This window comes from Panicum hallii, chromosome 1, assembly GCF_002211085.1.
Source record: "Panicum hallii strain FIL2 chromosome 1, PHallii_v3.1, whole genome shotgun sequence".
NCBI lineage: Eukaryota > Viridiplantae > Streptophyta > Magnoliopsida > Poales > Poaceae > Panicum > Panicum hallii.
In genome coordinates this window covers 24,075,709-24,219,887 of record NC_038042.1, presented here as the reverse complement: position 1 = coordinate 24,219,887, position 144,179 = coordinate 24,075,709, and the positions used below count along the sequence as shown (strand labels likewise).

The 144,179-nt window shown below is 44.3% G+C and overlaps 1 protein-coding gene and 1 long non-coding RNA gene across 4 annotated transcripts; one reads left to right on the top strand and one right to left on the bottom strand.

The window, feature by feature from the left end:
* Positions 1-41,200: 41,200 nt before the first annotated feature.
* LOC112878977 lies at positions 41,201-99,378 on the bottom strand. Of its 3 annotated transcripts, none has more exons than XM_025943269.1 (65): positions 99,064-99,378; positions 97,826-97,907; positions 96,267-96,370; positions 95,790-95,885; positions 95,628-95,675; positions 91,515-91,568; positions 90,480-90,583; positions 90,288-90,405; positions 89,218-89,319; positions 88,953-89,141; positions 88,714-88,871; positions 87,540-87,698; positions 87,352-87,444; positions 86,195-86,534; positions 85,331-85,444; positions 82,749-82,844; positions 82,553-82,620; positions 82,083-82,203; positions 81,803-82,015; positions 80,815-81,042; positions 80,578-80,687; positions 80,024-80,120; positions 79,039-79,137; positions 78,811-78,948; positions 78,610-78,675; positions 77,081-77,545; positions 76,391-76,711; positions 74,612-74,743; positions 69,382-69,495; positions 69,122-69,306; positions 68,632-68,740; positions 68,408-68,551; positions 66,600-66,875; positions 65,040-65,657; positions 64,703-64,915; positions 61,923-62,026; positions 61,535-61,830; positions 55,723-55,807; positions 54,605-54,913; positions 54,077-54,469; positions 53,684-53,999; positions 53,444-53,602; positions 53,170-53,333; positions 52,888-53,068; positions 52,534-52,803; positions 52,254-52,454; positions 51,894-51,948; positions 49,490-49,620; positions 48,860-49,369; positions 47,878-48,702; positions 47,407-47,483; positions 46,117-46,579; positions 45,949-46,035; positions 45,131-45,286; positions 44,865-45,049; positions 44,256-44,789; positions 43,981-44,158; positions 43,670-43,812; positions 43,470-43,596; positions 43,074-43,295; positions 42,610-42,966; positions 42,362-42,520; positions 41,998-42,279; positions 41,575-41,718; positions 41,201-41,450 (listed from the first exon to the last, which is right to left on the bottom strand). In XM_025943269.1, the coding sequence occupies exons 1-64, from the start codon at positions 99,076-99,078 to the stop codon at positions 41,635-41,637; spliced, it is 12,642 nt and encodes a 4,213-aa protein (XP_025799054.1). In that variant the 5' UTR covers positions 99,079-99,378; the 3' UTR covers positions 41,201-41,450; positions 41,575-41,634. The 3 variants fall into 3 exon arrangements, with proteins under 3 accessions (XP_025799054.1, XP_025799056.1, XP_025799057.1); XM_025943271.1 differs by having other exon boundaries at positions 54,077-54,466; positions 99,064-99,078; XM_025943272.1 differs by lacking the exons at positions 95,628-95,675; positions 95,790-95,885; positions 96,267-96,370; positions 97,826-97,907; positions 99,064-99,378 and having other exon boundaries at positions 90,288-90,355; positions 91,515-91,550.
* A 33,748-nt stretch (positions 99,379-133,126) lies between these two features.
* On the top strand, positions 133,127-134,981 carry LOC112903660. The gene is made up of 2 exons (XR_003230831.1): positions 133,127-133,740; positions 134,440-134,981. It is a non-coding gene; the product is annotated as an uncharacterized LOC112903660 (long non-coding RNA).
* Positions 134,982-144,179: the final 9,198 nt, after the last annotated feature.

Sequence of the window (144,179 nt, the reverse complement as noted above, 5' to 3'; positions counted from 1 at the left end):
TCCTTCCAAGAACGCCATTAGGTGCGCCCGGATGCCCTCTCTCTCCCCACCCTATTCCCCTTGCTAATTAACCACTCCATCGCCGGAATTTGGGATGGAACCGAGCTCCACCGGCCATCCATGGTAGAGGGACCTGTTCGCGAAGATTGAATTCTTTCCAAGGGTCCAAATGGAAGTTTTCAGCCCTTTCTTCCTTTCCAATGTGCTGAACTTTGAAAACCCCTAGAAAATCGTAGAAAATTCAAAAAAATATGAAACCAGTTGTACTTGAATCTTCATTTCAAATTCTATCACTTTTGTTTTATGACCATGCTGTGAAAATAGATAGTTTGTACTGTATTTAGAATAAAAGTAAATGGATGTTTGTTATTTCATGTGAGTGATATTTTTGACTTGTAAATTCAATAGAGAATTGTAGGAAATTCCAAAAATTACAAAACCAGTTTTGTTTGAAACTAGGTTTTGAACTCTATAACTTCTATTAAGTGAGTTTGATTTGAAACCAAATAGTTTTGAATCAATGCTGAATCTAAGACATGGAAATGTAATATCCAATCCGTAATTCCAAATTTTAACCCTATAGGTTAACTTTGTGATCATGATTTTTGATATACAAATTTCTATAGATGACATATAAAGTGATATAAAATCTTCAAATCTAAATTCATGATATAATTTAATTTCTTTTAAGATAACCATTTTAAATTATTTTGAGCAAAAATTTGCTAAGCATACCTTTTAAACTTTAATCAATTAGATCTCTTAATCATGAATTATGAAGTAATCTATTTTTGAATATTCAAAATCTTATAACATTCTTTACTCAAAAAGTTTAAATTCAAATCTAAATCTGAATTTAACTCTAATTTATGTTTTAATATTTATCTTGGATTAATTTAATTTGTTTATAATACAATTAACTAAATCTTTTCAGTGAAGCTTATCTAATTAGATCTTTTAATCAGAATCTTTTAAATACGCAATAAGCTGTGTTTAAGTTTTCAAAACTTTATAACTCTAATTACTTAGGGTTCACATTCAAATTTGAATTTAATTTAAACTTGAATACTTAATTTCTATTTTCAATTAAAATTAATGCTTTAGTCATGGGATAATGCTTATGATTCAAGGCTTAGATTCCTTTTTATGCCATGAGTGCTTGAGTGTTAGCTTTTGGAATGCAACTTTACCGTGATTTGAGATGAAAGTATGTGCATCCATTGAACTCCATCTTGCATATCATGTAGACTCGATCTCTCCCGCCGACGGAAATTAACAGCTAATCCCGGAACCAGAAGGAGGTTATTCTGAAGATCCCGAGAACTTCGTCAGGGAATTCTCTGAAGGCCCGAACCAAAGTTCGGACGTTATTAACTTGACTAACCCAGCCTCACCAGTTAAGACAAGCCCCGGACATAACCCACTATTTTAATTATACTGCAATCTATATCTATTTACGTATTCTATGCATTAAGTTCTTAGGAATTGCTTGAAACCCTAGTTGCATTTCCCTAGGAACCAATGTGATGAATACTAGCACTTGAGTCCGACTAGCTGCTATGCTAATAGGGCCGGTAGAAGTCGGGTGATTTCCTGTCACTCGCGCGATATAGGAATTGTAATGTTTTCATTCCTGTTATCACTATAAGGATGCCGGACGGGAGTTTTGTGCGGTATCATGGTTGAGGTGATACCCCGTCTGTGTTGTTGAATTTTGATAAGGTCGCGGTGTGTGCCGATCGGGGTTAAGCATTTGAAAGTACTAGCCACATGCCGCGAAATATGGTAAGCGGCAAGCCTAGTAGCCAATCGGCCCGAGGAGTGGACATACCTCCCACCACTCGTCTTGCTTCTTCTGGTTACTTATGTTCGATTGGGGAAATACGTGTTGCAAGGGCAACCAGGAATATGGGTTTTGTAGTCGCGCTACAGACATATGTCCTGCACTTTGGGAGTGCGTATGTTCCTGCAGTCGCTTGTGGTGGACCTGTCCACGAGTCGGAATGAAAGGCAAACGGTTGCTTCGGAATGACCCTGTGGCGTTCGAAGCGTGTGAGTTAGGTTTACCTTGCAAGGTTAAATTCGATTCAGAATCGTCCGCCTCTCACGATGATTGAGACTACTTAATCCCTTTATCACACAGAGTAACAAGAGCAACTATATGATGAGTAATACTGATGATTGAGATAAAGATCCTACCATGCTTGAGTAGTTATAGGTGCTTACCTAGAATGGATAATTAACTAGAATCTGAAAGCTAAAACTTGAAGTTAAGGATCTACTCTTTGTTGCTTTTCAGCTGAAACTAAACCCAGAACCATTATAAGCTTTCATAAGTCTAGTTATGGGCTAAGTATACCCAACCCTGGGTAAGCCTTGCTGAGTATTAGTATACTCAGTCTTGCTAGTTATATATTTTGCAGGTAATGTCTTGAAGACCCTACTCTTCCCTTGCCTTGGCACTATGCTCTCCCAGAAGATTGGTCCGTGGAATGGGATCCGTCCTCGGCCCAACACTGGTGATATCGAGCGATGTCGTGCTCGGGCTTAGCATGACATCCGTCTTAACGACGTGTTGTAGTCATCGCGTATGTTTTCCGCTGCTTTTAACCCTAGTTTTACAGTTTGTAATCTTTTCTCTAAATTTGAAACTTCATACTTCTTTTTGGAAACTCTTGTAATGTAAGTCTCTATGATGTAAAACGTGATGGTGATTGTATCTCTGGACTCACCTTCGTGTGAGGTAACCTTATTTGATCCTGTGTATCGGTGGTTTATCGGGACGTTACCCGACAGGCCAAGGGATTATACCGTTTGAAGCACGTTGGAGCCCTCTGGAGTGGACTCGCGTACTTGAGCCGGTATAATTCAGGTTGGTTCTGCCACAATTACCCATATGGAATCGTGTCCCTTCTGTGTTCTGGGTAGGCCTACTACGAAGTCCATTCCTATTTCATCCCATTTCCAGACCAAGATAGGCAAGGGTTGCAATAATCCTGCCAGCTTTTGATGTTCGGCCTTGATCCTTTGGCAGGTATCACAATGAGCCACGAATCGTGCAATATCCGCCTTCATTCCATTCCACCAATATTTTTGCTTTATGTCCATATACATTTCGGTGGATCCTGGGTGGATGGAGTAGGCTGAGTTATGGGCTTCGTCCATGATTAGCTGCCGGAAGTCTCCATTCCGGGGCACGCAAATCCTATCCTCGTACCATAATGTCCCTTATCGTCTACTCTGAAACCCGGCGCTTTGTTTTCTCCAGTTTATTTGCAGATCTTCATTAACTCTTGATCCGATCGTTGGGCCTCTCTAATTCCATCTTCTAGTGTCGATTGGATGTTTAGCACTTGGCTGGAACCTCGAGGAACAATGTGCACATTTAATCGTGCCATTTCCTCGCATAGATGGTCATCCTTGGGTCCATAGGTTTTTCGGCTTAAGGCGTCGGCCACCACGTTCGCCTTTCCGGGGTGATACTGAATTTCCAAATTATAGTCCTTGACCAACTCCAACCATCTCCTTTGCCTTAGGTTTAAATCCGGCTAAGTGAAGATATACTTCAGGCTCTTGTGGTCGGTGTAAACCTCACACTTATTTCCAATCAGGTAATGTCTCCAAATCTTAAGGGCATGCACTACGGCTGCTAATTCCAAATCATGGGTCGGATAATTCTGCTCATGAGTCCTGAGTTGGCGGGCGGCATATGCAACGACTTTCCCGTCTTGCATCAGTACGCACCCTAATCCTTGTCGGGATGCGTCACAATAAATGATAAAGTCCCGATGGATGTCCGGTAGGGTCAGCACTGGGGCGGTTGTCAACCTTTGCTTCAATTCTTGAAAACTTCTTTCACAATTTTCCGTCCAGGCGAACTTTTTCTCCTTCTTAAGAAGTTCCGTCATGGGTTGGGCTGTAACACCCTAAGGTAAAATTTCGAGATTTATAATGAATTTAATTGGGCTCCAGTAATTGTTCCAAGGGTTTATTTTGCCTAGCTTGCATTTATTTATAATTTAATTCACAAAGAATTAAAATTTATTTTAGGTTCAACATGTTTGTGCATTCATACTGGTGCATAAGTTTTATTTGGTTGAGTGCATAGGAGTTGAATTCAAATTTGAGTTGAATTCAAATAGAATCGAGTTGTTTGAAAAAGAAACAAAAGGGAGGAAACAGGAAAGTAGGTCAGTCATTCCTTCTTTTCTCAGTCATTTCCGTTCTTTTCTCAGTCATTCCCGTTCTTTTCTCAGTCATTCCCGTTCTTTTCTCCGTCATTCCCGTTCTTTTCTCAGTCATTTCCGTTCTTTTCTCAGTCATTCCTTCTGTTCTCGGTCATTCCCTCAGCCTGACCCCACCTGTCGGCCCCTTCTCCCTCCCCTTTCTTCTCCGGCGCAACTCCTTCCCGAGATCCCCGGCGAGCCACTCTCTCTGGGCCCGCACGCCAAGGCAGCGCCGCCGCCCTACAAAAGGAACTTCCTGAGCCCCCAGAACCCTAACCCCAGCCCTGCAACCCCGAAGATCTCCAGCACCGCTGCCCCCTTCTTTCCCCGCCCCGGTCGCCTCGGTCTCCCCGTGGTCCGGCCGCTCCGCCGCACCCCAGGCCACCACATCACCCGCGGTAGCTCCGCCTCACCGCCAGGAAGCTTCCCGAAGTTTCTGCCCTCGACCCTGAGCTCTGGCCGTGCCGGAATTGAACCCGAAGCCGCCGCCGGTGAGGCGCTCCGCCCTCGCAATTCCTCGCCGTCGGTGATTCCCGGACCTCCCTAATCCCTCTGGCACCCTCGCAGGACCTGCGCGTGTCGAACCGAGGAAACCCGACGCTCGGAGAGCGCCCACAGCCGCCTTCCCCACGAGCGCCGCCTGTCTCCGTCCGTGCTCCAACGCCGCCGTCGTCGCCAGCACCCCTGCACCGCCCCCCAGTCGATCTAAACCCCTCGGTGAGCTCCCCCTTCGCGCCCTGGTTCTTTTGCACTAGGAGTCGTGATCCTTAGCTAGCCGCAGAGCCTAGACCGCGCGCACGCCGGCGTGGTTTGTCGTGCCGAGCCGCTCTCGCCGTCGTTCCACCCTAACCGAGCTCGAATCCACCTCCTCAAGTGCCCAGCTAGGTTCCCCGCGTTGTGCTCTACCTCCTGGGTTTGATCTCGTCGTGAAATGTCCCCGGGAACGCGTGATCGCGTGTCTCCGGCGAGCTCCCGAGCCGCGCCGCCGCGGGCTTGATCGCCGGCGTCTCCTGCCGCCGCCTGTGCTCCCCGACCCGACCCGAGCCGTCCGACCCGAAGTCAGCGGTCGGGATTAGATCCCGCGTACCTCATCCATCCCAGCCCTCCGATCAAGATCCAGTGGACCGGACCCCCTCGGACAGATCGGACCGTCCGTAAACGGCAGTCAGATCGGACTGTCCGAACCGGATCGCGTGTAAACCGTTAGATCTAGATCCAGCGGCCACGATGCGCGTATACCCCCTTCGCGAAATAGATCTGATCTGGGCCGTAGAAGTTAGATCCAGTGGTCCGGATTAGCGCGTACCGCTTCAGCCTGGCCATTTTGTTAAAGAGCCCCTGCACTTTTCAAGAATCAACCCGCAGTCCACTATAGTTCAATAACAATTGCAGTTTAGCCCTATTTCTTGCACCGAAGCCCTTGATCTTTATAGAATTTGAACCCGCAGTTCAAGCCCTGTATTTTCACGTGTTAGCCCCTGCGTTTAGCCTTTAATTATGTTTAGGTTCCTGGTTTTTGTCCAGAACCCCTTGGAAGTTCTGTTTTTCTTACAGTTTAGTCCCTGGACCTTGTTTTAGCCCTAGATTTTGCGTTTTAGCTCTGTTTTAAGCGCTCTTTATGTCCACGCGATCGTTGTAACGCGTAGAATCGTTCTAGGCCAGTTTTATGTGCTGTTCCATTGTATTTATGTACTGTTTCTTATGTTTTGCGATTGTTTGCATGTGTGTGCATGTGTGGCCCATGTATTGCTGTTACGATCGTGAGTAGACGTCGAGCCACCGGAGCAGTACCAGGAGCAGCCATCTTCCGAGCAGTTCGAGCAGCAGCCGGGAGAGTACGAGGAAGGCAAGTATAACATGAACCTCCTATCACTTTTAAATACAATTTCATACTGCATTTTAATACTGTATGCCTATAAGGATTTCCTAGCCACTTATTATCCTTTATATATATCCTTTGGGTTGCATTTTGGTGAGTTGTGCTAGGTTGCTGTGCTATAACACACTTGGTCCTTTTTAATTAAATTTGATTAATGGTCTTATGCAACTTAATCCTGAGAGTGGCCCTCTGTGCTGTGTGCTTGAGTGGCTCACGTCTCCTTAAAAGATGTTTTTGATAGAAACATGGTTTAGGGGGCCAGCACGGTGCTTAGTGCTTGGTTGGCCACTCTCCCTAAGGACCGGTTCATAGAGCGACAACCTGGGACAACCGCGCAACCACAAGACTGGAATGGGACGGTCTTGACTTACTAATTAGGTCGTGTTGGTTCGGGAGTAACTTACCTGCGTGGGCAAGAGGGGTGGTAAGCTTCAATGGTCCCTGCTCCTCCGGCTTGGTCTGTGCTGTGTGTCTTGTACCCCCGGAGGTGGGCCCCATCGTCGCTGATCCAGAATCCTTAGCGGTTACACCTTACCAATGTGGTCCTTTGTAACGGTCTCGTAGTGTGCTTGCTAGCCATCTCACCTAAGGAAGTGTGATGAACAACTAGCGTAGCTCACGACTTGTGGGTAAAGTTGTGCAACCTCTCAAGAGTGTAAAACTGATATATCAGCTGTGCTCACAGTCATGAGCGGCCCAGACCCTCCGTCTGATTAGTGGGGTTATCAACCTTTGATTAGGGAGATTCCCCGGGTGGTTTTGGTTTGGATGGTTCTCATTAGTTCTTAATTAATATTGATTAAATCTTATGCAATTTGGGTTATGGTAATTCATCCACTTGTAGTAATTAGCTTTAATAAAATTTGCCAAAATTAAAAGCTAATGCAGTTGAGTCAGCTAACCTTAGAGCCTCATACTCGTGTTATACTTGTTGAGTACTAGTTTGTACTCACACTTGCCTCTCTACTCTTCTATTCTATTTCGGATATCTTCGACGGCTGCTCTGTGCCCGGCAACGTGGAGGACTACATCAGCGGCTTCGACGATTTCTAGGCGTTTGTCTCCCAGTTGATGTCCCTGTGGCGCCCAGCTCTTCATGTATCCATTTTACGCTTCCGCATTCCTCAAACTGATTCTTGATTCAGTTGTAATGAAGATATTCATTTTATAATTTATACGATTTTATTTGTGACATGTGTTGTTATATCTTGATAATCTGTTATATATATGCGTGACTTGATCCTGGCGCATATATGATTGCTCAATTTATGTTCTTATAAATCGGGTGTGACACGGGCTATCTTAGAGAATCCCTCAATAAATCTCCGATAGTATCCGGCTAATCCAAGAAAACTTCTGATTTCACTAACGTTGGTCGGCCGCTGCCAGTTGGAGACCGCTTCGACCTTCTCTGGGTCCACTGCTACGCCTTCAGCGGTCAGAATGTGACCAAGGAAAGCTACTCTCTCTAGCCAGAATTCACACTTGCTAAATTTGGCATATAGTTTATGTATCCTTAGCTTTTCCAACACTACCCGCAGATGTTGCTCATGTTCCTGAACACTCTTGGAGTAAATAAGTATGTCATCGATAAAGACTATGACAAACTTATCCAGTTCGTCCATGAATACCTTGTTCATGAGGTTCATAAAATAGGCAGGGGCATTGGTTAGTCCGAAGGACATTACGGTGAACTCAAACTGCCCGTAGCGGGTGACAAAAGCTGTCTTAGGGATGTCACTTTCTCTAATCTTGAGCTGGAAGTACCCTGACCTTAAATCGATCTTGGAAAAGTACTTGGCTCCCTTATGCTGATCGAACAGGTCATCAATCCTGGGGAGGGGGTACTTATTCTTAATGGTAACTTCATTCAGTGCCCGGTAATCTACACACAACCTCATACTCCCATCTTTCTTCTTGACAAACAGCACTGGGGCTCCCCATGGCGACGAGCTTGGTCTGATGAAGCCAATTCGCTGCAGTTCTTCTAGTTGTTTCTTTAATTCTGTTAGCTCAAAAGCTGCCATCCTATAGGGTCTCTTGGCTATCGGAGAGGTTCCGGGGATAAGGTCTATGACGAATTCTATATCCCTGTCCGGCGGCATACCGGGAAGCTCTTCGGGGAACACATCTGGGTATTCGTTTACTATCGGGACTCCTTCTAAGGGCTTGGCTTCCAGGCTAAACACCATTGGGTCAAACTTACTATCCCGGGTATGGCAGATCACTTGTACTCCTTCGGGGTTTGTTAGGTGTACCACTTTGTCGGTACAGCCTATGAGACCATTGTGTCGGCTTAACCAGTCCATTCCAAGGATCACGTCTAATCCCCCAGACTTAAGTACTACCAAATCTGCTAGAAAGTCTACCCCACTTAAATTGATCCTTACTCGTGGACAACCTAATTGACAATTGATGTCGCCTCCAGGCGTCCGGGTTAATAGGGGTGTTTTTAGTAGCACTGTAGGTATTTTGTGTTTCTCCACATAGCTCGAGGATATAAACGAGTGCGATGCTCCAGAATCGAATAGTACTGTTGCTAGAGCTGAGTTGACTAGGTACTCACCGAGCACTACGCCTTGAGCTTCTTGAGCCTCCTGCGCATCGATGTGATTGACGCGGGCTCGTCCAAATGATTGCTGGGGCTTCTTCGTCTGCTGGCTGTTGTCGTTGTTGCGGATAGGCACTCGGTTGGCACCGGTCAGGGCTGGTCTGGGTCCATTCACTGAGTTGGAGAAGGCTGATGTGGCCGGCTTATTCTTGGCGTAAGGGCAATTGGCAATATAATGCCCTATCTCGCGGCAGTTGAAGCAGGCCCTAACATTATTGTTGTCGGAGGCGGCCAGACTTGCATTGCTCTGTGGGGCCCTCATGGTATTCTGGCTTCTAGGCTGTGTGTCAGGGGCCCGTGGTCCTGTCACTTGGGACTGAGTCCTATACTGCATTGGGGCCTGAGATCTTGGTGCAGTGTAGCTGGAGTTTCTCGGCCTTTGGAAGCGGTCCTGTTGGCGGGCCTTACTCTCCAGGAATTTGCGTTTATTATCTTTCCTCTCTTCGGCTTTGGCCCTCTCCGTGAGGATGGCTTTGTTCATCAGGGTGTTGAAGTCCGGATAGATCTGTGGGGTAAGCAAGGTCCGGAGTTCTGGGCTTAATCCCTTCTTGAACATGTCTTGCTTCTTATCGTCGTCGCTCACTTCTTCCGGCGCATATCGGGCCAATTCCATGAACCGGTGGGTGTACTCTTCCACCGTCATGCTTCCTTGTTGTAGTACGCGGAATTCATCCGCCTTGCGTTTCATGGTGGCCGAAGGGATGTGGTAGCGGGGGAACTCCCTAACGAATTCTCCCCAGGTGATGGTAGAGGCATCTTCGGCTGCGGCACAATAGTTTTCCCACCAGGATAATGCTGTTCCGGTGAGCTGGTGGGCTGCCAGAAGGACTTTGTCTCGGTCCTGGCACTCGAATGGTTCGAGTTTCCTCTGAATCACTCGCAACCAGTCGTCTGCATCCAACGGGTTGCAGGATCCGGCAAAGGTGGGCGGCTTGGTCCTTAGAAAGGCTGTCAGCTTGTCGTTCATATTCTGCCCTCGTGGCTGCCGGTTAATGAGGGCATTGGCCAGAGTCTCCAGTATGAGGGTCTGGTTGTGAATTATCTGCGCCAGGTCTCCGAGGGGCGGGGGTGGTGGTAGTTGCTCTCCTCCTTGATTTTCTCCTCGGTTCTGGCTTACTTCTTGTTCTGCCTGAGGAGGATTTTGTCCAGCAGGCTGTGCTCCGGCACCAGCGGCTGCGGGGTTCCGGCTACGGGAGGCCCTCGTGACGCTCCGGGGAACCATCTGTTGATTGGGTAGAGTGGGGTTACGATTAGGTGATGTTTAAGTTGTTTAATTCGTATATATATAAGGCAGAATCTACCTTCTGCCGGTACTCATATAAATAATCAGCACACAACAAACCAGCACACACATAACAAGCACAAACCATTTTATTACTGCAAGGGGGGTACAACTTGGGGGTACGACTAGGTCTCGTGCTACTCGGCCAGGGTCTTGTCTAAGGGCACGTCTTAAGCTGGGGGGTGCATCACTGGGACGGCGTCGGTTATTCTATTCGCGAGGCGTGCCTTCTTCCGGGGCGGGAAGGGTGAGAGGTTCTCGCTCGCCGTCTTCTGTGTCCCCATCAGTCAGGGGTTGCATTGCAGCATCCCCTTCGTCGGCGGCAGCAGAACTTCCAGGGTTCTCGGGTGGGGCTCGTGTGCTCCCAAAGAGTGATCCCCACCCTATGACGGGCGTTCCGAGTAAAACATGGTCTTCTCCAATTGCCGGGACCGGTGTTCCACTTTGGGTCCAATCTTGCATACGCCGGTCTCGGGCCTGTCTGAGGCTCTCTTGGGCGACTGCTTCGCTACTGACCGCGGCTGCGGCTCTCGCCTTGGCGTGGGCGGCTCGGATCTGCTGTATCCTCACTGCGAGCTCTGCTTGCTCGGCTCGATGGGTCTGCTCCCTTAGAAGGTTGGCTTGCTCATCAAAGAGTTGGTCCAGGGCGGCTAGGTAAGTAACCACTTGGTACAGGGGGCCTTCTTCGTGGCGACATCGTTCCAGGTTTCTCATGCGCGCTTCCCAGACTGGGGTTCTGATGGCCGGCGGGAAGAATTTGGCTGGCGTGGGGGCGAGGTGTTCTTCAAAAATCCGGCACAGATAACGGAGTGCTTTTCTGATGGCCAAGGGGTAGGTGTCTTGGTGTCTAAACCCCGTGGCGGTCGCTTGCCAAGGTTGGATGTCGGGGTAGCGGTTGCTCCTGGCGATGACCAGGATCACCCTGCAGCGGAGGGTACCATGGTGCTCGTACTCTCGGCTGTAGTACCTTGGGCGTTCTGTAACGCCAAGGTCCTCCAGGGTGTTGATTAAGAGGCCGGGAAAGCCAGGTGCTGCTTGGCAATCTCCCTGGGTCCATCCTTCCTCAGCCATCTGAAACATGAACAGGGTAAACAATTTTGCACAGGTACAATGAGGGAGTAGATAACTTTTATTATTGCAACATGGGGGGTACAGTTTTCGGGGCTACGTGGCTTATTAGGGTAGAGTTCTAGTTCAGAGTGCTAATCCTATCACGGGGATTCCTCCTCGGTCCTGATTGGGCGCTTCTTTATTGGAAGGAACCGATCCATCTCATTTTCGGTCTGAGTACCCTTATCCCAATGGGTTTCCATGGGTTCTTCTTCTTCTTCCTCTATCCATCCACCTATCCCGTTGCGGTTCTCGTATTCTTGCATCTGGGCTTGGAGGGCGGCTAAGGAATACTCGGCATATGCGGCTCTTGTACGTTGTTCCTCTAGCTCCTGGGTTATCTTTTCAATCCCCTGGATTAGCTTCCTCAGTTGTGCTGCCTGTTCACGGTAGAGTGCATCCAAGCTAGTAAGATAGATGGATAGGTGGGAAACCGTGTCTTCCAGGTCTTCTTCTTCTCGTCCAAGTCCCCTCATCCGGGCAATCCAAGTGCGTCCTCTTCCCTCAGCGGATGGGAAAAATCCCATAGGAGTCTGCTGAAGGGGTCGCCTGTAGAGCACACACAGCCGGCGCAGGGCTTTACGGGCGGCCTTTCGATAGGTGTCGGGGAAACGGAAACCAACGGTGGAGATGAACCAAGGGTCCACATCAGGGTAGCGGGTGCTTCTCTCCACAAAAACCATCATGTCGCATCGAAGGGTGCCTCCGGCCGGTGGTTCCATAATCCCGACGCGTTCCAGGCTGAGCAATAGTAACTTGGGAAGGCCGGGCTCTGCGTGGCAGATTCCGTTAACCCATCCATTGCCAGCCATCTGGAACAAGGCAAAGACCAGTGGTGAGTGTTTGTGTAAAAAAATTTCTAAATCGGGACAAGTTCTAGGGCCTAAAAAGGGGTCTCGCTCCTAGGGTCACGTCCTACGGCCAGCCTACGGCTCTGATACCACCTGAAGCGTCCCCCCATCAGGGAAGACTTAAAAGTGTTAATTTATCAGTTCCAGGAGGCTGATAACACTTTTATTACAACAGATGGTACATCACCGTACAACTCTTCGCGGTAGTGGGCAGTGAAGCGCCACTATCGCGAGGATTACAACTAAAACCCACACCACTACACTAGTTACAAAAAGGGAATCATCAGAGTCTTGCGCCATGCGGAATCCTACGGTGGCCTCAACCACAGGCAAGACTGGGTGCAGGACAAAACCCTACTCGTTGTCTTCGGGGACGTAGTCTGGGTCTTCCACTGTAAAAGTAAGAATGGGGTGAGTACAAACGTACTCAGCAAGTCCAATCACACCCACGGAGGGGATATAACAGAAATTAATGCAAAGGACAATCCAAGGGTACGGTTAGGGTTTGTTTGCGGAAAACTCGGTTATATGCAAAGGTTCGTTTATAAATATTTTCAAAACTAGTTTTCAAACACCAAAAAGCACGTAATGTTGATCCACACAGGATCCAAGTTTTAAACTACTACCGGACTCCCCGTCCGCCGTAGCACACGGCACAACTGCCGGACACCTTCCAAATAACTCACACCAGCCCAACCATTCCCAGAGAGAAACACTAGTTATGTGACCACACCATAACTTGCCCAATACCGTGGGCACGGCTATTCGAATAGATTTACAACTCTGCAGAGGTGTGCAACTTTACCCACAGGTGGGGTACCACAGCACGAACACCTTAGTGCCGGTGCAGATCCCATCAAAGCCCTTACCCACCTTAGCTAGACCTGACTAGCCACCACGGGATCTATCAAGGGGTCATTCGACCTATCACCGAGGTTTAACCGGGGCATAAGTCACACAGAGCTTATCCCGTCTCCTTGATCACCCGTTGCTCCCAGCTCTCCTGATGGCTATCAGACTAACTAGTGGGGTTAGGCCAAGCCGTTGCCCATACAACGGTCAAGTGGTTTGCACGACAGGAAGCTAGGTGAGACGACACATCAACTCGGTCCTTAGGGGTGACAAGATGGATATCTCCCTTCCACGCTCAACCACACAGGTACGAGCACACCAACGGCAATTCACACAGAAATGCCATCCATCCCGTCTAACTCACTTTTCAAAACCACACTTTATCCCTTCCCACACGTACACACACTTTCTTTGCAAAACCAGGTGGTCAAGGTATGGTTATCACAAGTAGGGGTGGCTATCCTACCATGTTTTCGGCACACAAAACCATGCAATTTTATAAAACAGGCCTCTGGGTTGTGTTTATAAAAACTAGGACAGAAACATGCATCAAAGGGTGGAGTTGAACTTGCCATCGTCAAGTCCTTGCGGAAGGTCCTGATCGAAGTACTGTCCCTCGGGTTCGGGGTCGCAGAACTGGTCCTCGGTTGCTTGGTCGCAGTCGGGAACTTCTTCGTTCACTCCGTGTCCTACGACTCAAACAAACAGACATACAATCAAGCGAAAGAACTAAAAGCTTTTATCGTTGGGCTTAAATCGGAAATAATTTAGTTACGGAGTTAGGGGTGATATCTTTGGGTGGTTTCTTAATGGCATGGCTAAAACTATACTAGAAAGGGCGTGGTAAAGTTTTGGGTCGATCGGAGGTCGTTTCGCACATAAAATGACGAGTTAAAGGTGGTTCCAGGGGTTAAACGGGGGTCCAGGGGCTTGTTCGTAAATATTCGGAAAGAGTAAGGACCTATTTACGAATCCTAGAAATACCCTGAGCATGTTAAAATGTGTCGAGTATAACTAGGTTTATGTACCGAGGGGTTTGGTTCGAAATAACGGAAAGGGTAGGGCTTCTTTTGCAAAAGGGAGTAGTTAGGGGAAATTCCTTTGGAGAAAACAGGAGAAGGGAGGGGGTTTTGGGCAAAAAGCCCCTTTCTTCCTCCTTCCTCCCGCACAGAACAGAGGAGGGGTAGGGGGCGCCGGCGGTGGCCGTGCCGGCCGGTCGGGGCTCGGTGGCGGCTCGGGAGTGGGGGAAAAGGGAGAGGGAGGCGCGAGGGTCCCATCCCCGGTCTCACCTTGGGCCGGGCTGGAGCGAGGGAGCGCGCCCACGGGAGCGGAGGCGGCGGCGCAAGGCGGCTCGGCGTGGCGGCGGTGGAGGCTAGGAGAGGAGGGGCCAGGCGTGCGGCGGCGATTGTGGGGAGCTGGGGGTGCCCCTCGGCCCTACTTATAGGCGGCCGAGGTGGTGGAGGCCGGGGCGCGGCAGAGGCTGGGGCGGAGTGCCATTAATGGCGCTTCGGCCCTTCGTGCGCGTCGCGTTGTGGCGTGCGGCGAGGACGGTGTCAATCACGTGGAGGAGGAAAGGACCGGCGCTGTGCGTACAGGGGCGGCGCGGGCGGCGAGGCCGGGGCGGCAGGGGAGCAGCGGCGAGCGGCGCGGCTTGTCGACGGGCGGCGCGGCTTGCCGTGTAGCCTCGGGGCCGTGTGCGCGAGCGCGTGGGCGCGAGCGTACGCGAGCCAGAGCACGCGTGCGCGGGGAAGGCGGGGAGCAGGGACGCGTGGGCGCGCGCGCGGCGGCTCGGGCGGAGCGCGGCAGCGGCGGGCGGCACGGCTTGACGACGGGCGGCGCGGCCTCGTTCCGGGGGCGGGCACGCGCGTGCGCGAACGGCGCGTCACGCGGTCACGCGTTGCGCATGCCTGGGAACGTGTGCGCGCGGGAGGGGCGGCGTGGCTCGGGGAGCCGGGGGCCGGCGGCGTTCGGGAGCAGGGACAGGGGAAAGAGAAGGGAGGAGAAGAGAAAAGGAGGGAAAAAGGGAAAAAGGAAAAGGGAAGAAAGGAAAGGAAGGGAAGAAGGAGAGAGATTGGAAAAGAAAAAAGAAAAGAAAGAAATGGGAGGGAGGAAAAAGAAAAGGAGAGAGAGGGGGGGCGTGTCGGCGCCGATCGCGGCGGCCGTGGCCACGCGCGCGAGATTTATGCCGGCGCTAATCACGGCGGATGCTCGCGCGCGGCCGGCAGGTCTCCGAGCGGCGCGGGATGGAACGGTGGTCAGGCTCGTGTCGGCTGTCCGTGTGGCGGGGAAACGGAGAGGGTCAGGGTTTTACGACGAGAAACTTTTAAACGAAGCACTCCTAGCGCGTGGTTTAATTCGGTGAATTTTCCAGGGCGTCACACATAGCCTCACAACCACAGGATGAACATAAGTAAATAGGAGTAGCACAAATCAACATAGTTCATCACAAATTACAAGCCAAATCCACGCAAGATATAAAGCATAAGTCCATGCAATAGAGTTCAACACAAATAAAATATGAGTGGCAAGCGGAAGGAAAAAGCGAATGAGTTCCATGAGAAATCCATGAGCTCCCCCTAGATCAAAGCACTCCGAAGCTCCTTCTCCCCCTTTAGCATCAATTGCTAGAAAGATCAATCCATCGGCGGTGGAGGAGGTGGTGGTGGGTAGAACGGCTGGTGCGGGTAGAACTCTGGAGGCGGCACTGGAGCCGGGAACACTGAGTAGAAGTGGTCAGAAAACCCGGTGAAGGCTGTGCTAAAGGTGTCAAAGCGCTGCTCTAAATGCTGCTGCTTATGCTCGAGCTGCTTAAACTGCTCAGACGAAGGCAAATCCTCGAAGCGGGAGTCAAGAGCTGCAATATCTGAGTGTAAACTCTCCTGAACCCCCTGCATCTGAGCCATCATGGGCTGGAACATCTACTGCTGCATGTTCTGGAAGTTAAGGTCCATCTGACTCTACATCTGACTAGTTAACCCGGCAATATGAGAGGATAGACTCTCCTGCATGGATGCAAAGTAAGGATCAAAGTAGCTAGCTAGAGGAGCCCACTGCTGCTGTACTGGAGGGTGTGGTGGTGGCATGGCATGCTGAGCTGCAGCTGCTCCTATGTGAGCATCATCATCACTATCGTCAGCACCATCATGCCCCTGTGCTTCAGCATCTCCAGGGAAGGGAGACAACGGCCTCATAAGAAAAGCATGGTCATTCTTGAATGGCCGAAAGGGAGAATGCTTGCACTCACAAATGCCTCTAAAAGATGTCTTTGCCTTGATGATGGACATGATGTATGGAGCAAAGTATAAGTTCATCTCCATATTAAGCCTTAAATCTGCAAGCTGATCCATAATGAGAGCAATGACATCAATTCTATTCCCATTCATGATATGAGATATCACATTCCAATAGACCCTCTAACTTTGTCCTTGTTTCCACACTTAGGCATGAATGTGACTCTTGCAATTTTATTGATCACAGCTGGATGATGCCTCAGACCCTGAGTTCCCCCAAAGCTTCTGGCAATACCAAGATGTGCAGGCTCATAGTACATGGGGTAGTCATTCTCATCCAAAGGATTTTCTAAGACAACATTCATGCTTTGCTCACTGGTAATGAAATCATAGTCCAACTGGTTAGCTGCAGCAAACTGAGCAAATGTAGCAAAATATGTTCTCTTCCCAGTTGACCACTTAAATGTGGCCTCTACCATATCAATCTCAAGGGTGGCATAGAACTGTCATATGACTGTTTCCTTCCAATCACATCTATGTTGTAGAAAATTTGCTAACCTCATTTCCTCAAATCTATCCACTAGATCAGTCATGACTGGATGTGATCTCATATTGCCTAGTTCAATGGTTTGATGTTTGAACACAGTCTTCTTAACTAGATGACCGAAGTAAGCATCTTGTTGTACGAGGGTCCTATGGCTGAACGAGGCGGCGAGCATCCTGGACACCGTGTCGGAGCGGTAGGTGTAGGACGCCGTCGAACGGATGTTGTGACGGCGCACAGGCGCGCGTGCGCGGGAGGAGCCACGATGCAGCGACTCGACGGGGCCCTACACGTGAAGGACCTGGAGGTGGCCCGGCACCGAGCTTGCGAAGTGGCTAAGCGAGCGTAACACCGGCGACGAAGCGGAGGCAGCAACCGGATGCGACGAGCTCGGAGGAGCCACGGTGCAGCCAGGCTCGGCTTGCTCCCTCCACCCATGCAGAGGTCAACGCAGGAGCAGCGCGACGCAGATCCGATGCGCGACGCAGGACTGACGGCCGGCTCGGTTCGTTTCCATAGACGCGTGCGTATGCAAGGCAGCCGACCATGCGCATGCAGGCTGGAGGCCGTTGGTGCGGGAGCAGAGCAGAAGCGGCGCACCAGAGATGTAACCAAGCACGGCAGTCCTGCAGGAAGCTACGCGGGTGTGCCGTCCGTGTTTCGGTGGCACACATGCGTAAGCAGAGGAAGTTCAATGTAACACCCTAAGGTAATCTCCTTAAATTTTAATGAATTCAATTGGGCTTAAATAAAATTTCTAGAGTTTTTCTTGGTTTATCTTGCATTTAAAGTAATTTTATAACGCAAGTAATTAAAATTTATGATAGGATCAACTTGTTTGTGCATTCATGCTGGAGCATTGGTTTTATTGGTGTGGAGTGTATAGAGTTTGAATTCAAATTTACTTGAATTCAACTAGATTTGTTTGAATGGTTAGAGTATAGAAAAAGAAAAGGAAAGGAGAAGGAATAAAAGAAGGCAGCCCAAACCTCCTCCTTGGCCCGGCCCAGCTCTCCCTCCCCCTCTTCCCTCTTCCTCCCCGCTTGGGCCGCCTCGGCCCACTTCTCCCCAGCCCGGCCACCCCACGCACTCCCTCTTCTCTCTCTCACTGCCACCCCGAGCCCGCCTGTCGGCGCTAGCTTCCCGCTCGCGCACCCGCTCTCTCCTCTCTCCCTTTCTCTCTCTGCCAGGCGGCCCCACGCGTCAGCGCTCTTTTCACCTTTCTCTCTTCCTCCTCGGCGCGCAACGGCCCCCCCAAAACCTCCGGCGAGCTCCTCTCTCCTGGGCCCGCGTGACGAGACCCCCGGCCGGGCTTTATCTGACGACCCCGAGCCCCCTTGCGTTCCCATCCCTACCTTGGTGGCGCTCCCGAACCCTAGGACCTCCCTCCGCGTCGCTCCGCCGCCGCACCTCCTCTGTGCCACCGTGGGCACGCCGCTCCACCGCACCCCGGCCCGCTCGAGCCCCCGCATCAGCTTCGCCTCACCACCCAGGAACTCCAGCGCCCTTCACCCTCGACTCCGGTCTGCTATTGTGCCCGAATTTCTCCCGAAGGTCGTCGCAGGTGAGCACGGCCGCCGCCGCAATTGCTTGCCGCCGGAGGACCGCGGGCCCCCTTAACACTTTGGTCGCCTCCGCAGGAGCTTCCCGGATCGATCCCCGCAATCCAGAGGGCCCGGCCACCTCGGCATCACCCTCCTCCGCGAGAGCCCGATCTCCTCCACCGCAGGACCTCATCGTCGGCCATCCTCCGCTGTAGCACCGGCCACCACAAGCCCCTGGTGAGCACCACACTCCCTCCCGGCAGCTTATGCACTAGATGTCGAAGCCCGGGACCCTTCCTAGCCCCTGGAACGCCGCTCGCCGGCGATGTCCGCCACCCCGAGCCGCCCTCGCTGTCGATACGCCCTAACCGAGCCCAAGTCCACCCCCGCGTGTGCCCAGCTGGGTCCCCCGTGTCGTGCTGAGTCTCCTGGGCTTGATCTCGTCGTGAATTGTTCCCGGGAACGCGTAACCGCGTGTCTCCGGCGAGCCGCCGCCGCGGGAAGGGAGCTCCGGTGACCTCCTCCGCCGCCCGTGCGCCCAGTAGTCCCGAGCCGTAGGATCCAAGGCGAACGGACAGGATTAGACCGAGACTGAGGTAGATCTGAGCCGTGCGATCGAGATTCGGTGGTTCGGGTCAAGCGATACCGGTTCGGTGTGAGATGGAGTCAGAGCCGTCCGATTCAAGATCTGCGATCTGGATTAGATTCGTTTAAGTATAGGTCCGGACCGTTCGATTTAGATCGGATGGCCGTGGTGAGCGCGTACCCCTTCGCGTAATAGATCTAATCCACGCCGTTAGATCCGGATCCAAGGGCCCAGAACAGAAGATACCGGTTCAGCCAGTTGGTTTTGCTAAAAGGTCCCTGCCCTTTCGGGAGTCAACCCGCGGTCCACTCTTAGTTCAAAAGAAATTGCAGTCAAGTCCTGTTTTACCCGTTTAGACCCCTGAGCTTTCCAGTTTTTGAACCCGCCGTCCAAGCCCCGGGTTTTCACGTGCTAGCCCCTGTGTCTACCCTTTATTTACATTTAGGTCCCTGGTTTTTGTCCAGAACCCCCCTGTAGTCCAATTTTTCTCGCAAATAGGTCCCTGGATCTTGTTTCAAGCGTAGTTTTCGCGAATTAGCTCCATTTTAGGTGTTCTTTATGTCCACGCGATCATTGTAACGCGTAGAATAGCTTTAGAACAGTTTTGTGTGCTGTTTCTATGTAATGTTGTACTGTTTCTTATAGTTTGCTATTGTTTGTGCATGTGTGTATGTCTGGACCATGCTTGATGATCGTGAGTAGACGCGGAGCCTTTGGACCAGTACCAGGAGCCACCATCTTCTGAGAAGTTTGAGCAGCAGCCAGGAGAGTTTGAGGAAGGCAAGTATAACATGAACATCCTATCACTTTTAAATACAATTTCATACTGCATTTTAATACTGTATGCCTATAAGGACTTTCCTAGCCACTTTATATCCTATATATATCCTTTGGGTTGCATTATGGTTAGTTGTGCTAGGTTGCTGCGCTATAACACACTTGGTCCTTTTAAATTAACTCGTTGATGATCTTATGCAACTTAATCCTGAGCGTGGCCCTCTGTGCTGTGTGCATGAGTGGCTCACGTCTCCGTAAAAGATGTTTTGTTAGAAACTTGGTTTAGGGGGCCAGCACGGTGCTTAGTGCTTGGTTGGCCACTCTCCATAAGGACCGGTTCATAGAGCGACAACCTGGGACAACCGCGCAACCACAAGGCTGGAATGGGACGGTCTTGACTTACTAATTAGGTCGTGTTGGTTCGGGAGTAACTTACCTGCGTGGGCAAGAGGGGTGGTAAGCTTCAATGGTCCCTGCTCCTCCGACTTGGTCTGTGCTGTGTGTCTTGTACCCCCGGAGGTGGGCCCCATCGTCGCTGATCCAGAATCCTTAGCGGTTACACCTTACCAACGTGATCCTTTGTAACGGTCTCGTAGTGTGCTTGCTAGCCATCACACCTAAGGAAGTGTGATGAACAACTAGCGTAGCTCACGACTTGTGGGTAAAGTTGTGCAACCTCTCGAGAGTGTAAAACTGATATATCAGCTGTGCTCACAGTCATGAGCGGCCCAGATCCTCCGTTTGATTAGTGGGGTTATCAACCTTTGATTAGGGAGATTCCCCGGGTGGTTTTGGTTTGGTTGGTTTCTCAGTAGTTCTTAACTAATATTGATTAATTTCTTATGCAATATGGGTTTATGGTAATTCATCCACTTATAGTAAATAGTTTTAATAAAATTTGCCAAGATTAAAAGCTACTGCAGTTGAGTCAGCTAACCCTAGAGCCTCATACTCGTGTTATACTTATTGAGTACAAGTTGTGTACTCACACTTGCCTCTTCCTCTCTTCTGTTCTCTTTGGGATATCTTCGACTGCTGCTCAGTACCAGGCGACGTGGAGGACTACTTCGGCGGACTCGACGATTTCTAGGCGTTGTCTCCCAGTTGACGTCCCTGTGGCGCCCTACTCTTCATGTATTATTTTACGCTTCCGCATTCCTTGAACTGATTCTTGATTCAGTTGTAATAAAGACTTTCCTTTTATAATTTATACGCTTTTATTCGTGACATGTGTTGTGATATCTTGATAATCTGTGGTATATATGCGTGACTTGATCCTGCGCATATATGATTGCTCGATTTATGTTCTTATAAATCGGGTGTGACATTCAACCCGTGAGCAGGAGGGCCTTGAGGTTCGCGGAGGAATTGGCGTAGCGAACCAATCCGGCTCCAACGTCTCGTCCCAAAGATCCACGACATCCAGCAGTTTCTATTCCTCATCGATCGCTCGAGCGAGACCGCAACACCTCGAGGGGATTCCTGAACCCCCATTGAGTTTCTTCGATCCCTGTATGCCAGAACATCATCGCCGTGGCAAAGTCAACTGTTGTCGCCACGGGCCACCGTGAGAAGTACCCCCGACCATCTTCCAACCACTGCAACCCTTCCCGGCAAACTTCTTCGTCATCCACAGAACCTCACCACCGTCGAGTACTTCTCATCTCCAATCCTGTTCACCGCGGGAATTCACTTTCCGCCTGTTCTTCTTCACAACCAAAGCTACCCCAAGGTTTGCTCTGACCCACTGAATCTTCCTAATGCCGGCGACTTCTTTGCCGGAATATCATCGTTGTCTTCCTCTTCTCTGTTTTCCCCGACCAGGGACTTAATTGCTTTGATTTAGAAAATTCTAGGGTGTTCTTTGTAAAATTTCCAAAGTCTTCTTTATTTCAAATCAGTGAACATCTACAAGTTTTAGTGTGGTGATCTTGAGTGAAAGTCTTTGATTTGTGGACTAGGTTAAGTGTTAGGAAATGAATGCTTTGTTTGTACCTTATGTGTTAAGCATGTGTTGTAGCTGAGAGGTAAAACATAAGATTGTATGTCTTAAGTAGAGATGTGTGATATCTAGTTAATCCTTTCTCACGAGTGCTCATATCTCTGCCATCAAGACATTGTCCTTGTCTTGATTGCAGTCTCTTTCAGGTTCTTTTTATATAAGAATCCTTGTTAGTTCATGTGCTTTTGCTGCTTAGCTAATACATCTTTGCAGCTATGCTTCAGCATCGGCTATTAGCTCAGCCGATAAGCATCCGTTTCCTTGAGTCTATGATGTTCATGTGTAACAGCTGTCAGTCGATGCTTCTACCATCGGCTGGTTAGCTGATACGATTGTTATCTTTCTAGTATCAGCTATTGCCGATACAATTCTTTTGTTCTGTCCTACATCGACTGCACATAGTCGATGTATCGAAGAGGCACACACAATCTTCGAATTCTTGCTATCGGCCAAACCAAGCCAATCCTAGTTGTTCTCCCATATCGGTCAAATATGGCTGATCAATCCTTAGTTTTCCCATCCTTATCCACACACTTCTATCAGCCGATTTATCAGCTAGGAAGTCGGCTATATATCTATCGATCATATACCTCAACCACACTCCAATCGGTTGTACATGTGTAGAACATAACCCCATCGGCTGTACGTCACTCAATTGTTGTGCTGACGCAATCAAGCCGATACAACCACACCTAGTTACCTAGGATAACACTTAAGCACATCTTAGTTGACACAACTGCTTTAGGAATCATCCCTCTGCTAAAGTAATCGATGCTTTCATCAATCAATTAGAAAACCGATGCTCCTCTCAATCGGCTACATAGGCCAAAATACACAACCCTAGATCAATAAGCTCACACAATAGACATGCCTCTGTTAGGCACGACCTAAGCACATCAGTCAGCTAAACCCTGTTGTTTCCAATCAGCTCTGTTGTAATCTTCAACGAGTAGCCGATCCTAATTAGGTGTCCACTTAAAGCTCTATCTAAGTTTAGTTTCAGATCTTTTTGGTTGTTATGTGAATAGTGTGTTATATGAGTGCTGGATTGCAACTGTATTGTGAAGTAAGGTAGTTTTATGTGCACACTTTGAATGTAATGTTGCATTGCATGTAGATACGACTACTTCTACAAACGGTACCTACAAGATCTCCCAGGAGTCTGCAGAGGATATTTTTGAAGATCCAGGAAACGTTACCAAGGATTTATCGGAAGCCCCGAACCAAAGTTCGGAAGATAACAATACTAACATCCCTGACTTCAGTCCCACCAGTAAAGGCAAGCCCCGGACATATCCCACTACTTTATTTACACTGCAATCTATGTTTATTTATATTATATCTTGCATTAAGTCTAGGAGTTGAAATGAAACCCTAGATGCGTGAATCTTAGGGACCAATGTATTGAACCCGAGTCCTTATCGCTTAGATGCTCTGCTAAATAGGACCGGTAAAAGTCAGGTGATTTCCTGTCACTCGCGCGATATAGGAGTTGTATGTTTACAATTCTGCAACCACTATAAGGATAATGGACAGGGTCATGTGTTGTACCATGACCTGGAGATTTACCCTATCTATTTTGTCAAAAGTGGTTAAGGTCGAAATATGTGGTAGTGGTGGCTAAGCGTTTGAAAGTACTAGCCACATGCCGCGAAATATGGTAAGCGGTAAGCCTAGTACCCGAATGGCCCGGCAAATGGACACGTCTCCACCATTCGACTTTTATTTTATGTTTACACGCACTGACATGTGGGAGTACATTCTGCATGGCAGACCGGAATACGGGTTTTGTAGTCGCGCTACAGACGTATGTCCTGCACAATTGGTGTGCGTACGGTCCTGCAGTCGCTTGTGGTGGCCCTGATCCATAACCCGGAATATGAGGGAAACGGTTGCTTCGGAACGCCCTGTTGGTATTCCAAGCGTGTGTGTTAGGTTTACCTTGCAAGGTTGAATTTCGATTCAGGAATCGTCCGCCTCTCATGATGAATGAGACTGCTTATCCCTTTTACCACATCGAGTAAAAAGTGTAATTGTTGGTGGAATAATCATGATGGATGATAATCTTTATCTTGCTTGTTTAGTATAGGTACGTACCTAGAATGGTTAATGAAACTAGAATCTGAAAGCTAAAACCTGAAAGTAGACTATACTCTTTGTTGCTTTTCAGCTGAAAATAAACCCAGAGCCTTTATATTGCCTTCATGAGTTTAGTTATGGGCTAAAGTATACCCAATCCCGGGTAAGCCTTGCTGAGTATTAGTATACTCAGCCTTGCTAGTTATATGTTTTTCAGGTAAAGCCTTTGAAGACCCTACTCTTCCCTTGTTTTGGCCCTGTGCTCGTCCAGATGATTGGTCCATGGAATAGGATCCATCCCCGACCAACATTGGTGATACCGAGTGATGTCGTGCCCGGGCTTAGCATGACATCCATCTTAACGACGTGCTGTAATCATCTCGTATGTTTTTTCCGCTGCTAAAAACCATAACTCTAACAGTTTGTAATAACTTTTCTAAATTTGGAACTTCGTACTGCTTTTGGAAACTCTTGTAATGTAATCCCTGTGATGTAAAATATGATGGTGACTGTATCTCTAGACTCACCTTCGTGTGAGGTAACCTTATTTGATCCTGTGTATCGGTGGTTTATCGGGACGTTACCCGACAGGCCAAGGGATTATACCGTTTGAAGCACGTTGGAGCCCTCGGAAGTGGACTCGCGTACTTGAGCTGGTATAATTCAGGTTGGTTCTGCCACACCCTTATTCACATGATCTCTAAGAAAATGATGGCGGATATCAATATGCTTGGTTCTTGAATGTTGAACCGGATTAGTAGCAATCTTCACGGCACTTTCATTATCACACAACAAGAGAATTTCATCAAATTTCACACCATAGTCAAGAAGAGTTTGCTTCATCCATAACAATTGTGCACAACAACTTCCAGCCGAAATATATTCCGCTTCGGCGGTTGAAAGAGCCACGGAATTTTGTTTCTTTGAAGACCAAGAAACAAGAGACCTACCAAGAAATTGACAACCACCGGAAGTGCTCTTCCTATCAACCTTGCACCCCGCATAGTCCGAATCTGAGAATCCAACCAAATCAAAATGAGCACCCTTGGGATACCATAAACCAATATTAGGAGTATATTTCAAGTATCTCAAAATCCTTTTGACGGCGGTCAAATGACATTCTCTAGGTGCGGCATGAAATCGTGCACACATGCAAACACTAAACATGATATCGGGCCTAGATGCGGTCAAATAAAGCAAACTACCAATCATAGAACGGTAAAGCTTTTGATCAACCGGATTACCTCCCTCATCTAGGTCGAGATGCCCATTGGTGGCCATAGAAGTCTTGATTGGTTTTGCATCTTCCATACCAAATTTCTTCAAGATATCCTTCACATATTTTGATTGACACACAAAGGTGCCTTCCTTGAGTTGCTTGATTTGAAGTCCAAGAAAGAAACTCAATTCACCGATCATGGACATCTCAAATTCCCTAGACATCATCTCACCAAATTCTTCACAAAAACTTGGGTTAGTTGAACCAAAGATAATATCATCAACATAAATTTGACAAACAAACAAATCCTTACCAATTGTTTTAGTGTACAAGGTAGTGTCAACCTTACCAATTTTGAATCCCTTGGAAATAAGAAAGTCCCTCAATCTTTCATACCAAGCTCGTGGAGCTTGCTTCAAACCATAAAGAGCTTTAGAGAGCTTGTATACATGATTTGGCTTCTTGGGATCTTCAAAACTGGGAGGTTGCTCAACAAAAATAAGTTCACTAATCTTACCATTCAAGAAGTCACTTTTTACATCCATTTGAAAAAGTTTTATGTTGTGAGAGCACGCATAAGCTAATAAGATTCTAATAGCTTCTAGTCTAGCAACGGGGGCAAAAGTTTCATCGAAATCCAAACCTTCGACTTGAGTGAAGCCTTGAGCCACCAATCTTGCCTTGTTTCTCACAACCAATCCATCTTCATTTTGCTTGTTTCTAAAAACCCATTTAGTGCCAATGACATTATAATTTCTAGGCCTCTCAACTAGATCCCAAACTTGATTCCGGGTGAAATTATTTAATTCTTCATGCATAGCATTCACCCAATCCGGATCTCTCAATGCATCATCTACACGGTTAGGTTCAAGAAAAGATACAAAGGAATAATGTTCACAAAATGAAGCAATGCGAGATCGAGTTTGGACACCCTTACTAATATCACCCATAATTTGATCCACGGGGTGATCCTTTGCAAGAATATGATGAATTCTTTGAGGAGCGATGGGTTCTTGAGTTGATGGAGAAGGTGCACTTGATGAACCAACTCGATCTTGTACTTGAAAATCATCATTACTAGAATCTTGTACAATTTGTTGTGCTTGATCATTTGAGATAGAGGTGGAAGGATTAACTCTAATAGAGACAGAATGACCATCATCACCTTCATCTTCTTCTCTTGGTCTAACATCACCAATTGACATATTTTTCATTGCATTTCTTAAACCATCACTTCTCACATCATCAAGATTTTCTTGTTCATTATGAGACCCATTTGTTTCATCAAATTCAACATCATATGCTTCTTCAACAATGCCATGTGTTTTGTTGTAGACCCGATAATCCTTGCTACAAGATGAATACCCGAGAAGAAAACCCTCATCACATTTGCTTTGAAACTTTGATAACCGAGTTCCCTTCTTGAGAATATAGCATTTGCAACCAAACACTCTAAAATATGATATATTTGGTTTCCTTCCAATGAGCAACTCATATGGGGTCTTGTTATGAAATCTATGGCAATACAATCTATTAGACGCATGGCAAGCCGTGTTGATTGCTTTGGCCCAAAAGCTATCAGAAACATTGTACTCGAAGAGCATTGATCTTGCCATATCAATCAAGGTTCTATTTTTCCGCTCAACAAGACCATTTTGTTTCGGAGTGTACTTGGTTGAAAATTCATGTTTGATTCCTTTCTCATCACACCATTCTTCAACTCTTGTATTTTTAAATTCACTTCCGTTGTCACTCCTCACTTTCTTCACCTTGAGTTCAAATTCATTTTCGGCCCTTGTCAAGAATTTCTTGAATATGTCATAAGTATCGGCTTTGTCATGAAGAAAGAAAACCCAAGTATATCTTGAGTAATCATCCACTACCACAAGACAATAGCAATTTCCACCAATACTTCTATATATTGTAGGACCAAATAAATCAATATGCAATAATTCCAATGGTCTCTCGGTAGACATGACACTCTTAGTAGGATGAGCATTTGCAACTTGCTTTCCGGCTTGACATGCACTACATAACTTATCTTTCTCAAACTTCACATTCTTCAAGCCAACTACTAAATCATGCTTTATGAGACGGTTGAGTTGTTTCATGCCAATATGACCAAGTCTTCTATGTCATAACCAACCCAAAGATGATTGAGTGAACAAACATGTAGACAAGTTTGCCTCTTTAGTAGCAAAATCCACAAGATATACATCCTCATATCTAAATCCCGTAAAGATGTGATTTTTTCCATCCAAGCTAGTCACTACAACATCATCTTTAGTGAAACTACACTTATATCCAAAATCACAAAGTTGAGTGACCGCTAAGAGATTAAACTTGAGAGAATCAACCAACAATACTTTTGAAAGAGAATGATCACTTGAGATTGAAATTGTACCAACTCCTTTGACTTTGCCTCGGCTATTGTCACCAAAGATAATATCACTATAGCCATCCACATTCTCATCTAGAAAGGAAAACATCATTGGATCTCCGGTCATGTGTTGAGTGCATCCACTATCAAGCACCCAATGTCTTCCTCCGGACTTGTAGTTCACCTACAATAAAGAGATAACTCTTTTAGGTACCCAAACTTTCTTGGGTCCTTGAACGTTAGCGACCAAGACTTTTGGCACCCAAATGGCATTCTTTTTAGCACCATCTATAGGTATTCCAACAAATTTTGCACTAACATTGCCATTTGAATTTCTCATAAGAATGTAACTTGAATCAAAGGATATGACTTTCATGTTGGTGCAATTCTTCTCAACATGACCAACCTTCTTGCATTTTTCACAATATGACTTACCACTACTCTTCACAAAAGTAGTTTTGGTTTGCACAAAAGCCTTCTTCCATTTCTTAGGAATGTATCCAAACCCTTGCTTGTTCAAAGTGAACTTTTGACTTGCCCAACAATGATTAAACATGGCTCTACTATCATAGCACTTTCTCAAATTATTAGTCAAGCAAGTAACCTCTTTCTTTAACAAATCATTTTCCATAATGAGAGATTCATTGCAAGATGAGTCATCAATTTTGGTGCAAAAAGAACTAGTAGAACTAGAACCACAAGGTTTATCATCAATTAAGTCACAACTCACATCAATGCTCAATGTTGCTTTTCTTTCATGATTAAGTAGGGCATTGTGAGCTTCCTCAAGCTTCTCATGAGTTTCTTTGAGATTCTCATGTGAAGTCTTTAGCTCCTCATAGGAATCTTGAAGAGAAGAAAACTTCAACTTCAATTCCTTTAACTTGGCCTTTTCTTTAGTCATAAATTCATCGGCATCATTGAGCATTTCAACAAGATCATCATATGAAAGTTCATCAAGTTCATCATCTTGTTGTACCTTTGCACCACCCTTTGCCATAAGACAATGTGGTGTGGAGAAGAGTGATGGAGCCTCCTTGATGGCGATCCCAGCAACTCCCTTGGATGGCTTGTCATCATCATCATCATCATCATCATCATCGGAGCTTGCATCGGAATCTCATTCAACAAAATAAGCTTGACCATTCTTCTTCTTCTTGATGAACTTCTTCTTCTTCTTTTCATCATTTTTCTTATCCTTCTTGTTCTTGTCATTTTTCTTGTTTGGACAATTGACACTAATATGACCCATTTCACCGCATTGGAAGCAAGTCTTGTCCATAAAAGGATTTTTTCTTGATGATTGACCTTTCTTGCCAAAGTTCTTCTTGTTCATCATTCTATTGAATCTCTTGACAAAGAGAGCCATCTCTTCATCCGATTCTTCTTCTTGGAACCCACTTTCTTCTTCCTTTTTGTTATCTTGAGCTTTGAATGCCACACTTTTCTTTTTCACATCAATTTCTCCCCCATGAGCTTCATCTTGAGATTTCTTGAACATGTCATGGGTGAGAACTTCTCCCAATATTTGTGTGGGAGTTGCGGTCTTCACATTTGACCTTACAAACAAGGTCACAATTGTGTCATATCTTTCTGGAAGACATCTAAGAAATTTGTGGTTGAAATCCGCATCCGGTACCTCAAATCCAAGTCCCTTGAGGTCATTCACAATATCATTTAGCCGGTTGAACATCTCGGCTATACTCTCATCCTTCTTCATGGTAAATTCACTAAAATTGCCCTTAAGCAAATATAACTTGGCCTCCTTCACACTTGATGTGCCCTCATGAATTTCCATGAGCTTTTCCCATATGTCATGTGCATTTGTGAGACTCTTGACTCTATTAAATTCGGTCACACCAAGGGCACTAAAGAGCACATTGACCCCTTGATCATTTAGTATCTCATTTTCCTCTTCTAGGGGTGTCAAATTCTTTGAGTCCAAAATAACATATCCATCATTTACTACTCTCCATAGCTTTCTACTCATGGCTTTGATATGAGCCGACATCCTAGTTTTTCAATAATCATAATTGTTCTCATCAAAGAACGGTGGCTTCCCAACATGAATTCCATTATCACTAGTCATTGTTCTACTCCAAGATGGTTAAATCTGCAATTAATGGAGTATTTAGCTCTGATACCACTTGTAGGATCAAGAACACCGACTAGAGAGGGGTGAATAGGCGGTTTAAAACTAAAACCAACAACACTAGAGAAATTTAATTACTAACAAAAGAAAGTCCTATGTCATGCTACTACTATCTCTAGAGAGGTTTGCAACCTAGGGTGACAAGATACAATTCAAGCTCTACTAAAGTAAATTGCTCAAAATAAAACAACAATTAAAGTGAGCAAGAGAGATAAATTCAAGCTCTAGTAAAGTAAATTGCTCAAAACAAAACAACAATTAAAGTGAGAAAGAGAGATAACCAAGCTTGACACATAAATTTATCCCGTGGTGTCGATGACTTACCGGTCACCCCTCTTCCACGTTGAGGTGGATTCCAAGAATCAACCGCTCCTCTATCAAGAACCTCTTGATCTTGAGCCAGCTAGAAACAAGGAACCGCTCAACACCTCGATTTCACTAGAGTTGCTCTTCACCACTCCGGCAAGGTGAGCACAAAACCTCTCACAACCGAAATCGGGGCTTCTCAACAATCTACTTCAAGAAGCTCCACGAAATCACCTTCTCCAAGCCATCTAGGGAGCGGCAACTCCCAAGAGTAACAAGCCAATGATCCTTGCTTGAGAATTCCCTAGTGCCACAAAGCTCAAACTCTTGATGCAATGCACTAGGAAGCACTCTCACTCTCAAAAATGCAAATCCTTAGCAAGTGTGTGAGAGAGAGGGATGTCTTAGCTCTAGAGGGTCAAGAATGCAGTCCAAATGGCCAAGAGAGTGACCCAATGGCCGGGCATTGGATATATATAGACATCCCATCAAAAACTAGCCGTTACAGTCTTTTCTGCAAGATCGCGGACCGTCCGATTTCAAAAATCGGACCGTCCGCCGTTATAAACCAAAGAGACAGAGAGCAATAAATGCGTGTCAGAACTAGCCGTTACAGCCCTGGTGGACCGTCCGCGCACAATCGGCGGACCGTCCGCAGTTAAGAGTTCCACAACTCCAGAGACGAAACAGTCTCTAGAACAACACAGAGATTAGCCAGCGGACCGTCCGCTACCAAAGAGCGGACCGTCCGCTACCAAAGAGCGGACCGTCCGCAGTTCATCCAGAAAAACAAGCAGAGACAGCAATATTTCTGGTTCAATATATCAAAAGGCCTGCGGACTGTCCGCGCCCCAGTGGCGGACCGTCCGCAGACCAGACCACAAGACTGACCAGAGAACACCCTCTCTGGAACAAAGAGAGTTAGAGTGGTGGACCGTCCGCCCAAGTGGGCCGGACCGTCCGCCAGCCACATGAGATTTCCACTGAACCTTCTGTAACGGTAGCGGACCGTCCGCGCCCATGGAGCGGACCGTCCGCGCTTGAGCAGTCAGCTCTCAAACTTGTTCTTTTTCAAAACCCGACAAAACGTAGTTAGCCCTCATGCATGCACCTAGACATTTTGAGCAAAATGGCACTAGAGACCCGTCAAGCATGAGTACATGACCCCTCTTGATAGTACGGCAATCTATCCAACAAATCCAATCACTTTTCATCCACTAAACACCTTGTGACCGGTAAAATTCAAAAGACCCTATTTTATACCTTTGCCTTGAGCCCAAGCTTTGCTCATCGTCTCCAAGAATCCACACGTTCACAAATAACTCTCATTCATCCGTGAATCAACCTATACTCATTTTCTCAAAAGGAATTGTTAATCCACAAACCGTTGTCATTAATTACCAAAACTCGAATTAGGGGCCTAGATGCTTTCACCTCTTTGATCAGCTGAAGGGAGCCAAGTATTTCTCCAAGATAGACTTAAGGTCAGGATATCATCAACTCAAGATTAAGGAAAGTGATATTCTGAAGATGGCCTTCGTCACCCGCTATGGGCAATATGAGTTTACGGTGATGTCCTTTGGACTCACCAATGCACCTGCTTATTTCATGAACCTCATGAATAAGGTGTTTATGGAAGAGTTAGATAAGTTTGTCATAGTTTTCATTGACGACATACTTATCTACTCTAAGAGTGGTTAAGAACATGAGCAGCACCTACGAGTGGTTTTGGAAAAGTTGAGAGCGCACAAGCTCTACGCCAAGTTCAGCAAGTGTGAATTTTGGCTTGAGAAAGTAGCATTTCTTGGTCATATCTTGACCACGGAAGGAGTAGCAGTGGACCACGAAAAAGTCGAAGCAATCTTCAATTGGCAGCAACCAACCAATATTAGTGAAATCAGGAGCTTTCTCGGTTTGGCCGGGTATTACCGGAGATTTATTGAAGGATTCTCCAAGATAGCCCGACCCATGACAGAACTACTCAAGAAAGAGAAGAAGTTCACCTGGACCGAGTCATGTGAGAGAAGCTTCCAGGAGTTAAAGAGAAGACTGACAACCGCCCCGGTATTAACCTTGCTGGATATTCAACGGGACTTTGTCATTTACAGTGATGCATCCCGTCAAGGATTAGGATGCGTCCTTATGCAAGATGGGAAAGTAGTGGCATACGCTTCCCGACAACTTAAGCCTCATGAGCAGAATTACCCAACCCATGATTTGGAGTTTGCAGCCGTAGTACATGCCCTCAAGATTTGGAGACACTATCTGATTGGGAATAGGTGTGAGATCTACACAGACCATAAAAGCTTGAAGTACATCTTCACCCAGTCAGATTTGAACTTAAGGCAAAGAAGGTGGTTAGAACTAGTTAAGGATTATAATGTGGTAATTCATTACCATCCTGGTAAAGCAAACGTGGTAGCAGATGCCTTAAGCCGGAAATCTTATGGACCTAAGGATACCCACCTACAAGAAGAAATGGCACGATTAAATGTGCACATCGCGCCCCATGGTTCCAGTCGCAAGTTGAGTGTTCAACCCACTTTGGAGGATAAGATCAGAAAGGCCCAAGGTTCAGACAAGGACTTGATGAAAATCCGCATGCATACTGGAGAAAACAAGGCACCGGATTTTAGAGTGGATGACAAAGGAACCTTATGGTACAAAGATAGAATTTGCGTACCCAAGGAAGGAGACTTCCGGCAGACTATTATGGATGAGGCCCACAACTCGGCATATTCCATCCACCCAGGATCCACCAAGATGTATGTGGATATAAGACAAAAGTATTGGTGGAGTGGAATGAAGGCGGACATTGCACGGTTCGTCACCCATTGTGATACTTGTCAAAGAATCAAGGCCGAACTTCAGAAGCCAGCAGGATTGTTGCAACCCTTACCCATCCCGATTTGGAAATGGGATGAGATAGGAATGGATTTTGTAGTGGGTTTACCCAAGACACAGAAAGGACATGACTCCATATGGGTGATAGTGGACCGGCTCACAAAAGTCGCTCACTTCCTACCCGTACGGACCAATTATGGTGGAGAAAAGCTAGCCCGGCTCTATGTGGACAACATAGTGAAGCTGCATGGTGTGCCTAGCAGAATTGTTTCGGATAGAGGAACCCAATTCACCTCTAGGTTTTGGAAAAGTTTGCATAAGGCCATGGGCACCAAGTTGGATTTCAGTTCGGCTTATCACCCGCAGACCGATGGTCAAACAGAAAGGGTGAACCAGATTATGGAAGATATGTTAAGAGCATGTGTCCTTACTTATGGCAAGGATTGGGAACAAAGTTTACCCTATGCTGAGTTTTCGTACAACAACGGTTATCAAGCAAGCTTGGGCATGTCACCATTTGAAGCTCTCTATGGGAGAAAGTGCAGAACCCCCCTGATGTGGTCAGAAGTTAGAGAGCGTGCCCTAGTTGGACCCGCACTCATAAAGGAAGCGGAAGAAAGAGTGGCCGAAATTAGAGAAAAACTGAAGGCCGCCCAATCTCAACAGAAGAGTTACTCAGACAAGAAGAGACGAGAAGTAAGCTTCAATCCAGGAGACTTCGTCTATCTCAAGGTTTCACCTATTCGAGGGACTCGAAGATTTCAGGTACATGGGAAACTAGCCCCTCGGTACATTGGACCATACCAAGTACAAAAGAAAATTGGAGCCGTAGCATACCGTCTAGAGCTACCAGAAGGAATGACTGACATACACCCAGTATTCCATGTATCCCAACTGAGAAGATGTCTGAGGATACCCGAGAGAGAGCGTGTGCCGGAAGAAGAAATAGCTTTACAGACAGATCTTCGGTACCAGGAAGTACCTGTCAAGATTTTGGACACTGTCACAAAAAGGACAAGAAACTCTGAAGTACGGATTTGCAGAGTTCAGTGGAGCAGACATGGAGTGGAAGAAGCTACATGGGAACGTGAAGATGCCCTGAAGAAAGAGTTTCCCCATCTATTTAGGAGCCAGCCGAATCTCGAGGACGAGATTCATTTTAAGTGGGGTAGGTTTGTAACGCCCGCATTTTTATCTTATTTAAATTGCGTTACCAATCCCTCTCTTAAAAATCTTTTAAACCTTTTCCGCCGCTTGAGCTACCGAAGCCCACCTCCCGATTTTCCGCCGTTCTGACATCGCGCAGTCTCTTCCTCTTTTACCGCAGAGCCGCCCGTCCCTTTTCCTTTTCCACTAGCCCCGCCATCCCGTTACATAACCATCATGTCGCGGTCGGCCGCGTGCGCCTGCCTGGCCGCGATCGTCGGCGCCGCTCGCGTGTCCTATCTTTTCTTTTCTCATATTTTGTTCAAATCCATTTTATTTCTCTCTTAAAACTTTTTTTCCCAGACTCTTTTTTTTTGCGCTGGCTTCCTCTTTCTTTTTCTCCCCTGTGCTGCCTACTGCCTGCTCGAGCTGTAGCTCGCTCCTTGCACGCATGTGCGGGCCAGCGCACGACCCGCCGCTGCCCCCGTTGCTGGCCGTGCACGCGCGCTCGCATCACGCCGCCCTCGTCACGCCACGGCCACCGCGGCCGCTGCCACTCGCTGGGCCGCTGCTTGACTGCTGCCCGTGCACGCCAAGTCGGCGTGCGGCCCGCTGCTGCGCCGGCCCGTCTCTGTCCCGTCCCCTCGCTCTCGCAGCTCGCACTTTGTCCCCGAGCATCCCGGCTTCCCTTAATGGCGAGGCTCCTATACTGCCCGTGACCCCCCCATGCTGGCCATCTCCCCTCTTCCTCTCGGCCTATAAATCAGACCCCAAGCTCGCCGCCGCTGCTCACCATTGCCGCCCACCACCCATCACCGTGGACAGCCCTCCGTAGACTGTCTCCGCACGAGGTGAGGGCCGGAATCAGACCCCCTCGGCCTCCTCTCTATTTGCCCCCCTCCCTGGGTGTTGCCATGCGCCAGGGGGGCGGCGCCCATGGCCTGGCCGCCTGAAGCGTCCCCTCATCCGAGGTGACTTAAATGTGATATCCAAATCAGTCCCAGGAGGCTGATACACATTTATTACATCAGATGGTACATTACCGTACAAACCTCCGAGGAGGCGGGCACTCGATACAGACGATAACTAGTAATAAAATAGCTATGGTAATACACCAAAGCGTGACCCACGCGGGATCCAACTCGGGCTCAGAGTAACACGCTAGCAGAAGCATCTTGCGGAGGGCCAACACCACAGGCAGAGTTGGGCGCGGACACAACCCTTATTCGTCGTTTCCGATCACGTAGTCCGGGTCTTCCTCTGAGAAAACCACATATATATATAGGGTGAGTACAAAGGTACTCGACAAGTCCAACCACACCCGCGGAGGGGGGGTGATAACAGAGATCATGCAGGTTATATCGAGGGTGGGGTTAGGGTTTATTTGCGATAAAGCAAGATTTTACACATGCAAGGGTTTATTTAGTAAAAGCACTTTCTCAAAACATTTTTATAGTAATCGAATCTTATGTGGTGTTGATCCTGCACGAAGGATCCAAGTTTTAGTGTCATCGGACCCGGCGTCCGCAGTAGCTTACTGCGCAACTGCCGAATACTTTCAGAACAACCTATGTCACAAAACCAATCATCCCGAAACATCTATTGAAGTGACCATGCCGTAACGCGCCCAATACCGTGGACACGGCTATTCGAATAGATTTTTACACTCTGCAGAGGTTGTACACTTTACCCACAAGTAGGGTACCGCGCTACGAACACCTTAGTGTCGCGGCGGATCCTAACAAAGCCATTACCCACCTTAGCTGGATCTAGCTAGCCAACGCGGAAGCTACCACGGGATTAATGACTCATGAAGTCATAACCGGAATATCACTCACACAGATCGTATCCCTTCCCCATGGTCTCCCGTTACTTACCGCTCTCCAGTTTTGGCTAGTAGAACAACTAGTGGGGTTTATGCTAAGCCGTTGCCCACACAACGGTCGAGTGGTTGTACGATAAAAGGGTTAGGCAAGATGACACCCCAGTTCGTCCTTATACCGACTAGACGGACATCTCATGCTCAACCACAAAGGTACAAGCACGCAAGCGGCATTTCGCACCGAAAACGCCGTCCATCCCGCCAGGTTAAGCCTTTCTTTTGTTTCCCCAACATTCCGTTCTGATCTTCTAAAACACCCGTACCCTTATCCTTAGTAAAGCGATTGTAATCATGGCTTACAATATAACGAGAGGAAAAACTAGGTAGCAGGTTTCTCTGTCATGTAGTTTACGCCTAGCCCAGCAAATCCTAGGTCATCGGGGTAGGGTTATAGCAATCAAGGGGTGGCTATCCAACCAGGTCTTGCAATAAAACAATGCACTTTACAAAACAGGCCAATAGGTTGTATTTATAAATCTAGGATAAGAATGCATCAAAGGATGGGATTGGACTTGCCATTCACAAAGCCTTCCGGGAAGTCCTGATCGAGGTATTGTCCTTCTGGCTCACGGCACTGGTTCTCGGACTCTTGCTCGTAGCACTGCTCGTCGACGGGCTCTCCCCCGGTCACCTCGTGATCTACGGCGCACATAAACAACATTCAATAAAGAAAAGAGGTAAAGGTTTTATCTACAAGCCCGAATCGGAAATAACTTAAGAAATAATGGTAGAAATAATATTTTCGGGGGATTTCTTGATGGCACGGCCGTCATTATGCTAGAAATGCCGTGGTAAAGTTTCAGGGCAAACGGGGGATTTTTGGCGCATAAAATAATAGGCCGAACGGGGTTTTAGGGAAGGAAATAGGGCCTGAGGACCTATTTGTGATTTCTGTCGGGGAGAGGAGGGCTTGATTGTAATTTCTAGAAATACTCAGGGTATTCTAAAAAGGGTCAGGGACCTATCCATAACTATTCTGTGTAGTGGGGGGTTCATTTTCTAAATAGAATGAGCAGGGGGGGTTTGTTTGTAAAGAGAGGGTAAGAGGGGGTGGGCTCTTGAGGGAATAGGCAAAAGGGGCAGGGGGTTCAGGGCAAAAGTGCCCTTCTTCCTCCTCCCGTTACCAGAGACAGGGGAGGGGATGGGGGCCGGCGGCGCCTCAAATCGCGGCGGCCCTAGGGCATGGCGGCGGCCGGGGGTAGGGGCTACACGGAGAGGGGAGTGAGGGGGATCCATTCCACCCCTCACCTTGGGTCGGGGCGGCGTGAGGCGGGCTGCCCACGGGGGCCAGGGGGTGGCGGGCGGAGGTCCTGGCGGCGGCGGGGAAGCAAGGCCGGGGAGGGGCTGGGGGTTGCAGGGGGAGCTCGTGGCGGTGGAGAGGCGCGTCGCGGGGGTATTTGTAGGCCGGCGAGGGGCTGGAGGGAGGGAGGCGCGGTGGAGGCCGGTGGCGGCAGTAATGGAGGTGGGGCGGCGGTGGTACGGGGGAGCAAGGCCGGGGAGGGGCTGGTCGTCGCTGCGCAGGGCAGGGGTTGGCGCGTAGCGGGGAGGGACGGCCTGGGGGCGTGCGGCGCAGGAGCAGGCGGCCCGTGGCACGACGACGCGCGGCAGCCGGCTCTGCTTGGTGCCGTGGCCGGCAGGGGCAACACGAGCGCCGAGACGGCACGGCGGGGTACGGCGCGCGCAGAGGAGGGGCCTGGTTAGGCCGGCACTGTGGCGTCGTCAATGGGGAGAGGGCGGTGGTGGTGGTGGTGACCGGCGCCGAGCTCTGCTCGGTGCTGTGCTGCGTGCAGGGGAGCGAAGGAAGCAGGAAGCAGGAACAGAGAAAGGAGAAAAGAGAAAGGAAAAGGAAAAGGGGTAGGGGAAAAGAAAAGGAGGGAGGGGGGAGGTCCTGCGTCGGCGGGATTCGCGGCGAGGTCGCGCGCGTGCGACGCGACGCGTGAGGGGAAAGAGCCGTGTCGGCGGAATTCGCGGCGACGGTCGCGAGTGCGGAGTTGAGCATGCGGCACGTCGCGGGGGTCGAGGAAAGAAAAAGGATGGTGGTCAATCAGGCGGCGAAAAGTCGGGAGATGTGTCGAGCGATTAGGGGTTCGGACGGTAAGGGTTTAGGATCGACCCGAGTTTGTCGAGAGAATATTTTCTAGCGAGCGATTCGTGCTGTAATTTAGATTAGGTAGAAACGCGGGCGTTACACCGCCCCCCCCTCCTACCGTTCCCCTCCCCCTCCTGTTCTGTCTCGAGGAAGAAGAAAGGCAGACTTGTGCATAACCCCCTCCACTTTTCCTCCTTATGCAGTCCGCAGCCCCCCATTTCATGCGACATTATGTTCTGAATCGATTCCAAACTCCACCACGCATCAAATATTCTCTCCAAGTCTCAAGATCCACATCCAACAAATATAATAGTCTCCTCTACTTTTTAATCGAAGCTCTCTATTTCCTTTTTTTTTAGCTCGTCGGTGGACTTTGTTTTTATTGTGTGATTGTTTGTGTGTTGTAGACGATGGTGTGACCGAGGAGGAGCAGGACCGCGAGCCGGAGCCCGAAGACCCGTACCTCGAGGAGGAGCTTCCGGAAGGCTTTGAGGACGGCAAGTCCAATCCCATACTTTGATGCAATTTATCCCAGTTTTATAAACGCAACCTATTGGCCTGTTTTATAAAATGCATTGTTTTATTGCAAGACATGGTTGGATAGCCACCCCTTGATTCCTATGACTATTCCTTGATGACCTAGGTTAATGTCTATATAGGATTTGCTCTGTTGGATGTTAACTACTGCTAGAGATGCTTATTACCTTTTATTCCCTTTATTATATTTTAATCATGACTACAAAGCGATTTACCGAAAATAAGGGTGTGGGTGTTTTAAATGATAAAACGGGATTTCGGAAAAATAAAAGAAAGATATAAAATGATGAGATGGACGGCGTTTTCTGTGGTGAGCTTGTACCTTTGTGGTTGAGCATGGTTGGGAGATGTCCGTCTTGTCAATGTAAGGATGAACTGAGGTGTCATCTTGCCTAACCCACTTATCGTACAACCACTCGACCGTTGTGTGGGCAACGGCTTAGCATTAACCCCACTAGTTGTTCTGCTAGCCAAAAGGAGAGCGGGTGAGCAACGGGAGATCATGGAGAAGGAATATGATCTGTGTGAGTTATGTCCCGGTTATAACCTTGATTTCTCCATGGTTGCTTCCGTGTTGGCTAGTTAGATTCAGCTAGGGTGGGTAACGGCTTTGTTAGGATCCGCAGCGACATTAAGGTGTTCGTAGTGCGGTACCCTACTTGTGGGTAAAGTGTACAACCTCTGCAGAGTGTAAAATCTATTCGAATAGCCGTGTCCACGGTATTGGACGAGTTACGGCATGGTCACTCAATAGACATTTTGGGATGGTTGGTTTTGTGGCGTGAGTTGTTTTGAATGTGCCCGGCATTTGTGCCGTGAGCTACTGTGGATGTGGAGTCCGGTAGCATTAAAACTTGGATCCTTTGTGTAGAATCAACCCCACTTATTATTTGATTACTACATAAATGTCTTAAGAAAACTCTTTTATTAAATGAACCCTTGCATGTGTAAAACCTCGCTTTATCGCAAATGAACCCTAGCCTCATCCTTGATATATCCTATACATGATCTTTATTATTCCCCTCCGTGGGTGTGGTTGGACTTGTTGAGTACTTATGTACTCACTCTTGCCTAGTTTTTACATAGGAGGATCCGAACTTCGTTCCTGAAGACGTCGAGTAGGTCGCCGTCCTGCACCCAATCTTGCCTGTGGTTCAGGGTCTCCACAGGAAGCTTACCATGGCGCAAGACTCTGATGTTATTTTAGATTTCGTTGGCGCTTTGGTTTGGTTTGTAGTCCTTATGTTGTCCCTCTTGATAGTGGCGATTTAGTGCCCGCTACCTTGACGGTTTGTACGGTAATGAACCATCTATTGTAATAAATGTGTTATCAGCCTCATAGGACTAATATTTGTATCATATTTAGTCACCTCTGATGAGGGGACGCTTCACATCCCTGGCACCTTGCTCGGCCACTCCGTCATGAGGGGGGGGGGCATTTCCGGCTATATCATGATGACGTTTCGCCCCGTCCTTTCCCGAGAATGGCAGGTAGAATAATGACACTCTGCTGCCATAGCAGAAGGGACTGTAACCCCATGGAGGGAGTGGTTGGCCGTGTACAACAGGTCGACCCTGAGACTCATCCTTATCCTTTGTACCTACTCTTAGGGCGCACTGGTAAGCCGGGCCTGGCCTCCCGACTAGCCCACCGGTTGGGGAGCCTAGTCGGAGTCCCCGGTCGGAGCCTTGGTACGGACCCGATCTCTAACCATTCCCACAGTCGAGGATATGGGCCTTGGTCATCCTAACCGAGCTGTCAGTCAGGATTGTGGGCCGAGATGACCCAGATGAAGTTATTGCCTTATACGGACGGGTGCTTGTGCTTGTTCTAGGCGCGACCTTGGACTGGTCAATGAGAACTGAGCCCGCTGGGGATCCCGGGTCTCTGGACCCATCACTGCTACTTTATACCAGATCCAAAGAAAATAGATTCAGCTATAAAAAAATAGATATTAAAAAATGACAATCATCTAGATCAGACTACTTCACTTGGATAGACAATCATGAAGATCCAAAAAAAAGAGAGAATCATCCATTAGAATAATTATGACTTACTTTCAGAAATTAGATATCTAAAAGTATGCATTTATAACACTTGCCAATAACCGCTCCGTGCAGTTGCCACATAATTCAGAGACTGCAGGGAGAGCATGCTAGCTAAACTAGCTGAATGCATTGATGGTAATCTATAATGATGACAGACAAGGGTGCAGTTACGAAAGCTTAAGTTAGATAAGAGTTTATTTGCACATACACATGATCCCTAGGGAAGAAAGAAAAAACTGATGGTAAAATGCAGTTGTATTGGTGCAGTCCAAAGTGATCTTGGTGGCTTGCTGTTTCGCTAAAGCCAGGAGCAGGAGGGTCCTCTGCTATTCCTATTCCGACCTGACTTAGCTTGCTGAATAAGTGTGTAGTACTCACATGGATGGATTGGATGGAGACAGACTGCTAATTATCAGACTATGCTAACTGAAACAAAAAGACTGACACTTAAGTACTGAACACTACTGAACACAGGGACTACATCCAACAGATACGAACTTACTAATGATCTGAACCACTCGAATAAGTTTTGCCGTCCTCTACCAGCACCAACTTTTCTTATTTTATAAATTTGCAGCTGGGTATTGTTATTTTATATATTTTCAGCTTTCAGCTTCCATGAATCAAAGCTTTGACCATCAATTTTTAAAATGGTAGGGCACGCACGGCATGGACATCATTAACTAGCGATCATAGCACGTCAAACTGCAAATCACAACGGAGAGAATCCAGTTAAGTGAGGCTCTTTCGATTAAGAACTGAAATTGTGTATTCAAGTTAAACAAATTAATGGTTTGATTCATGGAAGCTGAAAGCTGACTGTTCTCAAACTGATGCGTTTGTCTAGGCTCTTAAGACCATCTGCAAGGTTACCATCATTATCCTGCCAGATTGGGAAGGTAGGCATAGAGCGAGCCGCTACCATGGAAAGAAGCCTTACATTCAGATAAATTTCTGTCTGTTCCAGTGGGTGATCGCATTTGCTCTTCAACCAGCATAATAACTGTCTCAAACGAAAATTTCTGTTGCAAATTTATCGCAAACGAAATTTTAATCACAGATATAATGTTGCATAAATGTTAATCAAGAACAGTAGCCATAAATGTTGCAGTATTCGAAAAATTTTAATCACAGATATAATCGTCATTTACATCGCCATATCAGCGCCACCTAAAAACTATGTACATGCAACGCAGAAAACCTATCCTGGTCCCTAACGTACATATGTAAACAAACTGCCACTTATGTTAACCAAGACGTGAACCTAAAATACCTGCAAAGAAAAAAACCACGGTTCAGTACATACTCGTATACTATGCCTGGAAACATTTATTTTTTGTTTGAAGCCAAACGACACAACATACTATCAACAATGAGAGGCACTCAAGTGCGCATACCTTCAGTCTAGGAGTGTATTATTTTCTACAATTTTGGAATAACGGAAATCTTTTGATCTTTTAACCAAATGTCAAGTCTTGGGAACTTCGACCTCTATTATTGCGTGGGGCGTATGGTCTTGGAACCTTCCATCTCAATAATTCCTGAAATGTCATGAGCAAGGGTCAGGTTATTGAAACAGTGGTAAAGTAAAAAAGGTACAAAATCCAGGTATGGTTAAATTATAAACTTAAGTTTGAGACTCACTAAAGATAAGTATACTAGAGATCACGGAAAAAAATACTGTACTTTCAGAATAGACTAGGCAACTAACAAACTCACGGTCATGCTAACAAAGTTCAGGCATTTTGTAGTCATACTGTTCCATTATATGGATAAGTGTGTTGTTTTAATTTAAAAAGTCACAAGTCACTTCAATGTACCTTTATTGAATTTGGACCGTATGATCTATAAGCTTTGTCAATTGCAGAGTAAATGATAGTTGCTTGATCTGTACCACGGTTACACTTGACCAAACGAACAACTTCCTTCGAGTTTGAAGGTTTAGCTTTCAAGTACAAAATAAGCTTTGAAGGCAAGGATCCTGGAGGGTCTTTTTTCCCATGGGTCATCTCCACCGTCACCAGATCATCCCACAACACATCCCATATTACTGAGCAAGGGTCCTTTGCAGGATTGAACTTACGCTGAGTCATCATTGGTAGCTGAAACCAAGAATGCAAGCATGTAATAAAATCAGACCAACAAGTTAAAAAAATGGCACATCAAGAGCAAAACTGGTCTTACCTGAAGCAACAGTACTCTTCTGTGAGTAACTAAAAAAATCTTCCCCTTAGGAAGTACAAAATGATCCTCATAAGCATCAGTAGAAGCAAACTTTCCACGGATTTTGAAAATGTCAATTTGACCAAGGAATGTAGCACATTCAGCTAGATGCAAGATAGCCTTCATAAGACATAAGTTGCAAAAGGTCACCAGATTAGAGAGGTTCTTTCATAGTAAATTAAGACTAGCCTAGAAAGAAAACTAATTACCTGGCCAGTTGCTTTATGCTCGTCATAAGGATAGAGCAAACTATCACCACCAATAGCTCGAGGGAGACGCCTACGCAGCAATTGCTCCTCAGCCATTATAGCTGATGATATTTTCATTTTTACCGCATTGGCACCTTCAGTAGTTTTTGATAAAAGATCAAGAACTCCGCTAACTGGTTGTGCAGCTGCGCCAATTATTCCCTTTCCAACTCCTTGTACAAAACCCTCAACACCGGAAGATTTTGCACCCTCGATGGGCTTTGTCAATATGCCTGTGACACCTCTGAAGATGCCTTTTGCAAGAGCACCACCTCCATCTCTTATGACATCACCAAAGTCTTCCACACCTTTGCTATCCTGGAGAAAACAAAGTAATAATATGAGAATTCTTCTTACATATCTTAACTTTGGCAAGTCAAATACATTCAAAAGCTTAGTAAAAGAAAAAGGAACCAGAAACGCACCTGTCTCATTCGGCCCTGAATGAATTTCTTGTCCATAGACAGTGCTGCTATACCCTTGCTCATGTTACTCAAAGCGCTACTAGCATTACCAAGAATGTCAACACCGGAAAGTAGTTGAAGAGGTTGGCTAAGAAGATCCTTTTGAATGTTAGATAAAGCCGAGTTCATAAGTGCACTTTGCCGCATGCACAATTCCTCTCGGTACCTTTGAGCTATACGCACCTGGATGAGAAAAAAAAATACATCAGTGTATAAGGGGTAGACTATGACAAGGGAGCAGTATCATGTGCAGATTTTTTTGCAAGTACATGTCCAGACAAATCACATCTTTATACATATGGAAACTATTACACTTGTATAGATGATGAAGATACAAAATATCAATAGCTGTCCTACCGGCATATGCTCCATGTTCCCCAATGCAGTCATCAAGGATGACCAGAACCCAAGAACTCCTCTTGGCCTTTGGCTAGGGGACATTGCCATTGACACTCTAAATCGAATCTCAGAGATGTTCAAAAGGCTGTAAGAAAAGGTTCAGTTTAGTTAATAGGGGGACAAAAAAATAAAGGAACACCATGTGGTCAGTTACCTACCTAATTTTCAGTATAGGGTCCACTGAAACAGCTGAAGGTTGGCTGCTATATATCCTATCAAATTTGAGGTGTTGAATCATCTCATGAAGGCGCCAAATGATTGGTTCATGTATGTTAACAAAAAACACACAACTCTCAGGAACCTACAAAGGATAAAAGAAAAATAATATAAAACGAAATAGCCAGATGAATGATGCCACAAAACTGTAAAAGTCAAAAGATTTTTGGTGCCCTCCTTGCACAGATTTTAATAAAATTTTATATTCTCAGGTTTTTCCTTTTGTGTTCTAAAAAGGAAAGATGATCATCACCTGCACACCAACATATGGATAGACACAAAAATCTAGAGAATTATTGGTCTGCACTGTCATAGAGAACTTGAAAACGTATTCTGACTGATTCTCAAGCTTTTGAGGACAGAAAAGGACAGGCATAGGAACAAATGGCAATTGATTGTCTATTTGAAACCAATGCATCCGCATTTTGAGCCTGCCATGAAAGGAGCATATTTGAGAATACACAAATGGGAATTCCTGAGAAGTGAGAAAGGTAGCATAGCAAAGAACCAAGAGTATATTCTTGTTACCGATTTACTCCAGAGCCCATTCCAGATGAGTATGCAACTAATAGTTGCTGCACTGAGAGGTAAAGAACTTCCTCAGGCATATGGTCAATTACAGAAATGCCCAGCTCCATTAGTTCCAAAGTAACATGAAATTCACTATCCAGATCTGGAGATGACTGCCCATAGTCGACCTCTGATGGCTGAAAGATTGGTGATAATATCCTTTCAATTATCTGTGCCCGATTTCTATTATCTGGCAGCCAATCACTAATTTGAGTAACATGCAATTTCCCCTCCTTCAAAACAGTGACACGTAAAGCCTTCTTAAGAGCACTTGAATTCGTCAGTGGCTGGTGATCCATAACAACATCAATGTCATATGTCATGGAGTTCATAGGGTCAGTCCCATCAACCAATACTTCCAATAGACGCTTTCTGCTGAGATCTTCCCAGAAAAAGGAAGCTGATGAATTTGGAGGCAGACTACGCCATGAATAATCGTCACCACCGACCTGCCGAAACCGTATAGGCAAGAACATGGAGCGATTCTCCACCCTGCTTACATAATTTTATTTTGCTTAATTAAGTGTAAGAAATTTTGGCGTGAAGTTGACATGAATAAAGCAGTACCTGTATGGGCTGGACCAGCAATCAAGCTGAAATACAACTTCATAGCGTGAACTTTTTGTCCCGCTTCTAACATTTACCCTCACAAAAGTTTGATCATTTCCTGTAATACTGTTCATAAGCACACACATAACTCCATTGGCATTTATGCTAAAAGGTGTACTCCATTTGTATCCTTCCAACCGCAACTGCAAGCATCACAAAGATAAAAAATGGTGGAGTAATAACATTAACAAGTAACCAAATAACTGCCGGTTCAAGCTAATAACCTTTAAAAGTTCACATCCGAATTCTGAGCGCCATTGAAATACTTTTGGAGGTTCGTACGGCTGTAAGGGCTCCTCAGTCTCATTATGATACTCAGATAGAAAAATATTCCTCCCAATTCTATTAATAAGAAGTGCTTGTGGTAGAAAATTTACCACCTGCATTATTAGCTAATTATTTTCTGAAATGTCCAAAGAATATAGTGCAATATTGAAACAACGCTCCATAATAAACCTTCTCATGTAAAAATAGAATTATCGAAACACATGAAACAAGATTACAAAAACCAAAAAGAAAGCAAATCTATTACAAAATTCAATTCGTGTTTTGGATATTAAGTAGCCTATCAGGCTATGCCAGTAGAAGGACCAGAATGAACACTCAAACTATTTGACTTGGTTTTACCTGACAAAACAATAAGAACGCTTAAGTACGAGATTGATGAGATAATATGTAACTGAGCTCAAGGACTAAAACGCAGAGTTCCTATTGCGAATATGTAGCACCGATAAATTCATTCATAGGCAATGCAATAGATGAATGGAGTCGACACTGCAATCAGTTTCCAAGGGGTTGACAGCATTTGTACTTCTAAATTACCAAATGAGTCGAAATGCTTAGAAAAACAATCTTTATGTCTAATCTCTTCATATAGCAGAGAGTTATACGAAACAACATACTAATGCATCTACATCTGAAAAATCCATCAAATGATATGCAACTGGTGTACAGAACATTTAGTTGTGACTAAAATGTATAGCCAATGAACATGTAATAAACCACAAACATTCGACAAATTTGGGAATATAAAGACTCAAACCTTTGTTCTATCTGACGCCATCTTCAATTGAGCGGAGAACCAGTAATATGAGCCATCAGAAGCATATGCTTTGATGTCAACATGCTCCTGGAGAATAATGACGTCATATATATCAAATAATGCAAGAAGATAAGTAATAGATCAAAACACACATTACACAAGGTATACCTTGTTCTCAAGCTCGAAAAGAGACACTCCTATACTGTATGGTGTGCAACTACCAACAGCCACAGATATTGCAACTCGAGCTGGGCTGAAATTGTTATCCCTGGACTCAGAGCGCATACCTGCAGACCGGTTCAAGTAATCTTGTGGCGATAGCATCACATAGTTTGTGCCACAATCTTCAATAACTTCCAGTACTTGCATATTTCTCGACATTGTGCCTCTTCTGACAAGGGACTTCGAAGAATACTTAAGGGAAAATTTTGAAGATTTAGCCACTCTACTTAGCGATTCTGGTCTACTAAGTGAGTCTGCATCTGAGCTTTCTGTGGGTTCCCCTTCCACAATGCGGTAAGATAGTGGAATTGAAGAATGGTTTTTTATCCAGTAAGGAACAAATAATCTCAGCGTCTTTGGTGCAGCATCACTTGCTCCTAAGTCATGCTCAACACTAACACGTAGTCTCCTAATGTTCACCAAAATTAGTGAAATAAATAAAAGAATATAACAAAAGAATGAAAGCATAATTAACCCGTCATTATCTAATACAAGCTCAACGGCAGATGTATATGAAAAATGGGGTAGCAGAGTGGATCGTATTCAGTAGGCAAGTAGCAACGATGAGCTTGAGCTTGCTGCACAACCTAGGTACCATTGTAAGATTTTTGCTTACAAATCCAAGGATAACACTAGTGATGCTACTGAAAATCTTATCATATTAGTTCATTCATATTAGGGTGTATGTAATTTGATGAGGGTAAGCTAGTCATGGGCTAATCCCAGCACCAGGAACAAGGTGAGACAACACCATTCCTCATTTTTCTACTAGGCAGAATGTGTTGATGGGACTGACTCATCATGTCCCAAACCACCCCATAACTGAATTTAATGTATCAATTATAAACAGCTCAAATCAGAATGGGATATAAGAAAACTTTAGATACATCAATTAAAAGCAATGCAGGTTTTCTAAAAGATATCACCAGGTGAGCTGCTACATATGCTCTGAAGAGAGGAGTTTGTATAGGACAATTGGGGAAGTGCCAAACCATGGCCACATAGTCCAAAATGCGAACACTCAGATGATTGATACGAGAAGTTTGTGAGGTTTTGCTGCAGTCTAGCTGAAAACACTGATTTATTGTACATGCAATGTACACAACCGACATATTGCAAATGAAACACAACACTGTCAGGGTCCACAAAATTGAAAGTGCTAATACTATTCATCAAACACAGGATTATGAGTTCAAGAAAAAAAAGAACAGAGGAATGTCACAAAAGGTTCCAAACCTTTGGCTTTGTTTCTGAACCATCCAGAAAGAAGAAACATGTTCCATGGACAACAAATCCATTATCAATACAGCATCCTGAAAGAAAAAGTTAAACAAAATATTATTGTACTTCAGTTCAAAATGTTTGATCATCCGTCATATTAAAACTAACTTGCGACTTTTTATAATTGAAGATACTTTAAGCGTAACTCTGTTTTTGTATATTTGCACTAAGTTTTTGAACAAGGTGAATGGTTAAATGCAGTGTCCAAAATGCAACGTGTCAAACATTTTAACACATGTTTGATAAAAAAACATTTTAACACAGAGGGAGTAACCCCCTCGGAGTTCGGTCCCATATGTAAGATTGGAGAATCACTTGTCCTGTAGATCCTCAAATGCATGTGGTACAGAACTCTAGGTACACTATAATGCCATGAACCATTAGTTTGATATCTAACATGTTCCGTAAAGAAAATAGATACAATACCTTTTCTAAAATCCAACCATTTTGGAGAAATAACGTGAGGTAAATAGGTTTCCGTATATCTGCTGAATAGATAAATACACTTCCACCTGATGGGACCATACCATGCTGCCTTTCAACCATATTACCTTTAGTGGAAACCTCCCAAATAGCATATTCAGCTTCATACGGAAGCTTATTTTCAAGTCTAAGGATTGAATTGAAAGAAATTCTCCAATCGAAAACAGGCACATTCAAATCTGTATGAACAACAGAAGCATCAATTCCAACACTAAACCAGAAATATCTTTCATTGCCAACAGGAGGATGGCAATATGAAAGCACATCTTTTTTCTCAAGTTCAGCAAGCTTAAGAAAGGAATTCCCGGATGATGCTGTCGACTGGCTTAAGGTGCTTGGCCTAGAAAGTGAAGACTGCTGCTGCTGCTGCTGCTTAGGTACGCTCTCAGAACCTAGTGAACAAACCTGGCTCCAGCTGTAAGGTTCCTCTGATTTTTCAGAATACGGACGGACTTGCAAGCACAGATCCATATCCCTAATCATCGCTGTCCAAGGCAACGCAGTAGATGAATGAGGACTGACAGTAGCAAGTATTTTTCTAGGAATTTCCGCACCCTGTTCTTGCAATTTTTGTCTCGAACGTACCCAACGCCTTCTCCTCACGAAGTCATGTGGTGATTTAGAAGATCTCCAAGAGGATGATGGCCAGTTCAAGTTTTGAAAAACAGCACTATATGCCCATCCATCATTATCTACAAAATTTGACTTTTCAATTTTCCATGGTGACGTCCATCTCCAACCTGATGGAAGATCAGGCTCAAAAAATACCTTCAAAATAGGATTCATAAATTCTGTTAGGAGCTAATAGATTATTATGAATTAAGAGCTTTTCAGATTATATAAACCAAAAAGAGAATCATGATACTTATTTTCTTAATTCTAGGAAAAAGTGATTCCATTCGTAAACATATCAAAAAAAAAAAACCTTTGATGAGTACGAGCAGTTCCTTGTGCTCCATTGCTTTAAGTAATTTGCATGATCACTCGAGGGGTTAGGTCCCCACCCCATAATTGGTCGGTACCACTGATTTTCAAATACTTCATCAATAGCATTGGTGGAACTCACTGATCTAGTATTCAGCACAGAGCAATTAAGCTTGTTTACCGGACATAAAGATACTTCAAGTTTAATGTCAGCATCATTAGCAATAACTGCAAGACCTCTCAAGGTTGCATGTTTCTTTCCATTCCTCATGCTGACCTCAAATGCAAAATGGTTATTGTTAAGCGATTTTGGAAGGACTGTCACCGGCAAAGCTGAAGTAAAGCTTTCCCATGGACCATCTGGGCTAAGTCCAATCCAGAAGTTACTGTCTGCATGGGTTACGCTGTCTTTCAAGCTCTGGAAGTTTGAATGAGTAGGTCGTTCTACATAACAGCTTGAGAGTACTAAAACACCACAGTTTTTCCTGTCTTCATAATTAGGTACCTGACCCTACAAGTTGAAAATGTGCTTTTCATCTCAGAATGGGCTGAACAGAAGAGTCAATAATGCAACTTGAATTTCATATGCTATCCAAACGGATGAGCAAAAACTAAAAACACAAACTGTTACCTTCTTTGTAAGAGGACATGTTAGTACTCGTTTAACATCAGAAGCTTGCTGAAGGATCCTCATTGAAGGAGCTCGTTTCAACATTGTTGCTCCTCGTCCAATTGGAATTGACAAAGAACCAAGTACTTCACCTTCCAAAAGAAATAGAGAAGATGTTAACAAATCTTAAAGAGTCAAAACGGTTACCACCATTCTACTTTATTTATCAAGTGGAAACTTAAAACTATGAAATGCACAGAATGTTAGATCTTGTGCTTCCCAGTAATTTCTTTCCCCTCGAACACCCAGGAGAGTCGTGAATCATTTGTATGTAATAGATTAAGGTGCGAACCAAGTACAAGATCATGCCCACAAGGAGAAGATCACCCAGCAATTCCCAGTAAAAACTGGGAACCTTAGGCTAATATAATTTTAACTATACAAATAGCCTATAAATTTAAGTTCTATTAGCAGAAACATTCAGATATAAAACATAAGTTGTAAACTAGAGAGGATTATTAGTTTCCATGTTAATTTGACCAGTTTCCTTGTAAAAATATTCCATGTAACATATAAGTTTAAACGTTCAAATCTTGTTTACCAGGGCCTATGGCTGGGCTGAGGTGAAGAATTACTCCATTCTTTACCTAATATTCTAGTCATTTTCAACCTAAGTTTCAACCTCCCTTGTCCCTTTCAATAGCTTCAAGTACCCTAGCAGAGGTGATTACAAAAAGCTCTCATGAATACTTATGGTTTGTCTGTGTGCGGTCATAGAGGCCGGATACATTTTCTTTTCCTCTAAAATAGTGAACGCTTATGGTTCCAGCCATACAGACAACAGATAATAAAAGATAAGGTACTCCGTGATACTTATCCGGTCTTATCTTGGATCTCAAACCCCAAGTTTGTCTATGAGGAACTAACATAATAGAAGCATCACACGGTCCTTACTAAAAGGCTTGGTCTAGAATGGCTAATAAAGAAGAAATGGCAACAACAAACATTGCAAATCTTATAATACCTATATAAACGCATCAAAGTGGAATAAACATTTCATTTTCAAGTCCTAACAAAGAGCAAAATATACATGTTCCAATTGAAATTGCATAGGGATTTAACAGGACTGTAAGGTAGCGTTTGGTTGGAGAGTGAAGTAGGATGGGATGAATCCATCCCTAGTTTTAGGGATGGGATGGTTCCAGCTTTGTGTTGGGTTGGAGGGATGGAAGGGCTCCCTTTTATGTTTAGTTGGAGGGACGGGGAAGGATGAGATAACAGCTCAGTTAGACACTGTTATGGTGGGCTCCACCTGTCGGTCATGGAATCCAAGTAACAGCAGCTACTCCAAGCCCCATCAATCTCTCCCACCTGCTCCAAATCCAAGCAACAGGCTGCTCCCCTCTCCAATCCACCACGTGACCATGGATTCCTTGCTGCTTCTCTCCACTGAGCATGACCAGCTACCATCAATCTCTTCCGCCAGCAGCTCTCCTTCCTCCAATCGCCAGCAGCAGCTAGCTAGGGAATAGCTTTTTTCTTGCCTGCCGGATCTTCCTTCTCTGAAGCAAAAAGCAGCAGCCAGCACTACTTTCTCTCTTCCCTCTCTCAACTGAACCAATCAGCCTCCAAGCCAAGCCACCGGCACCGGCCGGGATAGCAGCAGAGAAAGCACTCTGCTTCTGCTCACGGATGTGGACCCAAGAAGCAGAGAGGAGATACCGATGCAGAGGGGATGCAAAAGGGCTGTGGCACTGGACGAGCAGAGGACCTCAACCCTCCTCCGGCTTGCCACCCGCTCCTGCTCACGGGTCGCCTCAGCCCTGCCCGCCCCTGCTTGCACCTCGCTTAGTCGGAGGGGCGCCTGCACACATGAGTGTGGATCGGAGGAGCGGAGGGTGCAGAAGGGAGCTGACGCCTTGCAACTGGGATGAGCTCATCCAACTCTTTTTCCTGGATGAGCTCATCCTGGAAGTCCCCTCTGGGAGCAACTCTATCCCACCATCCCTCAACCAAACACCAGTAGGAACAGAGTTGCTCTATCCCCACCCCATCCATCCATCAACCAAACACAACCTTAATGATGGTAAATCCCACTGAAATTTGGGGATCCAATTCCCTCAAAATAAATTTGAGTTATATCACTGATAGGTGGGCCTATATTTTGAGTTATATCACTGATGGGTGTGTGTTGTCTGGCTATTTTGGCCTTTTTTTCCTCTCTTAATGCAATGACGCACAGCTCTCCTACATATTCAGGGCAAAAAAGATTACTGATAGGTGGGCCTATAACATATACCAGTGAGAAAACGGGTGGCATATGAGGGATAAAGACAGCATACACTGGCATGTAATGAATTGCTCTAAAGAAAAAAAAATCAAGACAACTGGTGAACAGATTTTAAGTTATAGCTCCAGAAATTACCTTTCCCAGTTTTTGATGCAAGATTTGTTACCTCAATCTCTAAATTAGCTGACGCCTGCAAAGTATATCACTAGGATTAATGCAGTGTCAATAACGTTCAAGAAGAAATAGATAGGGGAATACATCTGAAATTAGGTACACTATGTTGCAAAAGAAAATGGAAAAAATCTAGGCACACTAAATCCCATATGTATCAATAAGGACATATACTTACAGTTCGGTCAAAAAAATAAAAATGGCATCAGTTATTCATTTATTATAAAGCTTATCACTGTATCACGTAACATGTTGCGAAAGAAATAAAGATGCCAACTGCACTAAAACATTGAAAGGACAAGAAAAGACCAGATTGACAGTTACCTGTTCTGGAACTTCAAATATAAAATGCTCATTCCACTTAGCATAATGAGTCCGTAACTCACTAGTTCTCACAGGTTTTACACATCTTGTCCTGGCACTCTGTGGGAATACTTTGTGCTGATCAGAAGCATTACTTCCTATAAGTAAGCGTAAAGCACAGAAATAGCTATGACCATTGCCATCATCTATGATAGGCAAGCCCTGACGTGGAGAAAAAGATAAACTGTAAGCTTCATAAAGAAAAGTGTGGAGTGCAGGACACATGAAGTTCAAATACTACCTTGGACTCAAAGATCTGTATGACAACATAATATCTTGATTCTGTAGAATTGGATAATACATTTAGTTTATCAGAAAACCTGGGAGGTGGCATCAACAGTGAAACTTTACTCTCATGCTGTAAGAGCTCAATAATGTTTTCAGTGTCTTCCAATTTCTTAAGATAAACATCACATCCTAATTTGTTCTCGAAAACTACTCTCTGGTAATCCTCTTCATTCAATGCAGAGCAGGAAGAATCTTCAGCTTTTTTCATATCTCCGACAGTGTCCTGTAAAGTGGATATGCACATAATCAATCCATAAAATATACGCAAATCAGGAAGGATCTAATAGTAGAAAGTATAAGGTCATACCCCATTTTTCATTGATGAATCTTTTTCTAGATCAATCTGTCTTCTCCATGAAACTAAAGTTTCTATAAGAAGCTCAAGATTTGCAGAGCTCAGGTTGGCATTTAGAGGACTTGTTGCGGCAACACGAATCCTCTTACCAACTTTTGAAGGAGGGTGCTCGCTGGTATCATATGTTTCAAACCTTCAATGATGGTAGAATAATGTTAAGGTTCCTGCTCATAATTCTAGAAGAGAACAGTACATTTTGTCAAAATAGATGCAAAATGATTAAGCAGGGCTCACTTGAATATCCCATCAAATGGCTCAATTAAGGGTTCCCATGCCTCCAAGTGTCTATTGAATGTGGATGCAGCAATAGAACAGATCAATACAGCGTTCATTGTTTCAAATCTTCCATGTGTTGCAAGATTTATATTTGCGATTGTAGTGTCAAAAAGTGGCGTGACCTAAAAATTTGAAATATTAGTTGATCTGTAAATACTAAATAGAAACATTTTTTAGAATATTAAACTTTTGAATTCCTAATAGAGGGTCATAGTTTAGCAGGCATACACACCATTCCACAAGAGCTGTCAAGGATGCTGACTGACAAACATCCCAGCTTCAACTCAGCAGTAATATTTTCACGTGCCTTGGGCTTCGCATGATCAGCAATACGGTATGCCAGTCGTGCCGATGGTTTTTTCACATCAGGCCTTGCAAGGAAAGTACATCCCTATAAACCAAAAGAACATTGACTCAATGGCACGAGCTGAAACAGTATCTACAAGAAATGCGGGTAAGCATGAAGGATTACCTGATTTTCAATTTTCCAAATGCTCCAGCAGTTAGGACCCTTTGAGCTAGAAGACCGGGTGATAGGATCCTCTGCGATATTCGCTTGGCTAACTAAACTCGATTTAGGGCAGCAAATGGAGTCCTTGCTTGGCATTTCATCTGTTTTGGTCACTATACATCCTAGGGAAGCATATCCAGGAGGCGGCACTGGATACCAGAAGAATATTTCATCCAGGCCTTTTCTATCAATTTGTGCCACTCTAGTAAACTGTACAGGCCTCTCAGAAACAGCCGTGTCACATTTAAACAGAATGCCAAGAGTAGGCGGTTCAAACCTGAAAGAGGCAGGGGCATGTCAATAACTATCACAAATAATAGTATTTAGCGTTTGTGAATGTAAATAAACCATTACCCTTCAGTTACACAGTCACCAACTGAAGCAAAGCCAAAACGAGGTAATGGCCTCCATATAGAAAATGGCTTCTTTGTATCACTGCCTTTATCCCACCATATTCTTTCAAAGTGTGGAGTAGACACACAATAGCTACTTGGTCTTGACAAGGTGCGAAGCACATCCCATCCAGACGTACTCTTGAGGTGGTGAGTTAATTGATCAGAAGACTGGTCATTTTCAACAGATGAATCTGCATTTAGATCTTTAACAATATAGCAATTTGGATTCCTAAGAAGAACATGGTGCAAATCAAGGGCTTCTGTTCTAGTGGGTTGTTCTGTAGAAGCATGTGCGTAGAATGAAGCAATCACATTGTCCACACGCCAAATGCTAAATCCAGAGATTATTCTGCTAAAGAAATTAAAACAAGTGAACCATTCACACTTTGTTGGTTACTTCATAGACTCTTTGCATAAAAAAGAAAGAAAAATGACCACAATGCACAAAATGGCAAGTCAAACGAGAAAAAAGATAATGATTTCATACCCAGCAGCAGATGAGATAGTGTGTATACAATCTGAAAATGTTGCAGAAGTCACTAGATCTGAACGAAGGCAGTACACTACATGATTAGAAGGTGGTAGCCTTCCAATATTTACCACACATCCTAGAGCTAAATATCCAGGTGGTGGCACCGGAATCCAGATGGAACACTCGTTTTCTTCAGTTGACTGAGGAGAATCAATGAGATCTAGCGAACCAGGCAATACATGAAGAAGCCTAAATCCAAGAGGTTTCCGTACACGGCCATAAGTATTACTTACAGCAACCACGACCTGAGATGGTGGCACAGACCTGTGAAGATGCAAGATACCGGTTTCAGCAGAAGCAATATAATGAAGTTTTAAATATCCAGAAAACTGCTGGAAATAAAGGTAAGAGGAGCAGAACTTTATCTTATTTCTTTTGTAAATAAGTCCATTGCAGTTTGCATCTTTTCTTGCATAAGTTACAAGTAAGTTTCGCTTAACTAAGTATGTTCAAAACTATCAAAATACAGCAGGTTTAACAAGTCAAATATTGCAAATACATATTTAATTGTTGCATAACAAAACTGCTGAAACTATTAACATTACAGATACACTGTTATGTATCAGAAGAAACTGCAGGATTAACCAGCAAAAATCTATAATTTTGCAAAAGTTGATACATCAAATCTATATTTTTGGGATGCGTTGACACATTTTCCCTAAATATGTAGTTGAATGAAATGTGTAAATATTGACACACCAAATCCGTAGTTTGCGATAGTTTGCCAATTACTCTCTAGTTCTATAAATATACTCAACACTTCTTCAAAATATCAGGTTCATGTTAGAAATTGTGAAGATCAGTTACTTCCAGAGTGAAGCTGTAGAGATCAACGTAGACAGAATGGAAAAATGTAAGCCATCGGCAACAGGTTATTACAAACCTCATTGCTTAATCCTAATATTACCTATCAGTAATGCGTTAAGTTACAGTCAGATGCCAGCTTTATTAACTTGTATCTTAAACATAAAACCAAGACTTAGACAGAACTGTTACTGTAACCAAAACTCAAAGAATACTTAAAGAAAGTAAATAACTTCACAATCATGATGGATCTGAGGGGACAAATTTACCTCGAGGACACACAATCACCCAAAATCACATAATTTGAGGGAGCTTGTGGCCTCCAGAAGGTGAGGTTGTAGCCAGGTAGGTCGCCTGCAGTATGGAATCACTCAAAGAAATAAGCCAGGGATGACCCACACTACTTGAACCAGAATATGCACAAAATAATAACAATGAAAAAACAGGTAACATACATTGTGAGCGTTATCCCCATTTATTATCCTATAGCATTGGCACCCCCAAGTGGGCAATCAAGGACACTGACAAGGCCAGAAGGGCTATTTTGAGGAATGAGAAAGCCGATGCAAAGCACATGTGTGTCGCCTGGGCAAAGGTTTATCGAGACACTGAGCTGGCTGGTTTGGGAATACATGATCATGAAACACTTTTGTGTGTATTCATTTGTAGTAGTTGTGGTTACACAATTTCAGCCGGGTAGACCCTGGACATCATTCACATACATTTTAATGATACAGTCAAAGCTTACTTTGGACATACAGCTTAAAGGGGAATCGCTCACGGACCTTGTTTCAATCTAGTGGCAGCAGTTGGAGAGAGTATGCTCAACCATCACATGTTGGCTGAGGGGCTAACTGACAATAGCTGGACCAAAGAAATCAAAGGATCGCCATCTAGAAAGAAAAAACTCGACCAATCTATGTGGCACTAGGTGTCATTGTAAGTAATAGCCACCCAAATTTGAGTCAAAGAGGACTCAACCTGGTTGGCAGGGGTGTACACCTGCAGCTCCCACCAAACTAGGCTCAGTTCCTTAGATTTGCTGTCTATCCAAGCAGCACTTGAATATTCGCAGGTGTGGGACAATATGTCTCTGCCACAGCAGTCAGCATGCAATAAGATATTAACTGGCAGTACCGGCCTTGAACCCTGAGAGCGAGTGCGGAAACAGTGGGCACATCAAAGGTAAAAACTCTTCCTATGTCTCGCCTTGTAAAATTGTTCCGGACGGACAGGGCAGGAATGATAGTTGAGGAGATGACTCGCGTCGCCCCTTCCCCTCCCCTCCCCCTCCCACCAGCCTCCCGCCGTTGTCCACTCTGGCCACAGCAGCCACCCCCATGGCCATGGCTCCTCCCTGCCCGGCCTCCACCCCAAACCCTGCGTCGGGATCCTCCTCCCGCTCCCCTTTCTCCCCGGCGGTGCGCGCTGGGCACTCCAAGGCCCAGCGGTGGAGTGACGAGTCGCCGTCCTCGGGTAGCTCCGTCGAGGCTGCCCCTATCTCCTTCAAGTCTGCCCTCTTCCACGGCGCTTCCCAACCTGTGGCTCCTTCACCGGCCATTCTACCTCGTTGGGCGGCTTCCTCGCCGGTGGCTCTGCCTCGCAGCGCGGTTCCATCATCAGCTGCCTACATGGTCGCGTCCGACGCGTCCCATTCCGTGCCGCGCCCTATGGGCTGCCGGGCGCCGCCGGTGGTTCAGAGGCCTGACGCCGATGGCTGGATGGAGGTTCTGAGCCGTGGAGCTCGCAGGGAGCGTAAGCAACTTGAGCACTCGCCACGTCGACCGGTCCCAACAGACCTCCGGAGCAGGTGCTTCAATTGCTTCTCGCCGCGCCACCGCGTGGTGGAATGTCGCTCCGGGCCTCACTGCTTCCACTGTTGTGAGGTTGGTCACCGGTCGTACGCCTGCCGGAGGCGACCATCCCCGCGAGGCGGAACCTCTCCCTAGGAGGCGCCTTGCTTGGCGGCCGGCGGCGACACCACGTCTTTCCCAACCCCCCTAGACTTCCATGGCGGGTCTGACGGAGGCAGGGGAGTTCGCGGTGGTCGCAGCGGTTGTCGTAAGTGCCGTAGCCACAAGCGTGGGCGGCGTGGGTCTGCCGGCGGCGCTCCGCGGGGGGCAGCCCTCGTCCTCCGGCTCTGGCAAGGCCTCCGGCGAGACCTCCCCTCTACTCTCTGGTGGCGGTGGTCGTGCAGCCCTGAGTGGTAGGCCGCGGTGCATCATCAACCGCTCTGCTAGCATCTCGCAGCATGAAGACGAGCTCAGGCGGCCTTACATAGCAAGAAAGCTCACATCCTTCTCAAACTGGATATCTCCAAAGCTTTTGATTTAGTCTCTTGGCCTTTCCAGATTGAGGTTCTGAAGCACTTGGATTCGGCTAGAGGTGGTGCAATCTGCTCTGCTTGGTCCTCTCTACCTCATTTACACAGATTTTGGTTAATGGGATGCCGAGTGATGTCATTTATCACCATCGTGGTCTTCGACAAGGGGATCCCCTCTCCCCAATGTTTTTCATTCTAGTAATGGATGTGCTGAATTCATAGATCAAGGTTGCTATCCAACTGCTACTTCTGCAGCCCCTAGCGGTTCAGCAAGTCACACACCAGGCCTCCTTCTATGCTGATGATGCAGTGATCTTTCTACGCACCACCAGCAATGATCTCCAAGTCATGAAGTTTTTACTCGATTCATTTGGGCAAGCCTCGGAGCTCCACACCAATCTGTCCAAAAGTTTTGCTTCTCCAATTCACTGCTCCGAGGAGGACTTGCAGTGCACGACAGAGCATTTGGCTTGTTCAATAAAAAATTTTCCTTGCCAATATCATGGGCTACCTCTTACCATTAGGAAACCCAGCAAGGAAGCGCTACCCCCTCTCATTGACAAAGTGGCGGATCACCTGCCGGGATGGAAGGCCTCCCTTATGAATAGGGCTGGCCAGCTGGTGTTCACTCGAGTAGTATTGACAGCCACTTCCACTTATACGATGATTGCGTTGGATCTCCCGAGATGGGTTATTAAAGCAATTGACAAAAAACGCCTGGGTTTCCTCTGGAAGGGTTAGGAAAAAGCTAATGGCGGTAACTGTCTTGTCTCATGGACAAGGTTCAGCGGCCTCCTGAATATGGTGGTCTGGGAATTCATAATCTGGAAGTTTTTGGGTGGGCCTTACGGATCCGGTGGCTTGGACACAAAAAACTGACCCTAAGAGACCTTGGGCTGGTCTCCCGATCCAAGTACCGGCAAAAGCAAAAGCTCTTTTTGATATGGCAGTCGGTGTAGTGCTCAGCGACGGCGAATCCATCCTATTTTGGACAGACCGGTGGCTCAATGGAGGAACACTGGCTGAATTAGCCCCCAATTTATTCAGAGCTGTGCCAAAAAGGGTGAGTAAGTCAAGGACAGTAGCTCAAGCACAGAATAGAGGATGGGTTCGTGACATCAGAGGAGCTTTATCAGTTCAGGTCTTGAAGGAGTATCTACAGGGTAATTCTACAGCAGGGCGTACCTGATCAGTTCCGGTGGAAATTCAGTCAGTCAGGTTCTTATAGCAGCAAGACAGCTTATGCAGCCTGCTTTGTCGGCTCCATCAGATTTCCACCCTGGAGGCGAATCTGGAAGAGCTGGGCTCCTTTGCGCTGAAAATTCTTCCTTTGGTTAGCCATCAAGCAACGCATTTGGACTGCTGATTGCCTCGCCAAGCGGGGTCTGCCTCACCAAGCTGCTTGCCCGCTTTGCGACCAGGAACAGGAAACAGCCCAGCATCTCCTTCTCACCTGTGTGTTCACCCGGCAATGCTGGTTGCCAATCTCTCAACACCTGAATCTGGTCATTGCCGGACCTGCCACCTCGAGGACCAGTTTTTCGGCATGGTGGAGCACCACTATCAAATCAGTGCCTAAAGATCGTGGCAAGGTTCTGAACTCCCTCATCATCCTGGTCACATTGGAGGTCTGGAAGCACCACAATGCTTGCGTGTTCGAGGGTGCTCCACCAAGTGTTCAGTTGCTCCTCCAGACAGAGTCTAGTGAGTGTGTTCTTTGGTGCATGGCAGGAGCATCCAAGCTCAAAGAGCTCCTCGATAGGTCGCTGCCCCCAGCACCTTAGGTCCTGGGGGTGTGGTCATGGGTTGTTTTTTGTAAGAGTCGACCTAGTGGTCTAACCTCTGTACTCATTCCTTTCTTCTATCTTAAATGAAATGACACGCAGTCATCCTGCGCCGTTCGAGAAAAATATTGTTCTGGACTGCAGACCAATTGCCTTGATGAGGGCTACCACCCCCTGCATAATGTTAGCTCTGCGTTCAAGAGCTGGAAACGGTTCAACATCCTATCACTGGATGAGTTTTCTTCCGTCAGGTTTGGTTCTCCATTCTCAATTGAGTCGGGTTTTATCAGGCGTACCTACAGCCTTCTGATAGCCACATAGGAAATTGGTGGAGCTATTATGAAGAAAGGATCCTCAAGGAACGAAGGACAGGCTTCAATTCCCTGATCATCCTGACCACCTGGACAATCTGGAAGCACTGGAAGAAATTGCATCTTTGAGGGAGCATCTCCAGATATGTCCCAACATTTTGACACCACCAGAAGGCTTCGCTTTCGGTCTCGCCTGGTGCAAATGGGCTTTTGGACTTAATAATCCAGTGGGTCGTGTTTCAATCATCTCTTTATGAATCAGTTGGAGAAATTACCCCACTGATATCTTGTTCATCCCCTTACGTCAAGCGGCTGCCTTTCCCAGGTCTGAACTATTAGTCTGTTTCATCCACCCCTTCCCTTTAATCTCCCTTTGCCATATATGGATGCATGTGGTAGAAAGGCATGTATGCGTGTATGAGTTGGCCTGCGCCCTGGCTTCCTTAGCAGCTGGCCGACCCTAGCTTGATATGGTTAGAGAAAGGAGGAGATCGTGTTTGGGTCTATTTCTATAAACCCCACCATCTCCTCACCCCTATATAATTGTACATCTATCTCTCAGTCAATCAACCTAATATTCCACGCAACCCTAATTGCTTTCATGGTATCACGAGTCTAGGTTACCTCTCCTAGGGCTCAAGCTTCCGCACCCTAGCACGCCCCCCTCCTGGCGTTGTTTCCCCTGCACGCGCCTCCTCGCGCGCTGCCTCCTCGATGCAAGCACGTCCTCTCCGACGCGCCGGCACACCCATGGCTGCCCCTGGCGCAGGTCCAGGTGCTTCCCCCCTTGATCCTGCGGCCCTTCAGTGTGCCGAAGAGGCTCGACTTGCCGACGAGCAGCGCGCAAAGGAGGTCCAGGCCGCCCGCGATCCTGCACTCCTCCGCGAAGTCAACACCGAACGCTAGGCCGCAGATGCGGCCAAGGAGCGCGATGCGGCTGAGGCCCACGTTCGCGCAGCCCTGGATCGTAGCACCCGAGCGCAATGCGGCTGGCGCGCCCGTGGTAGCTGATGGCGACGGCTGCAACAGCGGCACAAGCGGCGACGGCAATGACTTCTCCGTCACCTCTGAAGCCCCTGACTGCGACATCCTTCTTCAGCACAAGGCTGCAGCCCTCCTCAATCTGCATGCTCAGGCGATGGCTGTCCAGAACATCAGCGCCGTCATGCTGCTCGTCCTCGACGTCACATCTACGTTCTACACCCGCTGGTGTGAATTGTTCCCCCTCGTCCTCGGCAAGTACTAGCTGCAGAGCCACGTCCTCACCAACGCAGCTGATTCCAAATCTCCAGATTTGATCAGGATGGACTGCATCGTGCGGTCATGGCTCCTGAGCACCCTGTCCCCCGACCTCGCTTCCTTAGCATGTATGCGTGGACCCGCGCCCTGGTGGCTTCCATAGCAGCCGACCGTCCCTAGCTTGATATGGTTAGAGATAGGAGGAGATCGCGTTTGGGTCTATTTCTATAAACCACAGGATCTCCTCACCCCTATATAATTGTACATCTATGTCCCAATCAATCAATGTAATATTCCACGCAACCCTTATTGCTTTCAGTGTGTAATACCTTTTGTATTTTTGATTTAATTCATTCTTAAAATTATGATGGGCAGCTCTCCTGCCAGTTTGAGAAAAAATAAAGAGTAGGTAGCACACAAGTACCTTGTGGTGAGCTCCAAACTCGATTAAAGTTTGTGCAAGAAATCAATGGGCTAATATTACCAAACTGCAAAGCTGCAAGAGTTTGATTTTGCAGTTTAAGCATAAGAGAGGCAACACTCAGTGAAAGATGGATGCAAACATCTGTAGATGTCAACACTATATTTGTCTTTTCATTGACTGAAGTATATTTCCATGAAACATCTACAGGCTCAAGAATAAGAAGACCAGAGTCAGCTTCAATTGTAAGGTCCTTAACAACTGATCGAGCCCAGATATCCTTTTCTTTTGAAGCATACCTGTTTTAATGTTAAAACATATATCTCATTGAGCAAAGGAAATCAGAAAAGAAAATTAATACGTCAACAAAGTTAGTGAGAGGAAGACAAACATGAAACTGAAATCCATCTTGGCCCGAAGAAGCTTCTCAATGTGCAAGGAATCATCCATTGATAACTTTGAACTGTCATAAAAGGTGAATTCCGGAGATACAACCTGAACATTTTTCAAAGAGATGGTGTACATCAGCAAAACATGGGTGGACAAAATATATACTCAAAACAATGTAACAGGGAAGTTAAATGTTTTAATACAAAAGGTGCACAAAGTCTGATTGCATGAAACTGAACTTTATTGTCAGCAGAACAATTCATTTGCTCAAAATATTTCCTTGGCCAGTCAGTCCTGTGGGACAGATTCAAAAGTGGGTCCCAATTAATTGTTTACTAAAATTATGTCTGGACATTTGACCCCATTGCTTTTTTTGAGTTTAATGCACTAACAACTGATTCAAAACCTTTTGATGTCGAGGAAAGTTGTACATTATACATGTATTTTCAAAACAGTGAAGGACATTATCCATCACTGTTCTGAAAGGATTATCACATGCATGGCACAGATATGGGAATGCGACAAACAGGTATAATACTATAACATCCACCAGTCGACTTAAAAGAGTATCCCAAAGTCACTGTATTTCTCTATGTTTTCAGTTACCAAGATTGGAATTGTTTGGAGTATCAAAATTCATAAATATCCAAAATGTGATAATTTAACCATTTAGGGAAGATCAGCTAGTGGTGGCATAATAACATGCATAGTCCCACTGTCATATTGTCATAATAGGCATAGGCCATAGGGCTCTGAAGGGACCAGTAGGGACTGTTCACGTACAGAACCCACCGGTAGTGTAGCCGTGGTGATCAGTTGCTAGGATGCAATAAAGAAAACCCATTTTAGTCTCGAGCAATACCCGAGTCTAAAATGGCTTAGGACCATTCATACACTGGGTGGACCACGCGCTCGCACAAACCCACTTACAAGTTTGTTCTCACTTTGCATAAAATAGGTTAACTCAGGTCTGGTGAAGTAGACTCTAATGGCCTTTATATGCTGGGGCAACAAATGGCAAAATTTGAAAAGCACTGGCGGCTAATGTTAGGATGTCAATCTTCACAAATGGGGTGTTTGGTTTGTGGAAACGGATGATCCATCACCTTCTCACTTGCATTTTTCATTAGGGTGCAATGGTCCATTACCACCTCATTCCCCATAAGCACATAATTAGTAGAAACATGAGCAATGTCATCCCACCAAAATCAAGGGATGAACTCATGATGCCATCCCATCTAGGAGTGGTTTATTCCTCAAATCAAACACCCATAACTGTTTATGCTTTCAATTTACACTACAGTTTTATTTTATTTGTATTTAAACTTCACTTTTTAATTCAAATATATTTAAACTCCATGACCAACGCTGGTACCAGGATAACCAGGGAGGTCTTTCCACCTGTTTAGTTGAGTACGTACCGCTCTGGGACATCTTAGAAGAAATCAAACTTCAACAAAACGAGGAAGACCAACACTTTAAGGCTCACACGGCATCTGGCCTCTTCTCCAGCTCAGACTACAAGGTTTTCTTCACTGGTGCTATCTGTTTTGCTCCCTGAAACAAGTTTGGAAATCCTGGGCACCACTAAGATGAAAATTTTTATTTAGTTGGCATTCGCAGTTGTTGATGGACTGCAGGACCAGCTGGATCATCCAGGACTACCCCACCCAGAACACTGCCCTTTACGTGATCAGGCCGATGAGACTGTTTCAGCACCTTCTTACTAATATTGTATTTGCCCGCGAGCTATGGTTCATCTATTCCAACAGGATGGCATTCAGAACCTAGCTCCCAAGCCTCATGAAATTGTATTTACCGATTGGTGACACCAAGCATAATGATGGGAAGGCAAACCTCTTCGGGAAGGCCTCACATCTTTTGTGAACTTAGTGCCAGGTGGATTTGGAAAACATTGCAATGCATACGCCTTCAATGGTTCTTCTCCTTCTGTCAGTGAGTTTCTACACGAGATTTTGGATGAGACTTAACTATCATGCTTGGTTGGAGAGAAGGGGCTCAGAGCCTTCTGGCTGAATAAGGGTGATCATGGTCGTGGTTTCATTTCCTGTGGCGCGACTGCTAATTCTGGAAGATTTGATCACTGCCTTCTTTTGGAATAGTTTGTGTTCCAGACCAGTTTTCTCTCTTTCTGTGACACAATGATATGCAGATATCCTGAGTGTCCGATAAAAAGAATATCAAATACTGTGGAATTTCTTTTATGCCAAAAATCTGTTTCTGAAGGCAGTGATAGGTGCCAGGTGGTGCAGCACAGCCTCAGCTAGCACCTAGGCATTTTCCCTCCTAGAGTAGTTTAAGGTTCAATCCATGTACGGAAGCGGGATATGGAAAAAAATGAACTATGCCTATCAAAGTCTCAATGTATGATAATGTAACTATGCCTACCAACTTGAGACGATAATGTCAAATTCTTTGGTTTAATATGCCAAATTTCATCTATTCAACATTATGTTACTCTGGTCCTGCAAAAGGTACAACTGCCATGGAATGCCTACCACCTATCTCTTATTGAAATATTAACTGTACTGTGCCAGCTTTGTTGTTATCCTTGCATCTGCATTATTTCTGTGTAACTTGCGGAGTACTTGCATCACCATGTATTTACCAGAGAAGGATTTCGGCATCGACTATGATGGCTAGGTCATGACCCAAGTTGATTATGACAAACTTCATCATTCATAACCATCCAGCACAGAAACACTATTCTCATAAATTACAAAAGAAACGGGAATTTAACAACTGAGATCTAGTGGATACCTGAGCTTCAAATGTAAAATTCAGTATTTGGTTTGCAGGAGCATCGTTGCCATTCTGGAGAGTTCTCTTGTTATGCTCTTCAAGTGTCAAAAGGTCCTCGTCATCATTACCGAAAGAACTTTCTAACACAGAAACCTCAACACCATCTTCAGCAGCGATTGAATAGCTGCTTCCAGTGTTCAAATATACACATCGTCTAAGCAGGGCACCATTCTTGTATGGACCATACAAAGAATAATCTAGGTGTAAGTCTGGCATCAAAATAACAGTGCACTATAGCAGGAAACATTGCTAACTTAGTAGGAATCATAGCACAAAGCAATTACAAGTTCAATACCTCAATTTTAACATTTTTGAATCGAAGCCTTTTACCACGCCCAATTATGATTATAGTCCCTGAGTATAGCTGGCCTTTGTTATCAAATTCCTCGCATAACGATATAGTGCCTCCACAACCATCGTAAATGAACTCATCAATGTCACGACCATCAACTATGAGCTGCCTTCCAGGAGAGAGTTGAATAACATTTTCTCTTTGCAAGAAAACATGCTTGGAAAGTATAACATCATCAGATCTCATAAGAGGATCATTCTTTGGGTCCAGACTTTCCTCTCTGCCAGTTATTGTGCCTAAGGAAGGCACAAAATATTCAACAACAGGAAGCAGAAAATCCAGGACAACAAGTATACGAGGCTGCTGAATTCTTATAACAAATGATTGGAAAGAAGAACGCCAACGATAATCCAGTATCAGCATTGTGAGGTTCGAAACCCCCACATTAGTCAAAGAGTCCTCAGCACACAGGTTAGCAGTCTCTAAATAAGATCCTAGCATCAGACGCATCTCAGACTTTGTATCTGGACGGATATCATGTATGGAGAATTTAAGTATAGACAAATATAGATCCATTTCAAGCATTGAAGTTGTCCTGTAAGATACCCATAGACCTTCTAGCTGCAGAAAAAAGTAGACAAAGTGTAAATACGCTACAGGAATAAGACAATACAAATACATACATCGTGTACCATCGACAACAAAGTATTAAAAATGTATAAGCATCCCATCATGCAGCACTAGAATGTCACGCCCATAGTGGTGGTGGTGGTGTATGTTGGGGGTGGGGGGTGTGGGGGAGGGGGGTATGCTGAACCAGACACTTTGTGATTCAGCACGCCGGCATTGGATACTCCCAATCTTAAGTCCCGGGGTAGATGAGGACCTCTCCTGATAATTCTTGCTTGCCTTCAATTGATACCTCTCTTTTACATATAGAGAGGTTTACTTGACCCCTAACCAAGATATCTAATTCGATATGTAACCCTAACCCTGATGGGTCTGTCCCAATAGGCCCAGTCGGCTGCCTGGCCCTGACCCCAAGCGGCAACACCACAAGGGCAGGCTAGAAGAAGAGATAGAAACTCTTAATCTATTTCTTGCTTAATCAAAAGACATGCAATCCTATCCTTATATAGATGACGTGACTTGACTCCTAAGAAACCAATCTCTAGAGTTAAATCTAATTCTATCTCTAAATAACATCTAGTCCTAGAGCAGTCGTGAACAGTTTTACGCAGTTACTGTTGGCGTGCGCGGGCCCTAGCATGACCCTGGGGCTGCTCCATCTCATGGGCCCTAATGGGCTAGATATGAAATAAATATAGATGACATGAGATGACATATTTTTCCATAAAAAAATTGCACCCTCCTATAAAGTACTCCCTCCATCCTAAATTATTAGTCGTTTTGCCTTTTCTAGATACATAGATTTTGCTAAGTATCTAGACATAATATATATCTAGATGCATAACAAAAACTACGCATCTAGAAAAGCCAAAACAACTAATAATTTTGGACAGAGTGAGTAGAACCGTACAACTCATTTTTAGAAATACTTACAGCAAGCTTTGCCAGAGGAGACCCCGCATCTGGGCCATTGCGAAGATCAAGCAACGCATACTGAACATCAACAGTCATGACAACAACGGTACGTGAAAGCACTGGATGGTTACTAAGGTTGACTTTATCTGCAAGTAGACGAATTGACTCCTTTGTCCGGTTCACATTTTCACGAAAACTTGGGGGAAGGTTAGGCGTCTCTGATAAATTTGTTGAAATACAGTTTGTGATCACATTGTATTCCTTATCTGACATGACAGCATGAAGCAATCCTATCTGCAGAAAGATAAAAAGACAAATATAACTAAAAACAGGAGAAAAGAAAGTTCATATATTAGTTAATCATATAACCCCACAACTCAACCTAGGGTAAAACATAAAGCTCAGTAATTAAACAATGGAAAATATGTTACTGCACGGGGGTCGCGCTCGTGCCAGAGCCGCAACCCCCGTGGCCCGTGGCCTGCCGCACATGAGCTCATGTGCCGTTTTGGCTCATAAAGCTAATTAGCTTTTGTTATTTTTGTACTAGTTGTTTCATCCCTTTTAATTTGATAATTTTCTGATAGAGCATTCATGTTCAATCATGTGTTCCATATGATGAGATCTATAAAGTACACCCACATTGCATATGTTTTGAACTTATTATAAGTATTCTATGAATTTATATGCAGTAGTAGCATCGTACTAACAATTTATGTGTAAAGGTAACAAATATTCTACATAAGTTGGTAGCTGACAAACAACATCAAGTTGTGACCTGATATCTATATAAATTGATGGCACACATACAAAATGAAAAATTTATAGAAACTGATATAACATATCATATGTTTTTACAAGGTCTCTATGAAACCAAACAACCATAAAATAAGTTGATATAGGGTCTCTGCATAGGTTGCTATCAAAACTGCACAAAGGTTGATAATACAACAATGCGTAAGTTGATATACAGTACTACTTCGCATAAGTTGATAGTACTGCTACACATGGATATATATGTGCAAGGAGCTACTAGACACACAAGCTACTACACTGTAAAAGATAAGTTTGCTACTCCCTCCGTCCCAAATTATAGGTCATTTTGGCTTTGCAGATTATAGATATACACTATGTCCAGATACATAATAAAACTTATGTATCTAATAAAGCCAGAGCGACCTATAATTTGGAATGGAGGGAGTACATGTCTATGCACAAATTTCTATTAGACAGTGAAGACAAGTTTCAATCTCCAAATACAACATAAGTCGCCTCATGCTTGACACATAAGTTACTACTATGCATACAACTTAAGTTGTCAAATGCATTAAACAGCTTCAAAACATGTGTAATGTGGGTCTGGAGCGACCGGTTGTGCATTAACCTGGTCCTAAAACTATGATAAACTTTTTAGTCGTGCAGTAATTTTCTTAAATTTAGTAAGAGGGTGTACTCCGATTACTCCAATAGCTCTAATACTGAAGAAAACTTAATGAAATAATTTAGGAGGCACATTTTACTATAAATTCATAATAGTATATCTTCATTTCTTCAATCCTTAGGACCATTTACATTTTTTTAAATAAAACAGGGAGAATCATTTGTTTCTTTCTTCTTCTTTTTAACAAATCTAAGGAGAGTGAATACAAGCTGATAAGTAATACATGCTGCAAAACAAAAGATATTGAAACTGCATGTGACAAATAGGAGGTTAGCCTTTAAGTAGGAAATAATGGTGACAAAATAGAAAGTGCCAATCAGACAACAAAAAAGTGGAGACCATATTAAGTTGTAGGGCACAGAATAAGAAAAACAAAATTCATTACCTGAACTTTCATACATAGTATTGGGACCTTTCGGAAGATATCCCGCAGGCTACGTCGCACCTCTACATTAATGCCATGACCATCCCGAATCATACACTTTCCTAAAGTTCCATTTAATCCAACCGCCATGTTGATTCCATTTATCTACTTGCACGAATCAAAATATCATATAAGAGAATACGCTGAATATAATCAGAAAATTAGTTTTCCAATCCAATGCATACCTCTGCATGGAGAACATCAAGCCTTACAGCAGAAGGATCAGTCTCTTCACCTCCATGCCAACTGAACTCATTCCTTACTTTTAATTGTCCAAGATCAAATTGTATATAACTGCAGGAAGGTATCAGGGTAAGTGTCGTATTTTTTTATACCAGAACATCATCATTATGTTACTTCATTTAAAGAAATTGACAGACAGAAAACTAGAAAATAAAGTCATACAAATCTATTAGTTTGTCTAACCACAAGCAGATATTTGACATACCCTTTCTGAACCTTATTATGATCTGGAACTGAACACTGGCAACATATGGTGTAGAACAAAAGGAACATCTAAACAACTAGATCTAAGGAACTAATTATCAAGGGTTGCTTATAGTGGCAGTTATCACATCCAAAGAATAGATATAACTAGATCATAAGGAAGTAATTATCAATGGGTGCTTAGAGTAGCAATTATAAGTTAGCTAATCACTGGAAATGTAAACATACTCTTCACTCTGAGAATTCTTTGGAACAATGATTATGGGTGTGTCAAGTGAAAGATCCAGCTTTATAGCAGAAGCACCATCTATTTCATACTTCTGAATTAACCACTCAAAACCTCCAACTTTATCAATAAACTTAATTGCTTCTTCAGTATGAGGGGTTGCCAGCTCCATAAAGTAAGAAGTGAACTGCACAATAAAAGGCACGTTAAAGTAGAGACACATTGTAAATCTGATAAAATAATTTGCCATGTCAATACATACCTCTTGAACAAAACGGTAGAGGAAGACAATACGGACAGCTGAAAGCTGCCCGGTCAAACTGTAATTGTGCCCTTCAAAGTCTTCATCATCAACACTGTATGACTGGAACGTGAACTGCAGGAGAAAGTACAACCATCAGCATTTTAGTACTTCAACTGAACATTTTGAAACTGGAAAAAAAGAACTTATCTTCATAAACAAGATTGCATGTCTGACATAGTTTTTGCTCCTTGCCCAAACAGGACAGGCATTGAGATGCACTTAAATCCAGATATTCTAGTACCCAAAGCAACTTATCAATTAATGAGGTAAGGTGCTAACAACCAATGAGATGCATGCCCTCCCAGATATTCTAGTACACAACGCAAGTTACCAATTAGTTGACATACAGGATCTAAAAAACTGGCTGAGAAAAAGAACAGCACAAGCAGTGCCAGCCAGGTGGCAGATAGGCAAGACTAGGGAAAGGCCATGTTTACATAAGACAAATAACCTCTCAGCCTTGGAAAATAATGGTGCAACCAAATAGTCATAGATGGCTAACCACTCACTGGTTCTTGCGAGGAACGAGCAAAATGGAATTCTATATCTATACAGAAATCAACTAGAACAAGCAAGATCAAGAACACGGTAACCAAAATTGGTAGTTGAGATACTGCAGCACTGAATCGGACGATAAATCGATGATACACCCGACCAAAGCGACGACAGCTATTCAACTACCTATCGTTCTAGAAAATATCTTGTTCTTCGGTAAGTCCTCAGGAGTATGATGTCTTTCCCCTTATACAAGCCAAAAGCAGATTACGCTTAATTAAGTTGACTAAGGTAAACAGAAGCTAGGACACACTTAGGCACCATAATGTTCTTGAACTGAACATAGTCCCTTGGATCCTCGATCGACAGCTGAAGATGAACCTTCAACTGGTATGCTAGCTTAACTGACAAACTGAAGAATACCACTGTATACTGAATGGCAATAGCCTCCTCAGGTTTAGAGTCCTGACAGTTTCTTGTTAAAACTAGCACCATAAGCAGAAAGAAAAACTACAAACAAACCCTAAGCACTAGGACCTAATCACAGACTGCCCAGTGGCTTCCGCATGACATCAAAGACAAGCATCCTACCCCGCCTGGGTCACAACATGTTGAATGTTTGGTGTTGCACCATTGAACATGCAGTTGCTTTGGTGTTTCCAGATAAACTAAGCCCCTAATTATGAACAGGAAGGAGGACCATCTCATCTCTATAGCTGATTACAAGTATTTTTCAATTATAATGTTAGACCTGATTCTAAGAACATTGCTAAAATACAAATTGTGGACAAAGCTACCTAATACTCCTATGTGACTAAATTTGTAATCAATTAATGCATTCCTAGTCAGACTTACTCCCTCCGTCCCCAAAAAAAATGCAATCGTCGCTTCATTTTAAATTTGACAAAATTTATATAAAATAGTAAGGCTAAGTTGTTGTTGTTGTTGTAGTAAGGTGATACCTGGGGAGTGTAAGGTGATACCTGGGGAGTGTGTTGTCCCCCAACACAAACTTGTGGTAGCGGATTTTCGTTTTCGGGTACGTGCCCACCGGGACAAACGTGCCAAGATTGCGAGAATGAAGTGGTGGAAGCTTAGAGGGGAAGAGGCACAAACGTTTAAGGAGAGAATGCTAGGCGAGGGGCCTTGGGAAGAAGGAGCAGATGTAGATGATATGTGGCTAAAGATGGCGACATGTGTTCAGAAGGTGGCCTCAGAAGTGTATGGTGTGAGTAGGGGACGCAAGCAGGAAGTGAAAGAGACTTGGCGGTGGAATGACGAGGTGCAAAGGGCTATTAAGGAGAAGAAGGAGTGTTTCAAACGCCTTCACCTCGACAAGAGCGCAACCAACATCGAGAGCTATAGATTAGCGAAGAGGTCTGCAAAGCGAGCTGTAAGTGTAGCGAAAGGTCAGGCTTTTGATGACCTTTATCAACGGCTAGGTACGAAGGAAGGAGAGAAGGACATTTATAGGATCGCTAGGACCCGCGAGAGGAAGACAACGGACATAAACCAAATGAAATGCATCAAGGATGGGACAGGTCGACTTCTGGTGAAGGATGAGGAGATCAAGGACAGATGGCGAGAATACTTCGACAAGTTGTTTAATGGGGAAAATGAGGGTCCTACCTTCGAGTTGGACGACTCATTTGATGATACCAACAAACGCTTTGTGAGGAGGATTCAGGAGGCAGAGATCGGGGAGGCTTTGAAGAGGATGAAGGGAGGTAAAGCGATGGGTCCTGATGGCATTCCCATTGAGGTGTGGAGATGCCTGGGCAAGAGGGCGGTAGTATGGTTAACTAAGCTTTTTAACCTAATTTTCCGATCAAACAAGATGCCGGAGGAATGGAGGAGAAGTATATTAGTATTGATCTTCAAGAACAAGGGAGATGTTCAAAGTTGTACTAACTACCGGGGGATTAAGCTGATGAGCCATACGATGAAGCTTTGGGAGAGGGTTATCGAGCATCGCCTAAGAAGATTGACAAGGGTGACCCAAAACCAGTTTGGGTTCATGCCTGGGAGGTCGACCATGGAGGCGATTTTCTTAGTACGACAGTTGATGGGGAGATATAGAGAGGAGAAGAAGGACTTACACATGGTCTTTATTGACCTAGAGAAGGCGTATGACAAAGTACCAAGAGACGTCATGTGGTGGGGCTTGGAAAAACATAAAGTCCCAACTAAGTATATTACCCTCATCAAGGATACGTACAAGGATGCGATGACTTGTGTTCGAACATGTGATGGCGATACCAGTGACTTTCCAATTAAAATAGAACTACATCAGGGGTCAGCATTGAGCCCTTATCTATTTGCTTTGGTGATGGATGAGGTCACAAGGGACATACAGGGTGATATCCCTTGCTGTATGCTCTTTGCTGATGATGTGGTGCTAGTTGACGAGAGTAGGGCAGGGATTAATATGAAGTTAGAGCTGTGGAGACACATGTTAGAGTCGAGGGGGTTCAGACTGAGTAGGACCAAGACCGAGTATATGATGTGCGACTTTAGCCAGACTAGGCATAAGGATGGGGACGTTAGCCTCGAAGGTCAAGTGGTGGCCAAGAAGGATACTTTTCGGTATTTAGGATCAATGCTTCAGAAAGATGGAGACATCGATGAAGATGGTAGGCATAGAATTTCAGCCGGTTGGTTGAAGTGGCGGCGGGCTTCTGGCGTTCTCTGTGATAAGAAGGTGCCACAGAGGCTAAAAGGTAAGTTTTATAGGACGGCGATTCTCCCGGCGATGCTATACGGTGCTGAATGTTGGCCTACAAAAAGGCGACATGTCCAGCAACTGAGTGTAGCAGAGATGCGTATGCTGCGTTGGTTCTGCGGGGATACAAGAAGGGATAGAGTCCGGAACGAAGAGATTCGAGATAGGGTCGGGGTGGCACCTATCGAGGAGAAGTTGATTCAACATCGGTTGAGATGGTTTGGATATGGACAACGGAGGCCTCCCGAGGCGCCGGTGCGTAGTGGAGTTTTAAAGCGGGGCGATAATGTAAAGAGAGGTAGAGGTAGACCTAGACTAAATTGGAACGAGACGGTTAAGAGAGACCTTAAGGAGTGGAATATCGCTAAGAAATTAGTTATGGATACGAGCGCTTGGAGATTAGCAATTAACGTACTTGAACCGTGACCTTTGTTACTTTTTGTTTAACCCCTAACTCTTCCTTTTGACTTGTGCTCTTTTTGTGTTTCTTATTCTTGTTTTCTGTGGGTTTCATCTCTAGCCTACCCCAACTTGCTTGGGACAAAAGGCTAAGTTGTTGTTGTTGTTGTTTATATAAAATAGTACTAAAATTTATGGAATATATTTTCATACTAAACCTATTTGGAGATATAAATGTTAGTACTTTTTTTGTATAAAGTTGGTCAAAGCAAGAGTTGCATTCTTTTTGGGATGGAGGGAGTAGTCGTTATTTTAGGATAGAAAATAGATCGAAGAATGCTAACCCCACATGACAACCTCCCTCCCTCCCTCCTTTCAATTACAATATTGGACCTGATTCTAGGAACATTGCTAAAATACAAATTGCGGATAAAATTACCTAACATGTGACTAAACTTGTAATTAATTAATGTTCTCCCTCTCCCTCTCCCTCTCTCTCTCTAATGTGGTTCGTGTTATCAGCTCCACCTGATCTTGTGGTTCCCTCAGCCCACACAACTACTTGGGTAAATCCAGGCGGAGCATATGGACTGGCTGGGTTGACCCATGCCCCTCTAGCTGTTGCATGGATCCCATGGGGCTCCACTAAACTGTGCCGGATTGATCCATCTACACCCCTGGAGCTTTGGAAGTGGGAGATTGCCCTAGCAATTTTAGTTTAGTTGCTAAGAATTTGAACCAAAATCCGAACCGTCCAAACAGGCCTTTAGATGCTTTGATAATATTGTACAATCTGTTAGTATAATTCTTGTTGCAATTAGTGTGAGTCATGTCAATGAGTCAAGTCTTTGTCTTAGGTTGTAAGTAAGTCAAGTATTTTCCTTAGGGTGCAAGTAAGTCAAGTCTAGTCTTTGCCATAGGGAGCAAGACACGCAAGACACTATAGCTGTCTTCTAGTTGTTGAACTATAAGTGAATTGCCCACCTCTCCCCATCAGCTTAAGCTTTTGGGTTGAATTGGTTGGTGCATGCAACTCAATATGGTATCAAAGCCAGAGGTCTTGAGTTCGAATCCTGGTGGGCGCGATTAAATAAAATAATTGCAGCCGACTCCTAATTTTCACGTTTGAAGCCGGAGGGAGCCTACACGTGAGGGGGAGTGTTGAACTATAAGTGAATTGCCCACCTCTCCCCATCAGCTTAAGCTTTTGGGTTGAATTGGTTGGTGCATGCAACTCAATACTAGTGTTATCTTTCAGCTATAAATAACAGGCAAAAGCCACCAGCAAGCTGCAACTCATCGCAGCCCAAAACCACTGAGCAAAGCTTCAACCTGTACTAAATAGCCAACACAATCTATTACCGCAAGTTAGATTCACATAGCTTTTGTGGCTACGTCATAGCCAAGAAAAGAAAATTTTTATCTTATTAGCCATGCTTGAATCCACAGCTAGCATAGCTTAATATACTTGCATGAGAAAAAATATGATACCCTAAATTAAATACAAGGCAGAAACAAATCTTTGCTATTAGCCAATATATATGACAGAAACAGTTGACTAGTCGAGGATACCTTTATAAGCGACTCAACACCAGGCTTCCGTATATCGCAAAGCCAACCCCAGCGATGATCTGGCCCAAGAGACATGTCGCAAAATCTCATATTTCCCAGCATAACATCAATTGAAAAGGAACCTGGATGAACCTGATCGATATTTTTAAAAATTAAGTGAGACAAAAAAATGTAAGATAGTTGATGAAGATACACATAACCACAAAGATACCAATTGACGGAAAAATATTTTGCAGCGAAAAAGGGATAAGACATCCCTTATCCTGTGATAATGTGTGAATCTATCAAGGCAATTTAATAGCATTTTCATTAATGCACAGACAACTCCTTGGTATAATGCTTCTAAAAAATCACTGGTATAATGTTTCTAAAAAAATCCCCTGGTATACAGCTTATAAAAAAACTCCATGGTTACTGGTGTTTCAAAAGCAAGTAGTAATAATCTAGCATACCCTTTTCAATATGATTTTTTAAAAGAAAATACATATTACAGTGTTAAGCGCTTGACCACAAACAAACTTCGAACAATTCAGTATTTCACCAATGGACAACAATCTACAGACCAAGTACATGAGCACAGCACATTCACTCTAGCGTCCAAATATCACATGTATCGATGCATGCACCACCCTAAAGGACACCATCCTAGATCCTTTTCATTGACCCTGGAACACATTATTCTCGTATGAAGATGATAGGCAACCATGAAACGCTAGTAAAGTAGTGTTCAAAGCTTTCTGATCATGGCTGGCATAGCTGTTAAAATTAAGAGTTAATATTCAATACTTTTTTCTCAAATATGCAGAAGAGCTGCATATCATTGCATTATATAAGGAAGAAGTGAGAGTACAAAGGGTGAACTAATCAGTCACTATTGTCACGGCCCTGATCAGGAACCGTGCAGAATAGGGCTATTGGGGAATTTTGAGGGGTAAACGGACCCTGAACCGGACACTTCAGACTGGGCATGCCGGCGATGGCTGCGCCCAATCTCAAGGCCCAAGGTTAGATGAAGATCTCACCTAATAATTTCTTGCTTGATTCCCTTAATTGATACATCTTCTCTCTTTACGTAGAGAGACTTACTTGACTGTTACGTAAGATATCTAATTCTATTTCTAACCCTAACCCTAATGGAGGCCCAATAGACCTAGAGTGGCCCCAGCCAACTACCCATGACAACAATACTGCACGAGTCCTAGTGTAAAATGAAGAAAAATACACGTTAAACACACGCGTGCCATTAATATGCTATACTCTTCACTACGAAATTAAGGGGGAACTCTAATGTAATAAACAGAAAAAAAATCTCTGCGACTGTAAAGTTCCGACCTACTTCAGAAGATTCACTACTTGAGAATTCTTTAATTTATATTCCCTCTGTTCAAAACTGCAAGGCGCATTTTATTTTGATAAAGCTGAACTTGGTATACTTTGACCAACATTTAGTCAAATTAAAGGTATGTCATGTGTATAAAAATTATACAATGATATTCAGATTTAAAATGCTATCACACTATAATAACTTAACTATAAATGGTATAATTTGTGAGAAATCAATGGTAAAAGTTTAGCTTGAAGAGTAATTAGATAAAATAAAAATACATGGATTGAGTATCAATTTACTCAGATATGACATTTTGAACTTTATGCAATGAGATAACTAGAGTTTTTTCGGTTCAAAACACTACAACAGAACTCATCAGGCAGCGTAATCCAGATCCTTCACCACACAATATAGCATAATTTTCTTATTCATTCTTAATACATTAAACTCACCTTCAGATCAAACAGAAATTTCTCTTGCACAAACATTGCAAACTGAGAACCATCTTCCTTGTTAAGAAACATTGATACCCGATCCACATCCATTTTAATGTTGAAAATGGTTCGACGTTTCCCATAACCTAACAATCCTTTTACAATGGTGGAAGCACCATCTTCCTTGTCTGATGGTTTCACAATCTGAGCTGCAGGTGCCATATCAGGACTATTTCTTGGCACAGAATTAACCGTACTAAGATCAAATCCAAACTCGATGAGAGCAACAAGTGTGGGTCTGTTACAGTAGAATTCCAGAGCGGACATACGAATACTCATCTGAAATGAGCAGATAAAAGATGTAATTGCAGGAAGAGGTATTTGCAGCACACAAGCTATTTAAAAAGACATATATATTTATGGTGCTTTTTTTTCTCAAACAATTCAAGAGAGCTGCGTGTCATTTCATTAATGTAGGGAAAAGAAGGGGGGGGACACATTGTCAGGTTCAGAAAAACTCAAAACTGAGGAAAACAAAACACCCTCACAAAAAGGAAAAAAAAATGCAACTAACAGAAAAGACACAGCACGTCTGGCAACAGATGAGGCCAGACCACTAATCACCACCTGGCCAAATAGGCTGGGGTTGGCGACCTATGGTGTTTTATGAACAGAATATAAAGGTTAATAATTTTCAATTTCAGTTACCTGTGAATCAATACCATCATAAAGACAAGAATCAGGACTCCTGCTCAAAAATGTAAGAACAACGAAATCTGTCACATTATTGTCTTGTGCCTCGTAAAATATTTCAGTAGGATTCACTTTCTGCTCATCTTCTTCCAACCATAAACCATCCATTGAATTCGTTTCAGTATGATCATTTGCATCAGAAACCAAGTTAGGAATTTCATTGTCATGCAAATTACAATTTTGATCCGAAGTAAAATCCGTCAGTGCATCCATAAAAGAATCTTCATCCACAGAAAACGTGTTTAGGTCGCCCTCTTTATCAGGTGTACCAGAACAGGTATCTTCCACACTTTCATCAATCACAGAGCATACTAAATACTTTGAAGACATGGAAAGACGACCTTGTAGCTCGTCCTTGATTTTCAGCGAATGCAATTTTGTTTTCACACTAAGACCACGAGAAGATTGAACAACATTAACCTACAATAGTACGTAGCAATAAATAATGGAGGTCAACAACTGAAGATACAAATCATAGAACCAGTAAACCACAATGTACAAGTGCTGAACATGAAGTACAAACCGATCAGTAAATCCACTATTGAGTAAGAATAACAATAAAAAATACAGCAAGACACCTAGATAATAACGGCAAGGGCCACTATGTCATCACACTAACCTAGTGGACCAGAAGCTGAAAAAATGGTAGGGGGGGATGAAAAAACAATGAGAACAAAATCATTATGTTTCAATTTTAATAGGCATAATAGCAAATTTGGATATAAGGAACGTACTAGAGTCAAGTAAAAGATGTAAGGATCCTACATTATTAGGGGTCACATGAGGGGCTTTTTTCATGCATCTTCAGAAACAGATGTTGGAGGTCATAGGCTCCTCTATTACTCTGCTAAAAATGATAGCTGGAAAAACATGTGTGTCCATTAAGGACTCTTTTGGAGGAGGGTAACTGGCAAAGAGAAAACTATTATAGGGGCGAGGAAGTGGGAACTCGTCTCGGAGAAAAATAGTGACAATTTGAGTTGTGTTTCCTGGTATAATCTTCGTTAATTAATCTCATGAATCAGCACCCGTTTTATAGATATAAGCCCTAATAACCTCAACAAACGAATGGTTCAAATCTAATCTTACTTAAGAAGGTTAACTGAAGGAATAATACTAACTAAATCTAATTGTTGCAAACTCAACCCTGTCCTTTTCTCGAACATGCATGAGAATTGTGCATCATTGCATTAAGAACAAAGAGTTTCCAAATGTTCTCAATAGTTACATTCGCACCTTTTCAAATAAGAACACATATACTACTGTTGCCGCAACTGTAGCCTGCCATGGCTCTCATAGCAGTAACAGTTTCCTCACAAGGAAAGAGGCATACAGGCACTTTGTCATGTTCGTTTAAACATTTTTGATAGATCAATATGAGATTCATACGTGCAAATAGAATGCCATATTAGTTCTTTACAGTCAATGTTTTCTATTTTATTACTCATGAATCATGATAACTCAAGCAAGATTGAAACAATTACCTTGCCTCCATATCCAAGGAGCTCTAACATTAGAAGCTCTTGAGGATCTTTGCTCTTTCTGTCCAACTGTAATAGTGGGAAAAATGGGAAGAAAAGTAATCAACATGACATTAAATTGTTTCTCGAAAATGCAAACCCATACCATAAGGCATCAGGGTTACATTTCATAACAAATTACCAAAAGTTGACACAATACTTTACCTTTCCATACATTGAAAGTTTAGTTTCAATAACAGAGCCATTCACAACAAGATCCACTGATCCCAAGCTACTAAGCCTTGGAGTACTTGATTCTGGAGGGCTGACAGGGTCTCCTAATATGTTGATATCAGGAGGGGCCTGCAAAAACCAAGGAACAGAAAAACATAAGAAGAACAATTACAAGATGCAGGTGGTATCTTGACTATGATAAAGTTAGTAAAGCCATACAGAAGCTCGATATGTTGCCTGGACAAGTGCTTTTGTCCAATTAGCCTTCTCAATTTCATTATGGAATTCAATTACAAGTGTGTTGATCGATTCTAGTGCCTGCATGTGGAATAAGGCTTAGATCAAAAGAGAAAAAAAAACTCCTGTTAACTGGCTAATCTCCAACAAACAATGAAACTTCAGAAAGGCAGCTCATATTTAATATGATAAATGAAATATAAATTCATCACTAAAGACCACTATGTGAGGAATACAAGAGAACAACAACAAAATAACCTTTAGTGCCAAGCAAGTTGGGAACCACTAAGATGAACCACTATAAGAGTCGCAAATATAGTAGATAAAAACTGAAAAATAACGGTGTTAGCAACACAAAAGTGGGGAGTACAAAAAAAAAGCCTTAACATTTCTCAAATGTTGATATTCTAAACAACGCATGCTTGTGAAGAATAAACTGATTTAACCCTTTTATTTTTCTTGATTTCACAGGACACGCAGCTTAGGTTTTGGTTGTCTGACCTTTCTAATTCCATTGCCATTCCAGAAATTGTTTATTATTTTCTCTTCCTGTATAGTCTAAAGCCAATATATCATGAAAGAACTGTATTCGATATTAGATACTGCTAAGGTACTACTCTCCCTAAAAACTTGATCAGGCTGTGAGATTAGCAGGTATGACAATTTAATTGAATGAGCAGTGGAATGTACAGAATTATTTAGGTGCTATTTTTAGAGTAAATTTCACAAAACTGTAAACAACCGGGTAAACTAAATACATGTATAAACTTTTTCCGCCCAACAGCACTCCAAGTGGGCCGAGATTGAAAACATAGCTCCATACAGTGGCACCACGAATAATTAGTGAATCAGCAACTGGACTTTAGGCATTGACCTTTTTGCAAGTACAAGCTATTTCAGAATTATATTAATCAAGACAAACATTGAAGATCAATGTAAAAAATGCCAAGAGGGCCCCATCGTTTACCTTTTTCATGTCTGCACCTCTAGAACACACACCAATACTGTAAAGAGACCCACCAACACTAGTTGGTGGCACCTCAAATACTTGTCGACTAGCCATGCTGCAATACCAATAACCAAAAAGCATAAATAATAAAATGTGCTATTGTTAGGAACAAAAAAAAGGTAAACATTTGAGCACTAGTGCCAACAAATGAATGTTCTAAAAGGTCATCCAACAATCTTCTACCTGTTCCAGAAAACTGTCGAATGTTTTTTACCCACCTAAAGACAATTCTGATTGCCATCTGTTTCTCTAAAAAAGGAATCTTTAAAAATCTTTCTTTCCACTTTCTAAGTACATTAAGGCTAGTGTTATTTGATAAAACAAAGTTTTCTCTCAATGGCAATAAAATGCGCGTACCAAGTTATACTATCCCATAGACAAACAGTTTACTACAGAGTCATGTATACCAAAACAAAAACAAAACAAAACGTGTGTGAGTGTCCTTTCTTAATTATGAATTAAGATTAGACCGTTCAAATAATGAGTTCAGATTAGGAAACAGTGGTACGTACCTACAACACCGTTGGTAATTCTGGGACAGTTCTGACTCCAAAATATAAAGATACATCCCAGATAATACAATATAGCAAGTATGCCATTCAGCTTGCGAATAGCCAAGGCCCTTGGTCAAAAAGAAAAACATACAAAAATGGTATTAGAAAACTCAACAAAGTTGCCACTTTAGATTTTTTTTAGGTACAATGTAATTGAATAGAACTTTCAACCAGAAAAGAACTGTAACTTCGTACCCTCCAAACCAAAGTTCTAGCATCAGCAGCTAGATCAGCAGGATACCAAGGCAGCAGACTACCACTTTTGTGGCTATCTGAAACTTCATTATTGCCTCCCTTCAGATGGTTAAGTACACCAAGAAGTTCGACAATCTTGTCGTACCTTTTCGGTGAGAAGTGAATATCCAGATTGGGTACTTGAAAAGAAACACGAGTTGATGGATAGTTCGGATGTGGAACTTTAATCTTCACGCCACCACAAAAATAATTAGTCAATACTTTTTGATGCAGTTCAATGGAAAAAAAAAACAGCGTAATTCAAATTGTATTTGTTATATTAAACAGTTTTTCCTCACTATGTAACTAACCAATATGAAGTGCGAGGACAATATGTTTCACTAGGGTTCTCTCCTACTAACTATGTCCTCAAAATAAATCAACCAAAGATGGTGAAAATTCAAACCTAATGAAGATAGGACTTGTAAAGATAAAAGACAAGAACTTCAATTACAATGCAAGAATTCAACATACATATCACCTATGAGCTCAATCATAGTGGTCATGTATACATGTAAATTTTGCACCAAATGCAAAACTAATAAATGCCTTATGTATCTCCTATAAGGCCAACAATGTAAAGGGGCATTTTGCGCAGATCTTTTTTAGACAACAAAAGCAGAGTGTTGGTGCATTTGCTGTGTAAGATGCACAGTATTAGCTGGAAGTGACATGAGCATCTTAATTTTTAGTGACCTCAAACAAATCACCACAATTTTAAAGATATATTTATTGGATGGGGCTCATAAATAATAAGCCCATGACAAATACCAGTAAAACAGCTGCACCCTCGAATTTCAATCAAGCGGCAAGTAATTCTAAACAGCAGAAAATGACATGAGTTGCCATATTTATTAAGCCAAAATAATAATTGGGTTTTGCTAAGAAGAATAAATTTTGTATATTTCAACAGTTAAAACACACAATGCAAAAGGAACTCCTTTGTTACCTGGTCAATTATCACCGACATTCCACAGCGATCAAGAAGAGAACTGAACTGATTATCATCAGAGGTATGTCCTGGGAGGATATCTTGGCCTAAATTTTCAGGTATTGAGTATATCTCTTGGGCTAAATCACAAATAAAAAAAGCAGCCATATCCCTCCCAGAAATATAAAAGCGTGAGTAGAGACTCTGTCTTTCTTCATCACACGTACCATCCTGTAATTGAACAAATAGTTAGTAAAAGCTAGCAACAATATAATATAATCCTGGGTCAAGAACTTACTCTCGTATGCAATGTAAAATGGCCAAAATCCAGAACAAAGTACTCATTGCCCACTGTAGGTTGATTAGCAGTCAAGGGAATCCTAACTTTTGGGGCATCCAGATCAATATCAAGTCCAAATCTAGAAATGGAGCATCAAACTTAGGAAAAAACAAACACAGAATGGATGGAATCATATAATATAAAAGGTTAACATGAAAATGAAACAGAACGTGAGCAAAATCATCTTATGTAAAGTGATAAACCTAGAAAGGAAGAAAAATATATTCAGACACTGAAGGGGGACAGCACACTTTATCTAATCATAACAATCATCTATGAAACATTGACACTTCTCATATGAAAGAAATGCAAATGCTGCTTCTGCATATTCCCTGCTTAACATTCTCTCTCATTCTCTATTCCTCAATCTACATGTAACAATGCATAATTCTTAAGAGTGCAAGTACTCGATTCAGGAGCACAGATACCTGCTTTGTTCCTCTAATACCATCTGAAGCTGCTCCTGAGCTCTTCGTGTGACCTGCTCCAACTTGATCTGTAGTTCAAAAGATCAAAGCAAATATTGAAACACCCACCTCTCAGTTTGTCCAAATAGAAATGAGAATACATTCAAAACAGGTGCCCATATGAGTTATAAGGTCCAAGAGAAAAGGGCATATGTACCTGTAGAGCAGTTGCAGTTTCCATAGTCACTGTTGGGCTAACAGCATTGCTTCGCTTAATGAATTCTAGAAAACGTTCATAACTCCCCTTCAGAACCTACCAATCAATAGACAACCAATGAGCTTTATTAAAATGACAACAAGGAACGCATTTAAAACAAGTAGAAACAACAAAGCTGAATGTAGCCAATTCACGTACCTAATGAATAGTAGCTTATAAATTAGCACAAAAGATAAGTATTGAAACCAAGACTACGCACATAAGAAATTGACATAAATATTTAGCAGCTATGACATGTTCTTTAGAATAATAATTAAGAAATGTCACATAATAACAGAACTCCTTCAGTCTTCCCACAAATGTCAATATCTGATGAATTTGCACCATGCAAGGGGGATTAGTTTCCTTGAAATTCTTATTATGTTCAAATTCTAACTCTTGGGGTGGTAGGAGATCCTCTAGAACATGGATGGCCAACCAGGTATCCACCTTATACACATCAATAACCTCATGGACTTCAGCCCACCTTGTGCTCGATTTATCATCCTTAGCTCCAAAACGTATAAATATCTCCCATATCAGATAACACTCGGCTCAGTTACGCAATTTTATCCTACTAGTCATAAATCATCAGGTTCATGCAACAAACTACATGCATCCTACTCCTACCCCAGTTTAGAAAACAATGAACCCACCAGGCCATTATCATTGTTACTGCCATTGAGCAAATGCCCATTACCAAAAGTCGAGCAATCAAGGGTGCTGTAGGCAGCGCATGTGACTTCAGTAGTGGCGTCAAGAGCAGAAACACAGAGTGACCCATGAAATGAGAACCATAAAAGGCCATAAAGAGTGCAGAAGTGCAAGATTACATTTAGGAACCTATTAGTAATGTTCAATCATTTCACATGCGCAGGTCCCCACAGATGTTCACGCGCGCAAGGAGCCAGCAGCAACAGTCCTAGACTCCAATGAATGGGTGAGAGCAAGAAGGGTGGGGAGGGATGCTCGGAGAGGAAGATGTGATGGAACATTAGGGATTTAAATGGCTTTGGGGTGATAAGGCCTTTTCAGTGTAGCTAACAGTTACATCTCAAATTAAACCATCCATCACATGAGTCACCAGTTTGTGGATCATGTTTCAGCATTTATCCTCCAATACAACAACAACAACAACAACAACAACAACTTAGCCTTTTGTCCCAAGCAAGTTGGGGTAGGCTAGAGATGAAACCCACAAAAAACAAGAATAAGAAACACAAAAAGGGCACAAGATAAAGGAAGAGTTAGGGGTTAAACAAAAAGTAAAAAAGGTCACGGTTCAGGTACGTTAATTGCTAATCTCCAAGCGCTCCTACCCTTAGCTAATTCCTTAGCGTTGTACATGTCCAAACCATCTCAACCGATGTTGAATCAACTTCTCCTCGATAGGTGCCACCCCGACCCTATCTCGAGTCTCTTCGTTCCGGACTCTATCTCTTCTTGTATGCCCGCAGAACCAACACAGCATACGCATCTCTGCTACACTCAGTTGCTGGACATGTCGACTTTTTGTAGGCCAACATTCAGCACCGTATAGCATCGCCGGGCGAATCGCCGTCCTATAGAACTTACATTTTAGCCTCTGTGGCACCTTCTTGTCACAGAGGACGCCAGAAGCCTGCCGCCACTTCAACCAACCGGCTGAAATTCTATGCCTAACATCTTCATCAATATCTCCATCTTTCTGAAGCATTGATCCTAGATACCGAAAAGTATCCTTCTTGGCCTCCACTTGACCTTCGAGGCTAACGTCCCCATCCTCATGCCTAGTCAGGCTAAAGTCGCACATCATATACTCGCATTTATCCTCCAATAATAGAAATAAAGTATATGGGCTGAATTTGTTAGCTATTTTAAGTACAAGAAGCATTGAATCCCCATGCTGAAGTAGGTGAGCAAATCCCATGAACCCAAGAAAAATAAAAAAAATTACAGGTATTTTATTCACTTCTTCAGTAAACTTTAGAATTGAGTATATTTTGGATTATGTTCACAGTTTCAGACATCAATTCACCAAACTTTTAATTTTTTTGCAAAGTACTCCATCTCGCTTCAGGATGCATGCAATCAAAGATGTTTGAATTTTGATCATCAATAGTTGTTTGAAATTTTCAAATTAACATTGAAACAGTATGACTAGATTCATCTCAAAAAGTAGATTCAATATATTGCTACATTTTGCATGTGTTTTACACAATCGATTAATGGACACTGTAGTGTCTTGGTAACCGTGTCACTGTCCAAACAGACACTTAATAGTGTCTTTGAGTATCATTTCCTAATGATTTTGAGGTTACGCAGTCACATCCATGAAACTTAAAACAAAAACCCTCTACTTTTTCCTAAGCTACGCAGTCACATCCTTAAAAAAAACTCTCTACTTTTTCCCAATAGATATTTTCCTAGCCATTAAAGTGATTGCCCTTTGTGCCTCCAAACTAATTAACAAAAAGTTCCCTAACCACCTACTCAGAATGAAAAACAAGAGATGAAAATGCCTCCGCATAATGTACTAGAAACACACTAGTTTAGATAAGTACCGTAACATGGCATGGTGATATCTTTGCTATGAGCTGCCAATCAAGGTCCATACCAATTGGCGCACGTACAAAACTGACATCAAGAGCATTGTTCTTTCCTTCACTAACAACACTCTGCAATGAATGACCAAAAAATGTTATTGCTAAAAAAAGTGAAAGACACAAAATAAAAGTACTGGGGAATGATATGCGAAGTAGAAAAAATACAGATTACTTCAAAACAAAGTTAATGAACCAGGAAACTCATCACTAACAAGTCGACACTAGGATTCTAAGATTTATCAGCCACGGAGTGAGCATTGTGTACAAGTGCAGGTTTGCAGTCATCATCTAGCACCTTGCATGTGATCTTTAGCAAAGTTATCATCTAGCACCTTGCATGTGGTCTAGCAATACGGCCATACATATCAACGCACTCAGGAGCTAAGGGACCGGATCCTAGAGAGAGGGGAAGGAGGGAGTGCATATAGAGAAAGAAGAATTGGGTAGACAACAGACCCCGACCAGTCTCCTGATTTCTGGTTTCCCGTCAAACAGGCTGACCAGCCAGATTTACTAAATTTCTAGTAACTGTGCACATGCAGTGCATGTTTTAATTAGGTGATGATTAGGGAACAGTCACGGTATTAGTGTTATTAATTATTTGAGGAATGAGGAAGGCAGGAAACAAAACCAACACGATCTGTTAGGTGCAGCTGACCACACGGATAAGATTAACAAACTTTAGTGGATGAAGAAAAGAAAGCAACTTGTGGCTTTTATATTAGTGTAGAAAAAGATGGCTCACATGGACCGGCATTTTCTCATATCAAAACCTATTGGGTGGGATACAGCTTTAAATCTGTAAATCAACAATACACTGACCTGAGCAAGAGAACCTTCTGGAGAAGATAGACCACAATATTTCAAAGTTACATCACATCGCGTGCTCTTCGGATACAACTTAGTGACAACCTGAAGCTGCTCAAATCTACCACACAAAACCTCTGTTTGATCAATATTGATAATCCTTGCAGCAGCCTGGCCAATAGATACATCCATCATGAATCGAATCGCATTTGGGGAAACCTTCTCAACAGGGAAAGACAGATCTTCATCAGTTTGGTAACTCAACAACTTATTAATAGCCTGCCACTCTTCTTTGGTCAGCTGCTCCTCTTGATCTAACTGTCGTTCTTCTTCAGAAGGTAAACCAGCCGAGTTCCTTCAACCAAAGAAGAAAGATACTCAGAATAAAAAGAAGCATGAATTGAACTTTGAAAAGTTGATTAAGACCATATATTCAAGTTAAAGGATGTCAGTATCCCTATAAGAGCTGTCCTATCAAAGCCGCCCCATGTGTCATGTGGCATAGTTTTACAGTTTGATGATCCTGTTATTCTTGATAATATGGTTGCCAATGCACTACATACACTTATCATAGTACCAATATAAGCTCATCAACTGCCCAAGTACAACATAAGAAAATGAGTAAACACTTCAGTAACAAGATTATCTTGAATATGTATATTTCACAGAGAGAGCGCGCGCTTCTGAAAACATGTATCGACCCAAGGCATCACCAACACAAGAATTACCAATCAAGTGTGCTGGCACTAGGGAGCACCTAAAACAAAAGAATTGCAAACAAGAACATACCTTTGTTGAAAATTGAACTCACTATGTTTATCCTACTCAAAACATTAAGTGAATATTTATGTCTTAATGATCCCACGTGCAAGAAATGAAAAGGCAATGACAGCCGTATCCATGAAAATCAATACTTCAGGGTAAGAAACCCAACAAACAACATTCTAACCAGATATGGTTCAGAACCTAAGGTCAAAATGAACAACTCAGTGCAACCTTGTGAGAGAAGATATAGAAGAGCAACTAGTACAGAAAGAATTCCGAACCCAGTCAATAAATGAAATACATACAGAGATGAAATGAAAATTTTAGTTTTCAATAATAACCAGTATCTAGGATTAGGAGTACTGAATAATAAATTAGCCTCATAGGTGATCAATATGTTTACAAACCATCCAAAAGGCCACCATCTTTTCTTTGAGGCGCCTTTTCTAAGTAGTGTTCCCTTTGATTTCACCGTCTCAACCTTGGCGTGTCCCAACAACCTGGAAGTATGGAATAATGCAATAAAAAGATAAGAGCAACTGAGACAAAGGACCAAAGGAAACAATAAACCCTAATACATATTGCCATAACACACCTCCAAAGTATTATGACCTTCGTGTCTAGAATTTTCTCTATCTCTCGAATTTCAGAAATATCAACATTAGGAGCTTGTTGCAACAGGGTGGCATACAATTGAACATAACGGCGACGAAGCTGGCAGAGGTGCCTAGTTCTCTCCCATGAGAACCAATAGCTGAAAAGTAAAGCGCAAATAAACATCAGTAACAAACATTTCAAATCATAAAACTAATAAGTATCAAAGCATACATTAGACTAAGCAGCAGTACAAGACTCAAGAATTTTATCAAATTATGCACAATAAGTAATAAAACTGAATGATGTATCGCATCTATTTACAAATAAACCCCTAGAATGCATAGCCCACCACTTAAACATAAGTGGTATTAATATATTTTTAATATAATTTGCTACGATATGATTCAACAACAATTTTTAAATGTGTACATTGGATTGTGGTGATATCCTAATAAGGAAACCGGGAGTGATAGCATGTTATTTTCCCATTTCAAATAAAGGCAGCAGTATTGAAATGTTTCAGACTTTACAGCTTAGAAGCAAGGGACAACATGTCAATACAAAACAAAAAAGGCAAACATGTCACTGAGGACTGTATAAATTGCTGTGTAATTTTGGGACAATTTTTCCTTTCCGTTACTTATAAAGGTCCAGTCAGTACATCAATCCTCCACTTGTCTTTTTCTGTGAGTTAACTGCTAAAAAGACGCAAGGGGAGGGGGGGGCGATACACAAAAACTTAAGCAAATAATTCGCAACAAAACCATATCATCAATCAATGTATTATCATGTTATCTCCACTACCACCTCCTCTTCTAACGTTCCTCCCTCCCTTCCTCTAAGCAGCCGATGGGTTTCCAAGAATATCACAAAGATGTGTCAATGTTATTGAGGAAATGTGAAAGAGGAGATGCGGTGCCGAAAGGTGATAGGACATGCATATTGAAGAAGCAAGGGCAGAGATACAGGAGTAGAGGTGCCTTTGCGCTGGTAGTAGGGTGAAGGGGAAATTCAAACAATCTAACCTGGCAAAAGAGATATTCTGTCCAATGATCTTACACAAAGCAAAGGACTTCCAAAAGTCACAATTAACTATTTCACTCATAGCGTGGGAAGGGAAATAAAAGAAATGAAGAAGCAAGGACAAACGGAGCTTAACAGATGAGTATTACCATAGTTTCTTTTGTCGCAGACCAGCAAGCATTGCATAACGCCACCAAGCACGACGATCTTCCTTTACAGGTACAATAGGCCGTAAGTGAGACACATCAACACGTGTTCTAAACCTTGAGAATGTTTCCAAGAGTTTAATACCATCATAATACTGTGCCTGGTATAAAATTGCAGAGAGCAGTAAGTAAATTGTAAACACAATAACTGACAATACTAAAGAAGTAGAGTAATGGGGTACCTCAGTTACAGTTAAAGAAACATCACTGAGGGCAAGTGAGGCTTTCTCAACAGGGGTATCTGGATCCCCTCTTTCATTCTTTCCAAGTCGTTTATATTTAAGGGTTCCATTTATAGGTGAAACTAAGTAGTTCCGATTTACTGCCCATATGGAATTTACAGAGTGATCATCGATGCCATCTTGGAATATCTGTGACAGACCATTCAAGCATAAGAAGTGGCAAACAGGTACAAAACAAAGGTGTTATTACTGAAACGAGAACAACCTCTCTCCACTCAGTAGGATTTAGATCTTCCCATTTCTTACTAAGCTTCCAAGGTTTGCTGTCGGAGTCATGGTAGATGGCCAGCCTATGCAGCTCGACAGACTAAACAATGACGACAAAAAGAAAGAAAAATAATTATCTTGATTATAACAACAATTATATAAACAAAAGCTGATAATCAAAGAGGAACATCATAGCTTATAATGACATTAATACTATGAAAAATATGTCAATTCAACCTAAAAAAAATAATAGTACCACTTGCCAGCCTCACAAATATCAAGTAACAAACCATCCAGGAAAAAAAATAAGAAATGTTCGAGAGCATAATAGCAATAAACACAAAGTAGATGATGGTTAAAGACCAACCAGAACTAATTCCAACATTCACCAGTGATATAAAACTTGATTGTACAGAAGAATTCCAGTCATCACATAGATCAACCTACAAATCTTATGTCGCATTGTCATTATGTCTAGAAGCTGTTATTCCCCTATAAACATTTTAATGATATACATCTCTATTTGAAACCCATAAGACAGTATAGGCAGAAAGAATTGAAAATTAGCCATTCACTTCAATTTAGGCATTGAATTTACAAATTTCATGTGAAATTCCTGTTCCTTTAACCAAGTGTTGTTCAAGCATCATCTGAAGGGTAAAGGACTACTACAAGCAAAAGGCAGTGGTTACGTGAATAGTGAAACTAACGTTTCAGCCTTCTACAACTAAACTATTCCAACTGTCAACAAGCAAAGGAGAAGACAAATAAGGTGAAAGTAACTTTCTTTTTTACTAATACTATTCATCATGGCCTAATTACAGTGTTTAACACATACTGGTGGCCGAAGTTTTCCACTACATACTCTGAAACCATACCGTCATCAGGGACTGAAGGGGTGCTATTTACTAGTATCATCGCTGCTGCTAGGCTAATCAGCTAGGTCGACATGGATTTTAATGTCAAATCTCATCATCAATACAAAAAAGAAAATACGATGCTTCTGATGTGACAGGTTACTGGTAAAAAATGAAAAGGAAATTACATGCTATATTAATGTGCTCTAACCTTTCGCAGTTTATCTAGGGCTACACCTGCATCAAATGTCTCATTACCATCCTCGTCCACTGTAACGGCTGCAAGTTTTGATAATGTGAAACCAGACGCGAACGGGTGCCCAGAATTGCTGGGGAGAATCAAAGAAAACATTAAAAAAAATACAAGAAAATAAGAAGCTAAAACAGATATTGTTTAACAAACCTGATAGAATCTTCATATCTGATGTGTACGTTACTGATGGTTACTTTAAGATTACCAATAATTGTAGATATTAAATTGTATAGCCATGAATTTCCACCTGGTACCTAAAACAATGGAAGAATTGTATCAGAATGGTTACTAAGCCCCAGCCACTTTACAAACAATTACAGACCCCACAATCAAAGATCGATATGCTTCAAGAGAATCCAAGCCCTCAAAGCCACAAAAAATTATAAAAAAAATTACTGTGTGTGTTTTATCTATTATGCTGATGTTTGTTTAATGAAGAGAAGCTCCAGGCTCTAGCTTAATCACTCGTTAAGCAAGTATAAGAAATAACTGAGGCCATGATCCTGACCGTGCATTCATATGCAATGTGCCGGCTTAGGTAAACAAAAGATAGGCCAACCTCTGGGATGCTCTCAGGAGCAAAAGGGCTCATTGCCTTGGTCGCTACGAGCCCTACTGGCTGATTGTCTTTGTAGGGCTAAATAGTGGTCGTTTGTGCTTTGTCTCGGGCGCGTATGTAATCTAAGCATTTTCTGGTGTGTTTGGGTGTGTCCTTGGGTGTGTGATGTGTGGTATACCGGCTATTTTGGCCTTCCTTCAATCTTAATGCAATGATATGCAGCTCTCATGCATATTCGACAAAAAGTACAATCTTTGATATCTTAATTGGTACAATAATGCACTTTGAGAAGTTCCTTATCTTAGAGGCGCTCGTTAGTAGGCCCAGCTCCAGCTCCACAAATCCTTGGAGCTGGGTATTCTTGGCTCCATGATTTCGTCGAGCTGGAGCTGGGGGTGTAATGAGAGTGTTTGGATGAGTCATCTTATATTTTATTATATACCAAAATAGATATCTATATGATTATATCACTTTATTTTTAGTCTACAAAACGTGGAGCTGGGAACTGGAGCTCTGCCAAACAGGGCATACTCAATATGAATGTGGTACACTAGTATATTTTGCATAAATAACAAAGAAGCACAAAAATGTTAAGCATTCAGAGACAAATAGGGTAAGGATCATACAGGCCCTCCTTTTGAGTTCCTACTTGTTGCTTCAAGAGTTGCTGCCTCTGCAGCCTGCAAAACAAGGAAGAAAGCATTAAAAGCTGTTTGTGCAAACAATTTGTAAGGAAAAAACTGAGAATGAGATAACAGATCAAAGAGAACTGAGAAAGCAAGAAAATAACATCAGACAGAAGAAAGGTGCAACAGTTAATACGTAAACAGGAGATTGCAAGACTGCTGGGGTTAAAAACAACATTTAAATCGTAATAGAGAGAAGACTGGCTGATTAACTTTGAGAAGTTCATAACCATACAAGAAAGGAACACTGCCTTTGCCGGTCCCAAGCCCGCGATGAGAAAATGTGGAGGGTTGCGTTAGGTTTGGCGAACCAGCGTAAAAATCAGCCACTATAATGGAAATGAAACCCATAAGAAATTCGTTGGGGCGTAACCCTCTTAGCGATGCACTACATCGGAACCCAGGTGTGGTGTTAAATGGGCAAGGGCCAGGTCGTCATCCCCTCAGGGGTGCGTCGTATCGTGATCCGGGTACGATGATAATTGAGCAAGGGTCGGGTCGTCGCAGCCTCTGTGACGCGCTACATCTGCGCCCGGGTGTAGTGAAAAATGAGCAAGGGTCTTCGCATTTCTCTCGATGGGTGCGAAGGGTAAGGAAGCTAGCCGAGCCAACTAGGATTCGTCTAGATAGTTGGAACGTAGGGTCTCTAACAGGTAAGTTAAGAGAACTAGTCGATGTAGCAATTAGGAGGCGTGTAAATATTCTATGCGTGCAGGAGACTAAATGGAAGGGCCAGACGGCGAAGGAGGTGGAGGGTTCTGGCTTCAAGCTTTGGTACACGGGGTCAACTTCGGGTAGAAATGGTGTAGGCATCTTGATTGATAAGAGCCTTAAGGATGGAGTTGTAGATGTTAGGAGGCAAGGCGACCGGATTATCCTAGTGCGGTTGGTCATTGGAGATTTGGTTCTGAATGTGATCAGTGCCTATACCCCTCAGGTAGGTCTTAGTGAGAGCTCCAAGAGTCAGTTTTGAGAAGACCTTGATAGCATGGTTAGTACCGTGCCTATCAATGAGAAGCACTTCATAGGAGGAGACCTCAATGGCCATGTGAGTGTGACTAATGTAGGATATGAGCGAGTACACGGGGGTTTCGGGTATGGTAGTAGGAACGAGGGGGGAGGATGTTTTGAATTTTGCGTTGGCCTACGACCTGCTGTTAGCGAATACCCTCTTTAGAAAGAGGGAGTCCCATCTAGTGACTTTTCATAGTGGACAATACTCGAGCCAAATCGACTTTATCCTTGCTAGGAGAGAGGATAGACGTGCCTGCTTAGATTGTAAGGTGATACCTGGGGACTGTGTTGTCCCCCAACACAAGCTTGTGGTGGCGGATTTTCGTTTTCGGGTACGTGCCCACCGGGACAAACGTGCCAAGATTGCGAGAACGAAGTGGTGGAAGCTTAGAGGGGAAGAGACACAAACGTTTAAGGAGAGAATGTTAGGCGAGGGGCCTTGGGAAGAAGGAGCAGATGTAGATGATACGTGGCTAAAGATGGCGACATGTGTTCGGAAGGTGGCCTCAGAAGTGTTTGGTGTGAGTAGGGGAGGCAAGCAGGAAGTGAAAGAGACTTGGTGGTGGAATGAAGAGGTGCAAAGGGCTATTAAGGAGAAGGAGTGTTTCAAACGCCTTCACCTCGACAAGAGTGCAACCAACATCGAGGGCTATAGATTAGCGAAGAGGTCTGCAAAGCGAGCTGTAAGTGTAGCGAAAGGTTAGGCTTTTGATGAACTTTATCAACGGCTAGGTACGAAGGAAGGAGAGAAGGACATTTATAGGATCGCTAGGACCCGCGAGAGGAAGACAACGGACATAAACCAAATGAAATGCATCAAGGATGGGACAGGTCGACTTCTGGTGAAGGATGAGGAGATCAAGGACAGATGGCGAGAATACTTCGACAAGTTGTTTAATGGGGAAAATGAGGGTCCTACCTTCGAGTTGGACGACTCATTTGATGATACCAACAAACGCTTTGTGAGGAGGATTCAGGAGGCAGAGATCGGGGAGACTTTGAAGAGGATGAAGGGAGGTAAAGCGATGGGTCCTGATGGCATTCCCATTGAGGTGTGGAGATGCCTGGGCAAGAGGGCGGTAGTATGGTTAACTAAGCTTTTTAACCTAATTTTCCGATCAAACAAGATGCCGGAGGAATGGAGGAGAAGTATATTAGTATTGATCTTCAAGAACAAGGGAGATGTTCAAAGTTGTACTAACTACCGGGGGATTAAGCTGATGAGCCATACGATGAAGCTTTGGGAGAGGGTTATCGAGCATCGCCTAAGAAGATTGACAAGGGTGACCCAAAACCAGTTTGGGTTCATGCCTGGGAGGTCGACCATGGAGGCGATTTTCTTAGTACGACAGTTGATGGGGAGATATAGAGAGGAGAAGAAGGACTTACACATGGTCTTTATTGACCTAGAGAAGGCGTATGACAAAGTACCAAGAGACGTCATGTGGTGGGGCTTGAAAAAACACAAAGTCCCAACTAAGTATATTACCCTCATCAAGGATACGTACAAGGATGCGATGACTTGTGTTCGAACATGTGATGGCGATACCAGTGACTTTCCAATTAAAATAGAACTACATCAGGGGTCAGCATTGAGCCCTTATCTATTTGCTTTGGTGATGGATGAGGTCACAAGGGACATACAGGGTGATATCCCTTGCTGTATGCTCTTTGCTGATGATGTGGTGCTAGTTGACGAGAGTAGGGCAGGGATTAATATGAAGTTAGAGCTGTGGAGACACATGTTAGAGTCGAGGGGGTTCAGACTGAGTAGGACCAAGACCGAGTATATGATGTGCGACTTTAGCCAGACTAGGCATAAGGATGGGGACGTTAGCCTCGAAGGTCAAGTGGTGGCCAAGAAGGATACTTTTCGGTATTTAGGATCAATGCTTCAGAAAGATGGAGACATTGATGAAGATGTTAGGCATAGAATTTCAGCCGGTTGGTTGAAATGGCGGCAGGCTTCTGGCGTTCTCTGTGATAAGAAGGTGCCAAAGAGGCTAAAAGGTAAGTTCTATAGGACGGCGATTCTCCCGGCGATGCTATACGGTGCTGAATGTTGGCCTACAAAAAGGCGACATGTCCAGCAACTGAGTGTAGCAGAGATGCGTATGCTGCGTTGGCTCTGCGGGCATACAAGAAGGGATAGAGTCCGGAACGAAGAGATTCGAGATAGGGTCGGGGTGGCACCTATCGAGGAGAAGTTGATTCAACATCGGTTGAGATGGTTTGGACATGGACAACGGAGGCCTCCCGAGGCGCCGGTGCGTAGTGGAGTTTTAAAGCGGGGCGATAATGTAAAGAGAGGTAGAGGTAGACCTAGACTAACTTGGAACGAGACGGTTAAGAGAGACCTTAAGGAGTGGAATATCGCTAAGAAATTAGTTATGGATACGAGCGCTTGGAGATTAGCAATTAACGTACTTGAACCGTGACCTTTGTTACTTTTTGTTTAACCCCTAACTCTTCCTTTTGGCTTGTGCTCTTTTTGTGTTTCTTATTCTTGTTTTCTGTGGGTTTCATCTCTAGCCTACCCCAACTTGCTTGGGACAAAAGGCTAAGTTGTTGTTGTTGTATAACCATACAAGAAAGGGTGCTCAATGACAAGGTCATTAAGGTGGAGCTGAAGTTAGTTTGGTGGAAAACTGGCAATCAATTTAGGCAACTGGAACAGAAAAGACTTCGAGAAAATTGAGTATATCAAAAAAGTACATGATCTTAGATCAGTGGTGCTAAGAATCAGTGATTTTTTTAAATGTATCACATTAAAGAATCAATCCATAACACCAGAAAATGCTAACTCAAAGCAAAGAATCTTAATAGAATGCACATTCCTAGCATAAATATACCACAAGCAAATGAAAGGCAAGAACAGACGCATACTTAGGCATAAAAAACTCAGAGTAATACAAGCCCAGGTGCGCATTCATTTTGAATTGGCTTGTTCACGTTGTGTAAATATAACTTATAAGATCAATATCTTAATTCTTGACTGTCAGAAGACAATAAGCAACAAGGACATAGCATGAAACAAACCTCAATCTGCTGAAGCTTGGCTTCAAAAAGTTTTTCTCTATCTTCTTCCTAAAGTTGAAAAAGAAGACAAAATGAAAACATATAGTCAGAAATACGAACTGAGGAAGTGTATTTCATAGAATTATTGTTTCAAGTTAAACCTAAAATACCAATAATAAATACCTTGAGAGTCTGTCCGTCAGGAGCAGGATGAGCAAGAACAAATAGACGATCAATAAGAACAATGACTGGTTCTTTACCCAGGCTCTTCCATGGGACCTATCAGAATTACACTTCGGCACTTACAATTCACAAACAGAAATTGATGACACAGGACAACAAGAAGTGCTGACAACGGAAGAAGATAAATGGTGACTTGCTGCAGGGTTAGATGCTACACATATTAAGGAATGCACGATTAAGCAGATTCTAATCCAGATGGACCTTGTGCATACATGCAATGGAAAATATAATAGGTGTGTTCCCCTTGAATAATAAATCGGCATGTACTGCTGAAAGAAGTAAACTATCCAGTCTCAAAATGCCACTCATGCTACATGACAACAGCTCTAATAGGCAACTACTTGATATTGTGATGTAAGAAAAAAACCACAAAATTGAAACCAGAAACAATCGTGTATGGTACAATAAGAAATGTACCTTTAAGGTTATGGTGCCAACAAACCCAGCTTTCACTGTCACTGGAAGCCGGAGAGAATTGAGTGCTTCAGCCTTAAGTTTTAAGTCTCTTAGAACAACATCACCTTTACAGACAGAAATGAAAGTAGGGTCACAAAATCACAAATAAAATACCTACACATGCAGCACAGTAACTGCTGAAATTTTGAACAGAATGGTAAACATTGAAAAAGCAATGTTAGATGATTGTAGAGTATAACAATATGAAAAAAGGAGCATGGTAGCGATAGAATATCATCAGGTGCTTCATCTTTCGAAACAGGACCCATGAGTGTGTAGATCAAGCGACAGCTTTCCTGGTCCAACCGTCGATTCAAACGGTCAGGCAGCAGTTCAGAAAAATATATTATCATAAGTTTGATTCAACTCAAACTTTTAACTCAATATGATTTTTATTTTTGGATGCCCTACCGCACCATTATTATAGGTCCCAATTCCTTTGGCACGCAGTGGTGGTGGAACGTATGGTCATCTTTCCGAATCAGTTTTTTTAGTCTTTCCCAATAGGACTGCTGGTTCAATCCAGTTCTAAATTCTGCGCTACAAATTATGGTACTAAATTTTGAAAACGTGTGACAGTGCCCTTCCTTGCAAGCTGCAGCTGGCACCAGGTGCTGTGCTGCAACAACCTTCCAGTGAAGGATCTCACTGGCTCAGGATGTGTCAGGTAACATCATGAAGAAGCAGACTTCAGCCAAAAAAAAAAGGCATGCTAAGAGCTACCCTATAACAAGCTACCACAGCCGAGGTCATGCAGGTGCATGAATGTAGAGTGGTACGTTCAATAACATCAGTTTGCAGTAGTGCCCTTCAGAAGGCAATATAGTCTAAATTCATATGGTCAAAGGCTTTGACATATCAGATTTAGTTTCTGTTTGTCACGGCAGCAGCTTCCTAGAAGGACCCTAGTGTAGTACTTCCGGACACATTGACTGAATGACAACAGTAGCAGGAATGTTTACCAGAAGTCAATTTTCCTATACATCAATAATTGTCAAATGTCAAGTGAAAGCAGTGCCAAACAAAGTTTCTAAGCTTATGTGTTTTCAGACAAGACTACCCTATTTCCATGAAGAGATTACTGTGAATCACCATTAATATAATTGTGAAGCTTATGAGTATCACATAACAAATAAGAAAGCATCTTCATCATTTCAGTTTTTGACCGTATAATATCAAACATTGCATGCTGTGATCCTAGTAAACAGTTAGGTTACAAGATTTTGGAGTTGTAAGAAACTAAGAACTTGCAAGCTTTCTAACATTGGTCCGAGTTCATCCCAGAGTCATGTTTTTTAACTGGACCCACTTCATCCTACTTCAGGCCAGCACCAAATAATCAATACAGTAAAACTAAGGTTGGAGCATTTGGTCTAAATAGGGAAAGAACTAGTTGTATCAAACCACTGCAAAATTGAAGCTTCGATAAGAACATAAAATAACTGCAGATTTGCAATTTACAATACAAGAAGGAAACAATGTTTAAGCAAAAGGAAAATAACAGTAAGAAAGACATATACCTTTCCAGACACTTATCCTAAGAGCTTCGACAGAAAGCCCTTCAACATATTCACCCAAATATTTGCGTAGCAGATACAGCACCTATATTAAAAAGTTACAACTATGTCACTGCTTAGAACATAACGCTAAGATGAAAACTTTGTGGCAACTGCTAAATTTTATAACAGCATGAAATTAATAAGTTATGAAAAATAGATTGCAAAACATCTAGGTGATTCACCATTTAAGCAGTAATTATCAAATAACATGAATGAGTTCATGGTTAGAAGTAACTGTAACCACTCGTAAATTACTCACAACCCCACTGTTTACCAGCATAGCTGTTTCATACATAAGGACATCAAAGAAAATACACAATAAAAAATTGAGCATTGCGGTAGGATATCACAGACCATATTTCTCACCACAACAGATATGCTTAAAATTACATTCACAACTGAGAACAAGAAGTGATCAGGACACTTGTATTGTTGAATGGCCAATGGTGATGAACTCCCTTTAATGCATTCAGACGATGTACAGTTGCGGGAATGATGATTATCAACACTCACCAAATTGTAGCAAGAAACACTAAGCCACACAAAATAGCATCAATGCAAATACAAGTTACAGCAATGGACGAGCATCCGAACTTTAAGAGCAGCAAAGTGCATATCTTCTGAAGGTAACAGGAAATAGGAAATTTGTGAAATAAACAAAAGGTACACGGCAGCTATGGAGTCCACATTGCCATAACACAGATGCAACTACGACAGGCAATGTTATAGTGCCATACAGTAATAAATATAACAGCACATTCTGCTCGAGCTAAGTGAACAGACTCCTGAGTGGTTGGAATTCTGTCAAGGCTATGAAATGAAACTGAACAACATATATGCATGTGCACCGCAACTGCCAACACTTCTGTTTGCCCCTTTAGATGCTCCCCCATATTTCTACATGAAAAACTTCCTCGAGGGAAGATCAAAGTGCCAACAAGTCAGCCATCAACACACCGAATTCCACCCCTCCAAACTGACACCGAACCCGAAACATGATCAGCACAGAGATTCACTAACGCCGACCGAACCCACACCACTGACAACACAACTCCACTGCTGGTCTGCCACTCGATCACGTGGGCCGTCTTCGATCAAACGCGACAAAAGACAAAAATGGCCCAGACCGAAGGCGCCGCAGGAATGAAGAATACGGAAGGCGGGAGGGAGAGAGAGAGAGGGAGGGAGGGAGATCATACGTGGCCCTCGAACATGGCGGTTGCTGCGGGGACGACCCGCGGGCGGTCCGAGCGCGGGGATGGCGGGGCCGGGGGCGCGCTAGCGCGGCGGCGACGGCGGCGCGGTCGCGAATCCTCTCCCTCCTCCTCGAGCGCGGCGGGGCGCCGTCATGGGCCGCCGGGGCCGAGCGGGCGGGTTAGGGTTTCCGCGGGGTATGGGAGCGGAGAGGCCGGGGGTGGAGAGCGCGGTGGCGAGGAAGACGACGGAGGCGGCGGCCGAGAGGGAAGCGGCGGACGGGACGGCACGGGGGAATTCGCGGCGGTGGTGGGGTTCCTTTTTGGCTCGGTCCGGGTGGGGTCCAAGTCTCGAGCGGCTCGGCTGCGACGTACGTGCGCCACGATTCGGACGCACGCCTGGTCAAACAGGTGGAGGGCGGGGGAAGAAAAGGGTGAGGTGGTATATGCGAGTGCCCGGTGCGGTGCCACTTTCTGTGGAACGCACGGTGGTGGGGCTTTGCCATCGTGCATTCTTTCTCTGGGATCCTTACGTGTTGTTTGTTGGCATTTTACAAAGGGAGCAAAGGATTTGGGAGAACACTAACGCTCTTCAAGAAAGGACATTCATATAAGTTTTGGCTCTTTCATCGTCCAATCGAGACGCAACAGCTACCACGTACTTCCTCCATTCCAAGACGCAACCGCTACCACATACTTCCTCAGTTCCAAGTCGTAGGTTGTTTGTTTTTTCTATGCATCTAGACATGATGTTTATCTAGATCATAGCAAAAATTATGTATCTTAATTTACCAAAAAGATTTACAATTTGGAACGGAGGGAGTATTTATAAAAAAACACTTGCACATAAACAGCACATGTCTCTCAGAAATGGCAGCATCATTCTGCGTTCAACAACAACGCGTCTAAAACAGTGGTTGCATACCCGTTGTGATTCCTAGGAGCACTACTGCTTGGTGACAAAAGCTAATAGTAATACCTGTACCAATTCACCTAATTAGTTGAAATAACCGGTTGTTAAGATAAGCCTTAAACAAATTGTGTTGATAATAGAAAAAATAGGAGTAACTGTATAGACGTGTAAATTCAGAATATGAATTTATATGAGGACCATATTAAAAATTTTGCACAATAAGTGACGCCCAAGAAAAATAAAAGGCGGCATTCAAAAATTGATAACACAACACTAGGAGTGTGATGAACCAAATCTCATGGTTTTTATTACATCTTCCGGTTTCAATGTTTCCAAATACTACTCTATCTATCCACTCATCATCAAAGTGTTTATAAGTATCATTGACGTTTGTGATTATCTCTGAAACATTTTTCACAGAAGAGAACAAAAGAAAACAGGTAAATAGTACCAGCACTGAGAAAGAGGTTGCGTCAATCACACTTGTCGTTAGGAGAAGAGAATGAGACCCAATGAGAGTATGGAGCAGAACTACACGAGGATGCTCTCGAAAATAAAATATATACATAACAAAACACATAGGATCTATATATTCATATGTGAAAAAATACACAAATATTGAGGTTTGCCTTGCCTTCTTAGAATTGTTTGAGTGCATTGCCAAATCAACATTTTTTTTATCCGGATTGTTATCAGATATTCTCATGAAAGGCCACATTTTAACAGGTTTGTAAGTCCCCATCGAGAAAAGGTTAATTGATTGCCATTTGGTTTGGACCAACCAAAAGAATAGTGTTTGATAGGAGCATGCTATATTTGATTTGAGAAGTTTAGAAGTATACGTTCTCTGTCACCGCCCGTAGTCTACTTGCTTGCATGGGGAGCCGAGGGACCAGGGAGGGTGCATGCCATGGCCTCTCCTTCGGCCAACTTGAAGGCAAGGGTAAAGTGGCATTTGAGCTCTCAAAGATTTAGGCAAAATAGATATTTTAGTCCTTCAACTCTAATCTGACAATCAAGTTCATCCATCGACTTTCAGATCGGCTAATATAGTCCCTCAACTTTTATTTTCAGATCAAACTCATTCTTATACTGATATTATACTCCATAATAGTATGGGATTTATGCCAAAAGTCCTCTTTGCTCTTAGCTCCTCCCCCTTCTAAATTCTGCAGCAGTTTACTATTACTAAAATAAATATTTGGCCAATGTAAGCGAATCAATGTAATGACATCTATGCATTTTAATTTGGAATATTAAATTTTATTTACATATGCATCGTATTGTATTGCAGACACATGCAGAGTAAAATTAAAGCTAGTTGTTCCATAACTACGTGCCACCATATAAAATATTGCAGAAAGTTAAGCAACCAGTGACACAAAACAGTGGAAATTTAGGAGGGAAAGAAGAAGCCAAGGGCAAAAGGGACTGTATGCATCTATCTTATGTTATTACGAGTATAATATCATCATAAGGACGAGTTTGACCTCCAAATGAAAGTTGAGGAACTATATTGGCCAATTGTTGTCGGTCAAAACCCATCGGCGAGCAACGACGGGCAACACGAGGAGCCGGGAGGCTCCCGGGACTACTGGTGGGCCCCGGTCCCTCGGTCAACGGCCCGAGATCCGGCACACACCCTGGATTCTGGGTTGCTAGGCGTGCCACCTGACCTTATACCTGATCAGGAAGGTGTTATGGGTTAGTTTCCTGCATACACAGACACATGTAAACATTAGTCTGAGCCGTGATCGGCTCATCGGATGATTCCCGATATCGGCTGTAAAGAGCCGATTGTGCTGGGTATCGGATCGGATCTATAAATAAAGCAAATATATCCGATGGTAATATAAATCTCGTTCTGTAATCACTAAGCTAATCCAACCTACGACAATTAAAGCTCTCACCACATAATCGGAACATCCTCCACGTAACTGAGCCTAACAGATGCTGAAAGTAACAAAACAACAACCTAAGCAGAGGCCTAAAAACCAACCCAAAGCCAATTCCCGGAACAATCCCTTTTCAAGCTGTTATAAGGTACCCAGAATACTGCCGGAACACTCAATCCGTTTGAAGGGTCTAATCATGCAGATATTGAACTAAACCCTCGATTAACGAAGACTAACCGTAACAGATTAGATCTACTAAACAAGTAGAGAGCAAGACACTACCCTTATACCTGAGATCGAATACACGGACAGCCAAACGTTACAGGAAACAAGCAAAGCATAATTAACACATGAAAGAGCCGATGCTACCGTATAAACGCCAAGATAACTGGTGTTACTCACCATCAACAATGCTTCAGAATGATGAACACGGAAAGCAAATAAGTAAGAACGATACCGCCCCGATCACGCAGGGCGTGACCGGGGCCACACGGCGCTTACCCGAGAAACCCTAGAACAGGGGTGGCGATGCGCCGAGAGTTGTTGGTGAATGATTCGATCTATTTTATTGTTTACCCAAGATACATATTTATAGTCCGTAGACTTGCCTCTGCTAACCAATCCTAATCAAACACGACACAAATCTTAACTATCTATATCTAAACTGTTTAAACATACATACTTATCTAGATACACGGCCAACCTTGGCCCAAAACATCTGCAAAGGATCCGATTCGCAAACCCATTATAATTATCCTTCAAACCCATCTTGCTCCACAGCCCACCTTTCTGGCCCGTCTAAATTATGGCGATAACACATGCCCCCCTGGTTTTGGCAATAATTATTCCGAAACCATTACCCTTTTAATCGCCTCATCTCTTCGACTTCTGAAATCCGTACAGGCGTGCCTCTTCAACTTCCAGGGGATGTGACTGCTCTGCATCAGGCTCCTTGGAAACCGTTACGATGCCGATTCACCTTCCACTTCGCCTTTATAAACTTACCCCCGCAACTTTCTCCCAATCGTCTTCTTCTCTTCAGACATTAGCAACCACATCTAACCCAATTTTTTCTTCCTCTTGCAATGGCTTCTTCCTCTTCCTCTGCTTCTTCCATCATCTCCTTTGAATCTGAATCCTCCCGAGAGCCTACTCTGGAATATAATCCGATAGCCGCCTACGAGATCCTTGCCCCCCTTCATTGGGATGTGGGGGAATGGGACTTCCAATCCTGGTCAGAGGATGACGAGTCCCTGACTGATGGCAAAGATCTCCTGCTACTCTTCGATGACGAGCTGGAGGGAGATGACAAAGACGACGCATCTTGGGAAGAAGAGCTCTTCTCTTCGGAAGAAAAGGCCGATTCTTCTTCAACCGAGGAGGATTCGGCAACACGAAACTTCCTCCTTGGCGGATCATCAGAAGATGTCGACGAGGACGACGAAGAAACCGAAGACGACGGCAGCTTCACCAACAGCAGCAGCGGAGACGATGATAGTGATGAGAACAGCAGCAGCGACGGTAGTGACACCAGCACAGCTCCACCAGCCAAGCGCCGCAAGACCTCCGGCGTCTACTGGTGGTAAACTGTAGCACCAAGCCGATAGATTGGCTCTAGGAGCAATCGGCTCCTCTTTTGTTTTCACTCCCTTATTGTAAATAAGATTTTCTTTTCCATCCGCAACGGTCCGTTAAAAACCGATGGCAACGCATCAGTCCCCTTCCTCGACATGTGCCGATCCGGATTCAAACCGGTTCTTAAATTCATTTCATTTTCCGCCTGAATCCAGATCCTTCTCCAAAATAGATCTCTAAAGATTCCCCAAATCCAGGTTACTTTCCAAAACCCCTTTGCTCATAAACCCTAGCCACAAAATTCTCCCCTGAGCCTCAGAATACGCGCTCAATATTGCGCCGCCAACCCTAGATCTATTCCCCAAGTCTTCGACCTTCATCAAGATTTCCGATGGCGGAGTCTTCGAACACTGGCGCAAATGTCTTTGGTCTGAAGATAAAATTCCGAACTTTGTTAATTTAATGCAGTAATTATGAGATTCCTCACGCTATTAAATGAGCCTTTTCCGATTATTTATGCTTTTGTGGATTTCCTCAGGCTTCCGATATCCTCTTACCGCATCCTTCTTCCCCCAATTCTTTCTATCTTGGGCCTCATTCTTACGAGAAGCCCGTAGATCTAATCTCTTGTGAGGCTAATCGAATCCCATTCGTGAGCCAAAACATAGATCTAGACTCCTGGTCCGATAGCCTTCGTGCTTGGCCAAACCCCCCGAGGGCTAGGTGACTTGGTATAACAGGGTGGCGAACAATTACCAGCCCACATGGGAATCCATAGGGATAGATGCTCTGTCTCTATCTCTTTCTCCTCTTGAAAAGGATGAGAACCTTCTGAAGACCATCGGCTATTTTTGGTCCGATGCCTTGAACTGTTTTCTCTTTGGACATGGTCCGATGACTCCAACTCTCCTGGACGTGATGATGATAACTGGGCTAGACATCTCATCACTCTGTCCTTCTGCTTATAGACTATCTGAAGTGCCTTTCAGACTGTCTTCTAAAGCAGAGTGCACGAACTGGGGCGCATATCTGAACCAACACCTAAAAACCAAAGGCCACGTGACAGAGAAAGAACACACGGCTTTCTTGAACCTTTGGCTAGAGCACTTCCTCTTCTATGGACCTTCCCTTGCTCCAACCAAAAATTACCTTCCTCTAGCGTACGAGCTGGCCAAAGATCGCACTGTTGGCCTTGGTAAATTGTTCCTTGGAGAAATTTACAGATACCTTCACCTGATGTCCTTGAGCCTTCTCTCGCAGAAAAAACTTAGGACTGGTGGTCCCTGGTGGTTCATCCAGCTGTGGGCTCATCTTTATTTTCAAGATTTCATCCCAAACTTCCCCCCTCTGGCCAACAATTCTTTTCCGGACCAAAGTGGGAGGCAGATCTGATGCACCAGCTTCGGCCAGGCCTTGTACAGTCTCCCTGGCGGCAAGTTGAATCCTTCAGATGCCTCACAATGGTTTAGGATTTTCTACAAGGGCCTGGACAATCCAATCTTCCTCCCCTATGCTGAGTCTGAAATCTTTGAGAGCCCAGCCACGTTCCGATTGGCTGACTTCGCCAATGATATCGATACCCGGCGCCTGTACTCTATCATGTTTCGCCCTTGCCTCCTCCCAGTCGGCATGAGCACTTCCAACCGGATCATCAAACCGGGATACGAGTTTTACCAGCCGGTTGTAGCAGCCCGGCAATTTGGTCTTGGGCAAGTTCCTCCACACTTCCTCCTTCATCATTTGACATCAAACAGGGTAGACCTTCCTGACGCCGTCACCACCCAAAGATGCTACAGTTTGTTTTCAGACCTTTTCATCCCAATTCCTGTTGACCTCGCCTTCATTTCTTCGGCTGTCGGCTTCGAGGACTGGTGGTTGATGTGGAAGACTCATATTTTCCGGAGAGCCCTGGGGCCAATGCTGCAGAAGATTCATGCTGAGTATGAAATCCCTGAAGAAGAGGTATTACCGTCCGCCCATCGTTTCTCCTTTTGACTTCGCTGAATCTTTTTCTGATTCCATTTACTCTTTTATAGTAGGAGGATGGCTCAGATCCCAAGAATGATGATGGATCTAACTTCCAGTTCTCGCCAATTGCCCCTGTGGTTCTCTTTGGCAAAAACGCACCTCCCCCTTCAAAAAGCATCATGCAGATCCAGCCCAGCACCGCAAAGCTGACTCCCAAGTGGAGACATTGTTGCCCCCTGGGCTCATGCTAAGACGAGGAAGGTGCTTGTTAGGAAAATCCAGAAGGCAGCTGGGCCATCTTCCACCAGTCAAGAAGCTCCGTTTGCTAGCCAGGTTTGGATCACCCCTCTCGTAGTTGGCCTTCTGCACATGCACATTTTATCTTGATTATGCTCCCCTTTCTTGCAATCCATCGTTGTGGATATTTCTAGTGGGGAGGAACTTGCATGCCAAAAAGACTCAGCTCCAGAAACTCCAGAAGATTTCCTAGCGCCGGTCAGCGCTTTGGTTGCCCTTAAAGATCCCGACCCGAAAGCCCTGGAAGGCCCTGCGACGCGGGTTGATGCTCCGGTCCCCATTCAAGGTCTGCATGAGCCGATTGTTGCCGCATCGGTTGTTAGCTTCTTTCGGGAAGGGCCAGCTGTCGCTTTATCGACTGCCAGTCTTTCCCTGGAAGGGGCGCGCCTGCAAGAGCCGACGGCTGCTTCATCGGCTGTCACCCCCCCCCCTTCTGAAAGGATGAGACCCCAAGAGCCGACCATCGCTTCTCCCGCTATCACCGTTCCTCCTCCAGAAAAGACGTGTCCTCAGGGGCCGATCATCGCTTCATCGGCTGTCGCTACTCCCCCCAGGACAGGTATGTTTTACCACCAGATTATTTTCATTCTTTTCTGTGCTGCTCTACTCACATGCTTCCCTTCAAGGCTTGAACCTCTCAGAAACATGCTGCCCTTCAGGGCTTGAACCTCTCGGAATTGCTCGCATTTGATCCTGCATCTGTTGGATCAGCCATATTAGAAGCCGATGATCCTCAATCGGATTCGACCAGAGTCGCCAATCAGCTTCTCCGTGTGAAGGACCTTCTGACAGCTTCGATCGACGCTCTGATCCAGGACTCCAGTGCGGTAAGGCAGATCCTCGAGGAGATCAACTCTCAGCTTCACGTAGCTCTTCAAATCAAGCTCTGGCCGATCGGGCACCTCCCTTTCTTTCGGGCAAGAGTAGCACAAGCTCGTTACAGGATTGAGACCCGTCGCTCTCAAACCCCCTTGAAGGCCAACATTGCCGAGAGGTGCCGGTCGGTTAACGAGAAGAAAGCTGTTCTGGACGCCAACTGAAGGTGGATCTGGCCAAGCTGAGTGCTCTGAGTAAGCAGGTAGTGCCAGGAGTGGACGAGAAAGATGAAGCAGTGATTGCTGAAGCTGATCGTGTTCATCTCGAGGCCATCGCTGCCATCGACGAATTTCTTCAGTAGGCTTGGTTCTTTAACAGATAAACTTGTATGTGTACATTTTAAACTTTAAAGTCGATGGTCACACATCGGCTGTTCGATGGTCCCAATGTATTGGGCAATTTAAAACCCTAGAGTCGATGGTCGCACATCGGCTATTCTGTCAACTTAGTGTGCTGGGCACGAAATGCTTCTCTTTTTTCTTTTATATATGTGGGCCGACTGCACGCATCGGCCTTCTTTCCTTATTCTTATTTTGGCACATGTTACCAGTTTCACATATATGGGCCATCGAGTTCTGTTTGTTTGTACCCTTCCGCACAGCTTCGGCACTCCCTTATTCAGGCCCATTGGTCACATCGGCTTTCAGCCTGATGTACAACATCGGCTTCACCGCTCACCATCCCACGTGCTCGGGAAGTATCTCTTGAGATGCTGACCGTTGACCGCCACCGGGAACTTGACGCCATCTAATTCTTCAGGCATACATGCATTCTCATATAGGACTTGGTCAACCCTACAAGGCCCATGCCAATTTGGATACCACTTGCCATACGCTGCATCTTTAGTCCCTAATGGTAGCACCGCTTCCCAAACCAGATCTCCAACTTGGAATTCCTTCGGCTTGACTTTCTTGTTGTATGCGCGGGCTACTTTGATCTTATTTTCCTTGATCTTTTCAAGTGACCAAAGCCTGAGTTCTGTGAGGTCTTCCACATTATCATTCATCAAAGTAGCATACTCTTCAGCAGTTAAGTCATTCTGGAACTCTACACGCCTTGAGCCGGCCGTAATTTCCCACGGTAAAACAGCCTCTTGTCCATACACCAGGTGATAAGGAGAGATTTTTGTTTCTCCATGGCAAGATATACGGTATGCCCACAACGCCTTCGATAAGACCTCGTGCCAACGCCTAGGATACTAATCAATCTTTCTCTTGATCAACTTGATGAGGATCTGATTGGATGCCTCAGCTTGTCCATTTGCTTGGGCATAATATAGAGATGACCTAATCAATTTGATGCCCATGTCGGTGGCAAATTTCTTGAATTCTTCTGAAATAAAGACCGAGTCTCCATCTGTTGTGATAGTCTGAGAGATCCCGAACCTATGAATGACATGTTCCTTAACAAAATTGATAACATCTTTGGATGCCACTGACTTCATGGGAACCGCCTCTACCCACTTGGTAAAGTAGTCCATGATGGCCAAAATAAATTAGTGGCCTCTACTGGATGGAGGATTAATTTTGCCAATCATGTCCATCCCCCAGCCTCTGAACGGCCACAGTTTGATAATGGGATTCATCACTGACGCTGGTACCATCTGAATCTTTCCGAACCTCTGACACGCTTGACATCCTTTATAATATTTGAAGCAGTCTTCAAGCATGGTAGGCTAGTAATACCCAGATCGCCTAACCAGCCACTTCATCTTGTGAGCCGATTGGTGAGTCCCGCAGGTTCCTTCGTAGACTTCATGTAAGAGCCAATTGGACTCAATCGGCCCCGGGCACTTGAGTAGCAATCCTTCCAAAGTCCTATAGAACATGTCGTCTCCTATCAGGACATATCTCATAGCCTTGTAGCGTATCCTCTTGGGTGCCCCCCGAGCCGAATCCTTCAAATAATTGAAGATATCGGCTCTCCAATCGCCTTGGTCCAGGAGGTGCACCTGAAGGTCGGTTCCATCTGTCACAGCCTTGTACCCCAAAGCCATCTGTGCCAAATCATTGGCTTCAGAGTTTCGCGCCCTAGGTATCCAGTAGAAATTTATGTACCTGAACTGGGTCATCAGCTCTTGGCATTGTACCCATAGCGGGAAAAGCAACTCACTCTTACATCAGTAATCTTCTGTGAGCTGTGAGATTACCAATTTCGAGTCCCCAAAAATTTCCACTGCTTCAGCCCCGGCCTCCAGGAGCAATTCCATACCTCTACGCACCGCTTCATATTCTGCCAGGTTATTGGTGCAAGCGGTATGCAATCTGATTGAAAAAGAATACGTTGCCCCTCGAGGCGATACCAACAAGATACCGATGCCACATCCATCTCCGCAAACTGACCCGTTAAAGTACATGGCCCATGCACGTATGAAAAGTACTGTTATATTAGTATTAACCCTCTCTGCAATAAGACCCGCCAATGCTTGCCCTTTTACCGCCTTTGTGGGTTGATATCGGATATCAAATTCTGACAATGCAAACATCCATTTTCCCAATCGGGCTTTCAACACAGGAGCCGATAGCATATGTGTTATGATATTCGATTTGCAGATGATAATTACCTCGGCCGATAGCAGAATATGACGAAACTTGGTGCATGTAAAAAATAAACAAAGGCATAACTTTTCAATATCAGGATACCTTATCTCCGCGTCTAGCATCCCTCTCTTTGTTGTTATGCACTTGTATCACTACTGACGCGATGGAGGTGTCACCTACTGACAGGTACACATAAAATGGCCTATCTTGTTGGGGTGGGACAAGCACAGGTGGTTTCGACAGATACTCCTTGATCTCTTCAAATGCCCGCTGCTACTCTGCCCCCCAGCGAAACTCTTCATTGGCTTTAATTTTTACCAGCTCCATGAAAGGCTCAATCCGCCTGGAGAGATTGAAAATAAACCTTCTGACAAAGTTAATCTTACCAATAAGCTGCTGGAGCTCCCTTTTCGTGGTAGGTGGCACCATGGTGCGCACCGCTTCTTGACTTTTTAGGCCGATCTCAATTCCCCTTTCATGAACCAAAAAACCCAAAAACTGACCGGTCGAGACACCAAAAGCACACTTCTTCAGATTCATTCTAAGTCCGAACCTTCTAGTTCATTCTAGAACTTGTCATAAATCCTCCAAATGTCCTTCAACCGACGCAGACTTCACCACGACATCATCAATATAGATTTCCACCAGCTTGCCGATCAAGTCATGAAAAATATAGTTCATAGCACGTTGATATGTAGCGCCAGCAGTCTTCAACCCAAAAGTCATAACCATATATTCGAACAGACCTACTGCCCCAGGTACTCTGAATGCAGTTTTGTTTATATCCTTGGGAGCCATAAAGATCTGGTTATAACCGGCGTTGCCAGCCATAAAACTCAAGATCTTATGACCGGCAGCCGTGTTAATTAATATCTCCGCAATAGGCATCGGATATTCATCCTTTGGAGTAGCCCTGTTAAGGTCTCTGAAGTCCACATAGACTCGCCAGCGGCCATCCTTCTTCTGCACAGGTACGACACTTGAAATCCACTCAGCATACCTGCAAGGCCTGATAAATCCTGCTTCTAGCATCTTCTCCACTTCCTTTTTAACTTCAACCAAGACCTCAGCGTTCATCTATCGTGCCCGCTGTTGAAATGGCCGAAATCCATTCTTGAGAGGGAGCCGATGCTCGACTATGCTTCTGTCTAACCCAGGCATTTTTGTGTAATCCGAGGCGAAGCAATCTGCGTATTCTTTTAGCAAGGCTATCATAGGCTCTCATAAACATGGGCGTAACTTTTTGCTGATAAATGTTGGTCGTGGCTTATCCCCAGGACCAATATCTATTTCTTCAAGCTCGTTAGCCGATGTAAACTCATATTCTAGTTTCCCATCATCTGTTAAATCAATACTGCAGATTGACAAAGAAGATAATAAAAAGAATTTTGGCCGATCGTCGAGATCGGCGCTTTATGTCTTTCACTGCTTTTTGAAACTTTACAACAAGAGTAAGGTCGGCTGCCAAAGCGGGCCTTCCTGTAACTGCTACGACTATGCACAACACTTGATATCAAAAGTTTACACTTTATATTTTGGGGCCGATCGCAGGAATCGGCCTCATTAAGTGCGTCGGAGCAGCTTGTTCTCCGTGACTCATCTACTCTATAAGGCCAGTGGATAAGACCAGCCTCACCCCATTTTTTGTAGCTTCAGTGCGGTCGCAGCCCTCCAAACTGATCCCTGATATGGGCTCCTGGTCCTCCGCATCCCAAATGCTCATAGCAGCATGCGAGATCTCGATCGAGTCATCTGCGTGAACCACCTCTACCTCATCTCCATCCCACTGGATTAGACACTGATGCATTATGGAAGGGATGCAGCAGTTGGTATGAATCCAATCCCTACCTAGTAGAACGTTGTATGTGCTCTTGCTATTGACGATGAAGAAAGAGGTCGGGACGGTCTTGTTTCCGATGGTCAGATCCACACTGAGGATGCCTTGAGCTTCTGAAGTCTGTCCGTTGAAGTCACTTAGCGTGACATTAGTCTTAATTAGGTCCCCGGTGGACCGCCCCAAGCGGCGCAGAACTGAATACGGCATTATGTTAACTGCCGCTCCTGTGTCCACCAACATCTTATTAATGGGCTGGCCATTTTATGTAACCCTTAAGATATAAAGCCTTCAAATGCTTGTAATTCTTTGCTTGTGGTTTCTCAAATATTAGTGGCCGGGGTCCCAAGTCAAGCTGAGCTACCAACTCCTCATAGGATCGAGCGTGGAATTCTGCAGGAAGCACAAATACCATATGTGTATCAGCCGATGTCCTCACATTGGCTCTTGTCGACTTTGGCCGCCACTCCTTCCTGGGAGGGCGCGACTCCCTTTTCTGCACATGGTGGACCTTATCCGCGAAATCCGGGCGCGCCTTCCTTAATGATTCGAGATATCTGGCTTCAGCTTCTTTTAAGCTGCGCAACCGCTGAACCTTGCATTTCTGAGAATGATTGAGTCCATCTGGGCACCACCGCGGACGATGATACTTATCTTCTTCTTCCTCAAGGTTCACCCTCCTTTGTGGCAATTCAACCTGCTCTTGCTGAGTTGGAACAGGTCCCAAACGCCGGAAAACTGAGACCCCCTTTGCATCTGGTTTCACAGGTCCGCACTCTAGGCAGTCTCTGGTAGTAGGCAATCGACTCATGCCAGAATCCCAACAATACCTGAAGAACGGGCAATGCAAATGATCTCGTGCGTCTTCATGTTTCTTCAAACACTTTCCAGAATGGCGCTCATACTCTTCTTCCTCTGATTCTTGCTGGAGACGCTGCTGGTACTGTTACTCGTACTTCTTGAGGAGATCAGAAGAAGTCGGTCGCTGATTCCTGACATGCCTCACTTGCTCCTCTGTGACATATCCTTTTTCTTCCTTTTGGGGCCGATCGCAAGGATGGGTCTCTTTATTCTTGGTTTGGCGGTGTGGTGCCAACCTTGCCATATTGATGCCGAGTGCGAAATCCAATTGCCGCCTTGCAGACCGATCGCAACCCTCTACCATGTTTACACTCGGGAAAGGTTGGGTATCGACCTTCATAGCAGTTTGGCCCAAGATCAATCGGCCCTGCTCGATAGCCAATTGGATCTACCAACGGAGTTCCTTGCAGTCGCTTGTGCTGTGGGTGAAAGAGTCATGCCACTTGCAGTATGATCTCCCCTTCAGTTCCTATGCTGTAAGAGCCTTATAACCCTCGGGTAACTTCAGCTATTTCTCTTTCAATAACTGATCGAATATCTGTTCAACTTTGCTAACGTCGAAGTCGAAACCCTTCACAGGCCCTTTCTGTTTCACCCATTTACAGGGCACGGGGTTTTCCCCCCAAGTCCATTCTGCAACTGCCACCTCCTGCTCATCCTCAGAGTCTTCTGTAGGATCACTGGACCAGTAAAGAGGCCTAGAGGGGGGGGGGTGAATAGGCCTGCAAAAACTCAACTCCAAATTCTTGTTAGAGGAGAGTGCGGCACTGCCGTGCCGAGTGTGGCACTGCCGTGCTCAGACAGAACACAAATTACAGAATTCAAAAACTGCTGAAACAAAAGTAGATCGAGTTAATTCCTAGGCTTCCTGCAGGTGTCAGCAACACATATATGGAACTAGAACAGGGAACACCGCAGTAGATAAATAGATCGGCCTCAAACCTTGAACAAGAACGAAACTAACCAATAAAGTAAATCAGCACGCAAGACAAGGATTTATCCCGTGGTTCGGCGTCGCCACAAAGGCTGGCCTAAGTCCACGTTGTTGAGGCTGCCACAAAAGGCTTGGGCTTCACCACAAAGGTCGGCCCTTCCTCGTTCTCAAGTCAAGAGGGTGAACTCTTGAGATGAGGGGTGATTTTACTAGCTGCAAGAGAATGTTACAGACCTCCCAAGGCTGCCACACGAAGGGGCAAGCTCGAGGGCGACCACTAGCCGGCTAGGAGCGAACTCCAAGAGTAACAGACCCTAGATCCGTCGGCCAAACGTGAACCAAATGCTCTTTTGAGTGGGGGAATCAGTAGATCCGCTCTCCAATCGAAGTTTGCTGCCTTTTCCCTCAAGATTTGGTGGTGGGATGTGGAGATCCGCTTGAGGGGAGAGTTGGGAGCAATGGAGGAGAGAGAGAAGAGCTCTGGTTCTGTCTTCTGCGAATATGAACGTTGGGAAGCACTGTGTAGAGGTCTGTAACCGTTGGGGAATTTATACCCCTCTGGTCCCAGCGGTACATTAAGTGCAGCACTGCCGCACCAAGGCGCGGCACTGCCGCACCCATCAAAACAACTCTGCTGAATGTGAAATTTTGCTGGCTGTTTTGGTTGAGTATGAGGATGTGGTTTTCAGAATTTGAGCATTTGGTTCAACAGTTGGACAGTAGTTCTTGGATCCCTCTTTATAGTACGGCTTTCCTTAAACTCAATATTCAAAATATAAAATAAATTAAGCCTTCATGAGTCAAGATAGCCATCATATCAATTTGGGGGATCCTCCAACCTGTACATCATCCTCTTTTTAAATTTCCTGCATATCATCTCGATGAATCTCATTAGTTCCCTAATTAGGTAGTCATCAACACCAAAACCCACAAAGAGCTTGATTGCACTTACAATCTCCCCCTTTTTGGTGATTGATGACAACCCAATTAGAGCTTACAAAAATATAAACTATAACTGAGAATTTTTCGAGAAATGGATGTAAGAGCCTCCCCCTAAATATATGAGTTGGATTTGAATTCCAATTTTGACATGAAGGTCAAAGTTCATATATTTAGATGTGATTTGGGGCCTCCCCCTACATCCATGCCTGCTGTGGGGTGCTGAACACTGTGTCAAAATAATTACATGATGCATGTGACAGTTCAGAGCATAACAGAATCTGGCTGTTGCAATGGGGTGCAGCACTGCTGAACAGAAGTGCAGCACTGCCGCACTCATTTGCATCAGTCAGATCATCATGAAAATTTCACAGCAAGACATGTATGATAGATAATATCCCTAGCATAAATATGAAGTACACTACAGCACATAAACCGATATAGATGGAGTCAAATAGGTAGCAATATTATACAAATAGAGTTTTGATCGACTCTCAAACTCACAACCTAACATCTACTCTCATCGGTTATGACATGAAGCGCAGCTGCAGCATGGACACATCATCGAAAAAAAAAGGTTTGACCCCTCTAATTTTCTCCCCCTTTGGCATCAAGTACCAAAAAGAGAAGAGAATATAGAGGAATCACTCATCATCATCATCATCATCACTGGAATGCTGTCCTGAGTCACTGCTCTGCTCTGTCCCAGAAAGGTCAGGCAACTCAAACTGAGGTGGGACAGGAGCAGGTGGAAATGGTGCAAGCCCAGCACGCTCTCTGGTCCTTTGGAGTGACTCTCTGAGCTCCATCCTTGTGTCATAGGCTGTCTGAGAAGCATAAGAGCAATGTCCAAAGATAGCTCTCATCCAAGCCTTAACAGTGCTACTCAGTCCTCTACCACTGCTCCTAGAGCGAGACCTAGAGTGAGAACTCTCGGGAATGTCCTCACGACCCCTGGAGGTGCCACCAACTGTCTCTGTGGCTGCTGCATAAGACTGGGTCTTCTCAATATTATAGACGGTGTGGAAACCATCCTTAGGAAAAATATAACCAGAGACCCTCTCAATCATGAACATAAGATAGGGAGCATAGGGCAGACTCCTCCTAGCATCATCCATAGCATAAGCTAGCTGCACCCAAATGAACCTACCAACATTGAATTTCTCACCATCAGGAAAACGAGCAAGCAAGTTCCTCACAAAACCACAAATATCTGAAGCCGCTCCATCCTTAGGATCAATGGTGTTCCTCAGAAGGTTGTTCATGACATAATAGTAGCTTTTCAGACCACTCCTCTTGCCATCTGCCTGGCTGGGGTCTCTCCAACAATGGCTAATGTCACTGACCCTGAAAGGATTATCCTGGTGAATCCTGGAGTAAGTCCTGTGCATCTGCCCAAAACCAAGAATCTGACAGAAAGTGGTAAAGCTAACACGGTAGTGTCTACCATCAGTCATCCAGTGGATCTCATCTGAATCTCTGTTCCAAAAGTATGTGGAATGAAACTGAGCAAGGATTTCCACATTCCAATTATACCTGAAACCCATGATGTTAGTCAACTCATATTTTTCACAAGTGTTAATTGCAGCATTGAACTCGGGTTCATTTTTGTCTCTCATAGCTGCCCAGTCAATATAGTGCATCTTGCAAATCTTACTCTTCTTACAGTCAAAAATGACAGAAGCATAGAAGTTGGAATGGAACCCATCCCAAAATCTATGATCAACAACTAGACTCTTTGGATTTGTATAAGTATTGATCTCTCTAGCATCTGCCACTTCCTTGAATTTTCTGTAATAGCTTTCAAAACGGTGATTTGCTGCATTCTTTGGAGCTGTGAGGATAAACTCTTCTGTTCTTAAGACCATGTATCCAATGTTAGCATTTGCAAGGTGAAGAGGAGTGCCTTGATCACCTTCAGTAGGGATGGTGTACCCAATCTGCTGCTGCAACTCCTCCTGATGCATGTTCTGCCTATGAGTTTCCCTGTCAACTGACTCTCGAGGGGCTGCACTGCTGCTGGATCCCCTCCCCCTGCCTCTGCGAGCAAGCTGCTTTCTAATTGGCTTTCTCTTGCCTCTCTGATCATCTCCAAGTTCCATCTTTTCTTTACCAAAATCTCTGAATCACAGTCTAAAAGTTATGATGTTTGCTCACGAATTTGAGAGAATAAACATGAGAAATAAAGACTTGACTTTGTAAAGAGTAAATCCAATCTATTTGGTTATCAATGACGTGGATGAAAGAGGTATATATTGCTGTTTGAATCAACACAGAACATTGATGTTCTGCCTTGGGCAGCACTGCCGCCCTCCCCCTTTTTCTTCCAAATCATGGAACACCAAATTGATTCAATTTAAACCATCAAAATCAATTCTAAATACCCCACATTGCATCTAGAAACAGAAATCCGAGAGCAGGAACATCACATTGCACAAATCGGACACAAACAGATTTGGTTAGGGTTTTACCTTGACTGCCCGCGTGGAATGGAGAGGAAAGGAGAGAAGGGGTCCGGCCAGGAACCCTAGCCCTTGGGTGCTGTCGAGCAGGAGGACACCCAGGGGCGGCGCAGCACTGCTGTGGCAGGGCGCGCGGCGGCCGTCACCCCGTGTGCGCGCGAGAGGGAGAGAGAGCGCACGGTCACGGGCGACGGGGAGAAGAGAGAGAGAGAGGAAGAGTTACTGCGGGGCCAGAGTAGATAGGAAAGAATAAAAACGGGCCCCCACAGAGAGAATAAGTCACGGGTAAATTTTTAATAGAAAACCGTAAGTGCGGCACTGCCGCACTAGGAGCGGCACTGCCGCACCTGCCCAGTGTGACCAGTTTTAGCTACCATCTAGGTGACTCTTCCTATCTTAGATATGGACCTATATTTTCCAAATTTCATGACCAGAAACAAATAATCAATACAAGCTATGGTCAGAAACTTTGGAGCTAGTTTTGCAATTAGTTTTGAAACCCAATATGATGTTTTATTTTAAAATTCTTTTCCTACACATGCTAGTTGATCACTCAAAAGGTGTGCAGGAGTTCAAACCACGTTACGAGAATCAAGTATATTTAGCTCACTGCGCAAAGCACAAAACCTTGACTCATCAAGAGGTTTAGTGAAGATATCGGCTAGTTGTTTTTCGGTGCTCACATGGCGAATTTCGATATCTCCTTTAAGTTCGTGGTCTCTCAAGAAGTGATGACGGATGTCAATGTGTTTGGTGCGAGAGTGTGCTACAGGATTGTTTGCAAGTTTGATAGCACTTTCATTGTCACACAAGAGTGGGATTTTTGAGTATTGACATCCGAAATCTTTTAAGGTTTGCTTCATCCAAAGTAGTTGAGCACAGCATGCACCGGCTGCAACATACTCGGCCTCGGCAGTGGAAAGGGCTACACAATTTTGCTTCTTAGAGCTCCAAGACACTAGGGACCGTCCAAGGAATTGACAAGTCCCCGAAGTGCTTTTTCTATCTACTTTGCAACCGGCGTAATCGGAATCCGAATACCCAAGTAGATTGAACTTAGAGCCCTTGGGATACCACAAGCCAAGGTTAGGAGTGTGCACTAAATATCTCAAGATTCTCTTAACAGCCGTTAAATGGCACTCTTTCGGGTTAGCTTGAAATCTAGCACACATGCACACACTAAGCATAATGTCGGGCCTAGATGCACAAAGATAAAGTAAAGAGCCTATCATGGAACGATATACCTTGGTCTCCACGGGTGCTCCTTCTTCATCAAGATCAAGATGTCCATTGCTTGGCATGGGAGTTTTGATTGGCTTTGCATTCACCATGTCAAATTTCTTTAACATATCTTGGGTGTACTTGGTTTGGCATACGAATGTCCCTTCCTTCAATTGCTTGATTTGAAATCCAAGGAAGAACTTGAGTTCACCCATCATAGACATCTCAAATCTCTTTGTCATGGTCCTACTAAACTCTTCAACATACACATGATTAGTACTACCAAATATTATGTCATCGACATATATTTGGCACACAAATAAATCATTGCCAACTTTATGTGTAAAGAGTGTAGGATCGGCTTTGCCTATTTCAAAGCCTTGTTTGAGTAAGAAATCCTTAAGGCATTCATACCATGCTCTTGGAGCTTGCTTAAGCCCATAGAGCGCCTTATGGAGCTTGAAGACGTGGTCGGGGAACTTGGGATCTTCAAATCCTGGTGGCTGCCTCACATATACCAATTCATGAATTGGACCATTGAGAAATGCACTTTTGACATCCATTTGGTATAACTTGAAGTCATGATGAGCAGCAAAGGCTAAGAGTATCCGGATTGCTTCAAGCCTTGCCACCGGTGCATATGTTTCGTCAAAGTCCAAGCCCTCAACTTGAGTGAAGCCTTGAGCTACCAATCTTGCCTTGTTCCTTGTCACCACGCCATTCTCATCTTGCTTGTTGCGGAAAACCCACTTGGTGCCGATGATGTTGGTCTTGGGTCTTTCCACCAAGCTCCACACTTGATTTCTCTCAAAGTTGTTGAGCTCTTCTTGCATTGCCAAAACCCAATCTGGATCCTTTAGAGCATCTTCAATCTTGGTTGGTTCCTTGGGTGACACAAAAGAGTAGTGTTGGCAGAAACTTGCCAAATGTGATCTTGTTGTTACTCCCCTTCGGATGCTTCCAATAATGTTGTCAATAGGGTGATCCCGTTGAATGATTTGGCGTAGTTTAGGATGCTCAACATCTTCTTCTTCTTCTTCACCTTCAGCTTCTTCTTCTTCAAATATGGGATCAAGATTGACCCCCTGAATTGATGGTGCAGGAGTTGGTGAAGCTGTTGCCGAGGTAGAGGGAGCAGCACTGCCGCTCCTAAGTGCGGCACTGCCACTCTGCTGATTTCCAGCAGGAGTGTGCTGCACTTGGTCATCGAGTACGTCAGCGGAATCTTGTGCAGCAACAGCTTGTGGATCCTCCTCGTCTGTGGCCTGAACTTCTTGTGGCCTAATATCACCGATGGCCAATTGCTTGATTGCCTCACATGGTGGATCCTCCTTTCCTACAACACTTGAATCAACTTGCTCTACTTGAGAGCCGTTAGATTCATCAAATGTCACATCTATTGTGACTTCAACTCTACCCAAGGTTTTGTTGAAGACACGATAGGCATGCTCATTTGATCCATAACCAAGAAGAATGCCTTCATCAACTTTAGGTGCAAATTTAGAGGTTCGGGGCCTTTTGTTTAGAATGAAACATTTGCACCCAAACACCCTAAAGTATGATACCTTTGGTTTGTTACCGGTGAGAAGTTCATATGAAGTCTTCTTAAGTTTCTTGTGTAAGTAGAGGCGGTTGATAGCATGACAAGCGGTGTTGACGGCTTCACACCAAAAGATGTCCGACGTCTTGTACTCATTAAGCATCGTCCTTGCCATATCAATGAGTGTCCTATTCTTCCTCTCTACTACACCATTTTGTTGAGGGGTGTATGGGGTTGAAAACTCATGCTTGATGCCCTCATCATCAAGAAATTCTTCAACTTGGGTATTTCTAAATTCGGTCCCATTGTCGCTTCTCACTTTCTTGATAGGGAGACCGAATTCCTTTTGTGCCCTTCTTACAAATGTCTTTACCTTGTCCTGTACCTGGCACTTATCAAAGACAAAGAATACCCAAGTGAAACGGGAATAATCATCAACAATAACTAATCCGTATTTGTTACCCCCGATGCTAAGGTAGGCAACCGGTCCAAAGAGATCCATATGAATCAACTCCAAAGGTTGAGTGGTGGTCATGATGCTCTTTGGTGGGTGAGGTACGCCTACTTGCTTTCCGGCTTGGCAAGCGCTACAAATCCTGTCTTTGTCAAAGTCAATATTGGTTAGTCCAAGAATGTGGTTGTCCTTTTGTAGTTTGGCCAAGTTCCTCATCCCAACATGAGCTAGTCGGCGATGCCATAACCAACCCATGCTAGATTTTGCCACTAAACAGGTCTCAAGCGTAGGCTCACTTTTGTTGAAATCAACTAAGTAGAGCTTATTCTTGAGGTGACCTGTGAAGACAATAGAGGAATCCTCCCTACTAGAGACTTCCACACCCTTATCCGTAAAGAGACAATTGAAGCCTTTCTCACAAAGTTGTGAAACCGACAACAAATTGTAACTCAACGAATCAACATGTAAAACATCAGAAATTGAATGCTCAAGTGTAATAGCAACTTTACCAAGACCAATCACATCCCCCTTTGAGTTATCACCAAAAATAATATTCTCACTAGAATCTGTAGTTGGGGAATATGATGAGAACATACTCCTTTCTCCGGTCATATGATTTGTACATCCGCTGTCAAGCACCCAACTTGATCCACCGGAGGAGTATGCCTACAAAACAGATTTAGTTCCTTGATTTAGGTCCCCAAATATTTTTGGGGCCTTGCATATTAGTAACAAGAATCTTAGGAACCCAAATAGAGGTGTTAATATAAATATTTCTGTCCTTGCCAACATATTTGGCATACACCTCCCCCTTGCTGTTTTTCTTCAGCACAAAGCATGAACTCAAGCTTTGTCTATATGCATGAGCCTTCGGTTGATAAGAATATCTGTTTGGGGTGGCCCAGATGGTATTCTTCGACTTCTGGGGCTCATTCTTCACTTTGTAGATCTGCTTCTTGGGCTTATCATGAGCAAAGGAAGAGTAGGTGACCTTCCCCTTTCTTAGGGTTGTGACACTGCCGCCCTTCACAGCAGCACTGCTGCGCTTGACAGGCTGTGCTGCTCGGGTTGGCTTTTGTGTCAACCACTGTGCAGGTCTATCTGTACCTATCTTTCCTTTGCTGATGAACTGAACACACTCGAAACCATTGATCACTTTGCGACCATTGGTTTTGTTACCTTTTTCATGACCAAGTCCATTTTTGATGTGAGGTAATCTCCCATCCTTGTATTTTGGCCTCTTTTGTTCATCTTTGCCACTTTTATTCAGCATAGCATTGAGCCTAGTAATCTCCTTTCTCATTGCCTCCATGTTTGCAAGGTTAGTGGAATAGACATTCAAATCAACATTATAACATTTTCCACAATCTTGACTAGTGGAGGGAGTAGAGGTGTCCTTTGCTTTAGAAGGATGTGAGGTGCTCTCCCAAAGAAGGTTATATTGCATCTCAAGGTCCTTGTGCTTTTCATCTAAGACACAATACTTGTCATTGAGTGCAATATTTGCCTTCTTTGTGAGAGCATGTTCTCTTTGCTCATTAGCCAAAGCTTTGCTCAAAGAGGACACCTCACTTCTCTCTAATGCAAGAGCTTCCTTGCAAGCAATGTACAGCTTTTCTTGTGCTAAGAGATCATCATCTCTAGTTGCTAGCTCAGCTTGAACACTCTCTAAGTCCTCCAAAGTTTTAGTGATGAAGATTTTAGTTGAAGGGTCTAGTTTTCTAGTTATCTCATTTAGTTCCTCATCACTAGAGACATCATCTTCACTAGAGCTATCACTAAGTTCACTAGAGATATCACCAAGAGATGGTGAGGGAGGAGATGTGGCTTTCAGTTTTACCTTCTCACCCTTTGCCATAAGACAAATGTGAGAGGAGTGGTAGTCATCATCATCGGACATGTTGTTGAAGAGTCTTGGTGTAGAGGATGGCTTTTGGATGGCTACGGTTGCAATCTTCACATCCTCTTCACTTGACTCCTTACTCGAATCCCATTCATGCCCAATGTGTGCCTCTCCCATAGGCTTCTTCTTTCTCTTATAAACTTGTTTGTGCTCATGCTTGCCTTCATGATTGTCCTTCTTGTAGTTGTTGTTTTTCTTCTCATAAGGACAATTTGCTATGAAGTGCTCGGTGCTGCCACAATTATAGCAAGTCCGTTTCTTCTTGTTTGGGAACCTTCTTTGCACAAGCTTGTACCCATTTGATTTCAGCCCTTTGTGATACTTCTTGATGAATAGTGCCATATCATCTATCTTCTTGAAATCTGCCCCATGGTCTTCTTCTTCGCTTGAGGAGGAAGTTGGATCATCATTTTGTTGCATTTCCTTCTCTTTCTTGGGCTGAGAAGTAGAAGTTTGCTTGCTGCCCTTTGCCTTGCTTGAACAGCCTTGTTTGCTTGATTTGTTGGCCTTGAGAGCTACATCTTTGATTTTCATGCCATCCAACCTTGCTTGCAGCTCACCAAGCTTTCTTCTCTCATTTGCTTCTTCTCTTTGCATATCAAATGTCAAAAGTCTTCCAAGCACATCATTGGGAGTGAAGTGCTCAAACTTCTTCTTGTCTCTAATCAAGGTGACTACGGTCTCATTTCTCGGTGAGTAAGCTTCTAACATAATCTTCACTACCTTGTGGTCATCAAGCTCATCACCACCATAGCCTCTAATCTTGCCCACCAAAATCATCAACCTATCAAACATCTCTTGTGGTCCTTCTCCATCAACAATGACAAACCGGTTGAGCTTGGCCATCAACAAATCAATCTTTGCTTTTCTCACTTTATCAACACCTTCATGTGCTAGATGCAAAGTGTCCCAAATCTGTTTTGCAACATCAACATTCATCACTCTATTGTACTCATTTCCATCCAAGGCGCTAAGAAGAATGCTTGTGGCTTGGCCGTTGAGATGGACAGCAGCTAGCTCATCATTTGTGGGAGCTTCGGGATCCTCCGGTCCTTCAAAACCACTGCACACAATTTCCCAAAGACCGGGGTGAAGGCCAATAAGATAGGCTCTCATTAAGTGCTTCCACTTGGCAAAGTTGGTCCCATCAAAATGAGGCAACTTGCCCGCGGGTACATTAATGAAAGACTTCTTATCGCGGTTAGTGAAATAAGAAGAATAATTGAAGGATACAGCGGAGTATTTATTCTTGTTGCTGCTGCTCTCATCCTTCTTCTTCTTCTCACCATTCTTGCTGTCCTTAGAGACATGGTATGATACATCATCATCACCATCATCCGAACTAGATGATAGTTCACTTGATGATGCTTCATACACCTTCTTGACCCTTTCTTCTCTTCTCTTGGCTCTTTCTTCTCTTGTGATTCTTCTAGCTTCCTTGCGGCTCAGCTTCTCTTGAAGCTTCTTTTCTTGCTCACGCTCCTCTCTTTTCTTGAGCTTTGCTTCTCTTCTTTCTTTTCTTTCTTTTCTTCTCGTAGCATCGGTGGTGTTTCCTTCGGGAGCATCCTTGAGAGTGGTGTTGCTGGCTGTAGATAGTGACAACTCACTACTACTACCAACATCCTCCATGCGAACTTCTTTTCCCTTGCCACCGATCTTCCTCGAACCTCCACCGGTCTCCATACTTCACGCGGTGAAGCGTATACGAAGCAACGCGGCTCTGATACCACTTGTAGGATCACTGGACCAGTAAAGAGGCCTAGAGGGGGGGGGTGAATAGGCCTGCAAAAACTCAACTCCAAATTCTTGTTAGAGGAGAGTGCGGCACTGCCGTGCCGAGTGTGGCACTGCCGTGCTCAGACAGAACACAAATTACAGAATTCAAAAACTGCTGAAACAAAAGTAGATCGAGTTAATTCCTAGGCTTCCTGCAGGTGTCAGCAACACATATATGGAACTAGAACAGGGAACACCGCAGTAGATAAATAGATCGGCCTCAAACCTTGAACAAGAACGAAACTAACCAATAAAGTAAATCAGCACGCAAGACAAGGATTTATCCCGTGGTTCGGCGTCGCCACAAAGGCTGGCCTAAGTCCACGTTGTTGAGGCTGCCACAAAAGGCTTGGGCTTCACCACAAAGGTCGGCCCTTCCTCGTTCTCAAGTCAAGAGGGTGAACTCTTGAGATGAGGGGTGATTTTACTAGCTGCAAGAGAATGTTACAGACCTCCCAAGGCTGCCACACGAAGGGGCAAGCTCGAGGGCGACCACTAGCCGGCTAGGAGCGAACTCCAAGAGTAACAGACCCTAGATCCGTCGGCCAAACGTGAACCAAATGCTCTTTTGAGTGGGGGAATCAGTAGATCCGCTCTCCAATCGAAGTTTGCTGCCTTTTCCCTCAAGATTTGGTGGTGGGATGTGGAGATCCGCTTGAGGGGAGAGTTGGGAGCAATGGAGGAGAGAGAGAAGAGCTCTGGTTCTGTCTTCTGCGAATATGAACGTTGGGAAGCACTGTGTAGAGGTCTGTAACCGTTGGGGAATTTATACCCCTCTGGTCCCAGCGGTACATTAAGTGCAGCACTGCCGCACCAAGGCGCGGCACTGCCGCACCCATCAAAACAACTCTGCTGAATGTGAAATTTGCTGGCTGTTTTGGTTGAGTATGAGGATGTGGTTTTCAGAATTTGAGCATTTGGTTCAACAGTTGGACAGTAGTTCTTGGATCCCTCTTTATAGTACGGCTTTCCTTAAACTCAATATTCAAAATATAAAATAAATTAAGCCTTCATGAGTCAAGATAGCCATCATATCAATTTGGGGGATCCTCCAACCTGTACATCATCCTCTTTTTAAATTTCCTGCATATCATCTCGATGAATCTCATTAGTTCCCTAATTAGGTAGTCATCAACACCAAAACCCACAAAGAGCTTGATTGCACTTACATCTTCAGCTTCTTCTGTGTCAACCGATGCCACTAGACGTTTGAACTTATCTATATATAGCTCTGGGTGGCGCTGCTCAAGCGTTGTTAGCTTCTGCACCAAATGCGCCAAAGAGGTAAACTCCAATTGAAAAGCCAGATCCCTGATCGGCTTTAGTAATCCCAGATATGCCAACTCGACCGCCTCTTTATCTGAAATCCGTGTCGAGTAACATCAGTTCTTCACTTCTCTGAAGCGTTGGACATATTCTGCCACGGTTTCCCCGCGCTTCTGCCGCACTTGCGCCAAGTCGGCAATTCTTGCTTCTGCAGCTTTCGAATGATATTGAATATGGAATTGCTCCTCAAGCTGCTTCCAGGTGCGAATCGAATCATGGCCTAATGATGTGTACCACCCAAAGGCTGGCCCTGTGAGATTGCGAGAAAAACCTTACTCGCAAGGGATCTGACACCGAGATCATCACTAATTGCGCTAAGTATCGACTCACATGTTCAATAGAACTAGATCCTTGTGCTCCACTGAATTTAGTGAATTCAGAAAGCCGATACTTAGCAGTAGGGGAATTAAGTCATAATCACTAGGATACGGCTTAGTATAGTCGATTGCCCTCCTCTTTGGTAGAATACCAAACTGTTCTCTTAGAATGGTACTAATTTGTTCCGCCGTCTGTGATTCTGGGGCCGAGTGCGCACCATCGTGACTCAGCCCGGTGGCGTGTAGCAACGCTTGTTTGTCTGCATCCGTTCCAGGGACTTGTAACATTCAGGTAATTAGAAACATAGACACTAAGTTTTAACGTAATATAGGCATGCTTGTTATGGTGTATGTGAGTAGTACAGATAACCAGGGGTATAATTGTAATTTTGAAACATACAGATCCTTGAGTGTAATTGGGTAAATATATACTAAGTGTCAAATTTAAATGACCATAGGGAAGGAAGTGTAAAAGGTGGGTTAAAACCTAAGAAAAATAGACCTTTGTGTGAAACTAGGGATCTATGTGTGATTAAAACAACAATCTAAAGGCTTACATGTGAAATAATTGAAATATGAAAGTCAAATTCAGGTTTACTTAAGGACTAATATGTAAGAATACAAGTAATCATGACAATCCAGGAAAAATTTGTAAACATGCCCAAAATTTGATCAAATTTATTTGGATAAATACAAAGGTAATTCAAATTCTACCTTTATTCAAAAACTTAACCTAAAAAGTTGTAAACTTTGAATTTCTAAACTTGAGCCCTAAAACAATGTTGTAGAGTTTGAAAAACTCTACAACTTTCATTTTTAGCATTTTCTCATTTGACCTTTATAGCAGTGAGAAATTTTAGTTTACCGAGAGGTCCTTGAACTTTCTAGAAATATCAAACTAGTCCCCCGGACCCCTCCCCTCTCTTCTTCTTCCTCGCGCACGTGGCCCTGCTCTGCTTCCTGCCGCCGGTGCAGTCCTTCGCCTCTGGCCGCCGCTCTGCCACCGCCCCCGCGCCACCTCCTGCTGGGATCACTTCCACGCGTCGTCCTCTCCCTGTCCCAGCTCTATTCCCCTCCCCTGCTGCCCTCTCATGCGCGCGCCACGCATTCCCGAGCCGTTCGCCGGCCGCCACGCCCTCGCCGCCGTTGCCAGCTCCTGCTAGCACCGTAGCATCGCTCCTGGCCTTAACCCGCGCTCAGCACCCACTCTATGATCTTGTTTACCCATTGCCGCACTTCCTTTCCACTGCATTTTCCGTTTCCCGAACTTACTCCCTCACCGGACCTTCGCCGCCCCACTGCCCACCGTTGACAGCCGCCGCTGCCATCGCTCCACCCCAATCCAGTGCTCCCACAGCACTACAGTGACCAACTGGTGCTCTACAGCCCATCCAATTTCACCCTCCCACATCCAAGCCTTGTCTTCCCCAGCTCCGGCTAGCTCGACTTTCGCCGCCGCCTCCTGCACACCGTGGGCAGCTCACTCCGAGCTCTCCCGCGCCACCACAACCCCTCAGCTAGCACCACATCGACCCCGTGAAGCTCTACGACCCTTCAATTGGTCCCCTAATGCACCACACCGGCTCCCCCACGATTGCCGGTGATCTTCACCCGCCGCCGCTCTCTGTTCGCCGTGGGACACCTCTCTCCGGCCCTCCTCGACCCCAATTGCCTCCATCCTGTGCATCTCCATCTCACCCTGAAGCTCCTCGACTACTTCCCCGCCACCCTCCATCGCCCCAGCCCGCAGAACACCAGCTGCCATCGCCGCCGGTAAGAACCCGACGCTCACTCCACCATCGAGCACCACCCTCCGCCTTGTCTCCAACCAAATTAGGCACGGGGAAAGCATTCCCACACTTCTGTGATGCTCATGCGCGCCCTAGTGGTCCGTGTTCGCCGGCCTCTCACCGGGACCGCGAGCACCCCGACATGGCCGCCGCGATTCATCGCCGCCGGCCATGCTCCGTCGCTTGTCTTGGTGCACATCACCCACCCGTGAACTCAGTAGGGCACGTAGGTCACATAGGACCAGATCATCTCCGGCCAAACCCTCACCGCCGGCGAGAACACGCCGGTCAAACACCACGGCCACCGTCTTGACCGGCTAGGACCTCGTGTTAGAAGAATTGAAAGTCCAGGGGGCTATCTGCAAGGCTTAAGACACATATGAATAGTGCCAGAAGGACCCCCTTGTGTTAATTATGCTGCCAACTTTGAAATTCTATATCAATTCAGGGGAAAATCATAAAAATGCAAACTAAAATTTGTTGGAATCCTTAGTTTAAGATCTACAACTTTTCTTATGGGTTGACTTTAAGCTTATGAGTAGTTTGTGCTCTAATTTAAATACTAAGTTTGAGTAGTTGTAGGCTAAGAAAATGCATAATAAATAGCAGAAAAATAATAAAAATATGAAACCAATTGCATTAATCCTGTGTTAATATGTAGTACTTAGGAAAAATAGATGACCTACTGTTTTTGGAATATTTTCATAATGTATGAATTTAAATATGAATAATACCTATTTAATCTTATGTATTTAATATCTGTGGATTAAATGTTCAAAAATACTGAAAATATTTTGAGGTATTATTCTTAAGTAGTGTAACCTGTCCTTAAATTCTCAACCTAGGATCAGGTGTCAAACAACTAGAACAAATAGAACATGCTATAATAAGTCCATAGTTTAATAATAACCTAGAGTTGGTATAAATAATTAACATAGCAAATAAATAAAGCTATTCAATATAGTTATTTTAGTATTTAAAACCAACTCAATATGTTTCCCCATGCCATTAATTAAATAATTAGAGTAACCAACCCTATTACTTAATGTAACTAGGTAAAATGATTAATACCCGATAAATGACTGCCCAGTAGAGAAGTAAATGATATGTGTAATAAGTAAATTATATTTTTATTGGATTGCAACTTTATCGGGAATTAAAATAAAAGTATATGCATTCCATAACTTATACTTTGCATATCATGTAGACTCGACTACTCTCGCCGACGGTGACTACGAGCTCATCCCGGAACAAGGAGTGGAATCAGCTGAAGACCCCGGGGACGCCGTCGAAGGTTTAACTGAAGCTCCGAACCAAAGTTCGGACAACTTTGACCCTACTGCTCCCAATCCTACGCAAGAAGGCAAGCCCCGGACATAACCCACTATTTTCTTTACACTGCCATTTATATCTATTTATACATTTCTATGCATTAAGTTCTTAAGAATTGCTTGAAACCCTAGTTGCATTTTTTCCTAGGAACCAATGTATTGAATATTAGCACTGGAGTCCGATTAGTTGCTATGCTAATAGGACCGGTAGAAGTCGGGTGATTCCCTGTCACTCGCGCGATATAGGAGTTGTGATGTTTACATTCCTGTTATCACTATAAGGATGACGGACGGGAGTTTTGTGAGGTATCGTGGTTGAGGTGATACCCCGTCTATGTTGTGAAACTTGATAAGGTCGCAGTGTGTGGTAGCGGTGGTTAAGCGTTTGAAAGTACTAGCCACATGCCGCGAAATATGGTAAGCGGTAAGCCTAGTAACCAATCGGCCCGAGGAGTGGACATACCTCCCACCACTCGTATTTTGGTTCTTCCTGTTACTCGATTCGACGTGTAGGAATACGTGTTGCTGGGCAACCAGGAGTACGGGTTTTGTAGTCGCGCTACAGACGTACGTCCTGCACTTTGGAAGTGCGTATGGTCCCACAGTCGCTTGTGGTGGATCTGATCCACGAGTCGGAATGAAAGGCAAACGGTTGCTTCGGAACGGCCCTTTGGTGTTCCAAGCGTGTGAGTTAGGTTTACCCTTGCAAGGTTTGAAATTCGATTCAGGAATCGTCCGTTTCTCGCGGAGATTGAGACTGCTTAATCCCTTTGCCACATAGAGTAATAAGAGCAATTATGAGTTTATCAAAGATGATGTTTGACTAAAGATTCTACCATGTTTGAGTAGTATAGATGCTTACCTAGAATGGTTAATCAACTAGAAACTGAAAGCTCAAAGTTGAAATTAAGGACCTACTCTTTGTTGCTTTTCAGCTGAAAATTTTACTCAAAACCTGAAAAGCCTGCATAAGTCTAGGTACATGGCTAAGTATACCATGAGCGGGTAAGTCTTGCTGAGTATTAGCATACTCAATCTTGCTTTGTAACTATCTACTTCAGGTAGTCTCCCTGATGAGCTAGTTTTCATTACACCGTGGCCCTACCCTTGCCTGATGGTTGGTCCGTGGAGTGGGATCCGTCCCCGGCCAACACAGATTCCGCCGAGTGATATCATGCCAGGGCTAGCATGATATCCGTAATAACAACGTGTACAGTGTCCATATTTTCAAACTCCGCTGCTTTGACTTAAAACTTAAACCGTTTTGTAATAATGTCCCTTCCTTGGGAACAATTGTTGCTTTTATACACTTATGTAATATACCTGCCTGTGTTGTAAAGTGTAATGGCATTTGTATCTCTGGACTCGTCTTCGTGCGAGGTACCTTGTTTGATCCTGCTTTCGGTGATTTATCGGGACGTTACCCGACAGGCCAAGGGATTATACCATTTAAAGCATGAGGTAGCCCTCAAGAGAGGACTCGCGTACTTAAGCCGGTGTAATTCAGGTTGGTTCTGCCACAGGACTCCTCCAGCTGCCCTCTGTACTGAATGTACCGGATTACTGCTGTCCGGTATATAAGCACACATATATCCATGCGGGATCTCCTTGGGCGGCTCGCTGAAGAATTGGTGATCCACGGGATCACTTCCCACCTTGTAAACCATGTAGGCCGGAGAGCCTTGTGACTCCGCAGCCGCGAGCGCATACGGCACTGGTGGCCTAGCTTGGAATGGCAATTCCCCTTTATGGCTCCCCAAGTTAGGTCCCGTTGGAGAGTATTGATGCTTCATAATTTCCTGGAGCACACGCAGGGCAACACGCTCGAAAGCGTTAACCAGGCTCTCACAGTGTCGGTGCAGCGAGTGGGCCACCGCGTAGTTTACTTCTTGCCGTAGAGCTCTGGTATGGTCCTCCGATGGGGTGGACAGATCCACGCCATCAAGAGCGCCTTCAGGTGAAAACCCCTTCGACTTGACGCCGTGGTGGCGGGTCCTCTCGAAAGAGCCGATGAGATCGGCTTCGAATATAGCCTTAATCTCATCATATTTCTGCTTATGTTCAGCAGGCAGCTCCTCGTAGGTGATCGGTTCATCCCTCGCCATCCCGTCAATAGCAGTCGATGGAGTCAAAGAAGATGACGAAGTCGATGAAGATGATGGCGACGATGGTCCCACTGGGCGTTCCAGAATATGTTGTCGGTCAAAACCCACCGGCGAGCAGCGACGGGCAACATGAGGAGCCGGGAGGCTCCCGGGACTGCTGGTGGGCCCCGGTCCCTCGGTCAACGGCCCGAGATCCGGCACACGACCTGGATTCTGGGTTGCTAGGCGTGCCACCTGACCTTGTACCTGATTAGGAAGGTGTTATGGGTTAGTTTCCTGCATACACAGACACATGTAAACATTATTCTGAGCCGTGATCGGCTCATCGGATGATTCTCGATATCGGCTGTAAAGAGCCGATTGTGCTGGGTATCGGATCGGATCTATAAATAAATCAAATATATCCGATGGTAATATAAATCTCATTCTGTAATCACTAAGCTAATCCAACCTACGACAATTAAAGCTCTCACCACATAATTGGAACATCCTCCACGTAACTGAGCCTAACAGATGCTGAAGGTAACAAAACAACAACCTAAGCAGAGGCCTAAAAACCAACCCAAAGCCGATTTCCGGAACAATCCCTTTTCAAGCTGTTATAAGGTACCCAGAATACTGCCGGGATATTCAATCTGTTTAAAGGGCCTAATCATGCAGATATTGAACTAAACCCTCGATTAACGAAGACTAACCGTAACAGATTAGATCTACTAAATAAGTAGAGAGCAAGACACTGCCCTTATACCTGAGATCGAATACACGGACAGCCAAACATTTATAGGAAACAAGCGAAGCATAATTAACACATGAAAGAGCCGATGCTACCGTATAAACGCCAAGATAACTGGTGTTACTCGCCATCAACAACGCTTCAGAACGAGGAACACGAAAAGCAAATAAGTAAGAACGGTACCGCCCCGATCACGCAGGGCGTGACCGGGGCCACACGGCGCTTACCCGAGAAACCCTAGAATAGGGGTGGCGATGCGCCGAGAGTTGTTGGTGAATGGTTCGATCTTTTTTATTGTTTACGCAAGATACATATTTATAGTCCGTAGACTTGTCTCTGCTAACCAATCCTAACCAAATACGACACAAATCTTAACTATCTATATCTAAACTGTTTAAACATACATACTTATCTAGATACACGGCCAACCTTGGCCCAAAACATCTGCAAAGGGTCCGATTCGCAAACCCATTATAATTATCCTTCAAGCCCATCTTGCTCCACGGCCCACCTTTCTGGCCCGCCTAAATTATGGCAATAACACCAATTTAAAAGTTGAGGGATGAATTTGACCCTCAGTATAACATCAGGATAACATTGAGGGGTCAAAATGCCTTATTTGCCAAAGATTTAGGGATACATGTCAACTATATCATCTTTGTAGATGGTCCACTAGGAATGTAAAATAGATTTTTAGTGTCCTTGTCCTCGTGCTCTTCTCTTGTTTCCTGTCACCATCTATATATAAATTCTTGCTAAGAATCTCTTTAAATCACGTAAATTATGTATAAAATCAAGATTGAAAAGCATGTTCAATTATAGAATCGGTACTATACTCTGCCGTTAGGAAAATATGTTCTCAAAATACTCGACCGCTGCCACTCTTGGTTTTAGTTAAGAAATGTTAGTGTTTACAAAAAACACTAGAACCAGTTTTCCACGATAATGGGGAGTGATAAGGTAATTGTAGTTCGATTTAAACCAGCTCAAGAGTGCTTGATCGTCATTTGACAGGATAATTAGGCAAATGCTCCTAAAACGGTGTAAATTTGGCAGTCCGTCATGTGATTCATGAATATTTCGCTTACCAATTGTCTCATCATCCATGTACTCAGGATCGCTTCCATGAGGGCACAACAGACATTGCACACATAGCTTTTACATAATTAAATAGGGGTACAAAATTATTACAACTTATAGTTTATCATTTTATATTATGATTAACAAACCAAGGCATCCAAAACTCTACTTGATTCATCACAAACATGCCTTAAGCAACCATTTCATAGTTATTATACTCTAAGATGCTCAAACGTGATCAAGTGGTATTGATAACCAATAAATACGGCGATCCGGATGGTTTCATACATCCTACAAGAGATATCTTGACCACACACCAATCCATAAATCTTACAAATTTTCTACAAATTTTCTAAAAGTGAGTGGTTACGTCCCTAGGGTCGGAGGCGGGCGGCGGCGGTCCTACCTAGGTTCGAAGCGGCAACCTGGGGTCGCGTCGAAGTAGGCGGCGGCGGTCCTTGCCAAGGGTTGGAGCAGCGGCCCGGGGTCGCGTCGGAGGCGGAGGCGGACGTGAGGCGGTGTGGGCGGCAGAGTGGCTAGTGAAGCAACGGAGGCGGTCGGAGGTAAGGGGTTAGAGGATTTCAGCAACTTGGCGTGTTGTTTGGGTTGCGCTTTGCCCCTTCCCCACCAATATGTAGAGTCCGCCGTACCGGTACAAATTGACCACCCAAGATTGAATATGGTTGCATGGTATAGTGGAGAGGAGTTGCTTGAATGTGGTTGCATGGCGCAGTGGAGAGGGGTTTTGCTTTAAAAGTTTGTGATCTAGGTTCGAGCACCCTTCGGCACAAAATTTTATAATTTTTTTAGGTAAATTGCACAAAAAGTAGTCTTATATACTCCCAAAGCATTTTATACATGTAATACAATACATAAAGCTATTTTCTAGAGATCTAATGATTTTTGTGCGGTTATTCATAGAAATTTACATTTGAATTATATCTGTCTCAAAAAATGCTAAGCAAATTGTAGAAAATTCATATTTGCGTCCATATGTTCCAATATAGATGATATATACAAAATTGATGACAGTTTCAAATGTATTGTTTAGATTATTCAAGTTTCCATTTACAGTTTATAAGAAATAATAATAATAATAATAATAATAATAATAATAATAATAATAATAATAATAATAATAATAATAATAATAATAATAATAATAATAATAATAATAATAATTGAACAGACGGCCGTAAAATTGAAGTACCCTCCTTTCAAACTTTTTTTAAGTACCTAACACAATGAGGACAAAACAACTATATGAACGTTATATGTGCAACATAATTTGTTTAGATGTACAAATTGACAACACTAAGAAATAACTTGGTTCATTGTTCGTTATGCCTCTCTTCGTATCTGTATCACCAACTTTATAATGAATTCCCACTGAGAAAAGGTGCTTTATTTGTCACTATTCATTGGCTTGATAAACTTTTCAGGTGGCTGCTGCGCCCGTGGCGGAGGGCGTGTATGCTGCGGGAGGCAGATCCGGATGGAGCTACTGATGTGGGGGGAGGGAGGGCCTCCCGCCGTCCATGCTCCTGAGGCCGGGGACGCGGAGCCGGCCATGCTCCTGAGCGCCCCGGAGGTGCGGCGCCGGCCCGTCGAGCTGCTGCCGGCGTGGGCGTGGGCGCGGCGTCGGCTCGCGGGGCTGCTGCGGGCCGCAGGAAGACCTCGGCCGGCCTTGCAAATGTGGGCACGGCCGCGCCTTCCGCCGGCCATGCTGGTGCTGGCGGGGGCCGCCCGTCCTCTGCCCCACGCTGCCCGTGCCGCTGCTCGACCGCCTCCCTGTCGTTGCTCTTCCACTCCCATGGTAGCGGAGGCAAGGAGGGAATTTTGCGGGCGGCACAAGTTGATTCGACTGCGCTGGAGTTCATTCGCATCCAGCAGGAAGTGAACCTGCAAATTTACCAATTATGAGTTGGGCGCTTTAACCATTCAGTCGCCGATCTCATTTGTATGAACGAGGGCTACCCATGCTACCCATCCTCTGCTTCACCTCCCGGACAGGTATGATTTTGCACATCTTAAGTTTATTATTCAAAATATGCCCCTTCTGAGCGATGATCTCCTACAAGCGAGTATAGTAAGGTTGACTTCAATTGAGACAGAAATATCACTGGTCAGATCAGTAAAATGAACACATTCAAAGTGTTAGGGAGGCAGCCTTAAAATGCTCCTGCTCTTCCCCCTTTGATTTAGTTGCCTTTTCTTTCCAGAGTTCGGTTTTTTTCTTTCTATATCTTAATACGACGTAGAGAGGGTATCGCGTGGGGACAAATATATAGGGACTATGGTGCCGTTTGATTATGGTTGACTAAACTTTAAATTTAGTTCTCGTCACGTAACATTAATTAGAAGTATTAAACGTAGACTAATTATAAAATAAATTATATAAATGAAGACTAATTCGTGAGATGAATCCATTAAACCTAATTAATATATGATTTTGCAATGCTGTGCTACGGTAAACATACGCTAATGATGGAATAATTAGGTTTAATAGTTTCATCTCGTAAGTTAGATTTTATTTATGCAATTGATTTTATAATTAGATTATATTTAATATTTCTGATTGATATTAAACATCCGATACGAGGTAACTAAATTTTAGTCCGGAGGATGAAACCGGGCCTATTATCAGCCAGCCCTTTTCCTGTTGATGCGCTGGAGTTAAATTCGATTGGGCTGATGCTTTTCTTGGATCAGGAGGCGATACGGCCGGAGATGTTTCTCAGCCGGGGTGGAGCTTGGTGGCACCACCACGCTCGCGAGCCGCGGCTGCGTTGCTCGCGGCTCTCGCCTGCACGCGGCGGCGGAGCTCGCGGCGGGCTGCAGCAGAAGCTTCTCCAGGAGTAGCAAACGGTGGAGACACCGCCATGGCGCGTCCTCGTCACTCAATTGTTCTTGCTTCTTGCTTGTGGATGCTGCGGCGGTGGATGCCACATTCTTTTCCCGCGGTCCGCGGATAAGGTAGGAGCGGACCGAAGCTGTGCCTAAATCGAGCTCATCATCAAACATGAGAGCAGGCAAGAGGATGGGGTTTGGGCATTGGCGGCTCTGACGCACCTCTGATTTTTTTTTCCGAGGCAACTCCTCTGAATTGAAGTAGCATCTGGGACGGGGAATCCATCTTCTCCTATTCGTTTTCTTTCTACTTTTTTTTTGTCACAATTTGGATGTATGTGTGAACTATAATGTGTGAACCTTGTCTATTTGGGATCCTAATGTATTTTTCTTTTTGAACGCAACTGGGGGGAGATATCCCCACCTGGAAATTTCATTCAAAAAGGCACGAAAGGTGCCGAAGCTCAGGTAGAATTACAATGACGAAGGAAAGAGCGCCACCGGCGTAGCGCTTCCTTGTCCAAAGGTTTAGAATAATGATGAGACCAAACATCCAAGTCATCGCACACGGTGGAGATTATACGGCGACGATTGACTTCAGCACGGAACGTGAAGCCATTTCTTGCTTCCCATATACGCCACAAGATGGTAAGAACAACATCCGGCCAGACTAGCTGCGGAGCTTCAGGCGGCATCGACATGCACCATAGCATGTCTGTCCTACGCGAGATAATACTCACTAGTTGAAGAGCTGTCCAAAAGTTCAGCGCTGCTTGCACAACCAAAGAACAGGTGGCGACGAGTACGCAGGAGCCGCATCTTTGGCACTTGTCGTCATCCAGGACATTTTTGCGGAACAGATTAGTACGGGTGCTTAACCGGTCTTTAAAGAACAACCACGAGAAGATCTTGACTTTGTTTGGAATCTTCGCACGCCAAATATTGATGCTGTTTTGGACTTGCACACCGGTGCATGTCAAGTTCTTGTACGCATCACGGACACTGAACTTTGCAGTCGTTGAGACAAGCAGCCTCTGTTCAGGGGCGTTCATGGTGAGATGAACCTGCGAAAGAGCAAACAAGAGGTTTTCTAGCTCACGGCGGGCAGCCGTAGTAAGTCTGGACGCAGATGCAAATCAAACCCATTTTGGAAAACATATTGAACTGAAATATCCGGCCTTACGGTGTGTGAGAAAAGAGCACGGTGGGTGGAAGCAATGGGGCCGTGGTAAAGCCAGGTGTCCCTCCAGAAATAAGTTGAGGAGCCATTTTCCACCTTCACCTTGGAAAAGAGAATGATAGTGTAGCATGCTAATTTTCAAATCAGAAATCTAAATAAATTTGCTAGACTTTTTACGATCGATAAAGTTTTTTATTCCTTTTGATTTTAAGCATTTACCGCGAATTATAAATAATTTACTTAGCTATAAAAAGAAATATAAGAAAATATAGGTCCTATGCATTTCATGCCGCATCGCATTGTTCTATTGCTTTTATTTCTTTCAGTAAAATTTAAATTCAACTTAAATTCAAATGAATTTGATTGTTTCCTTTTTTCTTTCCTCTCTTTTTCTCTTTTAGGCTCAATCTAAACCTCTCTCTTTTCCTCTCCCCCTTCCTTCTCTCTTTTGGCCTAGCCCAAATCTCCCTCGCCTCTTCCCTTCCTTTCCTCCTCCCGCGCGGCCCAGCCCAGGCCGGCCTGCTCCGCCCCTCTCTCTCTCTCTCTCTCTCTCTCTCTCTCTCTCTCTCTCTCTCCCTTCTGTCCCCTCTTCCTCGCTACTAGGTGGGCTCCGCCCGTTGGGTCCGTCCCCCACCTCAAGCCAGGCTCGGACTCGAGCCCGAGTCCGGCTGGCGCATGCCTCCCCGTGTCGCCTTGGCACGCATGCCAAGGACCCATGGCCGCCCCTATAAAAGCAGCCGCCAGGACCCTCCTTGACCCACCAAAGCCCGCAGCCGCTGCCCTTCGCCTCGCAAACCCTAGCTCGCGCCGCCACCGCCGCTCGAGTATGGTCGCGCCTTCAAATCCGCTGCCTCGCCACTCCAATCTCGCGTCCAGCCGCCGCCGGAGCTCCGCCTTGAGGTGAGCAAGGTAGCCCCCCTGGTTTCTCCCTCTTTCTCGCTCTCTCGCCACAGTAATTGCTCGCCGGAGCAATTGTGCCCCGCGCCGCCGCCGTGCCTCTCCGACCCTCGATGCCCCATTCTGAGACCTGTTCGAGTTCCCCTTCTCGCTCTCCTTCTCCTAGGCCAAACCCCAATCCAATACGAGCCCCGGTTTTGGTGAAATCCGGCGAGCCAGCGCTGCAAAACCCGCCGCCCGCCGTCCGTTCTAGATCGGATGGCCCAGATCCGATCTACCCCGAGTCAGACCAACCCCATACCGGTCAACCCTAGGCGTTTTTGCATAAGAGCCCCTCAATTTTATTAGAATCAACCCGCAGTTCGCTGCAATTCAAAAGTAATTACGTTTAGGTCTGTTTTCTTCTATTTTAGCCCCTACGTTTCTTTAGATTAGAACCTGCCATCCCTAGCCTCTCTGTTTTCCAATCTAAACCATAGATTTAAGGTTTAATCTTATTTTAGCCCTCTATTTCTTCGTTCAGAGCTATTTTATTTTTCAAAATTTTACAAATAAACCTCTAGAATCATGTTTTAGCCTTAACTTCTCCGTTTTAGTTCCATTTTATCGTTTCTCGCGCTCATGCGATCCTTACACGTGTACAGTAGCTTTATAACCTTGTTATATTCTGTTTACATTGTTTAGTGTACTGTTTGTTATTTGTTGTACTTATTTGCTTGTATGAACTTGTATGGTGAGATAGACGGTGTACAGTTCGATGATCCACAAGAGCAAGGCTTTGAAGACGTCCCTGAGCAGCAGTAGTGTTTTGAGGAAGGCAAGTGGTCCTTGATGATACTTCGGTCCCAATAATCTTAATACACATCTTTACTTTATATGCATGCATGCGTCTATAATATGATGGATCCCAAGCTAAGGACGTGCCTAGTTTCTATTGTATTTTCTTGATTAAACCTGGGTTGTTTTACTTTACATGGTAGCTATGCTAGTTGCTCATCTACTTAGATATGGTTGGTTAACTTGGAAACAATGCTACACTTGGAATACCTTATGGTTTATAATTATAAGATCATTACTTTAATTGGAGAATGGAGAACCATCCAGAAAAATAGTGCAAACATAATACTACATGGTTCTGGTCTAGGCTAATTAATTAGAAACGTTAGCTTGTAATGGTCTTACCAAAAGGGCAAGAGGGGAGTGCGTTGATGGGGTATAGCTCGGTCCTCTTGAGTCTTAGATATGATCTTGGTTAAGACGTCTTCCTCATTAGGAAGGGTTATAACCACTGCGGCTTGAAACCTTAGCGGACCATTGCAAGTTAGGGAATGTTTGTAAAGGCCTCGTAGTGAATCCTTGCCACCGAGCTCGGAAGTGTTTAAGGGTCTTGCAAACCCGGGCATCAAGGAAAACACGAGTTGTGGGTAAAGTGTACAACCTCTACAGAGTTTAAACTGATATCCACTGTGCTCACGGTTAAGAGCAGCTTGGACCCTCACATGATAATTGAACTTGAAGATGATCTAAATTGTTGTTCTTTATTTATGTTGTTGGTACTTATCTCTTTTACTTACTTAATAGTTCATGGTATATACTTACACTTAATTAATGCTTGCTAAATAAAACTTGACCAACTAACAGTGCTTATTGCAGTCAAACTATATCAGCTATTCCTTGAAATTAGCCTTTCATGTCATATAATTTACTCCACTTGCTAAGTACCAACCATAAGTGTACTCACGCTTGTTTTATTGAAACCAATGCTGCCAGAGTTCCCTGAAAATTTCGAGGAGTTCTAGGCGTATATCTTCCAGTCATCTGCCTGTGAAGTTGAAGTTCCGCTGCTAGTTAAAGATATTCATTTGTTTGCTTAAGATTAAGACTTTCGGTCATGTAATAAAGTACTCTAATACTCTCTTTCATTATGATACTGTTTCGGATATACACTTGTATCGTCTATCATATGTACGTGAACTTGATCCTGGAGCAACTTTCGCTGTGTCACGGGCGCGTACGGGCGCAGATGCGCGGGCATGTTGCACATGATGCATGGATGCTGTGTGGTCACGGTATGGCACATGCGCCGGCACTGGACATACGGACGTGGCCAGGAAAGTCGATCGTGAACATGTGTCTTGTATGGATAAGATGGTGCTCGACGAGGACGTCAAGTCCTCAAGGGTGGGAGTGTTGTGAGGCCCATGGGCCAAATATGGCCACGGGGTAGCTCACTCCATCATGGTAGCAAGTGTGTGTGGGATAGTCCCACCTTGCTAGCCTAAAGTGGGAAAGGCCTACTTAAATAGCCAACTCTAGGAAGCATTGCAATCTTAGGTTAAACCTTTTACACGAAGCGAGGACAAAAGCGTAAGCGAGTTGTAGTGTAGGTGTGGTCCACTCAGCGTGCAGAGTGGGCATGAGCCATTTTCCTAGGTTGGGTCGTTACAAGTGGTATTAGAGTAGTGTTGACTGTAGGACGTTAGCCTAGTTAGTAATGGTCGAAATTTAATGCTTATCTTGCTTAGTAACCTAGCTTCTGCTTGCTTGCTTTTAAAAATTTGCTTATTTTTTTATTATATCACTATCATCTCACCCTTGTTTTCATACTTGCCTAACAAGTGTGTTTGCCTATTTTTTCAAACTCCTTCTTGCTTTAAGGTCACTCATAGCCCTTTTTAAATATCCTCTATCTTGCGCTATCCTTGTTTCTCTACAGATGGCCAAAACTAGGAAGACCGCTTGCAAGAGCACCTGTGGACCGCCCCATTAGATCCTGCACCCTCAGGAGGTGCATGTGCAACAGGAGCAGGAGGTGCCCGCTCCTTAGAAGGTGCATGCATACAAGGAGCCTGTGCAACTAGAGGACGCCCCCGTGATCGTGGAGATCGATGACGACGACAACTACTACTATGGCTAGTACAGAGGAGGATGGGTGGACATTGACACTGAGGAGGAACCCATGGAGCTTCCTAAAGATGACCTAGACATTGCAGAAGACAATGCTGATGTGGACGTTGTAGGAGGAGACAGTGCCGATCTAGCGTCGCAGGAGGAGGCAATGCAGAAGATGGTGGTGATGACCCAGCTGCTGCAGATGGTGGTGATGATGACCCAGATGAAGAACCAGAGCCAGCCGCCGTAGCAGACGTGCCGCCACTAGAACCTCACTATGGGAAGGAGCTACACTACTTGGACTTTGCTGAAGGTCCATTACCAGCACTACTATGGAGATTCATGCAGAGAATTGACTTCTCACTAAGGCCACTGAAGCCTCCTTGTTCAAGAATGCTCAGCAGCAGGAGGAGTGGTTAGTGGCAATGGTGATCAGCGTTCCAGATGAGAGGTATGGCAGCTGGAGGGAAGTTTATAAGCACTTTGATGACGTGCCTAGGAAGACCTTGGATGCAGGGACCAGTGAAGCTGCTAGGAGGGCTCTCTATTCTCTCTGCCATGTCTATCAGGAGGAGCTACAGGGCATAGGGTTCCAGCAATTTCCTTGCTGTAGGAAGGGTGCCACCAATGCACAAATTCCTGTTCCACCCCCTTGTGAGGGAAGCTTGCTCATGGACACCACACACGAGTTGGTCGCCACCCTCAGGACCGACTCGGATGCCGTCGGGTTAGAAATCCAAGAGGTCAAGAGGAAGCTGAGGAATACGCTCAGGGAGAAGGCAATTCTGGAGGCCCAACTGAGAGGAGACCAGGAGGTGCCTTTGGAGTATGACAGCGATGAGTCTATAGACTACTTGCTAGAGTCACCTCCACGCAAGTGCGTCCACTACGGAGAGCCCGTCTACCGCACCCGCTACCATTAGAGATGCTAGATCTAGCAGTCTAAGTTAGGAGTGTCTTTAAGAGTCTTTTTGTAATCGCTAGTTCGAACGTTCTTTATAGTTTGCTTAGTCCGAGTCAGTGTGCTTGGTTTTGTGAGAACAGCTTGATTTGAATCTTTGTAATGATTGCGATGAATTATGGAGTGATGACCATAATTACATCAAGTTTTTAATAAAGTTAGATAGTTTAGTAAAACTTAGGGTTATCTATTTTATTTTACTATCTCTATCTTATCCTTGTTCCTATCCTTTTTCCATAATTTATTTTATGAGTCTCATTTCACTAACCGACCAGATGGTGTACAATAGGTCTGAATCAGGGGTTGATCAGCCCGTAGTGCCACGTCAGGGGAGAAGCAACAACTCAACCCAGATCCTCAGCAGAGTCAGCAGCACCGAGAGCCACCAGCAGGGATGGAGTAGTTTCTCACCATCCAGACTCAGCTGCTGACCAACATGGCAAACACTATCGCCAACATGCAGGCACAGATGAACCAAGCTCCACCACTGCCACCACCGCCAGCTAGAGACAGACACAAGGAATTCATGAGTCACAAGCCCCCTTCATTCTCGCACTCACTTGATCCTCTGCAAGCTAATGACTAGATCAAGACTGTGGAGAAGATGCTGAACATCATGCAGTGTACTGATAGGGAGAAGGTCCTCTATGCTTCAGGAAGACTGGAAGGAACTACTATAGATTGGTGGGACGCTTACACCATAGCTCATGACGCCCCCAACACCATCAACTGGTAGGAATTCAAGAACAAGTTCAGAGAGCAACTCATACCTAAGGGTTTGATGAAGCTTAAGAAGCAAGAGTTCCTTGCACTGAAGTAGGGAGCCATGTCTGTGAGTGAGTATCGGGACAAGTTCATTCAGTTATCCCGCTACACCCCCGCAGTTGTGGTGGATGATGAAGAGAAGTAGGATCACTTCAGGGATGGACTGATCGGTCCTATCAAGTATCAGCTCATGGTGCACACATTTGGGAACTTCCAAAAGACGCTAGAAAACACTATCATGGTCGAAAATGCTCACAAGAAGATGGGCGAGCAGAAGAGAAAATTTGAGTTACCAGGGCAGTTCAACAACAACTCACGCCCCCGCTTTGCCCCCAAGGGGCACCTTTTCGCACTGGAGGACAAAATGTCAACTTCGGGCAGAATCAATACTAGCGCCCCAATCAGCAGAACCACCACCAGCAGGCTCAGCATGCTGGTCAATCAGGTAGCGCCCCAATTTTCCGCAGAATCGCCAGAACACTCCCACTGGAACACCTGTGAGAAACAACACTCCTGTTCCCACTGGTGGTAACATGTGCTTCAGGTGTGGTGAGACTGGTCGCTACGCCAATCGTTGCCCCAAGATACCAGAACACTCCAGGCCAGTTCAACAACAGTGGACAGAGGCAGATCCACAGCAGCAGTAGCCCAGAAACAACAACCAGACACCGCAGAACAACAAGGGTGAGCAGAACTACATCCGCGGGTGTGTGAATCATGTGGCCGCGAAGACCGCTCAGGAGGCTCAAGACGTTGTGTTCGGTACATTCCTAGTAAACTCAGCCCTTGCATCAGTTTTGTTTGATTCTGGAGCATCGCATTCCTTTATTTCTGCCGAGTATGTTGCTAAATACTCTATTCCTCTATGCATCATGCCTAGTTCCGTGCTAGTAAACTCACCTGGGGGAAATATGAGGGCTATATATCAGTGTCTTGGGGTGAAAATACAGATTATGGGTAAAGAATTATGTGCAAATCCAATGGTCTTGGAGTCCAGTGGTATTGACATTATTCTTGGAATGGGATGGTTGACAAAGTACGATGCAGTCATTCATTGTTCCAAGAGGTTAGCGCTTCTCACTAGTTCAGAAGGTGGACGGTTTGAGTTCATTGCAACGCTTCCATCTGCAGCAAACTATGCAGTGAACTAGCTAAAGGCAAATTTGATTGAGGACATCAGAGTGGTGTGGGAGTACCCGGACGTCTTCCCCGATGATTTGTCAGGTATGCCACCTGAACATGACATCGAATTCCTCATAGATCTTTTGGCTGGTACTGCGCCTATTGCTAAGAGGCCATATAGAATGTTAGTTGGAGAATTAGAGGAACTTAAGAAACAGTTAAACGAATTGCTAGATAAACGGTTCATCCGTCCTAGCTCTTGACCTTGGGGAGCACCTATGATATTCGTTGAGAAGAAGGATGGTACACAGAGGATGTGTCTTGACTATAGAGCATTGAATGAGGTTACTATCAAGAACAAGTATCCATTACCTGGTACTGAGATCAGTTTGATCAGTTGAAGGGAGTCAGAATATTTTCCAAGATTGATTTGAGGTCAGGGTATCATCAACTGAGAATACGACCTTCAAATATTGCCATGACAACTTTCACTACTAGAGATGGGCTATATGAGTATACAGTGATAACTTTTGGGTTGACAAATGCTCCAGCCTATTTCATGTACCTGATGAACAAGGTATTTATGGAATATCTTGACAAGTTTGTAGTGGCGTTCATTGGTTTACTCCACGAATGAGGAGGAACATGAGGAACATTTGAGTTTTCTGCAGAAACTCAAGGAGAATCAGTTATATGCCAAGCTCAGCAAGTGTGAATTCTGGCTGAATGAGGTCTCGTTCTTGGTCATGTCATCACAGATGGAGGTATTGCAGTTGATCCAGGGAAAGTTAGGGATGTGTTGAAGGGGGAGCTACCACAGACAGTGTCAGAAATCCGGAGTTTTCTAAGACTCGCGAGATATTACAGGAGGTTTATTGAAGGCTTCTCTAAGATAGTGAAACCCCTTACTTCACTACTTGTGAAAGGAAAAGAGTTTGTATGGTCATGATAGTTTTGATGCGTTGAGGAAAAGGTTGACTACTGCACCAGTATTGGTTATTGTCAGACCCAGACCACGGGACTGCGCACATGACCTACATCTTACAGGATAAGGGGTGGGGCATGGCCCACGCCCTACACCAGTTGTAACTACTCGTAGCGTAGTAGAACTACTCATACAGTAGTAAAACTAGTCGGAGATAGTAGGAAACTACCCGAAAAATACTCGGGTAGGACTCCTAGTCTCGTATCTAACTAGGACTTCCATGTAACCCTGTTCCCCAGACTATATAAAGGTGGATAGGGACCCTCCTCGAACAGGAGCATGAGGGACAACTCGTGCCTCATGCATCGGATCACCTAGGAGATCACCCGATGACCACCTAAGGTAATACAAACCACACAGGACGTAGGGTATTACGCTCTCGGTGGTCTGAACCTATCTAAACTTTGTGTTTCTTGCACCTTCGAGTTCCTGATCTTGGTGACACCCTACCTACAAACTCACCACCTCGGGGGTATCCCTCGGTGGGCGTGGCGGTAAATCACCGAAAGTTATGCTTGATGTTCACAAGAGTTTCGACATCTATTGTGATGCTTCTAAACAAGGTTTTGGTTTTGTATTGATAAAAGATGGACATGTAATTGCATATGCGTCTCGCTAGTTGAGGAAGCACGAGCAGAATTACCCCACTCATAATCTAGAGTTAGCAGTAGTGGTTAATGCTTTGAAGATATGGAGATACTATTTGTTGGGTCACATATGTCAGATATACACAGACCACAAGAGTTTGAAGTATATTTTCACTCAGAATGACCTCAACTTGAGACAACGAAGATGGTTAG

Coding starts and splice junctions, on each gene's coding strand:
- LOC112878977 (XM_025943269.1), bottom strand. Junction 76,712..77,080: donor ATGATGGTATTGATTCACAG/GTAACTGAAATT, acceptor TGCTCATTTCAG/ATGAGTATTCGTATGTCCGC. Junction 54,470..54,604: donor ACTATCTCATCTGCTGCTGG/GTATGAAATCAT, acceptor TAATTTCTTTAG/CAGAATAATCTCTGGATTTA.